At 43.0% G+C, this 144,179-nt stretch overlaps 1 protein-coding gene across 1 annotated transcript; it reads right to left on the bottom strand.

Annotated features, from left to right (window-relative positions):
* Positions 1-30,064: 30,064 nt before the first annotated feature.
* LOC115133563 (nuclear factor 1 B-type-like) lies at positions 30,065-135,731 on the bottom strand. Its single transcript, XM_029666945.2, is given in 13 exon segments — positions 30,065-36,771; positions 43,776-43,864; positions 50,225-50,307; positions 60,443-60,584; positions 62,791-62,911; positions 62,913-62,973; positions 63,592-63,723; positions 71,339-71,457; positions 71,828-71,948; positions 74,138-74,206; positions 81,438-81,491; positions 129,006-129,537; positions 135,373-135,731. Coding segments are annotated over 13 exon segments (1,677 nt in total). The 5' UTR covers positions 135,391-135,731; the 3' UTR covers positions 30,065-36,635.
* Positions 135,732-144,179: the final 8,448 nt, after the last annotated feature.

Raw genomic sequence — 144,179 nt, 5'->3', positions numbered from 1 at the left:
TTGTACTTATGTCGTTAGCTGGATGGCTAGCAAGAGAAGTTAATCTCGATCTAATTCGCTAGTCTTAGATATGCCACTTAACTACTTCCAGTCTTTGCCTGCCCTTGAACGGTCTGATATTTAAAAAGTTGATTCTTGTTGGCTTGCCTATATGTCCTTTCAACTTGGCAGGTACCAGCTGTGCAGACAGTCCTACCAAATGGCCCAGGTTTATGCAGGCAATACACATAGCTAGTTACAGTAGATACAAACAAGTGTTAGCTAGCGACTTACTGTGAATGAATTGCTTCGAACACACAAATGTCCATCTTCATCGCGGCGTATAGCCTGAAACCATGAGGTTTATCTGACCTGGTCCTTGGGCAGTTGATAAAACTTTATTTGGTGGTCTTTACTCCTACCATTGTTCAAACAAAACAGTACGCAATAGCTTTTCGAAATCTTACCTATAAAAGCAGGGTAAGTTAGCTAACGTTAGCTAGCTGAAGAAAGTCCATTGGAATCAGCTCTTTGTCTGATACTGGTGATGTAGTATCCATGCGACAGTCTATCTGTTCATGCTAACATTTTTACATTTGTTGATTAAGACGACATGGAAGTATGTTAAAAACGACCAGCCAAGCATAACCAAAATGTTTATAGAATTATTTTTTTTAAATACAGCAATTGTCGGGTTATGAGTAAAGTAGGCAATTTAACATGGAAGTAAATGGAGTACCCTATGTCTGTACACTACTCAGGGGTGTGGTCACGTGAAGCCACACCTCGCCGTGTGTATCAGTGCTCAGACAGAAATACCAGCTTCTAAACCCAGAGGTGCAACATCGCAAGATCACCGGGAACACTTGTGAAACAAACCAGGCAGGGGTTTGAGAAGGCAATGAGAAAAGTGAAACATTGTTCCTTAGTTGTTCATTTTCTCTGAATCTAAAGGCACAACCTAGATTCCAGACAATGTCTTTAAGTAGTTGAACATGGTATTACTTCAACTTCGTTTTAGCCTATCTTCATACTATACTGTTTTTTGAAATACTCTTAATTTATTAAACTAGTATTTCTGGATAAGAAAGGAACAGGCTAAGCTCTTTGTTATGCTGGCTAGGACAGATGGTTAGCAAGGAGTGACACACGGAGACAGATCAGGCATGGTGCTTGTGGCAAGCTACAAGCAATATGATGGCTAGTATATGTAGTTATCTAGGTTAGATACGTTAGCTAGCTAGTTGGCTATGGTGAAAGGCAAGTCAACATATTTTAAGAGATTAGTAGATGGACATAACCTACTAAAATCATTCTGGTCTAACAAATAAAATATATACAGTACCAGTCAAAAGTGTGGACACCTACTCATTCAAGGGTTTTTCTTTATTTTACTATTTTCAACATTGTAGTATAATAGAGAAGACATCAAAACTATGAAATAACACATATAGAATCAAAAAAGTGTAAAACAAATCTAAATATATTTTATATTTGAGATTCTTCAAAGTAGCCACCCTTTGCCTTGATGACAGCTTTGCACACTCTTGGCATTCTCTCAACCAGCTTCATGAGCTAGTCACCTGGAATGCATTTCAATTAACAGGTGTGCATTGTTAAAAGTACATTTGTTACATTTCTATCCTACTTAATGTGCTTGAGCCAATCAGTTGTGTTGTGACAAGGTAGGGTTGGTATGCAGAAGATAGCCCTATTTGGTAAAATACCATGTCCAAATTATGGCAAGAACAGCTCAAATAAGACATAAGACATGAAGGTCAGTCAATCTAGAACATTTCAAGAACTTTGACATTTTCTTCAAGTGCAGTTGCAAAAACCACAAAGCGCTATGATGAAACTAGCTCTCATGAGGACCGCCACAGGAAAGGAAGACCCAGAGTTAGCTCTGCTGCAGAGGATAAGTTCATTTAACTTACCAGCCTCAGAAATCGGCAATTAACTGCACCTCAGATTGCAGCCCAAATACATTCTTCACGGATTTCAAGTAACAGTAACACATCTCAACAACTGTTCAGAGGAGACTGTGTGAATCAGGCCTTCATGGTTGAATTGCTGCAAAGAAACCACTACTAAAGGACACCAATAATAAGAAGAGACTTGCTTGGGCCAAGAAACATGAGTAGTGGACATTTGACCGGTGGAAATCTGTCCTTTGGTCCAACCGCTGTGTTTTTGTGAGGCACAGAGTAGGTGAATGGATGATCTCTGCAAATATGGTTTCCACCGTGAAGCATGGAGGAGGAGGTGTGATGGTGTGGGGTTGCTTTGTTGGTGACACTGTCATTGATTTATTTAGAATTCAAGGCACACTTAACCAGCATGGCTACCACAGCGTTCTTCAGCGATACGCCATCTGGTTTGCGCTTAGTGGGACTACTATTTGTTTTTCAACAGAACAATGACACAGGGGCATTTGAGGGCATTTTCTGTTAAACCTTACTAATGCTTGTGTACTAAAATATCATTCTTTAAGCCTAGGCATTGGGCTTGAGATTGTTAAAGAAACTAACTCACATAAGATAGAAAAGTGTGTGTGCATTAATAAGAGGCCTGTTCTAACTGTTGTGTGTGTAGAATGTCTCCATAATATCTGGGCGCTCAGCCAAGAGCTTACAGAAACTAACTGGTTCCTCTTAGCTTAACTGGAGATAGAGCAAAGTGTTATATTCTGCACACTAGTGATAGAGTTGTTGGGCAAAATATTCATGTTTTGTGTGTGTGGGGGTTAGGACATACATCATTTGGGCCAACAGTCAAAGGCGCTTGCTTGCCCAACTTGGGAAAACTGTTGAGCTACTGTTAGAGGAAGTACACGACCGTTCAAAAGTTTGGGGTCACTTAGAAATGTCCTTGTTTTTTTAAAGAAAAGCACATTTTTAGTCTGCATAAAATTGATCAGAAATACAGTGTAGACATTGTTAATGTTGTAAATGACTACTATAGCTGTAAACAGCAGATTTTTAATGAAATATCTACATAGGGGTACAGGGGCCCATTATCAGCAATCATCACTCCTGTGTTCCAATGGCACGTTGTGTTAGCTAATCAAAGTTGATCATTTTAAAAGGCTAATTGATCATTAGAAAACCCTTTGGCAATTATGTTAGCACAGCTGACAACTGTTGTCCTAATTAAAGAAGCAATAAAACTGGCCTTCTTTAGACTAGTTGATTATCTGGAGCATCAGCTTTTGTGGGTTCGATTAGAGGCTCAAAATGGACATTAACAAAGGTCTTTCTTCTGAAACTCGTCAGTCTATTCATGTTCTGACCAATGAAGGCTATTCCATGCGAGAAATTGCCAAGAAACTGAAGATCTCATACAACTCTGTGTACTACTGCCTTCACAGAACAGCGCCAACTGGCTCTAACCAGAATAGAAAGAGGAGTGGGACGCCCCGGTACACAACTGAGCTAGAGGACAAGTACATTCGAATGTTTAGTTTGAGAAACAGACGCCACACAAGTCCTCAACTGGCAGCTTCGTTACTGGCAGCTTCATTAAATAGTACCCACAAAACAGCAGTTTCAACGTCAACAGTGAAGAGGCGACTCCAGGATGCTGGCCTTCTAGGCAGAGTTCCTCTGTCCAGTGTCTGTGTTCTTTTGCCCATCTTAATCTTTTCTTTTTATTGGCCAGTCTGAGATATGGCTTTTTCTTTGCAACTCTGCCTAGAAGGCCAGCATCCTGGAGTCGCCTCTTCACTGTTGAAGTTGAGACTGGTGTTTTGCTGGCTCGATCCTAGGCCCCACGCTCTTCTCAATTTACATCAACAACATATCTCAGGCAGTAGGAAGCTCTCTCATCCATTTAAACTCAGCAAAAAAGGACCCTGTCTTTCAAAGATAATTCGTAAAAATACAAATAACTTCACAGATCTTCATTGTAAAGTGTTTAAAAACTGTTTCCCATGCTTTCCCATGCTGTTCAATGACGCATAAACAATTAATGAACATGCACCTGTGGAATGGTCATTAAGACACTAACAGCTTACAGACGGTAGGCAATTAAGGTCACAGTTATGAAAACTTAGGACACTAAAGAGGCCTTTCTACTACTGACTCTGAAAAACACCAAAAGAAAGATGCCCAGGGTCACTGCTCATCTGCGTGAACATGCCTTACGCATGCTGCAAGGAGGCATGAGGACTGCAAATGTGGCCATGGCAATAAATTGCAATGTCCATACTGTGAGAAGCCTAAGACAGCGCTACAGGGAGACAGGATGGACAGCTGATCGTCCTCACAGTGGCAGACCACGTGTACCACCTGCACAGGATTGGTACATCCGAACATCACACCTGCGGGACATGTACAGGATGGCAACAACAACTGCCCGAGTTACACCAGGAACACACAATCCCTCTATCAGTGCTCAGACTGTCTGCAAAAGGCTGAGAGAGGCTGGACTGATGGCTTGTAGGCCTGTTGTAAGGCAGGTCCTCACAGACATCACCGGCAACAATGTTGACTTTGGGCACAAACCCACGATCGCTTGACCAGACAGGACTGGCAAAAAGTGCTCTTCACTGACGAGTCGCGGTTTTGTCTCACCAGGAGTGATGGTTGGATTTGCATTTATCGTCAAAGGAATGAGCGTTACACCGTGGCCTGTACTCTGGAGTGGGATCGATTTGGAGGTGGAGGGTCGGTCATGGTCTGGGGCGGCGTGTCACAGCATCATCGGACTGAGCTTGTTGTCATTGCAGGCAATCTCAATGCTGTGCGTTACAGGGTAGACATCCTGCTCCCTCATGTGGTACCCTTCCTGCAGGCTCATCCTGACATGACCCTACAGCATGACAATGCCACCAGCCATACTGCTCGTTCTGTGAATATCAGTGTTCTGCCATTGCCAGCGAAGAGCCCGGATCTCAATCCCATTGAGGATGTCTGGGACCTGTTGGATCGGAGGGTGAGGGCTAGTGCCAGTACCCCCAGTAATGTCCGGGAACTTGCAGGTGCCTTGGTGGGAGAGTGGGGTAACATCTCACAACAAGAACTGGCAAATCTGGTGCATTCCATGAGGAAGAGATGCACTGCAGTACTTAATGCAGCTGGAGGCCACACCAGATACTGACTGTTGCTTTTGATTTTGACCCCCCCCCTTTTTTTCAGGGACACGTTATTCCATTTCTGTTAGTCACATGTCTGTGGAACTTGTTCAGTTTATGTCTGTTGTTGAATCTTGTTATGTTCATACAAATATTTACACGTTAAATTTGCTGAAAATATATGCAGACAGTGAGAGGATGTTTCTTTTTTTTCCGAGTTTATATGCAAATGATACAGTCTTATACTCAGCTGGCCCTTCCCCGGATTTTGTGTTAAATACTCCACAACAAAGCTTTCTTAGTGTCCAACAAGCTTTCTCTACACTTAACCGTATTACTACCTCTGAGGGTTTAGAACTTGAGGTAGTCACTTCATAAAAGTACTTGGGAGTATGGCTAGACGGTGCACTGTCTATCTCTCAGAACATATCAAAGCTGCAGGCGAAAGTTAAATCTAGACTTTGTTTATTTTATGGTAATCACTCCTCTTTCACCCCAGCTGCCAAACTAACCCTGATTCAGATGACCACCCTACCCATGCTAGATTATGGAGACATAACTTATTGATCGGCAGGTAAGGGTGCTCTCGAGCGGCTAGATGTTCTTATAGGACATATGCTTCTTATGCTTCTTATAGGACACATCACTGCACTCTATACTCCTCTGTAAACTGGTCATCTCTGTATACCCGTCGCAAGACCCACTGGTTGATGCTTATTTATAAAACCCTCTTAGGCTTCACTCCCCCCTATCTGAGATATCTACTGCAGCCCTCATCCTCCACTTACAACACCCGTTCTGCCAGTCACATTCTGTTAACGGTCGCCAAAGCACACACAGCCCTGGGTCGTTGCCTTTTCAGTTCGCTACAGCTAACGACTGGAACGAGCTGCAACAAACACTCAAACTGGACAGTTTTATCTCAATCTCTTCAGTCAAAGACTCAATCATGGACACTCTTACTGACAGTTGTTACTGCTTTGTGTGATGTATTGTTGTCTCTATCTTCTTGCCCTTTGTGCTGTTGTCTGTGCCCAATAATGTTTGTACCATGTTGTGTGCTGCTACCATGTTGTGTTTTTACCATGTTATGTTGTGATGCTACCATGCTGTGTTGTCGTGTGTTGCTGCCTTGCTATGTTGTTGTCTTAGGTGTCTTTATGTAGTGTTGTGTTGGCCCTCCTGTTTTGACGTGTACTTTGTCCTATATTTATATTGTGTTTATTTTACATTTTTTAATCCCAGGCCCCTGTCCCAGCAGGAGGCCTTTTGCCTTAAGTTAGGCCGTCATTGTAAATACGATCTTATTCTTAACTGACTTGCCTAGTTAAATAAACGTTAAATAAAAAATGAATACCTAAACATGTGAAACAACAACATAACGATGTAGCACTCTGGTGCACTGCAAACCTATTCTGTGTCTTACACACTGTCAAATGTAATGGTGTGTGTTGATTGGTTGTTGTTCATACAAGGACTTGTACATAGCTAGACATGACCGCCTCAATGACCAGATAGCCATTGAGGTGAGACAGGTAGCCTCACCAACAGCAAACAGATGAGAGAGGCCTGTAATTTTCATCATAGGTACACTAGGTACTTATTTTCCACCATCATTTGCAAATAAATTCATTAAAAATCCTACCATGTGATTTTCTGGCATTTCTTTTCTCATTTTGTCTGTTATAGTTGAAGTGTACCTATGATGAAAATTACACGCCTCTCACATCTTTTTAAGTGGGAGAACTTGCACAATTGGTGGCTGACTAAATACCTTTTTGCCCCACTGTAAGTGCAATTTGATGGCACTGATATTTTGCCGTCTCGGCCACGTACATAGGCTTACGGTATGTGGCCTTCAGATTGCAGGCCTGTCTAAGAGCAGAGCAACTGGTGAAGTACTGCTCTGTTACAACTGTTATGGGCAGCCTACAGTAGCTGTATGGAGAAAGATGATTTTTGTATCCTTGTGTCCTTTTAACGTTTTATCCAAGACCTTTGAAATGTTTTAATCATTGTTAATGTAATTCAATTTGTGGATTCAAATAAAGTACTGGTATTTAATGTAATCTTAAATAAAATGTTTGCATGCGTGTGTGGTTTAATAACCTCTTGAAACTAGGGGGCACTATTTTTATTTTTGGAAAAATAACGTTCCCAAAGTATTTCTCAGGACCAGATGCAAGAATATGCATATAATTGACAGCTTAGGATAGAAAACACTCTAACATTTCCAAACTGGTCAAAATATTGTCTGTGAGTATAACAGAACTGATATTGCAGGCGAAAGCCTAAGAAAAATCCAATCAGGAAGGGACTCATGTTTTGAAACCGTTGTCTTCCTATGCACCCCTATTGGCCACTGAAAGGGATATCAACCAGATTCCTTTTTCTACGTATTCCTTAAGGTGTCTACAGCATTGTGACATAGTTTTACGCCTTTATGTTGAAGAATGAGCGTAAACGACTACATTGCGTAAGTGGCCAGCTGAGGGCTCTCAGAGTGATTCTTGCGTAAAAGACAGAGGTAGTCATTTTTCCGCTCGCTCCTACTGAAAAGCCAATTGTCCCGGTTGATATATTATTGAATAGATATTTGATAAACACCTTGAGGATTGATTATAAAAAACGTTTGCCATGTTTCTGTCGATATTATGGATATAATTCTTTCTTTTTTTGCCGTTGTCGTGACCGCTACTTCCGGTGGATTTCTCAATACAACGTGACAAACAAATGGAGGAATTTTGGGTATAAAAATAATCTTTATGGAACAAAAGGAACATTTGCTGTCTAGCTGGGAGTCTCGTCAGAGAATACATCCGAAGATCATCAGGGGTAAAAGGTTAATTTGATTGCTTTTCTGATTTTCGTGACCAAGCTTCCTGCTGCTAGCTGGACATAATGCTATGCTAGGCTATCGATAAACTTACACAAACGCTTGTCTTGCTTTGGCTGTAAAGCATAATTTCAAAATCTGAGATGACAGGGTGATTAACAAAAGGCTAAGCTGTGTTTCACTATATTTCACTTGTGATTTCATGAATATTAATATTTTCTAGTAATATTTTTTGACCGTTGCACTATGCTAATTAGTGTAGTTGATGACAATTCTCCCGGATCCGGGATGGGTAGTTCTAAGAGTTAAGTGAGGGATCAACAGTGTGGCCACTTTTGTTGAGTTGTAATTCCAGAAATCTCACAATAAAATAAGTGTGTGTGTGTGTGTGTGTTCTGTCCGACACATAATGTTAGAGGTACGCAACCCTGGTCCTGGGGTTCTGCAGGCACTTCATGTTTTTGATTTAACCTACCTGGAAGAACAGGTGTGTTGAATTAAGGAAATTAATTCATTATTAATTAGCTATGTAGCTCAGGGTTTGGGGTTGAAAAATGGGGATAGGGGAAAGAGAACCAAGGGGATATTTTGTGAACTGTAGGACGTAGATAGGGAGAGTTTGTATGAATGTACAGCAATGGTCACCTATCATTTGGCACACTCTTATGCAAACATTCTGTCCCTGTATGTACTTAGCCCCTGGCTACAAATACATTTTGCACAATGAATCATTCTATCTAACCCATAACACATTAGTCACTACTGCTAGTCCACTTATATAGTTATAAACATATTAAACGTCCTCAAGTCAATTGTACTATATCATCCAGAAAGTCATATGTATTGATATGCTTTAACATTAGAGTTCTGAAAACATGTTAAAGCAAAACCCCTACTATCAATGACAGTTTTCAATGCTCCTCGTTGAGTCTATCACTCAATTTCAAGAACTTCAACTTAGCACACACCAATACAGTTAGAATGTACATTTACAAAGAGGGGACCGTATACAGACAGTTTGTTCTTCTTATTACCAGTAATAACCTTTCTCATTACAGCCACCCTTTATCCCTGTCTTAAACTGTTGTGTGTGGCATGTTAATGTCAGATCGGTATCTCTATGCAGTCTTAGTCTGAATTACTATACATTTCGATGTATGCATACCTCCACAATCAACATACCCAAAATAAACAATTACGGGCACGGTTGACCCCCCCCCCCCCACCCCCCGTCCCGGGGTTCCTCCTTCTGTCGTGTCTTCATGTTTTTCTTCAGATGGTGTTTCCTTCCAAATGGTCCATGTTCAAAGTGGATGGCCCTTGACAATACCTCTTACCTGAGCTCCCATTGTCCTTTGCAGTCCATTATGTCTTGTCCAATTTCCCACCAGTACACCAGCAACATGAGAGAAGTTTGGATGGAATCTCTCTCCATGCTCACTCCACGTGGACTCAGGCTTGTTTTCGAGTTGCTGTGCGTTTTGTTGCCAACCTATTTTGCTACCTGACAACTTTACGGTTTTCACTTTTTAATATATTTATTTATTTTTTTCCTCAACTTTTTCACTCCGGACACTTTATCTGGACACGATTCGTCAGGACCTCCAACAGCCGAAGCTAAGTAGTAACATTAACATGATGCCTTCTAATTGCAGTCGCTGTACTCGACTTACGGCGAGGATAGCTGTGCTACAAGCCCAGCTTCAGACGCAATCGTTAGGCAAGGGTAATTTCAGTGTAGGAAAGGATGAAACAGTGTCTGTGCCACCAGTAAGTACAGATAGTAGTATAAATCCCCTGGCACAGTCCCCGCAGCCGGACAACTTTCTCACGGTTTCTGGAAGGAAACTTTCAACCGGTTTTCCCCATTAAGCAGCGGGTCGGTGTCAGAGGCCGAGTCTTCTCTGGTCTCTACTCCTCCCGTTACGGGGCCTGAGACGCCTAAGCTTCCCACCATTAGCTCTGAGAAATTGAAAACTCTAGTCATTGGCGACTCCATTACCCGCAGTATTAGACTTAAAACGAATCATCCAGCGATCATACACTGTTTACCAGGGGGCAGGGCTACCGACGTTAAGGCTAATCTGAAGATGGTGCTGGCTAAAGCTAAAACTGGCGAGTGTAGAGAGTATAGAGATATTGTTATCCACGTCGGCACCAACGATGTTAGGATGAAACAGTCAGAGATTACCAAGCGCAACATAGCTTCTGCGTGCATATCAGCTAGAAAGATGTGTCGGCATCGAGTAATTGTCTCTGGCCCCCTCCCAGTTAGGGGGAGTGATGAGCTCTACAGCAGAGTCTCACAACTCAATCGCTGGTTGAAAACTGTTTTCTGCCCCTCCCAATAGATAGAATTTGTAGATAATTGGCCCTCTTTCTGGGACTCACCCACAAACAGGACCAAGCCTGACCTGCTGAGGAGTGACGGACTCCATCCTAGCTGGAGGGGTGCTCTCATCTTATCTACCAACATAGACAGGGCTCTAACTCCTCTAGCTCCACAATGAAATAGGGTGCAGGCCAGGCAGCAGGCTGTTAGCCAGCCTGCCAGCATAGTGGAGTCTGCCACTAGCACAGTCAGTGTAGTCAGCTCAGCTATCACCATTGAGACCGTGTCTGTGCCTCGACCTAGGTTGGGCAAAACTAAACATGGCGGTGTTCGCCTTAGCAATCTCACTAGGATAAAGACCACCTCCATTCCTGTCATTACTGAAAGAGATCATGATACCTCACATCTCAAAATAGGGCTACTTAATGTTAGATCCCTTACTTCCAAGGCAGTTATAGTCAATGAACTAATCACTGATCATAATCTTGATGTGATTGGCCTGACTGAAACATGGCTTAAGCCTGATGAATTTACTGTTTTAAATGAGGCCTCACCTCCTGGCTACACTAGTGACCATATCCTCCGTGCATCCCGCAAAGGCGGAGGTGTTGCTAACATTTACGATAGCAAATTTCAATTTACAAAAAAAAAAAGACGTTTTCGTCTTTTGAGCTTCTAGTCATGAAATCTATGCAGCCTACTCAATCACTTTTTATAGCTACTGTTTACAGGCCTCCTGGGCCATATACAGCGTTTCTCACTGAGTTCCCTGAATTCCTATCGGACCTTGTAGTCAAAGCAGATAATATTCTAATCTTTGGTGACTTTAATATTCACATGGAAAAGTCCCCAGACCCACTCCAAAAGGCTTTCGGAGCCATCATCGACTCAGTGGGTTTTGTCCAACATGTCTCTGGACCCACTCACTGTCACAGTCATACGCTGGACCTAGTTTTGTCTCATGGAATAAATGTTGTGGATCTTAATGTTTTTCCTCATAATCCTGGACTATCGGACCACCATTTTATTACGTTTGCAATTGCAACAAATAATCTGCTCAGACCCCAACCAAGGAACATCAAAAGTCGTGCTATAAATTCACAGACAACACAAAGATTCCTTGATGTCCTTCCAGATTCCCTCTGTCTACCCAAGGACGCCATAGGACAAAAATCAGTTAACCACCTAACTGAGGATCTCAATTTAACCTTGCGCAATACCCTAGATGCAGTTGCACCCCTAAAAACTCAAAACATTTCTCATAAGAAACTAGCTCCCTGGTACACAGAAAATAAATACCCGAGCTCTGAAGCAAGCTTCCAGAAAATTTGAACGGAAATGGCGCCACACCAAACTGGAAGTATTCCGACTAGCTTGGAAAGACGGTACCGTACAGTACCGAAGAGCCCTTACTGCTGCTCGATCATCCTATTTTTCTAACTTAATTGAGGAAAATAAGAACAATCCGAAATTCCTTTTTGATACTGTCGCAAAGCTAACTAAAAAGCAGCATTCCCCAAGAGAGGATGACTTTCACTTTAGCAGTGATAAATTCATGAACTTCTTTGAGGAAAAGATTATGATCATTAGAAAGCAAATTACGGACTCCACTTTAAACCTGCGTATTCCTCCAAACCTCAGTTGTCCTGAGTCTGCACAACTCTAACAGGACCTAGGATCAAGAGAGACACTCAAGTGTTTTAGTACTATATCTCTTGACACAATGATGAAAATAATCATGGCCTCTAAACCTTCAAGCTGCATACTGGACCCTATTCCAACTAAACTACTGAAAGAGCTGCTTCCTGTGCTTGGCCCTCCTATGTTGAACATAATAAACGGTTCTCTATCCAAACTCACTAAAAGTGGCAGTAATAAAGCCTCTCTTGAAAAAGCCAAACCTTGACCCAGAAAATATAAAAACTATCGGCATATATCGAATCTTCCATTCCTTTCAAAGATTTTAGAGAAGGCTGTTGCGCAGCAACTCACTGCCTTCCTGAAGACAAACAATGTATACGAAATGCTTCAGTCTGGTTTTAGACCCCATCATAGCACTGAGACGGCACTTGTGAAGGTGGTAAATGACATTTTAATGGCATTGGACCGAGGCTCTGCATCTGTCCTCGTGCTCCTAGACCTTAGTGCTGCTTTTGATACCATCGATCACCACATTCTTTTGGAGAGATTGGAAACCCAAATTGGTCTACACGGACATGTTCTGGCCTGGTTTAGATCTTATCTGTCGGAAAGATATCAGTTTGTCTCTGTGGATGGTTTGTCCTCTGACAAATCAACTGTAAATTTCGGTGTTCCTCAAGGTTCCGTTTTAGGACCACTGTTGTTTTCACTATATATTTTACCTCTTGGGGATGTTATTCGAAAACATAATGTTAACTTTCACTGCTATGCGGATGACACACAGCTGTACATTTCAATGAAACATGGTGAAGCCCCAAAATTGCCCTCGCTAGAAGCATGTGTTTCAGACATAAGGAAGTGGATGGCTGCAAACTTTCTACTATTAAACTCGGACAAAACAGAGATGCTTGTTCTAGGTCCCAAGAAACAAAGAGATCTTCTGTTGAATCTGACAATTAATCTTAATGGTTGTACAGTCGTCTCAAATAAAACTGTGAAGGACCTCGGCGTTACTCTGGACCCTGATCTCTCTTTTGAAGAACATATCAAGACCATTTCAAGGACAGCTTTTTTCCATCTACGTAACATTGCAAAAATCAGAAACTTTCTGTCCAAAAATTATGCAGAAAAATTAATCCATGCTTTTGTCACTTCTAGGTTAGACTACTGCAACGCTCTATTTTCCGGCTACCCGGATAAAGCACTAAATAAACTTCAGTTAGTGCTAAATACGGCTGCTAGAATCCTGACTAGAACCAAAAAAAATTGATCATATTACTCCAGTGCTAGCCTCTCTACACTGGCTTCCTGTCAAAGCAAGGGTTGATTTCAAGGTTTTACTGCTAACCTACAAAGCATTACATGGGCTTGCTCCTACCTATCTCTCTGATTTGGTCCTGCCGTACATACCTACACGTACGCTACGGTCACAAGACGCAGGCCTCCTAATTGTCCCTAGAATTTCTAAGCAAACAGCTGGAGGCAGGGCTTTCTCCTATAGAGCTCCATTTTTATGGAACGGTCTGCCTACCCATGTCAGAGACGCAAACTCGGTCTCAACCTTTAAGTCTTTACTGAAGACTCATCTCTTCAGTGGGTCATATGATTGAGTGTAGTCTGGCCCAGGAGTGGGAAGGTGAACGGAAAGGCTCTGGAGCAACGAACCGCCCTTGCTGTCTCTGCCTGGCCGGTTCCCCTCTTTCCACTGGGATTCTCTGCCTCTAACCCTATTACAGGGGCTGAGTCACTGGCTTACTGGGGCTCCTCGGATGGGGCCACAGTGTCTCCTGACCCCTCCTGTCTCAGCCTCCAGTATTTATGCTGCAGTAGTGTATGTGTCGGGGGGCTAGGGTCAGTTTGTTATATCTGGAGTACCTCTCCTGTCCTATTCGGTGTCCTGTGTGAATCTAAGTGTGCGTTCTCTAATTCTCTCCTTCTCTCTTTTTTTCTCTCTCTCGGAGGACCTGAGCCCTAGGACCATGCCCCAGGACTACCTGACATGATGACTCCTTGCTGTCCCCAGTCCACCTGACTGTGCTGCTGCTCCAGTTTCAACTGTTCTGCCTTACTATTATTCGACCATGCTGGTCATTTATGAACATTTGAACATCTTGGCCATGTTCTGTTATAATCTCCACCCGGCACAGCCAGAAGAGGACTGGCCACCCCACATATGCTCTCTCTAATTCTCTCTTTCTTTCTCTCTCGGAGGACCTGAGCCCTAGGACCGTGCCCCAGGACTACCTGACATGATGACTCCTTGCTGTCCCCAGTCCACCTGACTGTGCTGCTGCTCCAGTTTCAACTGTTCTGCCTTATTATTATTCGACCATGCTGGTCTTTTATGAACATTTGAACATCTTGGCCATGTTCTGTTATAATCTCTACCCGGCACAGCCAGAAGAGGACTGGCCACCCCACATAGCCTGGTTCCTCTCTAGGTTTCTTCCTAGGTTTTGGCCTTTCTAGGGAGTTTTTCCTAGTCACCGTGCTTTTACACCTGCATTGCTTGCTGTTTGGGGTTTTAGGCTGGGTTTCTGTACAGCACTTTGATATATCAGCTGATGTACGAAGGGCTATATAAATACATTTGATTTAATTTGACTTGATTTGATGTCACACTCCTGAGAGAAAAAGGCATGAGAGAAAAGGCAGTTGATAGCTTCAACTGGATGCTGTGAACAACATTGTTGCCATTGCTTCAGCCAATTAGATGGGATTCACGCCCACACTGTTCATGGTCAAATTATCCCTTCCATGCATCTAGACATCATCTGTGGTCATCTTTCGCAATAACCCCGAGAGGACAGACCAGAACAACAGTGTAGTTTAGGGCATTTTTCTGATTCAGGAAATCCAGACAAATGATTTACTGTATGACAAATTATTACTACTACCAATATTGTCAACGAGAATAAGAATACACAGTTAAAAATGTTTTCTTCCCAAATTGGCTTATACTCTTATACCCTATCATCTTGGCGATCTCACTGCAAATTTACAGAGTCAGGGAGTTAGAGGGCCAATCCTTGGGGAATAATAAATACATTTGCATATTTACCAAAGGGCCCCAGGGGACCGTTAATCAAAAATAAACTAATTAGAATAACAAATCAAATTAGAATTACAACTCTTGATAACTCCATAAGAAAATAAGTATATCGCATAAGTTAATGGTAAAATAGACTAGAGACAGGTGTCCCTCATTCTCTCTCTCCTTCTCATGATCCAAATCACAAATAGGACTATTGCTAAATTATAAACTTCTTCCTAATTATTAGTGTTTACATAGCCCATTTGAATGTCACCCAATGCCTCCAGTCTTTCTAATGAGGGTTATCAGGCCTCACCAGGAAGTCAGAACAAATATCATTCAATCCTATGAAGTGTTTTTTTCCCCGTACCTCAGAAAACATTTAAAAACATTTCCATCATTCTGGATACCCAGTTTACAACCAAATTAAAATATACCCCACGCAATAAATCATACATGGTATTATCACCACTTAAAAAATATTCAGAACAGGTGATTTGTGTGTGCGTGTGCGTGTTGGTGTGTGTGGTAAAATGTAGGGCAAAAACAAAGAAACCAACGGCCAGGCCTTACTTATTTGGGAGCTCCCTCTATGGCCGGATCTGATACCTTTATACTTTTATAAAACTGCAGAATTTAACTAACTGCTCTCCCAAGGCAACAGCTTCTGGAAACATTTCAAAGGGAGAGAAAATAAACATTTCGTTAGTTTTCACTAATCTTATTCAGTCCAAACAATTCATTTGAAATTCTTACTTTCCATGTAACTTCCTGTTTAAAACATCCTAAAGATTGAATCACAACTTCATTTGTCATGTTTGTACAGACTGTAATATAACTTTTTTAACTTTTCGTCCGTACTTTCCGCTGGACTTGCCAGCACGTCGTGAGTTTGGAAAGTGTACTGAACACTAGAACAACAAGGAGGAATTTGGACATAAATTATGGACGTTATTGAACAAAACAAACATTTATTGTGGAACTGGGATTCCTGGGAGTGCATTCTGATGAAGATCATCAAAGATAAGTGAATGTTTATAATGTTATTTCTGACTTCTGTTGACTGCACAATATGGCAGATATATTTTTCTTGATAGGCCTCTGAGCGCCGACCTCAGATTATTGCATGGTTTGCATTTTCTGTAAAGCTTGTTTGAAATTTGACACAGTGATTGCATTAAGGAGAAGTGCATTTAAAATTCCATGCATAACAGTTGTATCTTTTAGCAATGTTTATTATAAGTATTTCTGTAAATTGATGTGGCTCTCTGCAAAATCACCGGATGTTTTGGAACTTCTGAAAGTAACGCGCCAATGTAAACTCAGATTTTTTGATCTAAATATTAACTTTACAGAACAAAACATACATGTATTGTGTAACATGAAGTCCTATGAGTGTCATCTGATGAAGATCATCAAAGGTTAGTGATTAATGTTATCTATATTTCTGCATTTTGTGAATCCTCTCTTTGGCTGGCAAAATGGCTGGGTTATTCTGTGAATAGGCACTCACCTAACATAATCGTTTGGTTTGCTTTCGTTGTAAAGCCTTTCTGAAATCAAACACTGTGTCTGGATTTACAACAAGTGTATCTTTAAAATGGTGTAAAATATTTGTATGTTTGAGGAATTTGAATTATGGGATTTCTGTTGTTTTGAATTTGGCGCCCTGCAGTTTCACTGACTGTTGAAAAGGTGGGACGCTACTGTCCCACGTACGCTAGAGAGGTTAACAGGTGAACAAAACAAGTTAACCTTTTTGGGATAGGGGGCAGCATTTTCACTTTTGGATGAATAGCGTGCCCAGAGTGATCTGCCTCTTACTCTGTCCCAGATGCTAATATATGCATATTATTATTAGCATTGGATAGAAAACACTCTGAAGTTTCTAAAACTGTTTGAATGATGTCTGTGAGTATAACAGAACTCATAGTCAAGTTGCACTTCCTACGGCTTCCACTAGATGTCAACCGTCTTTAGAAACTTGTTTGAGGATTCTACTATAAAGGAGGGGCTCATGAGACCTGTTTGAGTCAGTGGTCTGAGAGTTAGCTCTCGTTCCAGTGCTTTTCTTCAGACATGAGAATTCTCCGGTTGGAACCTTATTGATGATTTATGTTAAAAGCATCCTAAAGATTGATTCCATACATCGTTTGACTTGTTTCTACGACCTGTAATGGAACTTTTCGAGTTTTTGTCTGGACGAAGTGCTCGCGCCTCATGAAGATGGATTACTGGGCTGAACACGCTAACAACAAGTGGCTATTTGGACATAAATTATGGACTTTATGGAACTTTATGGAACAAATCAGTCATTTATTGTCGAACTGGGATTCCTGGGAGTGCCTTCTGATGAAGATCATCAAAGGTAAGTGAATATTTATAGTGTTATTTCTAACTTCTGTTGACTCCAACATGGCGGGTATTTCTTTGGCTGGATTGGGCTCTGAGCACCGTTCTCAGATTATGCTTTTTCCGTAAAGTTTTTTTGAAATCTGACACAGCGGTTGCATTAAAACCTCTCTGGGATAGGCGGGACGCAAATGTCCCACCTGGCCAATTACCAGGGAAAATGCAGAGCACCAAATTCAAATAGAATACTATAAAATTCAAACTTTCATTAAATCACACATGTAAGATACCAAATTAAAGCTACATTTGTTGTGAATCCAGCCAACATGTCAGATTTCAAAAAGGCTTTTCATTAAAAATCCTACAATGTGATTTTCTGTTTTTTTTCTCATTTTGTCTGTCATAGTTTAAGTATACCTATGATGAAAATTATAGGCCTCTCTCATCTTTTTAAGTGGGAGAACTTGCACTATTGGTGGCTGACTAAATACTTTTTTGACCCACAGTATTTGGGTTATGTGAGAAATCCTGTAAGAGCTTTCGGGCCAAAACCCCTTGCAGTGTGATAAATGTAAACTATTTGGACATGTGTTAAGTCTATGTAGACAGCAGGAGTATTGTATGCCAGTTGAGACAAAATGCTGTAATTGTGGTGGTGAGCATGCACCAGAAGGTGCCCTCTTAGGGTGAAAGAGACCGAGGTGACAAGAATAAGGGCTGTTCAGCATCTCCTATCCGGAGGGGGTGAGAAGAGTGGAACAAGGGAGTAAAGTTGAAGAAACCATGGTAGCTAGATTAGAGACATCAGTAAATGTTACTCGCCAATAGGACCCTGGCACGTTGCATGTTAAAAAGGTGGACTTAGTATCGTTTATTGCATTGGTTATAAACTGCACAGTGCAAATAAAGAACAAATCTGAAAAGATCATTGTGATTGCAGCTGAACGTTTTTGGGGACTCGGGATGAGCCTGTGAAGGGATGTGATTTGGATTATCACTGAAGGAGTGGGGTGGGGATTTGGGGGATTTCTTTTTGTATTGTATATGATGTTGGTATTCCACCCCACCTCCTGGATATTTGTATTTTATTTGATTTATCGTTCACTACCCGTACAGTAGGTGGCGGCAATACACCAATAGCTGTAGTGTGCCATAAAATGATGAAGAAGAAGTAGTTATGAAGCAAGTTTAGTAGTCAACAATGCTTGTTTCCTATGGACGTTTCCCAGTTGCTTTGAATGTTCAAAATCATTGTGTAAGAACACTTTTAAAGCGTCAAAGGATAACTTTTATTTTGTCTAGCCACAGTAGTCAACTAGCTAGCTATATAGCTGTCTAGCTTTCTAGCACATTTACTAATTTGTTTGTAAACGATTAACAAACCAGTTAGCTACCACATGTTCTTGTCAAACTGCCAGAATAGCTAGCAAGCAACAAGATATGCCTGAGTCTAAAAACCACTTTGCATGGCCAGGAATCAGATTTGTATCTGACTTCAAACCACCTACGAAGGTGGTTTAAAATGTGGCTTGAAATATCTGATTCCATGTGCCTTTTGGCTGTTCAATCTGCAGGAAAAAGAACAGATTCAAATCGTATATGCAAAAAAAACATGTTGAGTCTGTCACGGATCCCTCCATTACCGTTGCTCATTCCATGCACCAGTTTCGGAGGTCTACGTCACCGGCCTCTAGGAACTGAACTGTGTCATTACTGATTATAATTGTATAAATGTGCCCTTTGGTTCACAAATGGTGTCACGCCTTGACCGTAGAGAGCTTTATATGTCTCTATTTTGGTTTGGTCAGGGTGTGATTTGGGTGGGCATTCTATGTCCCTTTTTCTATGATTTGTATTTCTGTGTATTTGGCCAGGTGTGGTTCTCAATCAGAGGCAGCTGTCTATCGTTGTCTCTGATTGAGAACCCTACTTAGGTAGCCTTTGATGTTTGATGTTTTGTTGGCGAGGTCTTATAATAAAGAAGTATGTACGCTCACAAAGCTGCGCTTTGGTCCGCTGTTTCCACCTTAGACGATCGTGACAGAACTACCCACCACCAAAGGACCAAGCAGCAAGAAAGAGAGGACTGGACATGGGAGGACATCCTGGATGGCAAGGGATCCTACACATGGGAGAAGATCCTGGCTGGAAGGGATCGCCTCCCATGGGAACAGGTGGAGGCAGTCAGGTGTGAGGAAGCAGCAGGAAAAGGGAACCAGCGTTATGAGGGAACACGGCTGGCAAGGAAGCCTGAGAGGCAGCCCCCCCAAGTATTTTTCACGGGAAGTGTGGCGGAGTCAGGTTGGAGACCTGAGCCCACTTCCCGTGCTTACCGTGGCGAGCAAGTGACTGGTCAGGCCCCGGGCTATGGGGTGATGCGCACTGTGTCTCGGCCAAGCATTCACAGGCCGGTGTGCTTGGGGCCAGCGTCCTGCATTTGCCGGGTGGAAGTGGGCATCCAGCCAGAACGGGTGGTGCCAGCTCTGCGCTCGAGTGCGCCTCCACGGCCCAGTGTATCCGGTGCCTCGGCCAAGGAAGAGGCCTCCTGTATGTCTCCCCAGCGTGGTGAGTCCTGTGCCTGCTCCTAGAGCCAGGTCTCCTGTGTGTCTCCCCAGCCTGGTCTCCTGTGTGTCTCCCCAGCCTGGTGAGTCCTGTGCCTGCGCTCAGTCCGGAGCGTCCAGAGGCGCCCTCCAGTCCGGAGACTCCCACGTCGCCCTCCAGTCAGGAGCTTCCAGCGACGCCCTCCGGTCCGGAGCCTCCAGTGTCGCCCTTCGGTCCGGAGCTTCCAGAGGCGCCCTTCGGTCCGGAGCTTCCAGAGGCGCCCTTCGGTCCGGAGCTTCCAGAGGCGCCCTTCGGTCCGGAGCTTCCAGAGGCGCCCTTCGGTCCGGAGCTTCCAGAGGCGCCCTTCGGTCCGGAGCTTCCAGAGGCGCCCTTCGGTCCGGAGCGTCCAGAGGCGCCCTTCGGTCCGGAGCGTCCAGAGGCGCCCTTCGGTCCGGAGCGTCCAGAGGCGCCCTTCGGTCCGGAACTTCCAGAGGCGCCCTTCGGTCCGGAACTTCCAGAGGCGCCCTTCGGTCCGGAGCTTCCAGAGGCGCCCTTCGGTCCGGAGCTTCCAGCGGCGCCCTCCTGTCCGGGGCCCGCTACGAGGGTCCCCAGTCCGGGGTCGGCGGCGAGGGTCCCCGCTCTAGAGGCGCCACCTAAGTGGGCCAGGCCTGACCGTAGAGAGCTTTATATGTCTCTATTTTGGTCTGGTCCGGGTGTGATTTGGGTGGGCATTCTATGTCCCTTTTTCTATGATTTGTATTTCTGTGTGTTTGGCCGGGTGTGGTTCTCAATCAGAGGCAGCTGTCTATCGTTGTCTCTGATTGAGAACCATACTTAGGTAGCCTTTTTTCCACCTGTTTTTGTGGGTAGTTGTCCATGTTTAGTCGCCTGTGAGCACTACGTTGGCTTCACGGTTTCAGTTTGATGTTTATTGTTTTGTTGGTGACATCTTATAATAAAGAAGTATGTACGCTAACAACGCTGCGCTTTGGTCCGCTATTTCCACCTTAGACGATCGTGTCAATTGGGCTACCGATTATTGTTTTAATGTCCATTGGTCGTGTGAGTACCTGTGCTGTGTTTTGGCTTTCGTGCCGCTTGTATTGCGCAGGTGATTACGGGGCTCATCCGGTGTGGTATCATTGTGTGTGTGTATGTTACGGGTCTCGTCTCGGTGTATTTGTTCGAGGAACTTTTGTTTGGGTTTCAACCCTGTGTTTTGGATATGTGTTTGTTTGGTCTTCGTCCCCGTGCCTCTACATGGCACGCTGTAATTTGGATGAAATAAAAACCCTGTTAAGCATTCCAGCGCCTGTCTCCCGATCATTCACACAAGGTGACAGAGTCACTTCAAACTGCCAACCAACCCATCTAATAAGAATTCACAACTGCAATCTACCCAAAATACTGACAATCTCCAATTCATAGGAGACAAACACATACATAAAAAATTTATAAATACATGTGAACAAGGCTTTTAGTCCATGCTGCAGCAGATCAGACAGAAGCATCAGACGGGACATGCCACCCTCAAGCCAACTCTACAACCGCTGCTGTTGACTAACGCTGCTGCTACCCCTGGGTGGGGAGAGAGGAGCTGCTACTAGGAGAGATTGTGTACCCTGCTAGAGAAGAACCAATCAAACTCTGCTCTGGGAGAGCTGAACGAACGTCAACCACCATTCTGTGTATTTGAAGTACTGCTACGTTGTTATTTTATTTTATTTATTTTACCTTTATTTAACCAGGCAAGTCAGTTAAGAACAAATTCTTATTTTCAATGACGGCCTGGGAACAGTGGGTTAACTGCCTGTTCAGAGGCAGAACGACAGATTTGTACCTTGTCAGCTCGGGGGTTTGAACTCGCAACCTTCCGGTTACTAGTCCAACGCTCTAACCACTAGGCTACCCTGCCGCCCCAAATGACTGTAACTGATCCATATTCTCCTCTCTCTCCAGTGGAACTTAACTGGTGCGCTATGGACGAGACCACAAAGTCCCTGCTCCTGAAAAACATCCCCACAGCATGATGCTGCCACCACCATGCTTCACCGTAGGGATGGTGCCTGGTTTACTCCAGACATGACGCTTGGCATTCAGACCAAAGAGTTCAATCTTGGTTTCATCAAACCAGAGAATCTTGTTTCTCAGTGTCTGAAAGTCCTTTAAGTGCCTTCTGGCAAACTCCAAGCGGGCTGTCATGTGCCTTTTACTGAGGAGTGGCTTCTAGCTGGCCACTCTACCATAAAGGCCTGATTGGTAGAGTGCTGCAAAGATGGTTGTCCTTCTGGAAGGTTATCCCATCTCCACAGAGGAACTCTAGAGCTCTGTCAGAGTGACCATTGAGTTCTTGGTCACTTCCCTGACCAAGAGCACAATGGCTTTCTCCCCCAATGACTCAGTTTGGCAAGGCGGCCAGCTCTAGCAAGAGTCTTGGTGGTTCCAAACTTCTTCCATTTAAGAATGATGGAGGCCACTGTGTTCTTGGGGACCTTCAATGCTGCAGAAATGTTTTGTTATTCTTCCCCAGATCTGTGCCTCGACACAGTCATGTATCCTTTGACCTCATGGCTTGGTTGTTGGTCTGACATGCACTGTCAACTGTGGGACCTTATATAGACAGATGTGTGCCTTTTCAAATCATATCCAATCAATTGATTTTACCACAGGTGGACTCAATTCAAATTGTAGAAAGATCTCAAGGATGATCAATGGAAAAATGATGCACCTGAGCTCATTTTCGAGTCTCACAGCTTAGGGTCTGGATACTTTTTAAACATTTTATACAGTACCAGTCAGTTTGGCAAGATATATATTGCCACATGACTTACTCAAAACCTTTTGTTGTGGCATTTCTCCGGCCGGTGAACAGGGGTTATTCGCCACTGAATTAAATGCCTAGTATTGTCATCAGACCCTGAAACAGTTTGAACACAAGCCCTGGTATTTACAACAAGTAGCTAGCTAGCTAACTAGTTACCCTGTAGCTAACGTCACTGTTCAAACAGTCAGTAACTTCTAATCCTCCTATAGACAACTAAACTCAACTCCATGATTTACGATAGCGTGACTAGTCGGCGGACTGGAGCGTCGACATCACATAAAACACTGTTGTGTGTAATTGCGGCCTAATCTTTGGGTCCTGAAATCAGTAGCTCCAGTCTGTGGACAGTAGTCGGTGCTCAATTCCATCGTAAATCGTGGAGTTGAATTTAATCGGCTAGTCAAATCTGTTTTCAAAGATGTACGATGAAATAGTCAAATCAAATATTTATTGCTCGCTTACGTAGTTCAGCAGATGTTATAGCGGGTGTAGCGAAATGCTTATGTTTGTAGCAATGCAGTAAAATGTCAAACATGTACAGAAATAACGTTTACATATAGATTTTTTTAAATCAACGAAGTCGAAACTAATCCAATCAACAACCCAAATAGCACTGTAACAGCAATCAAAATGAAATCTATAAGTAGTCAAGATAATTTTAATGAGAACAAAAATGACTTACGTTTGAACACCACCGCAGATGCTTCGCTATTTGCCATCTTCCAAGTTGTTTTGTTGTTTATTTGAAGAGAACTATCAAAAATCACAGCCCACCTCTTCCAATGCATTGCGGCTGTGAAATTCCTGAAAATGTGACTGAGGTAAAGTTAGCTTTATATTAAAGATTTTCAACGGAATGTGCCAGGATGATAGAAATTACATTCTGAATCAGCTGATGATAGCGAACAAGTTACAACCTTTGTTTCTGCAATTCGGGGTCGTGTTTTCTTTTTGGAGGTGAAATGTAGCTAAAAGGTTGCTCTCCTCCGATCAAAGGGTTAATGAACGACTCCCCCTAAAAACGAAACAATCTTTGTGAAAACGGCCTGTGGAATCGATATGAGTCAGAAACATTTATTCTAGAGTCTAGAGTCTACAAAGTGTAAATAGGATAATTTTGGTCAGATATCCAGTCTCGTCTAAAACTGAGTTTGGATCCTGAGTGCAGCACAATGAGTAAATGAAGAATGGGATTCTCCAACAGGTCAATCAAGAATTTCCACTGTAGAACAGGAATTACATTGAAATAGGGACGGCATTGCCCTCTGGTGGGGGCCTTTAAATTAAAAATACTTCCTTTAACAAGTATCTTGTTTAGAAGGCCAACATCACATTACATCTTCTCACAAATAGTTTCATATTTACTCATTCATTTTATCCAACATCTAGATATAGACCTGACAGCTGGGAAATGTACACTTTAAGAGATACAGTTGTGTGTTTCCTGTCCTTCATGAGATCACCAAATGAAACCCACTCGACACGGCTGTCGCTTAAGTGTCCACGGACCATTACCACATTCTCAAAAATATAAATATTGTTTAATTATTCAAACTTTTGATGTCCAATGGTCTCTCTGTGTTCCACAGTTTACATTCCATTCTTGAACTACAGAGCGTAGAGACGGTGCATTTTATGATAAAACAGCAGACTTCCCGCACTCCCCCTCTAGAGAGAGCATGCTGTAGAGCGGACCCACAGTAACCTGATCCTTCAGATCGTCACAGGAGAGTTATGGCAAATAAGGACCCCTTATTCACGTCCTCATTACATATAGTGCAACAAGAGCACTCATGGCCTGTAAAGTTCTCTACTTTTGATAGGAATCACCATGGTCATGACCATAAACTGTCAACTTCATCTGTTTGTTACATTTAATTCGGTTTTAGAGTCATAAAGCAACTGAGGAAAAATACAATTGCTACTGCATTTACCACTTGAATGAATAAGAAAAATTCACATTTTGTAACTCTGTAAAACATCAACTCTGCCAGATTTTTGTCTAACATCAACTCAGCCAGTGCTGAAAGATCTGATAGAATAGTTATGTTTCTATTGGGAATTTTAAATGTAATAATTTTCCATATTTTACAAAAGTTTGTATTGAACTTTTATATGTCTGTTTTGAGTATCTGTTCGTCAGTGGTTCGTCAACTCTGTCACTGATGGAAGTCAATATGTTTTGGTCAATATTCTGAAACAATACCGTAATCACTGTTCTGCAACACACTACGCTTAAAAGATTGACGTTTTTGCTATGCAAGATGTTCGCTTGATAAATGTTGTTTTATGTTCTAAATCTAGAAAAACATGGCAAAATGCTAATGAAATTTGCCCTAGAGCATTATATAGTGCTATAAAACAAAACAAAAACAAGTTTGGAGATTTGTTTTACATATTAAACAATCAAGGCCTTTAAACACTTGCAGGCCAGGTAGCAGACAGTTAGCCAGCCTGCTACCTTAGTGTAGTCTGCCACAAGCACAGTCAGTGTAGTCAGCTCAGCTATCCCCATTGAGACCGTGTCTGTGTTCGCTTTAGCAATCTAACTGGAATAAAGACCTCCTCCATTACTCTAATTATTGAAAGAGATTGTGATATGTCACATCTCAAAATAGGGCTACTTAATGTTAGATCCCTCACTTCCAAGGCAGTCATAGTCAATGAACTAATCACTGATCATAATCCTGATATGATTGGCCTGACTGAAACATGGCTCAAGCCTGATTAATTTACTTTATTAGATGAGGCCTCTCCTCCTGGTTACACTAGTGGCCATAAATTCTCACACAACCCAAAGATTCCTAGATACCCTTCCAGACTCCCTCCACCTACCAAAGGACATCGGAGTACAAAAATCGGTTAACCACCTAACTGATGATCTATATTTAACCTTGCATATTACCCTAGATGCAGTTGCACCCCTAAAAACAAAAAACATTTGTCACAAGAAATTTGCTACATGGTATACAGAAAATACTTGAGCCCTGAAGCAAGCTTCCAGAAAATTAGAATGGAAATGGCACTCTACCAAATGGGTAGTCTTCTGACCAGCTTGGAAAGACAGTACCATGCAATATCGAGCCCTCACTGCTGCTCAATCACCATATTTTTCCAACCTAACTGAGAAGAATAAGAACAATCCAAAATGTGTTTTTGATACTGTCGCAAAGCTAACTAAAAAGCAGCATTCTCCAAGAGAGGTTGGCTTTCACTTCAGCAGTGATTAATTCATGAACTTCTTCGATGAAAAGATAATGATCATTAGAAAGCAAATTATGGACTCCTCTCTGAACCTGCGTATTTCTCCCAAACTCCGTTGTCCTGAGTCTGCACAGAACTGCCAGGACCTAGGATCAAAGGAAACACTCACATATTTTTATCCTGTATCTCTTGACACATTCATGGAAATAGTCATGGCCTCTAAACCTTCAAGCTGCATACTGGACCCTATTTCAACTAAACTACTGAAAGAGCTACTTCCTGTGCTTGGCCCTCCGATGTTGAACATAATAAACTCACTAAAAGTGGCAGTAATAAAGCCTCTCTTGAAAAAGCCAAACCTTGACCCGGAAAATGTTTGGCCTATATCGAATCTCCCATTCCTCTCAAACATTTTTGAAAAAGCTGTTGCACAGACACTCACTGCCTTCCCGAAGACAAATAATGTATACGAAAAGCTTCAGTCTGGTTTTAGACCCCATCATAGCACTGAGGCTGCACTCATGAAGGTGGTAAATTACCTTTAATTGGTATCAGACCAAGGCTCTGCATCTGTCCTCGTGCTCCTAGACCTTATCGCTGCTTTTGACACCATCGATCACCACATTATTTTAGAGAGATTGGAAACCCTAATTGGTCTACACAGACAAGTTCTTGCCTGGTTTAGATCTTATCCGTCGGATAGACATCAGTTCATCTCTGTGGATGGTTTGTCCTCTGACAAATCAATCAAAAACGTTTGTCCTCTGACAAATCAATCAAAAACATATGTCCTCTGACAAATCAATCAAAAACGTTTGTCCTCTGACAAATCAAAATGGTTTTGTCCAAAAATTATTCAGAAAGCTAATGCATGCTTTTGTCACTTCTAGATTAGACTACTGCAGTGCTCTACTCTTTGGCTACCTGGATCAAGCACTAAATACATTTAAATTAGTGCTAAATATGGCTGCTAGAATCTTGATTAGAACCCAAAAATGTGATCATATTACTCCAGTGCTAACCTCTGGCTTCCTGTTAAGGCTAGGGCTGATTTCAAGTTTTTACTGCTAACCTACAAAACATTACATGGGCTTGCTCCTACCTATCTCTCCGATTTGGTCCTTCCGTGCATATCTACACATACGCTACGGTCACAATACTCAGGCCTCCTTATTGTCCCTAGTTTTAAACAGCTGGAGGCAGGGCTTTCTCCTATAGAAAAATGTGAGCTTTTCATTCAAGACAGGATATATATATATATATTGTTTCAGGTGATAATAAAACATGTTTTGTTTAGTTACTTTTTCCTCAACTTGTTTTTCTAACTTTATGGCAAGTCAAGCTAGCGTGCACTGCAGAGCAGTTAGCTAGCTAAAAGATACCATTGTAGCTAGCAGCCTCCACCTAATAATTATTATCAAAAACAAATGTCATTACCATCACAATAAACTTAAATGGGAAGCAACAGCCAATGTCTATTATTTAACATTACCATTAAAATAGGACTTTTTTAGGAATGGGTAATTGGTTACAAGTTGCTAGCTATCCAATAAAGCCATCACTGAAAACCACATATATCCATCTTCTTCTGTGGTTTAGTAACTTCCTGCAGACAAGTTTTGCCTGCCTCACTAACGACGCCTTTTGCCTGTACTTTACCTTCTGTACTGTACCTTCTGCCTGTACTTTAGCCTATTGGATTTCCTGTTATCTACCTGTTGCCTAATCTCCCGGACTACGTTACTAGCCTTTTCCCTGCCTGTACTGTTGCCCTTTTGGACCCCTGTGTATGACCCCCCTGTGTACGCCCGCCCCTGGACCAAGCTACCTGCCTCCTCCTGTGGTCCTTTGCAATAAACACCTGCTGCACCCTGCGCTTGAAACCAGCTCTCTGTCTCCCCTTGTGTTCATTACAGCTCTGTATTTTCTGCTGGCCAGCCCCACCACCACCACCACAGAAACCAGTATTAATGTCAAAATAACAAGCAAAACAGGCCCCAAAAAATATATATTTTTGTACCTAAGTGTGGCTTTGCCCCACCTGCCCTGAATGACGAGTCGCCACTGCCCATACCTAATGATCAGCTGTTGTCAAACATGAGTCTGGAAAGACAATTCTCTTCCTCAAAAGTGTGTAGTGAATGCTACTAGATGAAAAGCCGAAGTGAGTATAACATCCTGGCATTTAAAGCATACTTGATTTTTTAAATTTCACATACTATAAAACATTCTATTTTTGCAAACCTAAAATGCTTACTATTTAGAACGGAAATATGGATATTCAGACACGGCCAGTATCTTCTGTCATCTCCTGACTTGAAGCGCCCCCTGTTGTCTGAATGCAGCGTGTGAGAGAGACTGGGTGTATGTGTGTTCAGGACGGTCCTGTAGAGAGGAGGGAGTTCATGAATAAGCCAGCCAGTGCTCTGTGCCAGGTTTGTTTGTCACATCTCCCTTGTCTGCGCCTTATGCAAATGGTGGTGGGGGGCTGCGCGAGAGGGTCCATGGGAAACTGGGGGAGCTAATCCACCATGTTGAACAGAGGAGGAGATGAGGACTTTTCAATTCAACCCCCATTAACACCCACACATGCACAGCTGAACACCTGTTTATTTTCCACACATCGATGTGTGTAAATCCCACGGTCTGAAGAACACCCAAACCTATATGTCCCATATTAATTGGCCTCAGTGTGTTGATTGTGGATGTCATCTTGCAAGAAAAAACATTTGAAATGGAAGACAAATTATATGGGAATTGGCAGTGCTGAGTATCCTTTCTTATCCCCAAAAATATATATATTTTATTTCAAATAGTAATTCAAATATGATTGCTTTATTGTTTTTAGAAAGTGTTTTACTTTTCTGTTTAGATATTGAAATAGAATCTCTTGATATATAGCACCTCATTTTCAAGAAAGACAGAGGTTTGAGTGGCAGGTCTCTCGATAAGAGAGATGGGACAGAATCCAAGGCTTTAGTTCCTATAGGTACTAACAGGTTTGTTTTAGAAAGCTGCCTGTTTCTGTCATGCTGAAGTAACTCCATCTCCCCTCCCTCCCTCTCTCTCTTTACCCTGCAGGAGGTTACTGAGGGAACTCAGAGAAGAGCTTTTTGTTTCACGAGCCTCCATAAGGTCCACCCTGGCAGGAAAAGTCAGAGAGAAAAGGCCAAAAACAAAGGCAATCACTAAAAAAAAAACTTTGCTTGAGCACTGCAAAGCCTAATAGGAGCGAATCGCCATCTATTTAGCTTCTACAAATCACTAACAGCAGGCCTTGATAAAAAATTATGGAAAATATGTAGGATATGAGAACCGCCAAAACACTAGACTGTAGCCCCGCTATTGAAGCCAGATGTTGAATTTAACTGGCCAATTTTGATAAATAGCATAATGATTACCATTAAACATCAGGGTAATTTTATATCAGTCCGGCACAATGTTGTTCTTCTTTTATAGACCAAATGAACTCAGCTCGGTGCCCAAGGCCAGGTGCTAGTTTCACCTTGATCAGAACCATGGCATGTGTGTCTCCACAGCATCCTGTCCCAGAATACATGCGGCGGCAGCCATTTTTGTTTTTGAAGTGGCTTATCTCGTGGGCACAGCAATGGGGGTTTTGGTGACGGCTAATATTGTGGACACAGTGATAGGCGTTTTGGTAACAGCTAATAATGTGGGCACAGTGATGGGTGTTTTGATGGCAGCTGATCTTGTGGGACATAGCAATGGGGTTTCAGTGGCTTTAATTGGAGTTCATTGGAGTATTAGCCTGCTTTGTGCCTTATGCAATGTCCAAAATTCCAATATATCTGTGTAAAGGGCTTAGGACTTCAATGTTTCATAGTCGTGACTTAGTGACCCACACTGGGATTTACCTCACTTGCTCCTCTGTCTCCAGTCAGCTCCCAACTCAACACATATCAGAATATACCAAGTTCAAGGCCCATGTGTAGACACCTACAAAGCTCACCAATTCGCTTGAAATATAACCCTATAATAGAACATCCCCATACCCACCTTCCCCTTCACTTCCTCCCAACCTGTTTAATAAAAGGATCATGCCTACAACCATAGTTGATGCTCTAGGCATGTTATCTCATTAATTGGGATAAATGTCTCAACGACATAACAGTTATTACACGTTGAGCTTTAGTATTTATTGACTTAGACCAAAGTAACTTTCAAAAGAAAATGGACAGTTGCCTAAGAATTTTAACAGACACAAAGAAGATGTAATACAACAGTCATTTTTGTAGCATAGCTCATTTTATTGTTTAAACAGTTTTGCATAGGAAATATATCCACGTCCAGTAATTGACTGCAGTAAAAACATCTGCTAGCAGTATAGGTTGGATATAACAGTAACAATCCCCGAAAATGTTGAGCCTTATTTACACTGATTTTAATCTTGTGGCAATTTTAGCCCCTGCACCAAATGTAACCATCTCAAAGGCATTGCCTACTGCTTTAATGTTCTAAAATCAAAAAAGAAAACAAAAAGAAGGGATATCAAGGCCTTCGCTATACAGTTCAAGACGCATACCTGTGGTTCCTAAACTGTCAAATAAAAAGATATCAACAAAAAGGTTTCAAAAGTCCTCTAAAACCTACATTCAATACATACGTAGACTTTTGCACACACCTGCTGTGTAACTACAAGTTACTACTGGAGACTGTTACGTATGGTTTAGTTGGTGGTGGTGTTGTAGTAGTTGTGTTTTTTAATTCACCTTGAAGTGATTCGCCATAGTAATAATGTGTGTGCAGAGGGAGTAAAAGTGCCACAAGACCCATAAGAAGTCAACCATTCTGAGAAGTTGGCAAGCATTTTCAAATGTCATTAGTTAACATGATGTAGCAATTGACAATCCAAAGAAACACACTGTCCAAACGACGTGTACACATAGCTTTTTCCCCTCAAAGAGCAAGCATGAGATGGGCGTACCCAGCTGACCTTCAAGTGAATGAAGCACAAAAAAAACTCTTGCAAAGACACATCTCAAACCAAAAACAAAACAACAAACAAAACTAAAAATTCAAAAAGATTTGAGAGAACACGCCAAGGCGCCCCACACATATCGCTTCGCTTGAAGTTGTTTCACTTTTTTGTTGTTGTCATATCACATTTATTGACAATGGACACTCCACTGAGACGATGAGCTTGAACAGGCACTGAATTATTCATATATTTAGTTAAGTGATTAGTAATACAGAAAATGCTGGTTTTTATGTTTCCTGCTTACAACAACAACCTGATGTTAATAATCAATACATGGAACACATCTATTGCTCACGTAAAAACACACCTCCTGAAAGCACTTTTGTCCATCCATCTGTCCTCTTAATCCCTAGAACACTGAACATTAAGTAAGTAGAACTACACAGATATTGCATGATTGCCACTGGTCTTTCTTGCATAAGGTACTGATTGAACGGTTGACCATGGATAGCCTACAACAATCATTACTGAATATTGAATAATACCCATCTCTGTCATGCCTTTCTCATCTGTGGGCCTACATGTCATTCTGTGAAAACGGTTTAACCCTTGTACATGATGTCCATAGATGATCAAATCAAATTAGCCCTTTGAAAATAAACATTATGCAATGTATGCAACACAAAACCTGCCTATATCTGTCTACTTATTAAATATCTACCATGAGTGGGACACTGATATAAAAGGTATTTTCATCCATGTCGGGTGAACGGTTCAGAACTTACAGGACTTTTTGTACATAGTTAGGAGACCAAAAGTACTGGGACAAATTCACTTATGTGTATTAAAGTAGTACAAACTTAAGTATTTAGTCCCATATTCATTGTAAATAATGTATTGCGTAATTTTGTTGTCACTTTTATTGTAAATAATAATAGAATATGTCCCTAAACACTTTACAGCATCCTGAATGAGTTGTGAATAATGATGAGTGAGAAAGTTAGACGCACAAATATCATACCCCCCCCAAAAATGTTAACCTCCCCTGTTATTGTAATGGTGAGAGGTTAGCATTTCTTGGGGGTATGATATTTGTGCGTCTGTAACTTTCTCACTCATCATTATTCACGATTCATTCAGGATTATCGTAATCATGGTAGCATCCACATTAATGTAGTCTTTAGAAATATATTCTATTCTTATTTACAATAAAATTGACAACAATACATTATTTATCATTCATTTCAATTGGGCACAAAATAATCTGAAACACAAACAAAACAAACAGAAAATGAATCCAACAAGTTCGTAGAGTCACAAACTTGATTGCATGTTATGAACATGGAACCAAACACTTAACTCTTTACTACGCTAATACACATAAGTGAATTTCTCCCAATACTTTTGTTCCCCTAAAATTGGGGGACTATGTACAAAAAGTGGTGTAATTTCTAAACGGTTCACCCAATATGAATGAAAATACCCTCAAATTAAAGCTGACAGTCTGTACTTAAACTTCATAGTCATTGTACCATTTCAAAGTCTTGGAGTACAGAGCCAAAAGAACAAAAATGTGTCACTGTCCTAATACTTTTGGAGCTCACTGTAGATGAAATTATGAAAAGTGCAAAAATCTGTGATGCCTAGGGGCCACAAAGGACTTACTTCACCCAATCCTTACAGCGGAACTACTTGCTTGATGTTGCATACACATGCCTGTTCCAAATCCAAACCCATAATGGACACTTCAAAACTTTGTCAAATGCTAGGTGCCAAATTTCTCGTGGATTGTTGCATCATCCTGTAATTAAGATTTTTCTAAAGGAGGACTTTCGTGGGATCGACATAACACACTTGATATTAACACAGTAGAACAATCTATGATGACACTTCGAATGTTACCCTGGTATTTCACTGGTGGTGGGCTCAAACCAGGTGCCTTTATTGTGAACTTACATGGATAGATCTCCCCTACGGTAGAACCCAATCAGCCCCCCCCCCCCCCCCCCCCTCTCTCTGACATGGATTCACAACCACATAATCACATCACACATTCTACTATGGCCACACTAACAAAAACAAGAATTTCAAATATTACTGAAATGTTTCCAAAATGGAAAGTTTATTTTTATTTTATGGTTCTGTATAGGATACTTTACCTTAATACAGGAATATTAAAAAGTTATAAAATCCTTTAATTTTGGATTATTTGGGGAGAGCTGGAGAGTAAATCAAGCCCAGCCTTGTTTTTTCCCCCTCCTAAAATGGAATTGACTTATATAATACCCAAGATGTTTGAAAACAATCACAAACAAGGGTGTCAAATAAAAAGCGTGAAAAAGATTACAGTGTACAAACTCCTGTCTATAAGGCAGGTATCTCTATAGAAAGACCCTCATCTTCGCTCGATGTGTCGTGTCACCCTCTCTATCCCTCATGCATTCTCTCTTACAAGCACACACACACACACACACACACACGCACACACACACACACACACACACACACACATACTCATAAACACACATTACTCGCAAGCTGCCAAAAGCAGATTTTAACCCCAAAGAACTACTGCTATCGACGCCACCACGGCATTCACCTTTAAATACACCCAATCTTCTACCCAAAATATCAACATCAAGTCTGACACGTTTCTATCACACGTGACTAAGGGAAAATGCCCTTCAGTGGGGTCTCCAATGGCCAGAGGCTGCAAAGCACTTGTGGGGGGGTTTTTCACACAAAAAAAGCAGAACAGTGCACATAGAATGGGGTGGTTTTTGTTTTGTTTTTTTCATTCCCAAATTCAGAATAAGTTTCTTGGTGAAGGAGGAGAGAATAAGCTTGACTTGAGTTTAGGAGGTTTTATACACTTTCTGGCCCCTCAAAGAGTGTTGCGTATACAGCACAGTACCTTTCTTCGAATTAAGCCGGTAAGAATGTTCACAATTGCTGGGATAGAGTGCAACAGGTAACATCGTTGTGGATAGTGTCTATTTGAGATATAAAAGTCATTTTTTGTATCACAAGGTGGGAGAGTTGTGATTGGAATTTGTAATGCCCTGTAACGCCTGAGATTTTGTTTTTGTTCACATATGTAATATATTTTTTTGTTTGTTATAGATTTGACGTAACACACTTGGGGAAGACGATAACCTATGTGCTACTGTATGCAAGTTCTCTATTGTTGTTCTTCTCCGGGCACTACACAGTACAATGAAAATAGCAGAGGTCCTTCCTCTGTAGTCCATAGCTTATTACATGATAAAATCAAGGCTCCCTATAGCGATAACGGGTAGAGATATCCCCGGGGTGTATACAGATATAGTGCATATATGTTGATTAATACTTTCTTTAGACTGATTTGACTGGTTTCACATGGATTTGTCAGTGTGTTGATTGTACCGCATGTGTAACAGGTCACTTTATATATACTGTATTTTTAAGGCATCTACTTGGGAATTGCATATAGTGACTGATAATAGAATGACACCATGTTATGTTTAAGGGTTAATGCTTATATAGCTTCCTGCTATTTTTTTTTTTTTTTTTACAATTGCAGTATGATTTCAGTTTGCAATTGTGGGTCTGATTAAGGTTAGCGTGTTCCTCTCCTGATTTTTTTTTTTTTTTTTTGTGATGGTCCCACAAGTCAAGCCGTCTCTCCTGTGAAAATGAGCTTAGTCAATGTCACATGCTAGCACCCCAGGTGGGAAGTTGAATGCAAAGAGTCAAGTTTGTCACAGTAGACAGATCAGTGACTTTGCAGCTATACGAGACCAACGGGTGCATTCTTTACAGGCGAACAGTAAGCTTAGAAAAATGGCCCCCTCCCTCCCCCAAGAAATAAAAACAAATTGATACATGTCTCTCCATCTGTCAATACACGACAATAAGACCTTGTCATTCACTGCATAGAAAGCAGTCCCTACTTTGGTCAATTAAAAAAGGAAAACAACAACAACGATATCAACAAAATAAATGCATTACAATATTGTCTATCTCCAAACTAGCCTCTAATAATTGGCGTATCTATAAGCACTACCTACATAGGCAAAACTTGGTATTGCATAATTTTCATAAATCTGAATTCTTCTCTCCTCAATAGTAACTGGAAGATGGAAAAACAATAAAACAAAAATGAAAGGTTATTCGAAAACCACCGAAAACACTGAAAAATAATGCTGGTGATTATAGACTTTAGAACGGCAACTATACTTGATATGCACCGTAACTGTGAGAGAAAGTAGTAAATGAAAGTAAAAAATCAACAATGTCACAATTTTCATTCAGAGTACAAAAAAAAAAGTATTATCATAAATTGTTTAGTTTCTTTTCTATAATGGTAATAAATGCCGCAAAAAAACAAGTGTAGTGATATCTTTATATTCAAAGGCAAGGCACGTAATGTGGACTATATGTCATCGTGCAAATGAAGAGTATTGGAGAGATTTGTCATATCTGGACTTGGAGAGAGGTCAAGTCAATAAACCTACCTTGCACAATTCTAGATTTCAGGGAATGCCACCATTGTATCTGGGATTTTTAGTGTTCAAGTGGCAAAAGGTGCAACCCACTGCAACCTTGCAGGTTCGAGGTTGCACAAAAAGTGTAGATTTTGAGACGTACACATACATTTTAGTGAATGACTTTAACAGCCTGCATTCATTTTATTTTTCGTCAAGTCATACTGTAAACACAAGCTTCATAAGCTAATGGCCAAATGAAAATGTTATTGATTTCGAATGGCATTTTATACACTATGTGTGTTTCATTTTTTTTAACTTTCTGTTTGTTATTTTTTCCACAATAAATAAAAAGCTCCCCATGAGACTGAGTAGGGCTCAATAGAAGTGCTGGCTTGTTCATATTCAGTACTGCATAGATATCTTAATGCGCACCTTCAAACACATCTCTGCATGTCAGGTTTAGTATTTTTTTCTTTCCATTTTGAGACACAAAGAAATGCAACTGAAATCAACTCAAATGTTTTTTGAAACATTTCACGTTTACGTATTTAAACCAAAAAACGTATATTTATCCCCTTTCCTTTAGAGTCTTAGGGCTGACAGACTGATAGCTTCCCTTCAAAAATTCAATTGCACTTGCCTCTTTCGAGTTTTCAAGATTTTTTTTTTTTTTAAATCTTTAAAAAAAAAACTTTTTCTAGAGGAGATACGAATTCTTTCAAAAAAGGGGTCAAATCTCTAACCTAAAAATAGTGTTTAGTCTTCTTTTTTTTACCATAGTAAGAGTTAGGAGTACTCTTAAGAGTATAACTAACTTTTAAGTAAATAGTAGTACAGAATCAACAGGATAATGAGTCAAAAAAAAAAATATCACAGTAAACTGAAATCTAAGGGAAAAAACACTCTGAATTCACAATTTGTTCCTATGGTTACACAGTGAATAGTTTGATATAGAAGGGGTAAAGGTCAAAGTTGAATAACTTACAGTCGGGTACGTCTACTACCAGCCAGTCTTTGTGTGTTTCAGACCACCACTTCCCCTGTTCGTAACCAAGGTTAGAAACTCCCAACATCAAAATGAAGAAGAACACCACTATTAGACTAAGAGTTGTCATGCAAAACATTAAGGCATCTTAAGTTTTTTTGTACAGGATACATCACAGTATTTTGAATAGAAAGGCTCTTTTCACACAATGACTGACTGGCATGGCGAAGGGTTAGCTAGACTGGACCGGATCAGTTTTGCTCCAAACCTACTCGAGTCTTCTTGGCCAATGTCCCGAAGGAGGAGGGGTCTGTGGGAGGGGGGAAGGGGGGGAGGGAGAGAGGGGGTAAGCACCATTGTTTTAAGTGCTGCTTGCTGGTTAGTTCCCCCGTAGCCGACACTTCTTGCCCCTTGAGCGGTCTTCAGTTCTCTGCCTCTGTGTGGAGGAGGGGGGGTTCACCAATGATGTTTATGCTGTAGTTCTGGTGGACATTTGTCGGCAGAATCGGAGTCCCGTTCGTGACTTGGAATGGAACTAAGCTCGCCCAGGTACCAGGACTGTTTAAACACAACAGAGAGAGAAGGAGAGAACGGAAGAGGGTTTTGAGTCACCTACATTGAGCAATGGAAGCGTTTGGACACTTTGGAAAGCAATCGTGAAATACTCTGCAGCATTACATTACACTGTAACACGACATCACTATAACATGAACAGTTAACACAAATCTACAGTAAATTAACCAATTATTTTGTTAGGCAGAAAACACAATTCTGTGTATATAGCATGTATGTCTTGTTAGGATGTGTCATTATTATGCAGCGTCAATCAAAATGTCTACGAATCCATCAATCAAATTCTATGGCAGTGTTTTTATGAACAATTGTTTTTTTTTAAACGGCACCCACAATAGTTTCATCCCTCTCATCCAATCATGTTGCTTTATTCAGGGAGAGTTTGATGTAAAGGTCTTATGTCTAGTCTAATCAGTCTATGGCTCGAAGGGGGACACAGTCAGACAAAGCGCTTCCAGTGTATTCCGCCGATTCCTCTGAGGAGGATGTCAAGCGAGGATCACACCTAATCCCATATTGACAGACCCTCTCCATGTTGATCAATGGTGCTACGGAAGGGGGTCGGGGTCTTTACAAATCCTCCTCATCCCCATTCAACGCACGCTAATGCAACACAACACAGCGATTGTTCACCGGAGGCGCAAACCGAAAGTGCAGCCTGCTTTCGAAACACAAACAATGTGTTGTTGTTCTCAAGGGGCTCAATGATACGTACATGTCGAATAATGAATTAATTATCCCCCCCCCCCACACACACATAGCTGCTACGTCTGAAATACCTGTCTTGTCTTGCACAATTGCTGCATTATAGGCCAACACTATATACAGGGCCTGATATGTAGACACTACATAGAATCTTTTTTTCCCGGGGGGTATGTTTGAAGGTTATTTAGGTTAACCAAGTCCCGCCACTGCCCCATGCAGGTGTAAGGCTTCCTCAATAAATATGGAGAAGAGAGTAGATTCCTGTTGTCAGTGGGATAGGAAGACTACCTAACGAGGGAAAAGGAGAGGAGTGGGAACCGGATATGGTGGAACACAGACTTCATTTTCCCTGAGGCTGTCCCATCTGACAGGACTGGGTCTGTGTCCATGAATGGTGTCCAATGATCTGGTCTGCATTTTATACAAAACCCTGGGAAACCCTCAGCTAAAAACAATGGGAACCACATATTCAATAAGTTGCTAAGAGGATCATAGAAAATAAAACAAGAGAGAGAGAAAGGTAGAGATAAAGAAATAACATTTGACAACTAAATTTGATAAAGAGGAAAACATTGGAATCTTGTACAGTCAGTTCCAGTCCTATAAAGGGTTAAAACACCAGAGATGGCTTTTCTCTCCTCCTCCATCCTCCTTTCTCCTTGACTCCACCTCCCTTCATCATTCTTGCTCCTCCTACCAGCCCCCTTACCCTCTCTCTCTCCCTCTCTTTTTTCTCCCTCCCTGTATTTGCCTAACTCTCTCTGTCTCCCTCTCTCGCAGGCATGCCAAAAATCATCTGACAGGAAATGAGAGATTACGTTTTTCCTACCTTGCTGAACAAAGAGAGCTCAGAGCAGGCTAGTTCCCTGCAGCATTCTGTCCTTCCCTCGTCTCTTTAATGCACACACACACACACACACACACACACACACACACACACACACACACACACACACACACACACACACACACACACACACACACACACACACACACACACACACACACACACACACACACACACACACACACACACACACACACACACACACACACACACACACACACACACACACACACACACACCCCCTCTCTCTCCCACTCTGTGTCCTACTCTAAAGGCCTTCTCAGGTGAGGACAGCATAGACACAGTAAAGGTAAACAGTGTTCACTATGCAGTCCATCACACTGTCAATCTCATATTACCACATATAGAATTTCACCAAATTATTAATTGTTTACAAAAAAAGATGATGTCTTTGCTTGAGTTAGGGATTTCATTCACTGAAGTGCAAGGCTGTATCTCAAATGGTACCGTATTCCCTATTTGTTTGACTACTTTGGACAAAGGCCTAAAGTGCACTATATATGGACGCAGCCCAAGTTCACTTCCCCTACACAGGCCTGCAGGTGGCTTCAGATGAGGGCACTCACTAACACTAATGAGAGAAACAACTTTCCTCATGGATTCCTGCTGCGTAATCTATCCCCATGGCCTCCTCTAGCCCCATCTTCGAGCTCCACGAACCCAAATCACACTAATTCTCCTTCTCACAAGCGGAGCTCCAGCGTCCAGCGGGCATCTTTCAAGGATTAAGCCAACCAAATTAGATTATCTAATGGCATCTTAATGGATTGCTGACCCATTTCCTGCCGAATGGCAGTTTGAATGTTTGAATTTATTTTTTATTTGTATTTTTTTTTACCCCCTTTTCTCCCCAATTTCGTGGTATCCAATTGTTAGTAGTTACTATCTTGTCTCATCGCTACAACTCCCGTACGGGTTCGGGAGAGATGAAGGTCGAAAGCCATGCGTCCTCCGAAACACAACCCAACCAAGCCACACTTGGTTAACACAGCGCGCATCCAACCCGGAAGCCAGACGCACCAATGTGTCGGAGGAAACATACATACAAAACACACATCATCTTAATTAAATATCATAGCAACCTTGTCAGTGTGCACTACGCACGGCCCGCCACAGGAGTCACTAGTGCGCGATGAGACATGGATGTCCCTACCGGCCAAACCCTCCCTAACCCGGATGACGCTAGAACAATTGTGCGTCGGTCGCCCCACGGATCTCCCAGGCGCGGCCGGCTGCGACAGAACCTGGGCGCGAACCCAGAGTCTGTGGTGGCACAGCTAGCACTGCGATGCAGTGCCCTAGACCACTGCGCCACCCGGGAGGCCCCGGAGTGTTTGAATTTGGGTCCTAGTGTATAGTGGTTCAACAGACAAAGGATAACACAAACACACATCATCTTTAAATATCATTTAAACAGCGCATTCAACTTCTCAATCCTATGAACAAACCTTTGCTAGTGCAATTATGGAATGCTTAATGTATCTCTGAGATTCAGATTACTCAACATGTGCAAAGAAAGACAAGTGTAAGCAAGAGAAAATCAACCAGCACAATCTCAATACACAATGTCTCAGTACAGTCCATGAGCGATGCACCAGGTTATTCAGATTGTCAATACTTTGCTGATAAGAATACGGAATTCCTCACCTACCCCCGAGATTCAGATTACCAAGACATCACTCAGTCTGAGGAGTAAGCAATGTGTGGTTAGTTAGAAAGTTAAAATAAAATGCAGATTACATGAAAGATGGCATCAACTATCATTTCAGGGTCAGGGACAATATAATGCCAAGGTTCCTACTATCAACTCAAGTGTTCTACAGTTGCAGTTAGCAATCTACACTGGCACTCTTCAGCAACGTTTGAATTCGGTTCCTATCGTACAGACACTCAAGCTCACCCAGCTAGTTATGCTTTTGTTTCTGGAAAATCTACAGAGGACAATAAACTTGTCTGAGCTGTCCTCTCTTGCAGTCTTTATCTTTCAAGAGGCAGCACTGATGATTTCATGAACTATCTTACTGAAAATATGCAAACCATCCAAAAAACACACTTCAATTGCACTCAGAAACCCGGTTATAGGAGACTCATGAGTTTGGAATTCCATGACAGAAGACATTGATTTAAATACCTGCTTAACTTTGAGTTGTATTAAAAGTTTGAAAGACAAATAGTAATGTTCCAAATGCAACATGTAAAAAACGTATACTGTAAGGAATCTGAATTGCGGTATCCTGATGTGCTCGTAAATCAATTAAGCAAGTCTGACTAGAAACGGGTTATTCTTTCACTGCACCTCTCATCACTCCTAGAGGCTTGGACTGTACGATCAGGGAGGACCAGAAGTCGAGTGTCTGTTAGTCATGTCTAAGCAGAGAGAGAGAAAGAGATAGAGGGCAAAGAGAGAGAGAGAAGTGAGAGAGAAGAGAGAGAAGCGAGAGAGTGGGCAAAGATAGCGAAGTGGGAGAGAAGAGAGACAGAGGGCAAAGAGAGAGAGAGAGAGAGAGAGAGAGAGAGAGAGAGAGATAGAGGGAGAGAGAGAGAGGCCTCCTTGTAGCTCAGGCATATATTTCCTCTTACCTCCACTGATCTATCAGGAGGCCTAGAGAAGGGGCTCTCAGGAAACCCTTTAACCTCAGAGAGGGCAGAGTAGGCCGGTGGAGGTTTGAAGAGAACAGCACATATACATGCACCCCATCTCTCCCTCTATCCTATTAGGTATACAGCTGTGTTCTACCATTTCAGAACAAGGAGAAACAAGGAGAAACCCTTCAGGAAAGGCTTCTACACCTGCATTGCTTGCTGTTCGGGGTTATAAGCTGGGTTTATGTTCAGCTGATGTAAGAATGGCTTTATAAATACAGTTGATTGATTGATTTATTGATTGACTGAGCTAGTTTCTCTGACAGACAAGGCCCTGTTGAAATAGAAGTTAACATTTTCTCCAAGCGAGGGAGACAGAAAGAGAGAGTGAGAAAGCGAGAGAACGAGAGAGAGCATTGACGTGTCTCTTTAAGTAGGCGGAGTGGGGATCAAGGACAAAGCCGGAGAGGCAGAAATGTTCATATACTGTAGCTAAAACGTTGACCTGTATTGACATGTCTATGCATTGGCATTGTTAAGTCGTTCCATAGATTGGTTTTACAGTATCTGCCACAATTACATCCAAGTGATGAAAGCAAAAAATATCCTTCTTCTGACTGCGCTGCAGCAGTACAAAACATTATGAACATCTGGTCTTTCCATGACACAGACTGACCAGGTGAATCCAGGTGAAATCGATGATCCCTTATTGATGTCACCTGTTAAATCCACTTCCATCACTGTAGATGAAGGAGAGGAGACAGGTTAAAGAAGGATATTTAAGCCTTGAGACAAGTGAGACACGGATTGTGTATATGTGACATTCAGAGGGTAAGACATAATATTTATTTTCTTTGAACAGGGTGTGGAAGTAGGAGCCAGGCGCACCAATTTGAGTGTCTCAAGACTCTGGGTATTTCACGCTCAACCGTTTCCTGTGTGTATCAACAATGGTCCACCACCCAAAGGACATCCAGCCAACTTGACACAACTGTGGGAAGCATTGGAGTCATCCCTGTGGAACGAACACTTTCGACACCTCGTAGAGTCCACGCCCTAACGAATTGAGGCTGTTCTGAGGGCAAGAGGGGGTGCAACTCAATATTAGGAAGGTGTTCCTAATGTTTTGTACACTCAGGGTATATAAATATGACCGTAATGTACTGGCACCTCAGAACACCCATACAAAGGGCTTTCTGTCTCCTCCACGCAGTTTGAGACTCAACTCAAACAGAAGAAAAGCATAGAACAGTCATAGAGTAAAAGAAACGGCTTGTAACGGAGCTAGCCTGTGTCCCAGATGGCACCCTATTCCCTATATAGTTCACTACATAGGAAATAGGGCGCCATGTGGGACACATACATACTATTTGTGTGAGCTGTCACACTGCCGAGGCCTCCAACAGATGTTTTATGTGTGTTTTACTTTCCCTGACACAAATCCAATCCAAGGCCTTCCTAAGGCTCAACAGAAATGAAAGATAAATATGTGTTGCACTGGGAAAGGAGAGAGAGAGAGAGAGAGAGAGAGAGAGAGAGAGAGAGAGAGAGAGAGAGAGAGAAAGAGGGGGGCTGAGAGAGAGAGAGAGAGGGCTGAGAGAGAGAGAGAGAGAGGGCTGGAGAGAGAGAGAGAAAGAGAGAGAAAAAGAGAGAGAGAGAGAGAGAGAGAGAGAGGGCTGGAGAGTGAGAGGGCTGAGAGAGAGAGAGAGAGAGAGAGAGATAGAGAGAGAGAGAGAGAGAGAGAGAGAGAAAGAGGGCTAGAGGGAGAGAGAGAAAGAGGGCTGGAGAGAGAGGGAAGGAGAGGGAAAAAATAGAGCAAGAAAGAGAGAGAGAGAGGCTGTGAAAATGTGGTGTTTGTTAACGATGCTATGCTTCCCTATAGCGGGGAGGACTCTTTTGGGCAATGTGTGAGAGCGTGAGCTAGAGAGAGAGAGAGAGAGAGAGAGACATCGTTTCCCCTAAATCTTTTTGTTTCTTAGGAACTGCCATGGCCCCATTCCAAAGAGCCAATCAGCCGATGAAGTCTGCAGCATCCTGTCACACAGTGCAGTACACACAGGCATGCTAGACGATAGCAGTGTCCCTTGATTAGGTCCAGTAACACAGTTAACCAGTAACGTTAATCCTCCTGTGTCTATGACCTAACACACTTCTCCAAATGTATTTATTTTTTCTAAAAAGTGAAATACATTAATAGAAAAAGATGAAATGTTTTTTAATTTAAAGGTGCTTACCTAAAATGTCAAATTAAGCAAAAAAAAATGTAGGTAATTATATGTAATTAATATATATATATATATTATAAAGCACAACTCACATATATTCCCAGGAACAACAGCTAAAGGTGGAGGTATGTAAAACTTTATGAAAAGCACTCTTTGATGTCACACACATCTCATTATGACACCTTGAATATCTGATTTGGCACTGTTATTGCTTGGTTGACATTCACTCTGGCAGTCTATGGATGATTATAATGACTAGTTACACAGTACAAATGCCTCGAGGGTTAGAGCTCACTGGAATAGTGAGCAACGTTCAACAGATTGTTCACATTCTTTATGGGTATTCCAGATTCCCATTGTGGTGGTAGCAATGGAAGGGTAACTGAGGTAATGAATGCAGAGAGATGAGGGGTGAACTTTGTATGTTTATCACTTCAGGGTCAATAAAATCTCAATCTGTAGACTCTATTGAAAGTATGAATATATTGTATGTGTGTCTACGTGTGTGTGTGTGTGTGTGTGCGAAAGTGTGTGTGATAGGTGTGTGTTTCATCAGATAGTTTGTAGACAAGTGATAGAGAGAATGTTTGAAATAATGGAAACGTTACCTTTGCCAAGCAATCCCCAAAGTATCCTCAGTGCCACTGGGGCCATAATGCCTGCCGTTTTGATTCATGGTCCAGTCACATATCCTCAGCTGTCAATTAAAACCTAGCAGTCAGACACGGAGCCAACAGCACAACTCACAGCTCACGTTGATATCACCACACACAGTTACTATACAAGGTCACTACAAAACAAAATCATGCATGCAAGAAAATCCTAAAGCAGAGAGCCTGGAACAAACCAAAAAATAGGCCAAACTACTATCCTACAGCTGTTTTTATCTAAACATAAAGAAATACGACACGTCGGTCATGATTAGTGATATTAGATCCTTCTACAGTTTAAAATCTATGGAAAGCAGATGAAATTAAAGAACAGTAAGCATGCCATCACACGTAATACTAGGTTTCTAATCTGACCTGGAAGCAGAGAAGAGGTTAGTTTACACATTGTGAGTCATGTCAATGGCAGTCGTTCAGCTACTGTATAGGGGAGTAGTTTCCTATGATTAGCCTGTGGGGCCAGGCGTTCCACAGGTTACATACATACATGTTGTTAGATAATATGTAGTGTTCATTCTTATTCTGCATGCAGGCTCGTTGAGGCATTGCTGTATTTTATAGCAGTCCTACTCAGGTCCAAGTATCCCCATATGGACGTGGTAGCTTTAGTGTAGCTAGATGAGATTGTGGCAGGGTTGCTAAACAAGGACTGCTGTCTTGTCTCTAACGTCTTACAACAATGACACACACACACAACACCCCTGAAAGACACACACACATTAACTCAAAACCACCACACACTCTCGTCCAGGCAATATACACACACACGTCCACAGTCCAGAAGAGGCATCTCAGCCAATACCCAGCTAAACTTGCACCTTTAGTCGACGCATCCATTTGGTAGTGCATCTTGAAAAAGTGCCTCGTGAGCAATCCTCCCACCGCTGTGGCAGACTGAAGAGCTCTTACGGGGGTTTAATCATATATACGCACCACACTGAATATTCAAAACCCACTTAGGATGATCGATAACATTAGCCTTCTCTCTGAGAGCACCTGTACACAAAGCCACACAGTGGTTTTCCACAGTACATCTTGAGGTGAATGACTGATTTCCTCTAGTTGTTCTGTGTATCGTAAATGTGAAGGTGTCTGCCGAATTACCTAACCAACGATAAAGACAATATTTTCCTAAATCAAATAGAAACTAAAAAAACATACGCACTTGTGTGCACACACACACACACACACACACACACACACACACACACACACACACACATGCTAGTCTATAAAGGAGGATATAAACAGAGGCCACCACTCCATTTTTCTAAATCATATTCATTTGTTCTCCCAACACCAAGCCTCTACTCTAAGCAGACTGCATGGTTAAGTCTCTACCTTACTCTTCTACTAACATCAGAGACTCGGGTGCTGCATACCACCCAGCACACCAAAACCCTACACTGCCTTTCCATCATCCAGCCCAGCCTGTTGCTCTGCTTTGACAAAGCTTCGAGCAGAGAGAACATTCTGGCTGTGCCAGACGCTCTCCTACCACCAACAACACCACCCTCACCCCCCTCCCCACGCTCTGTGCCAGGCCTGCCAGCACTCCTCTAGGGGGGCTCGCCATCTGTCTCCCGGCACTGCCAAATCACAGTGGCAAGGGTAGAAGGGACGGGAAGACGTCGCCGGGGAACATTAGCGAAACAGATGCAGGCAGAATGGGGATTAGCAGGCTTCCTTAGATAATATCAAATGACATCTGATCACTGAACGTTCCCACAGGAATGCATAGCGGAGGAACGGTCCCTCGAGGGGTTAACCAAGGAGAAGACATGAATGGGAGTTATTTTTTTCTTCACAGATTTTTTTGCATAGGAATTGTTTGGAAGGGGGAGGGGTGCGGGCAGGTGGGTGTTTTGGGGGTTGGTGGGGTTGTGTGTAGAGTGCACACTGGGGACGTTGGGCGGCTGACAACACTTGGATTTCTACAGCTGCATCATGAAATATAACCGGTGACTGCATCTCTACAGCTACATACTGAAATATCACCGGTGACTGCATCTCTACAGCTACATACTGAAATATCACCGGTGACTGCATCTCTACAGCTACATACTGAAATATCACCGGTGACTGCATCTCTACAGCTACATACTGAAATATCACCGGTGACTGCATCTCTACAGCTACATACTGAAATATCACCGGTGACTGCATCTCTACAGCTACATACTGAAATATCACCGGTGACTGCATCTCTACAGCTACATACTGAAATATAACCGGTGACTGCATCTCTACAGCTACATACTGAAATATCACCAGTGACTGCATCTCTACAGCTACATACTGAAATATCACCAGTGACTGCATCTCTACAGCTACATACTGAAATATCACCGGTGACTGCATCTCTACAGCTACATACTGAAATATAACCGGTGACTGCATCTCTACAGCTACATACTGAAATATCACCGGTGACTGCATCTCTACAGCTACATACTGAAATATCACCGGTGACTGCATCTCTACAGCTACATACTGAAATATCACCGGTGACTGCATCTCTACAGCTACATACTGAAATATCACCGGTGACTGCATCTCTACAGCTACATACTGAAATATAACCGGTGACTGCATCTCTACAGCTACATACTGAAATATCACCGGTGACTGCATCTCTACAGCTACATACTGAAATATCACCGGTGACTGCATCTCTACAGCTACATACTGAAATATCACCGGTGACTGCATCTCTACAGCTACATACTGAAATATCATCGGTGACTGCATCTCTACAGCTACATACTGAAATATAACCGGTGACTGCATCTCTACAGCTACATACTGAAATATCACCGGTGACTGCATCTCTACAGCTACATACTGAAATATAACCGTGACTGCATCTCTACAGCTACATACTGAAATATCACCGGTGACTGCATCTCTACAGCTACATACTGAAATATCACCGGTGACTGCATCTCTACAGCTACATACTGAAATATCACCGGTGACTGCATCTCTACAGCTACATACTGAAATATCATCGGTGACTGCATCTCTACAGCTACATACTGAAATATAACCGGTGACTGCATCATTACAGCTACATACTGAAATATAACCGGTGACTGCATCTCTACAGCTACATACTGAAATATCACCGGTGACTGCATCTCTACAGCTACATACTGAAATATCACCGGTGACTGCATCTCTACAGCTACATACTGAAATATCACCAGTGACTGCATCTGAAAGATGACACCCCAAGTCGGTGAAACTCCTCCACCTTGTGTGTCTGGTCTCTCCACCCAACCCGCCTCAGAACAACAGTCTCAAACACACAGGAGAAGTGTCAATACATCTCATAACTCTACCTAATAAATATCCAGAGCCGGGGTGAGATGGCAAAAACAACAAAGGGAGTATACCAATGACATTGTTTACTCCACAATGTATAATATTGGCCTAGTGCCAGTAACCACAGGACGAAAGAGCCAGCTTCTTAGGTTTAAATCATCCTGAACCACAAACCACACAGACAAAGCCTGACTAATAAAATATAAGCATGATGAATGGCTATTGTATTTCCTTCAAGTCTTTTCTATTCATTTAGTATTCAGCTCGCAGTGTTAGTTTAATTTAATTGAATATAATATAAATTGATATTTTACACTATCGGCCAGTGAGACAACATTGAGTACAGCTGTTTAGTGACTTATCTGAGAGAAGTAGCAGGGCAACGAAAAATTGCATATTAACTCTACACACACACACACACACTGCCCAAAATAGTCCACCCTGCTATAGAGAATCATAGCATCATTAACAAACAGCCCATTTTCTGCCTGCTGTACCTTTGCCAAGCTTCAGAAAAATACAGGCCAGGCTTTGTCATTACGTTCGACAGGAACGGTAGAGAAGAGAAACCACTGATTACTATGTAGCCGCGTGCAGATGCATTCAATTAAGCGTGGTTGGAAAACCTTGGCTTCGGACCAGCGTGTGAGTGTGTGCTTCATGAGGAGGGGCTGGTGCTCCAAGCCTGCTTTTCCACCCTCGCTGACCACGATGATCCTAACCTCACACACACTTCAGCCACCACGTGGTCACATGTGCCCAGGCGCCGGGACAACCGCTCAACGCCAACAGCACCAAACAGTCTGGCTCCGGTCTGTATCATACACTGTCTGTCTGAATATTCTGACATACAGAATAGTATGGGAAGACAAGAAACCCACCCACTGTCTAATGAATACTGAACCACAACAGACAAGTCATTGAAATGTGTATTTTTGTGCACTTTCTCCCTTCTGTACTATTGATGATATACATACATTGGCAAGAAAACGTATGTGAACCCTTTGAAATTACCTGGATTTCTGCATAAATTGGTCATAAAATTTGATCACAAAAACAGACAAACACAGTCTGCTTAAACTAATAACACACACAATGACACATTTTCATGTCTTTATTGAACACACCATGTAAACATTCATAGCGCAGGGTGAAAAAAGTGTGTGAACCCTTGGATTTAATAACTGGTTGACCCTCCTTTGGCAGCAATAACCTCAACCAAATGTTTTCTGTCGTTGAGGATCAGACCTGCACAACGGTCAGGAGGAATTTTATAAAACTGCTTCAGTTCGGCAATATTCTTGGGATGTCTGGTGTGAACCGCTCTCTTGAGGTCATGCCACAGCATTTCAATCGGGTTGAGGTCAGGACTGATTGGGCCACTCCAGAAGGCGTATTTTCTTCTGTTGAAGCCATTCTGTTGTTGATTTACTTCTGTGTTTTGGGTCCTTGTGCTGTTACATCACTCAACTTCTTTTGAGCTTCAAGTGGCGGACAGATAGCCTAACGTTCCCCTGCAAAATGTCTTGATAAACTTGGGAATTAATTTTTCTGTCAATGATTGCAAGCTGTCCAGGCCCTGAGACAGCAAAGCAGCCCCAAACCATGATGCTCCCTCCACCATACTTTACAGTTGGGATGAGGTTTTGATGTTGGCGTGCTGTGCCATTTTTTCTCCACACATAGTGTTGTTTTCCTTCCAAACAACTCAACTTTAGTTTCATCTGTCCACAGAATATTTTGCCAGTAGCGCTGTGGAACAACAAGGTGCTCTTTTGCGAACTTCAGACATGCAGCAATGTTTTTTTTGGACAGCAGTGGCTTCTTCTGTGGTGTCCTCCCATGAACACCATTATTGTTCAGTGTTTTATGTATCGTAGACTCATCAACAGAGATGATAGCATGTTCCAGAGATGTTTGTAAGTCTTTAGCTGACACTCTAAGATTCTTCTTAACCTCATTGAGCATTATGAGCTGTGCTCTTGCAGTCATCTTTGCAGGATGGCCACTCCTAGGGAGAGTAGCAACAGTGCTGAACTTTCTCTATTTATAGACAATTTGTCTTACCGTGGACTGATGAACATCATGGCTTTTAGAGATACTTTTGTAACACTTTCCAGCTTTATGCAAGTCATCAATTCTTAATCTTAGGTTTTCTGAGATCTCTTTTGTTCGAGGCATGGTTCACATCAGGCAATGCTTTTTGTGAATAGCAAACTCAAATTTTGTGAATGTTTATTATAGGGCAGGGCAGCTCTAACCAACATCTCCAATCTCGTCTCATTGATTGAACTCCAGGTTAGCTGACTACTGTCTCCAATTAGCTTTTGGAGAATTCATTAGCCCAGGGGTTCACATACTTTTTCCAACCTACACTGTGAATGTTTATAATGTGTATCCAATATAGAGAAAAATACAATAATTAGTGTGTTATTAGTTTAAGCACACTGTGTTTGTCTATTGTTGTAACTTAGATGAAGATCAGATCACATTTTATGACCAATTTATGCAGAAATCCAGGCAATTCCAAAGGGTTCACATACTTTGTCTTGCCACTGTATACATGATATTCCTCTGTGGACTGCCGTACAAAATGTGAATCAAAGCTAGACAACTGTATCACGGGAGTGCTGGTCTGTTTATATGTCTGTGATGGCTGACTGACATATATAGTAGCTACATTTGAGACACTATTTGAAGTAAACAGGACCTTACACCCTCATCTATTATGCTACATCTAATGACTTTCTGCCCCATACCGGAAATAATTAGGTAAAAGCTATTCCACAATATTACCTACATACAGTATATGGAATGGTACAAAAGGTACCCATATATCTCCCATGAGTCCCCACTAGACTATACAGGAGCGAGCACTGTCAGGAAAAGTTGATGTCTGTGATAGTTTTATTTTATTTCTCAGACTCCCCCTGAGCCAGAACATATGACACAATGTGGTTTAACTCCCAGACACAGAATGTAATATCTCCATGGACTCAGACCCCTTTTGAAGGGAGTTGGAGAGGGAGGAAGGAAAGAAAGGTAGTTGTACTGTGTCTCACCTGTTGTTGGTGAAGGAAGGCTGGATCTCTAGAGCTCAGTCCTACAAAACGATTGGCTGTGGGGGTGCCCGGGGCTGAGTAGCCTGGAAGAACACACACACGGACAGATATTACATATTATTTATCTGTATAGAACATGTAAAGTGGTACAGTAGTGGTATAGTAGAAGTGCTAGAGTAATGGTGGACAGTAATGGTGGAACAGAGTGGTATAGTAGTAGTGGTGGACAGAAGTGGTGGTACAGTAGTGGTATAGTAGTAGTGGTGGACAGAAGTGGTGGTACAGTAGTGGTATAGTAGTAGTGGTGCAGTAATGGTGGACAGTAGAAGTGGTACAGTAATGGTGGACAGTAGTAGTGGTACAATAGTAGTGGTACAGCAGTGGTATAGTAGTAGTAGAACAGTAATGGTGGACAGTAGTGGTGGTATAGTAGTAGTAGTAGTACATTAATGGTGGTCAGTAGTAATGGTATAGCAGTAGTGGTACAGTAGTAGTGGTACAGTAATGGTGAACAGTAGTAGTGGTACAGTAGTAGTGGTAGAGTAGTAGTGGTACAGTAATGGTGAACAGTAGTAGTGCTACAGTAGTAGTGGTACAGTATTGGTGGGCAGTAGTAGTGGTACAGTAGTAGTGGTACAGTAGTAGTGGTACAGTAATGGTGAACAGTAGTAGTGGTACAGTAGTAGTGGTACAGTAATGGCGGGCAGTAGTAATGGTACAGTAGTAGTGGTACAGTAATGGTGAACAGTAGTAATGGTGAACAGTAGTAGTGGTATAGTAGTAGTGGTACAGTAATGGTGAACAGTAGTAGTGGTATAGTAGTAGTGGTACAGTAATGGTGGGCAGTAGTAGTGGAACAGTAGTAGTGGTACAGTAGTAGTGGTACAGTGATGGTGAACAGTAGTAGTGGTACAGTAGTAGTGGTACAGTAATGGTGAACAGTAGTAGTGGTACAGTAGTAGTGGTATAGTAATGGTGAACAGTAGTAGTGGTATAGTAGTAGTGGTATAGTAATGGTGAACAGTAGTAGTGGTACAGTAATGGTGAACAGTAGTAGTGGTACAGTAATAGTGGTACAGTAATGGTGAACAGTAGTAGTGGTATAGTAGAAGTGGTATAGTAATGGTGAACAGTAGTAGTGGTACAGTAATGGTGAACAGTAGTAGTGGTACAGTAATAGTGGTACAGTAATGGTGAACAGTAGTAGTGGTACAGTAGTAGTGGTATAGTAATGGTGAACAGTAGTAGTGGTATAGTAATGGTGAACAGTAGTAGTGGTACAGTAATGGTGAACAGTAGTAGTGGTACAGTAATAGTGGTACAGTAATGGTGAACAGTAGTAGTGGTATAGTAGAAGTGGTACAGTAGTAGTGGTACAGTAATGGTGGGCAGTAGTAGTGGAACAATAGTAGTGGTACGGTGGTAGTGGTACAGTAATGGTGGGCAGAAGTAGTGGTACAGTAGTAGTGGTACAGTAGTAGTGGTACAGTAATGGTGGTACAGTAATGGTGAACAGTAGTAGTGGTATAGTAGAAGTGGTACAGTAGTAGTGGTACAGTAATGGTGGGCAGTAGAAGTGGTACAGTAGTAGTGGTAAATAAGTGGTATAGTAGTAGTGGTACAGTAATGGTGAACAGTAGTAGTGGTACATTAGTAGTGGTAAAGAAGTGGTATAGTAGTAGTGGCACAGTAATGGTGAACAGTAGTAGTGGTACAGTAATAGTGGTACAGTAATGGTGAACAGTAGTAGTGGTACAGCAGTAGTGGTACAGTAATGGTATAGTAGTAGTGGTACAGTAATGGTGGACAGTAGTAGTGATGTAGTAATGGCACAGGAGTAATGGTACAGTAGTAGTGGTACAGAAGTGGTATTGTAGTAAAGGTACAGTAGTAGTGGTACAGTAGTAGTGGTACAGTAGCAGTGGTACAGTAGTAGTGGTGAGGTGGTACAGTAGTGGTATAGTAGCAATGGTACAGTAGCGGTACAGTATAGTAGTAGTGGTATGGTAGTAGTGGTATAGTATTAGTGGTACAATAGAGGTGGTAGAGTAGTGGTATAGTAGTCGTGGTATAGTAGTAGTGGTATAGTAGTAGTGGTACATTAGTGGTGGTAGAGTAGTAGTGATACAGCAGTTGTGGTATAGTAGTAGTGGTACAGTTGTGGTATAGTAGTAGTGGTACAGTAGAGGTGGTAGAGTAGTGGTGATACAGCAGTAGTGGTATAGTAGTAGTGGTACAGTTGTGGTATAGTAGTAGTGGTACAGTTGTGGTATAGTAGTAGTGGTACAGTAGAGGTGGTAGAATAGTGGTGATACAGCAGTAGTGGTATAGTACTAGTGGTACAGTTGTGGTATAGTAGTAGTGGTACAGTAGAGGTGGTACAGTAGTAGTGGTACAGTAGGGAGACAGTAGTAGTGGTGGTAAAGTAGTGGTACAGTAGTAGTGGTAAAGTAATAGTATAGTAGTAGTGGTACAGTAGTGGTATAGTAGTAGTGGTATAGTAGTAGTGGTACAGTTGTGGTGGTAGAGTAGTAGTGGTATAGTCATAGTGGTACAGTAGTGGTGGTAGAGTAGTAGTGATACAGCAGTAGTGGTATAGTAGTAGTGGTACAGTAGTAGTGGTATAGTAGTAGTGGTATAGTAGTAGTGGTACAGTAGAGGTATAGTAGTAGTGATACAGCAGTAGTGGTATAGTAGTAGTGGTACAGTTGTGGTATAGTAGTAGTGGTACAGTAGAGGTGGTACAGTAGTAGTGGTACAGTATTAGTGGAATAGTAGTAGTGGTACAGTAGTAGTGGTATAGTAGTAGTGGTATAGTAGTAGTGGTACAGTAGAGGTATAGTAGTAGTGATACAGCAGTAGTGGTATAGTAGTAGTGGTACAGTTGTGGTATAGTCGTAGTGGTACAGTTGTGGTATAGTTGTAGTGGTACAGTAGTAGTGGTACAGTAGTAGTGGTACAGTAGTAGTGGTATAGTAGTGGTGCTACAGTAGAGGTGGTAGAGTAGTGGTGATACAGCAGTAGTTGTATAGTAGTAGTGGTACAGTAGAGGTGGTAGAGTAGTGGTGATACAGCAGTAGTTGTATAGTAGTAGTGGTACAGTTGTGGTATAGTCATAGTGGTACAGTAGAGGTGGTACAGTCGTAGTGGTACAGTAGTAGTGGTACAGTAGTAGTGATACAGCAGTAGTGGTACAGTAGTAGTGGTACAGTAGAGGTGGTACAGTAGTAGTGGTACAGTAGGGGGACAGTAGTAGTGGTACAGTAGTAGTGATACAGTAGTAGTGGTATTGTAGTAGTGGTACAGCAGTAGCGGTATAGTAGTAGTGGTACAGTAGAGGTGGTAGAGTAGTGGTGATACAGCAGTAGTTGTATAGTAGTAGTGGTACAGTAGAGGTGGTAGAGTAGTGGTGATACAGCAGTAGTTGTATAGTAGTAGTGGTACAGTTGTGGTATAGTCATAGTGGTACAGTAGAGGTGGTACAGTCGTAGTGGTACAGTAGTAGTGGTACAGTAGTATTGATACAGCAGTAGTGGTACAGTAGTAGTGGTACAGTAGAGGTGGTAGAGTAGTGGTGATACAGCAGTAGTGGTATAGTAGTAGTGGTACAGTAGTAGTGATACAGTAGTAGTGGTATTGTAGTAGTGGTACAGCAGTAGCGGTACAGCAGTAGCGGTATAGTAGTAGTGGTACAGTAGTAGTGATACGGTAGTAGTGGTATTGTAGTAGTGGTACAGCAGTAGCGGTATAGTAGTAGTGGTACAGTAGTAGTGGTACAGTAGAGGTGGTAGAGTAGTGGTGATACAGCAGTAGTGGTATAGTAGTAGTGGTACAGTAGTAGTGATACAGTAGTAGTGGTATAGTAGTAGTGGTACAGTAAAGGTGGTAGAGTAGTGGTGATACAGCAGTAGTGGTACAGCAGTAGTGGTACAGTAGTAGTGGTATAGTAGTAGTGGTACAGTAGTAGTGGTACAGTTGTGGTGGTAGAGTAGTAGTGATACAGCAGTAGTGGTATAGAGGTAGTGGTATTGTAGTAGTGGTACAGCAGTAGTGGTATAGTAGTAGTGGTATAGTCGTAGTGGTACAGCAGTGGTGGTAGAGTAGTAGTGATACAGCAGTAGTGGTATAGTAGTAATGGTACAGTAGAGGTGGTACAGTAGTAGTGGTATAGTAGTAGTGGTATAGTAGTATTGGTACAGTAGTGGTATAGTAGTAGTGATACAGCAGTAGTGGTATAGTAGTAGTGGTACAGTTGTGGTATAGTCGTAGTGGTACAGTAGAGGTAGTACAGTAGTAGTGGTACAGTAGTAGTGGTATAGTAGTAGTGGTACAGTAGTGGTATAGTAGTAGTGGTATAGTAGTAATGGTACAGTAGTAGTGGTACAGTAGTGGTACAGTAGTAGTGGGACAGTAGAAGTGATACAGCAGTAGTGGTATAGTAGTAGTGCTACAGTAGAGGTGGTACAGTAGTGGTATTGTAGCAGTGGTATAGTAGTAGTGGTACAGTTGTGGTATAGTAGTAGTGGTACAGTTGTGGTATAGTAGTAGTGGTAGAGTAGTGGTGATACAGCAGTAGTGGTACAGTAGAGGTGGTACAGTAGGGAGACAGTAGTAGTGATACAGCAGTAGTGGTATAGTAGTAGTGGTACAGTTGTGGTATAGTCATAGTGGTACAGTAGAGGTGGTACAGTCGTAGTGGTACAGTAGTAGTGGTACAGTAGTAGTGATACAGCAGTAGTGGTACAGTAGTAGTGGTACAGTAGAGGTGGTAGAGTAGTGGTGATACAGCAGTAGTGGTATAGTAGTATTGGTACAGTAGTAGTGATACAGTAGTAGTGGTATTGTAGTAGTGGTACAGCAGTAGCGGTATAGTAGTAGTGGTACAGTAGTAGTGATACAGTAGTAGTGGTATTGTAGTAGTGGTACAGCAGTAGCGGTATAGTAGTAGTGGTACAGTAGTAGTGGTACAGTAGAGGTGGTAGAGTAGTGGTGATACAGCAGTAGTGGTATAGTAGTAGTGGTACAGTAGTAGTGATACAGTAGTAGTGGTATAGTAGTAGTGGTACAGTAAAGGTGGTAGAGTAGTGGTGATACAGCAGTAGTGGTACAGCAGTAGTGGTACAGTAGTAGTGGTATAGTAGTAGTGGTACAGTAGTAGTGGTACAGTTGTGGTGGTAGAGTAGTAGTGATACAGCAGTAGTGGTATAGAGGTAGTGGTATTGTAGTAGTGGTACAGCAGTAGTGGTATAGTAGTAGTGGTATTTTAGTAGTGGTACAGCAGTAGTGGTACAGTAGTAGTGGTACAGTAGAGGTGGTAGAGTAGTGGTGATACAGCAGTAGTGGTATAGTAGTAGTGGTACAGTAGTAGTGATACAGTAGTAGTGGTATTGTAGTAGTGGTACAGCAGTAGCGGTATAGTAGTAGAGGTACAGTAGTAGTGATACAGTAGTAGTGGTACAGTAGTAGTGGTATAGTAGTGGTGCTACAGTAGAGGTGGTAGAGTAGTGGTGATACAGCAGTAGTTGTATAGTAGTAGTGGTACAGTAGAGGTGGTAGAGTAGTGGTGATACAGCAGTAGTTGTATAGTAGTAGTGGTACAGTTGTGGTATAGTCATAGTGGTACAGTAGAGGTGGTACAGTCGTAGTGGTACAGTAGTAGTGGTACAGTAGTAGTGATACAGCAGTAGTGGTACAGTAGTAGTGGTACAGTAGAGGTGGTACAGTAGTAGTGGTACAGTAGGGGGACAGTAGTAGTGGTACAGTAGTAGTGATACAGTAGTAGTGGTATTGTAGTAGTGGTACAGCAGTAGCGGTATAGTAGTAGTGGTACAGTAGAGGTGGTAGAGTAGTGGTGATACAGCAGTAGTTGTATAGTAGTAGTGGTACAGTAGAGGTGGTAGAGTAGTGGTGATACAGCAGTAGTTGTATAGTAGTAGTGGTACAGTTGTGGTATAGTCATAGTGGTACAGTAGTAGTGGTACAGTAGTATTGATACAGCAGTAGTGGTACAGTAGTAGTGGTACAGTAGAGGTGGTAGAGTAGTGGTGATACAGCAGTAGTGGTATAGTAGTAGTGGTACAGTAGTAGTGATACAGTAGTAGTGGTATTGTAGTAGTGGTACAGCAGTAGCGGTACAGCAGTAGCGGTATAGTAGTAGTGGTACAGTAGTAGTGATACGGTAGTAGTGGTATTGTAGTAGTGGTACAGCAGTAGCGGTATAGTAGTAGTGGTACAGTAGTAGTGGTACAGTAGAGGTGGTAGAGTAGTGGTGATACAGCAGTAGTGGTATAGTAGTAGTGGTACAGTAGTAGTGATACAGTAGTAGTGGTATAGTAGTAGTGGTACAGTAAAGGTGGTAGAGTAGTGGTGATACAGCAGTAGTGGTACAGCAGTAGTGGTACAGTAGTAGTGGTATAGTAGTAGTGGTACAGTAGTAGTGGTACAGTTGTGGTGGTAGAGTAGTAGTGATACAGCAGTAGTGGTATAGAGGTAGTGGTATTGTAGTAGTGGTACAGCAGTAGTGGTATAGTAGTAGTGGTATAGTCGTGAGTGGTACAGCAGTGGTGGTAGAGTAGTAGTGATACAGCAGTAGTGGTATAGTAGTAATGGTACAGTAGAGGTGGTACAGTAGTAGTGGTATAGTAGTAGTGGTATAGTAGTATTGGTACAGTAGTGGTATAGTAGTAGTGATACAGCAGTAGTGGTATAGTAGTAGTGGTACAGTTGTGGTATAGTCGTAGTGGTACAGTAGAGGTAGTACAGTAGTAGTGGTACAGTAGTAGTGGTATAGTAGTAGTGGTACAGTAGTGGTATAGTAGTAGTGGTATAGTAGTAATGGTACAGTAGTAGTGGTACAGTAGTGGTACAGTAGTAGTGGGACAGTAGAAGTGATACAGCAGTAGTGGTATAGTAGTAGTGCTACAGTAGAGGTGGTACAGTAGTGGTATTGTAGCAGTGGTATAGTAGTAGTGGTACAGTTGTGGTATAGTAGTAGTGGTACAGTTGTGGTATAGTAGTAGTGGTAGAGTAGTGGTGATACAGCAGTAGTGGTACAGTAGAGGTGGTACAGTAGGGAGACAGTAGTAGTGATACAGCAGTAGTGGTATAGTAGTAGTGGTACAGTTGTGGTATAGTCATAGTGGTACAGTAGAGGTGGTACAGTCGTAGTGGTACAGTAGTAGTGGTACAGTAGTAGTGATACAGCAGTAGTGGTACAGTAGTAGTGGTACAGTAGAGGTGGTAGAGTAGTGGTGATACAGCAGTAGTGGTATAGTAGTAGTGGTACAGTAGTAGTGATACAGTAGTAGTGGTATTGTAGTAGTGGTACAGCAGTAGCGGTATAGTAGTAGTGGTACAGTAGTAGTGATACAGTAGTAGTGGTATTGTAGTAGTGGTACAGCAGTAGCGGTATAGTAGTAGTGGTACAGTAGTAGTGGTACAGTAGAGGTGGTAGAGTAGTGGTGATACAGCAGTAGTGGTATAGTAGTAGTGGTACAGTAGTAGTGATACAGTAGTAGTGGTATAGTAGTAGTGGTACAGTAAAGGTGGTAGAGTAGTGGTGATACAGCAGTAGTGGTACAGCAGTAGTGGTACAGTAGTAGTGGTATAGTAGTAGTGGTACAGTAGTAGTGGTACAGTTGTGGTGGTAGAGTAGTAGTGATACAGCAGTAGTGGTATAGAGGTAGTGGTATTGTAGTAGTGGTACAGCAGTAGTGGTATAGTAGTAGTGGTATTTTAGTAGTGGTACAGCAGTAGTGGTACAGTAGTAGTGGTACAGTAGAGGTGGTAGAGTAGTGGTGATACAGCAGTAGTGGTATAGTAGTAGTGGTACAGTAGTAGTGATACAGTAGTAGTGGTATTGTAGTAGTGGTACAGCAGTAGCGGTATAGTAGTAGAGGTACAGTAGTAGTGATACAGTAGTAGTGGTATTGTAGTAGTGGTACAGCAGTAGCGGTATAGTAGTAGTGGTACAGTAGTAGTGGTACAGTAGAGGTGGTAGAGTAGTGGTGATACAGCAGTAGTGGTATAGTAGTAGTGGTACAGTAGTAGTGATACAGTAGTAGTGGTATAGTAGTAGTGGTACAGTAAAGGTGGTAGAGTAGTGGTGATACAGCAGTAGTGGTACAGCAGTAGTGGTACAGTAGTAGTGGTATAGTGGTAGTGGTACAGTAGTAGTGGTACAGTTGTGGTGGTAGAGTAGTAGTGATACAGCAGTAGTGGTATAGAGGTAGTGGTATTGTAGTAGTGGTACAGCAGTAGTGGTATAGTAGTAGTGGTATTTTAGTAGTGGTACAGCAGTAGTGGTATAGTCGTAGTGGTACAGTAGTGGTGGTAGAGTAGTAGTGATACAGCAGTAGTGGTATAGTAGTAGTGGTACAGTAGAGGTGGTACAGTAGTAGTGGTATAGTAGTAGTGGTATAGTAGTAGTGGTACAGTAGAGGTATAGTAGTAGTGATACAGCAGTAGTGGTATAGTAGAAGTGGTACAGTTGTGGTATAGTAGTAGTGGTACAGTAGAGGTGGTACAGTAGTAGTGGTACAGTAGTAGTGGTATAGTAGTAGTGGTACAGTAGTAGTGGTATAGTAGTATTGGTACAGTAGTGGTATAGTAGTAGTGATACAGCAGTAGTGGTATAGTAGTAGTGGTACATTTGTGGTATAGTCGTAGTGGTACAGTAGAGGTAGTACAGTAGTAGTGGTACAGTAGTAGTGGTATAGTAGTAGTGGTACAGTAGTGGTATAGTAGTAGTGGTATAGTAGTAATGGTACAGTAGTAGTGGTACAGTAGTGGTACAGTAGTAGTGGGACAGTAGAAGTGATACAGCAGTAGTGGTATAGTAGTAGTGGTACAGTAGAGGTGGTACAGTAGTGGTATTATAGCAGTGGTACAGTAGTGGTATAGTAGTAGTGGTACAGTTGTGGTATAGTAGTAGTGGTACAGTTGTGGTATAGTAGTAGTGGTAGAGTAGTGGTGATACAGCAGTAGTGGTACAGTAGAGGTGGTACAGTAGGGAGACAGTAGTAGTGATACAGCAGTAGTGGTATAGTAGTAGTGGTACAGTTGTGGTATAGTCGTAGTGGTACAGTAGAGGTAGTACATTAGTAGTGGTATAGTAGTAGTGGTACAGTAGTAGTGATACAGCAGTAGTGGTATAGTAGTAGTGGTACAGTAGCGGTGGTAGAGTAGTGGTGATACAGCAGTAGTGGTATAGTAGTAGTGGTACAGTAGTAGTGATACAGTAGTAGTGGTATTGTAGTAGTGGTACAGTAGTAGTGGTATAGTAGTAGTGGTACAGTAGAGGTGGTAGAGTAGTGGTGATACAGCAGTAGTGGTATAGTAGTAGTGGTACAGTAGTAGTGATACAGTAGTAGTGGTATAGTAGTAGTGGTACAGTAGAGGTGGTAGAGTAGTGGTGATACAGCAGTAGTGGTATAGTAGTAGTGGTACAGTAGTAGTGATACAGTAGTAGTGGTATTGTAGTAGTGGTACAGTAGTGGTATAACAGTAGTGGTATAGTAGTAGTGGTACAGTAGAGGTGGTACAGTAGTAGTGGTACAGTAGGGGGACAGTAGTAGTGGTGGTAAAGTAGTGGTACAGTAGTGGTACAGTAGTAGTGGTAAAGTAATAGTATAGTAGTAGTGGTACAGTAGTGGTATAGTAGTAGTGGTATAGTAGTAGTGGTACAGTAGAGGTGGTAGAGTAGTAGTGATACAGCAGTAGTGGTATAGTAGTAGTGGTACAGTAGTAGTGATATTGTAGTAGTGGTACAGTAGTGGTATAACAGTAGTGGTATAGTAGTAGTGGTACAGTAGTAGTGGTACAGTAGTGGGACAGTAATAGTGGTACAGCAGTAGTGGGACAGTAGAAGTGGTACAGTAGTAGTGGTACAGTAGTGGTACAGTATAAGTGGTATTGTAGCAGTGGTACAGTAGTGGTATAGTAGTAGTGGTACAGTTGTGGTATAGTAGTAGTGGTACAGTTGTGGTATAGTAGCAGTGGTACAGTAGTAGTGGTATAGTAGTAGTGGTACAGTTGTGGTATAGTAGTAGTGGTACAGTTGTGGTATAGTAGCAGTGGTACAGTAGTAGTGGTATAGTAGTAGTGGTACAGTTGTGGTATAGTAGTAGTGGTACAGTAGCAGTGGTATAGTAGTAGTGGTACAGTAGTGATGGACAGAGGGATTTTGCAGTGCCAGAGAGAGAAGGAAAGGAAGCTCACCGTTGTACTCACCTTCTGATGTGATGGGCTTGGTGTCGGGCATGGAGAGGGAGACAGGTCGCACTGTGCCGTGGTGCGGAGAGGGGGCCAGGACCGGGGTGAAGTGGCCCTGAACCTTCCCCACCTGGCTACTGCTGTTCGGCTGTGTGTGTGGGGGGGGGGGGAGGCAGTTAGTGACACAACTCCTGTACTACTTTTATTATTATTATTATTTTATTTTATTTAACTAGGCAAGTCAGTTAAGAACAAACACTTATTTACAATGACGGCCTAGGAACAGTGGGCAGAACAACAGAGTTTTACCTAGTCAGTTCTGGGATTCGATCTAGCAACCTTTCCTTACTGGCCCAACGCTCTAACCACTAGGCTACCTGCGGTCACTTGACAAATGTTTTTCAACATTACAATATCCAAGGTGAGTTTTAAATACTACAACACATTTTTACTCTGTTTACTTCAGTAAATAATTGCCTCCTCAAAGACATTGTTAAAGAAAAGTTACCAAATAAAATGTGTTTTATGGTATTGTTTGCACAGTTCTGTAGTGTGAGGAAAATGTTGCCCTCACTTGAAAGAGAGAGGGAGAGACAGAGAGAAAGTGCGCGCGGGAGAGAGAGAGAGAGAGAGAGAGAGAGAGAGAGAGAGAGAGAGAGAGAAGATTCTCTTTCAGACTGCAGGAGACGGTGTGTGGTGTACTGGGCACTGTGGCGCCCCAAGTTCAAACCTCAAATAGGTCTTTATGTAAAAGACTTGTGTCCACAGGGTTCCTTAAACATATGAATAGAATGCTTAATTAGAGTGTATTATAATCTGCATTACAGCATAAAAACATTCTGGCTGCCGTCCATGGGATTATAAGCGCTGTGTTGTTTGCCGAGACCCCCTCCTCGGAAAACACACACTCCTTCCAGCACCATGACGGAGAGGGGCCAGTAATTCCGCCAAAAGAGAGCCGAGGCCCTGGCAACGGCAAATATTTACGACCTTATATATTCCCTGTGGTTTTGTCTGGGGTCACAACAGTATCTCACGGCTCTCTCATCACTTTCTGCCTCGGTCACTCTCTCTCTGCACAGTGACACAAGGGTTAAGTGTGTACCCAATGTATAAAGTATTCTGACCGGTTTATCAGACGTTTCTGATACATACTGTGTTATGAGCCTCTGGAATCATATTAGTTTGAATAAAAAAGGCGCAATTTTCTTTGGAATATTGAGTTGGTGATTTTTACGGTGTATATTTCACATTTGGGTTGTTCTCATTTATCAAGAAGCTCTTATCCATAGATATTTATAAAATGGACTTATTTCAGAGTTCGGTCTGGATTCAGTCATTGCAGAAAGGGATTTTTTTTTTTTATTCCAGAAAGGTGCTTTAGATTTGAACCGCAGCATATTTTGAATGGAGGGAGTTGGAACTTGACACTTGATTAAGAACCTGGCTAAGGAGTCACCCAGTGCATCTTACATCCTGCGTCAACTCCTTCCATCCAATTCTGTGCAAATCAAATGCACCACAGGAAGAGTGGTGCAGTGAAGCCACCATGTGCAATGATTGAGCTAGTCTGATTATGATTATAAAGAATAGTGAATTGAAGGCTAACTGACAAAAAATGTATTAAGGACTCTCTAAAGTTCATTCTGCACTTGCCACAAAATTCTATATTTGCCACAACCATTCATTTCAACCTACTTGAAATGCTGTGGGGAAACGAGGAGCTTTATGTTGACCCTTCCAGATGGATGTTCATAACAGCTTTACAGTTCCCTATCAATCAACACCGAAATTGTCCAGACGTTCTCAAGTGGCAAATGTTATACAGCACCAAATGAATTATTTATTTTTCTCAAGGTGAAGGACAAATATTACAATTGCCACAAAATTGGAATGAGTGAAAATATTTAAGGATCAACATTTGATTGTTGTAAAAATGTCAAGGGCACAAATTGTTGTTGGGGCAGGTATTATTTTGGGCATACACAGGGACCTTTAGAAATAACTTTTTCAATTTGTCAGTGGGTTTTTCAGAGGAAATTGAACACTAAATTGATTATGACATTTTAAAAAATGTAAAAAATTGGTACTTGATTCAATCGTCACGTTGAAAAGGGTTCTACTGCAGAGCCAAGGTTGTCCTTCCAGTAGTTAACAAATTGTTTTTCGTAAAAAGTTTGCCAGAAATACTCCCAAACTTCACATTCAATAATTTCACTGTTCACAAACACTGTCAGAGAATTAGGCCTATTGTGGAGAGAGAGATTGTGTACAGTCAATTCCTCTGGTAAATAGAAGAAGTGAAACAGGAACTGAGCCCAACCCTCCTCCTCTCCGGGGTACCACACACTCACCTGGCTGGTCTGTGGGCTGGACGGGTCGTAGCTGGACACGTAGCTCTTCAGGGAGTCAGGGGGGTTGAGATGGGGCGGGTAGCGGATGGTGGGGTGGGAGAAGTAGGGTGACGGGGCGGGGGAGGATGGCAGAGGCAGAGAACTGCAGGGGGAATGGGGGGGGAGGGCTCCTCGTTGATATAACTAAGGAGAAAAAGAGAGAGGGAGAAAACAGAAAAAGGGAAACAGAGAGAGAGAGAAACAGAGAAAGAGAGAGAGAGAGAGAGAGAGAGAGAGAGAGAGAGAGAGAAACAGAGAAAGAGAGAGAGAGAGAGAGAGAGAGAGAGAGAGAGAGAGAGAGAAACAGAGAAACAGAGAGAGAGAGAAACAGAGAGAGGGAGAAAACAGAAAAAGGGAAACAGAGAGAGAGAGAAACAGAGAAAGAGAGAGAGAGAGAGAGAGAGAGAGAGAGAAACAGAGAAAGAGAGATAGAGAGAGAGAGAGAGAGAGAGAGAGAAACAGAGAAACAGAGAGAGAGAGAAACAGAGAGAGGGAGAAACAGAAAAAGAGAAACGAGGGGATAGACAGAGACACATTCAGAGAGGGAGAGAAGGAGAGAGAAACAAACTATAAAACAATACACTCATGGAAAACCAAAACTTTACACATTACAATCCCAACTAATTCAAATGAGTTTTGGGGGCAGGGTGAGGTGGATGCATCACAAAAAAACAAATTCAGTACAATCACTTTCTTGTAGAGGTCACTGTAGGTCACTGAGTGAGCATGTCTAGACTTAGTACAGGTCCTTAGCCTACTCACCACTGTGTCCAATGCCTGTGAGTCCGGGGTGGTGGTGCTGGGGGAAAGTGCTCAGTCTGGGTGAGGAATCCTGCGGGGAGGTGGGGCTGAAGAGAGGCTTCTCGGGCTTCTTCATGGTGGGAGACGACAGGTCTGAAGGAGAAGACACATGCACATGTGGTCAGGGGGTTACCTCCTGTGACGTCTTTCAAACATACTCTGATTTTGTGCATGTGATGGCATCGACTGTATATGCTTGCCATCACTGTAATTCTACTCTTTTGACATGTTTCCCAATGTCCTTATGCAAGGTATGACAACAGAACTGAACATGGAACAGAGTGGACTCTAAGACCTAATGTTCTGTGACAGTAGCGGTTTTCCCAGCAGGGCTTATTGTCCCTCCCAGGGCCTGTCACAAGACCTTTATATTCCCACGTCTCAGACCTCAGACCATGTGTCTCCTACTCTCTAATTACCTGCATAGATTCTCTCCCTCCCTCCCTCCCTGCCTCCCTCCCTCCCTCCCTCCCTCCCTCCCTCCCTCCCTCCCCACATGGGCTCTAGTCCCTCTCTGTTCCCACAATAGGGATGAATCCACCTGAGGAGGGGAAGGTGACTCATCCCAAACCAGGAGAGGGACAAAGGCCTCAGAAATCCAGGGAATTTCCCCACTCTGAAATGTGTAAAGGAAGCAGCTTAAGTCCTTATAGCTTTTTTTTAATCAACATGAGCTATACCTCAGACAAGATGGATGCATTTGTCTTTTTCTTTTCTTTAACAAGTCAAAATCCTTTTAGGCTATTTTACTATGGTTTTGACTTGTTCTTATGTGGTGTAACGTTCTCAAAAATATCTTCTTGACCTTTCCTAAATTGACATAATTACACGATGGACATTTATGGAGAAAGTCCTATGATTCAGAACAACATCAACAGAATTGTGTGTAGTAAACAGTTACTGTGTTGCAACTACTCAAAATGAGCAAGAGAGGAATAAAAAATAAAAAAATCACTCTGGTCTGGGAACTGACCATTATAAAATCATAGAATCCACCTAGAACAACACATTTTTACATGTCAAAATGATTTCAATCTGTTAGTGTTATCTCGTGTTCCACTCCTAAAAAATTAGAGAGTAAGCTAGGGCGTGCTCATGCCAGGGTGTCCCAGACCGACAAAAGGGCTATGAATCTATGTGTATCTAGCTGTTAAATACACCACCGGGTTAGTATGAGGAGACAGAATTAACTAAAGACTGCAGATTTCGTCGGAGCATTCGATATGAAGAACTGATATCTTCTTCAGTGCTAACAGCTGTTTGTCATCAAAATGTAAGGGGAACGGCTAGGCGTACATAATTCCACAACTGTACAGTAAAAGCCATTTCAGAGAGTTTTACTTTAGAGGACAAAAAGCATGACGGAATTACACCTATTCCTTGCAGTGTAAAAGGGTTTCGTCGGGCTAGCCATGGAAAATAAATGACTAATTGGCACTTTGGACGGCCTCATATGGGTTTAATATCAATCCACTTCTTTTTTGATTCCCTCTTTACAGAGTAATCGTTCTCTCGTGAATTTTCTGCCCTCTCCTCTTCTCCCTAGCCGTAACATATCAGCATGCGTTAACCCGATACTGTAAGGTATAAACAAAAACCAGCTAGCACATTTGGTTTCTTGGAAGTTGCGAGAACGTACGTTTTTGGTTTCCCATTGGTTCTGCCATACGTTTTCAGACCGGTAAAACTGAAACGTAGCCTGTTCTGGGAATACACATGTTTAGGTTGCAGGGAGGTTCTGAGAACGTTTTACTATGGTTCCCTAAAGTTTTCCTAGGAGATTTTACTAATGTTCTGAGAATGGAAGTTATAGGTTATTAACTATTATTATTATAAATGATTAAATAATGTCCTGAGAACATGTTTCAGTAAGACTTTTAATCACACTGCTAGCTTAGTTTAGGTTAACTGTTTTGAACTCCAAGCACAGATAGGACACTTGGAAATTAATTTGCTTAGGCATGAATCATGATTCGAACCTATGATCTTCTGTTCTCTATCAATGGAATTAGTCCACTGCACCACCAGAATGGAGGCCGCATGCCATGTTTTATTAACTCATACAAAGCTGCTAATTTTAGTCTATTCAAACAAGCACTCACTAAGATCTAGTGTGGCCAATTAGTGGGGGTGGCCAAAACAACCGAACACACTTAACAAGCTAGAGGATAGAGAGAGTTTTGTTTACGCTGAGAACAGAATGTGTATGTTTTTAAATAATATTCTTCGAACGTGGACATTTTCTGAACATTCTGAGAACATTAATTTAAATAGAACCATCAGGAAACCTGCAGAAAACGTTATACTGAAGTACCGAAATTCCCATCAGAGATACATACAGTGTGTGTACAAAACATTAGGAACACCAGCTCTTTCCATGACATACAGTAGATTGATTTTTATTTTATTTTAATTTTACCTTTATTTAACTACAAATTCTTACTTTCAATGACGGCCTAAGAACAGTGGGTTAACTGCTTGTTCAGGGGCAGAACGACAGATTTGTCAGCTCTGGGAATTGAACTTGCAACCTTCCGGTTACTAGTCCAACGCTCTAACCACTAGGCTACCCTGCCGCCCCAGAAAGCTAGAATCCCTTATTGATTTAACCTGTTAAATCCACCATCAGTGTAGATAAAGGGGATGAGACGGGTTAACTCTTTTGGGATCGGGGGCAGCATTTTCACTTTTGGATGAATAGTGTGCCCAGAGTGAACTGCCTCCTACTCTGTCCCAGATGCATATTATTATTAGTATTGAAAACACTCTGAAGTTTCTAAAACTGTTTGAATGATGTCTGTGAGTATAACAGAACTCAGGCGAAAACCTGAGAAAAATCCAACCAGGAAGTGGGACATCTGAGGTTTGTAGTTTTTCAAAGCTTGGCCTACCGAATACAGAGTGGGACATGTGTGGGATAAAGTTGCACTTCCGACGGCTTCCACTAGATGTCAACCGTCTTTAGAAACTTGAATGAGGATTCTACTATAAAGGAGGGGCTCATGAGATCTATTTGAGTCAGTGGTCTGACAGAGTGTCTCAGGCTCGTGATGCGCGCTCCCGACAGAGTTACCTCTCGTTCTAGTGCTTTTCTTCAGACATAGGAATTCTCCGGTTGGAACATTATTGATGTTTTCTGCAACCTCTTGGGGTTAGGGGGCAGTATTTTCATTTTTGGAAAAAAAAACGTTCCCGTTTTAAACGGGATATTTTGTCAGGAAAAGATGCTAGAATATGCATATAATTGACAGCTTTGGATAGAAAACACTCTAACGTTTCCAAAACTGTAAAGATATTGTCTGTGAGTATAACAGAACTGATGTTGCAGGCGAAAGCCTGAGACAAATCCAATCCGGAAGTGCCCCAGGTTTTGAAAGAGCTGCGTTCCAATGACTCCCTATTCAGCTCTGAATGTACCATCAACGAGCTTACGCTTTCTACGTATTCCCCAAGGTGTCTACAGCATTGTGACGTAGTTTTACGCATTTCTGTTGAAGAATAGCCGTAGGCGGCCACATTGCATAAGTGGTCACATGGTGGCTCCGAGAGAGATTCTCGCGTAAAATACAGAGGTAGCCATTACTCCAATCGGTCCTAGTGAAAAACGAATTGTCCCAACGGATATATTATCGAATAGATATTAGAAAAACACCTTGAGGATGGATTCTAAACAACGTTTGCCATGTTTCTGTCGATATTATGGAGCTAATTTGGAATATTTTTCGGCATTGTGGTGACCGCAATTTCCGGGCGATTTCTCAGCCAAATGTGAAGAACAAATGGAGCTATTTCGCCTACCAAAATAATATTTTGAGAAAAAATATACTTTGGCTGTCTACCTGGGAGTCTCGTGAGTGAAAACATCCGAAGTTTATCAAAGGTTAACGATTTCATTTGATTGCTTTTCTGATTTCCGTGACAAGATTGCCTGCTGCTAGCAAGGCATAATGCTATGCTAGGCTATGATAAACTTACACAAATGCTTGTCTAGCGTTGGCTGTAAAGCATATTTTGAAAATCTGAGATGACAGGGTGATTAACAAAAGGCTAAGCTGTGTTCCAATATATATCACTTGTGATTTTCATGAATATGAAGATTTTCTAGGAAGATTTATGTCCGTTGCGTTATGCTAATTAGTGTCAGATGATGACAACGGTCCCGTTCACGGGATGGGGTGTCACTACAGGTTAAAAACAGCCTAAAGATAGATTCCATACATCGTTTGACATGTTTCTAAAGGGCTGTAACTGAACTTTTTGAGTTTTTGTCTGGACGAAGTGCCTGCGCCTCATGAAGATGGATTACTGGGCTGAACACGCTAACAACAAGTGGCTATTTGGACATAAATTATAGACTTTATGGAACTTTATGGAACAAATCAGTAATTTATTGTCGAACTGGGATTCCTGGGAGTGCCTTCTGATGAAGATCATCAAAGGTAAGTGAATATTTATGGTGTTATTTCTAACTTCTGTTGACTCCAAAATGGCAGATATTTCTTTGGCTGGATTGGGCTCTGAGCGCTGTTCTCAGATTATGCTTTTTACGTAAAGTTTTTTTGAAATCTGATACAGCAATTGCATTAAATAAGGATTTTTAAGCCTTTAGACAATTGAGACATGGATTGTATATGTGTGTCATACAGAGGATGCAAGACAAAATATTTATGTGCCTTTGAACGGGGTATGGTAGTAGGTGCCAGGCACACTAGTTTGTTTCAAGAATGCAACGATGCTGGGGTTTTCCACACTCAACAGTTTCCTGTGTGTACCAAGAATGGTCCACCACCCAAAGGACATCCAGCCAACTTGACACAACTGTGGGAAGCCCTGGGCCAGCATCCCTGTGAAACGTATGGTTCTCAGAACGTTATGTGCTAGCTGGGTATCCTGCACTGTTCCCAGAAAGTTGCGGGAAAGTTGTATGCAAAATAACCATAGGACAACCACGCTCTCACCAAGATCTAAGAAACATATGTTTCTCAGAACGTTATGTGTTAGCTGGGAAAACAGCATGAGAAGGAAGGGAAAGAACTAGATCAAATCCCATAGAAAGATCGTTTAAAGAAGCGAGGGAGGAAAAAACAACTCCGTTGGATGTTGGAACCTTCTGTACTCTATGCGTTTATCTGTCGTAGTGTAGTGAGACGAGAGGCGTCCCTCTCCCTTCCAACCCTAGGGCTTAAGGGTAGTGTGTCTGTGTGTGTGTTGGGGGAGAACAATCCGGAAATACAGGACAGTGAGGGCTTAATTAAAAACGCTATGGGCTCTGCCCTGCACCACGAGACCAGGTAATGAGACATACTGTACACCCCTCCCTGGAGGATCACACACACACCTTTTCTCTCTCTCTCTCTCTCTCTCTCTCTCTCTCTCTCTCTCTTTCTCCCTCCCTCTCTCTCCTGCTTGCTGCCTGTCACTATAGTGGCGTTATCAAGGCTAGGCGTGGGACGGCCCGCCAACTGGGCTTGCCACCTGTTGAGTCAGACAGCTCCTCTGAGACCTAGCTTCTTATCCGAGTCGGTTTCAAACGGGAGACCGCCGCACCTGCCTGCCCATCGTTCTCTCTCTCTCTCTCTCTCTCTCTCTTTCTCCCTCTGACACACAAACATGTTCCTGGATATGCACACACACACCTGTTCACCCTAGCATAACCCCTTCACTCTCGCAGCCTAACAACACAACAAGTTTATAAATAAAGTCTGCTCACGGCCACAATTGCTACAACTCCCACTAGCATTTTCTCATTCTCACTTTTTTTCCCGGCACCTGGTATTCCCAGGCGGGCTCCCATCCCAGTACTAACCAGGCCAAACCCTGAACAGGTGTGTTCAGGGTAGTCTGGCCACAAGCATATTTTTTAATCCCATTTTCTCCCTGAATTAGGTCTCTTGGCTCATCTTGCAACTCCTCAATGGACTCAGGAGAGGCGAAGTTCGAGTCATGCGTCCTCTGAAACACACTTCTCGCTTAACCCGGATGTCAGCCACACCAATGTGTCGGAGGAAACACTGTTCGACTGACGACCGGAATCAGCTTGCAGGCGCCCGGCCATGTCACAAGGAGTCGCTAGAGCACGATGAGTCCACCGGCCAAACCCTCCCCTACCCCGGATGGTGCAGGGCCAATTGTGCAACGTCCTATGGGCTCCCGGCCACGGCCGGTTGTGACACAGCCTGGGATCGAACCTCAAGCTGTAGTGGCTCCTCAGCGCTGCGGTGTAATGCTTTTGACCGCTGCGCCATCCAGGACTATAATGCTCACTTTCATTGGTGCAACAACTTCATTCCACAATAGAATCGCTACCACACCGAAAATCCCACTCGTTTCGCTTCAACACTGCAACTCTTTGTGAGAAAACAGGAAGCAATAAGGAAGCGACCAAATGATCAGAGAACTCAACAACCTTCCAAACCAGTTTACAGTATCAACAGGGGGGTGTTCTTATGAGTTCACTCATTAAATAGAGCTTGATTTCCTGTCAAGGATACCATTACTCACAAGCATGTTTTTTCAAAGCATTCGGAAAAGAACTACACTGCCAAAATATAAACGCAACATGGAATGTGTTGGTCCCATGTTTCATGAGCTGAAATAAAAGAACCCAGAAATGTTCCATTGAACAAACAGCTTATTTCTCTCAAATGATCTGCCCAAATTTGTTTACATCCCTGTTAGTGAGCATTTCTCCTTTGCCAAGATAATCCATCCACCTGCAGGTTTGGTATATCAAGAAGCTGATTAAACAGAATAATCATTACAGAGATGCACGTTGTGCTGGGGACAATAATACGCCAATCTAAAATGTGCAGTTAAAATGAGTAAAACAAGTTTATATTTTGGGTTCTGAAGGGGTACGACAGTTGAATTAAGCTAAGGAGGTACCTACTGTATAAGTTATATCCTTTGAGAATTAATGGGTATACATCATGAATGTAAACATAAAAATGGATGTAGCAACTGCTGATTGCCCCTTTAAGCTTAGCTCATTGAATGTTTTACTGTAAATCACAGCGGGGGGAAAAACAATCCATCCCTATTGATCTTGGTTTATGACAGAGTATTTGCATATATTTAGCATGTAGCCTTTTATGACAATGTAATCATAAGGTTTGGTGTTTGCGGTCTGACCTGAGGCTAGCATGTTATCACGTGTCATTACATCAACAGCCAAGATGACACATCGAGGGAACAAGGTATATATATATATATATATATATATATATAACTTTATCCACATACTGTAAGCGCTCGCTGTGGAGTCGAGGGGCAATGATAACATTGGGAACATCTTGACAGTCGGAGAGTGACACTGAGACTGTGTTGTGTGTAGCCTACATGACCCACCACAGATTATGGTGGGGCTGCTTCTGCTCCACAAAGAGTCAGGACAGATATTGAATAATGTGTCATCTGTATTGAATTGAATTGTATTGTATTTCATTGTATTGTATTTCTGAGGGAATGATATTTGCTTAGCTGCAGTAATAATGTCTGATTATTAATTCCTACAATGCAGAAATTTTGGTAGATTAGGGATTATGTTCCCCCAACCTAGAATAGTCAATTATCTTGAAGTGTTCTGTTTTGAGAACATTCCGTTTTTCCGATTTAGGAATCTAGAACCTTGCTATTGAAAACATTCCCCGTGCAGCTTCTGTAAACCTCCTACAGTGTCACACACACATACACACACCTCCCCTCTCACCTTCTCTCTCGTGCCAGGTCCTGCTGCCACTAGCTGGGGAGCTAGGTGAGGAATAGAAGTCAGGGCCAGTGGGACTGGTCTCCATACTCTCCTCTATGTTGAGGGTCTTGGGCCGTTTACTGAAGGAGGAGGCGAAATTATGAGTCACAACATATGTATATTTGCTTTGATCCATTATCACAGCCAGTGATGTTGTAAAACAAAAGTACCTGTATCGTATGTTGACTGATGATGTATTATCCAGATGCGTGAGTGTAAACAGAATTGAACTAGAACAAACAGCCAAATATGGACGCAAAGCTATAATATAAATGACAGAGTAAGACTATACATTTATCCCCCGAGGCACTAAACTGAAATCAGTTTTACATTCCCCCCAATCCCCCCTGCATCTCGTTCAAAGTTCAGCGGTCAATGTGTGACAAAAGGTTCCCATGTGATGCATGAGAAAGAGAGAGGGTGTAGGGTAGAGTCCTGCAGTAGACTGACCTGCCAGGCGGGGAGGAGAGGGAGCGATGGAGGCCCACACTGGAGTTCAGGTCATGGTAGTACGGCTGACTAGGCATGTCGGCCATGGAGAAGTTCACCCCTGCCCCCTGGGTGATGGGCGCTAGAGAGGAAGGAGAGGAACAGAGAGGTACAGGTTGGACACTTCCTGGTCACTAGCATGCTGATTGGTTGGCTGCTGAAGCTTTGATAGGCTTCTGATGTGATGTGACCTTGAACTTGGTCAACAACTTCATGAAAAGGATCTCAGTGTACATGATCCCCACTCACATGTTAAATAAAGGTTCAATACTTCTTCTTTTTTTAAATAGAATGATTGAACATCATTTTGCATTCCACCAGCACACTGCAAACTCGTGAACTAAGCCACACCCACCAGGCATCTGATTAGTTCCTACGTATTGTAATTGGTCAAGCACATATCAATAAGTGCACTGAAGTTCACTTTCATGGTGGTTGTATGTGTGATATGCTTTGAGTACCACAGCCCACCATCACTGTGTGAAATTAGACTTTTTTTTCTCCCTGTGGTTGATGGCCGTGGGGGAGGGATATTGTTTCTGGGAGGACAGCTGATTGTTTACCAGGGCACTCTGTAAACACTCCTTCCTCTCTTGAAACTGACACTTGCGAAGGGAGCCCTGTGAGTGTGTGGGTTGCTAGGATGGTCTGGACTCGACGGGAGTCTGGAGTGTGTGGTGGCCTCTGTTGTGGTCTGAGGTTCACCACAGCCTCAGAACTGGCAACCCCAGCATTGCAGCCTCAGAACTGGCAACCCCAGCATTGCAGCCTCAGAACTGGCAAACCCAGCATTGCAGCCTCAGAACTGGCAACCCCAGCATTGCAGCCTCAGAACTGGCAACCCCAGCATTGCAGTCTTGGAACTGGCAACCCCAGCATTGCAGCCTCAGAACTGGCAACCCCAGCATTGCAGCCTCAGAACTGGCAACCCCAGCATTGCAGTCTTGGAACTGGCAACCTGCAGCAGCCCTGGCATTGACTACCCCTAACCAAGCTGTGGCGCGTTCCTCTCTCCCATGGGCATTTGTGTTTTAATTCCCTACCAACGAGACTCTCTCTCTCTCTCTTCTCTCTCTCTCAACGTACTGTGTATCATGCCACTCACTCTGACATCAAGTAATTTAACTATGTTGAAGCAAATATGACCCCTGACTTCTGAATCTTAACAATGCCCAGCACGAAATAACAATGATGCTAGAACACCTGTTACTGTTTTTTTCTTTCATTCATTTGAATTTGCATTTAAGAACTGCAGAACCGCAGCACTCACTGATTTTTAATTGGTTTAAAGGCCTGCTCCGTAATCCGAAAAACAACAGATAAAATATGTTAGAATACAGGACACAACATCCGTATGTTGTAGGACCAGTGGTGTAAAGTACTTAAATAAAAATATTTTAAAGTACTACTTAAGTAGTTTTGGGGGGTATCTACTGTACACTTTACTTGACTATTTATATGTTTGATTACTTTTACTTTTTCTTCACTATATTCCTTAAGAAAATATTGTACTTAGTACTCCATACATTTTCCTTGACACCGAAAAGTACTCATTACTTGCTTAGCAGGACAGGAAAATGCTCCAAATCAGGCACTTATCAAGATAACATCCCTGGTCATCCCTACTGCCTCTGATCTGGCGGACTCACTAAACACACATGCTTCATTTGCAAATTATGTCTGAATATTGGAGTGAGCCCCTGGTTATCCATACATTTTCAAAACAAGAAAATCTGGTTTGCTTAATATAAAGAATTTGAAATGATTAATACATGTACTTTTACTTTTGAAACTTAAGTATAATGTAGTAATTACATTTACTTTTGATACTTTAAGTATATTTTCAACCAAATATTTTTTTACTTTTACTCAAGTAGAATTTTACTGGGTGACTTTTACTTTTACTTGAATCCTTTTCTATTAAGGTATCTTTCATTTTTCTCAAGTATGACTAATTGGCTACTTTTTCCACCACTGTGTAGGACACAACAGCACTTGAGCAGTACAGGTAAATCCTGCCTGAGGGAACCATTGTCCTCAGCTAACTGTGGAGAGAGATATCTGAAAGAACATCTGTCATCATCTTTGAGAAGGGCAGTCTATACAAACACACACTCCCGTGCACACACACACACACACACCTGTCTACTGTAGACACACACATACTGTGTTCTAATGCTTGCTCGACTGTTTTTCCCGCGTTTGTACCGTAAAGATCACTCTTTTTGAATCGACAATGAGTAAAATGATATATGAATGTACTGTACTTACTTCTGGACACCCGCACCAGCTCCGAAACACTGAAGACTCCTGATTTGATGAAGCTGTCTTCCAAGTAAACTGCAGAAACAAAAACAAAGATAGACAATATATCAATACAATATATCAATCAAAACATTAAACCATATGCTTTGTGTTCTAGGAAGTTACATTCATAAGGATTTAAGCTGGTGATAAAGTAAGAAATCATTACTTGATTCCCTGCTTACTGCACACGGGACGAGCAAAAATTCTCGACCAAAATATCTCTGTAATAAAACTGAGCATCCTTCATCGACCCACCACCTGGTGGTTCTCTGTAGCTCAGTTGGTAGAGCATGGCGTTTGCATCACCAGGATTGTAGGTTTGATTCCCAGGGGCCACCCATACGTAAAATGTACGCACAGATAAAAAGCTAAATGCTGTATATAATATTTATTATATTAACACAGCTCCAGACTGAATACTGTCAATACTGAAAATACTGAAACATGGAGGCTTTGGAGTGCAATATGTATGGGGGCCAGAATGTAAGAAAAAAATCCCAGAGCCAATCGGTCAAGCCTGGTCCCAGATCAGTTTGTGCTGTTTATATACAGTTGAAGTTTACATACACTTAAGTTGGAGTCATTAAAACTCATTTTTCATCCACTCCACAAATGTCTTGTTAACAAACTATAGTTTTGGCAAGTCGGTTAGGACATCTACTTTGTGCATGACACAAGTCATTTTTCCAACAATTGTTTGCAGACAGATTATTTAACTTATTATTCATTGTGTCAAAAGTTTACACACACTAAGTTGACTGTGCCTTTAAACAGCTAGGACAATTCCAGAAAATGATGTCATGGCTTTAGAAGATTCTGATAGGCTAATTGACATCATTCGAGTCAATTGGAGGTGTACCTGTGGATGTATTTCAAAGCCTACCATCAAACTCAGTGCCTCTTTGCTTGACATCACGGGGGGAAAAAATGGTAGACCTCCACAAGTCTGGTTCATCCTTGGGAGCAATTTACAAATGACTGAAGGTACCATGTTCATCTGTACAAACAATGGTATGCAAGTATAAACAACTTGGGATCACGCAGCCGTCATACCGCTCAGGAAGGAGATGCGTTCTGTCCTAAAATACTTTGGTGCGAAAAGTGCAAATCAATCCCAGAACAACCTTGTGAAGATCTGGAGGAAACAGGTACAAAAGTATCTATATCCACAGTAAAACAAGTCCTATATCGACATAACCTGAAAGGCCGCTCAGCAAGGAAGAAACCACTGCTCCAAAACCACCATAAAAAAGCCAGACTACAGTTTGCAATTGCACATGGGGACAAAGATCGTACTTTTTGGAGAAATGTTCTCTGGTCTGATGAAACAAAAATAGAACTGTTTGGCCATAGTGACCATCCCAACCGTGAGGCACAGGGGTGGCAGCATCATATTGTGGGGGTGCTTTGCTGCAGGAGGAGCTGATGCACTTCACAAAATAGAGGGCATCATGAGGATGGAAAATTATGTGGATATATTGAAGCAACACCTCAAGACATCAGTCAGGAAGTTAAATGGGTCTTCCAAATGGGTCTTCCAAATCGACAATGACCCCAAGCATACTTCCAAAGTTGTGGCAAAATGGCTGAAGGACAACAAAGTTAAGGTATTGGAGTGGCCATCACAAAGCCCTGACCTCAATCCTATAGAACATTTGTGGGCAGAACTGAAAAAACGTGTGCGAGCAAGGAGGCCTACCAACCTGACTCAGTTACACCAGCTCTGTCAGGAGAAATGGGCCAAGCTTCTGAACTCTGTCTGCTGAGAGACCGCTTCGGTCTCCTTCGGTCTGCAGGTTGTATAACTTTTTCATTACATTTCATTACATTTCATTATAGTACAACGGTCTGATTTGTCTAATCTTAGCAATTTCTTCTTAGCTAGCTACATAGCCGTCGTTGTATCAAAGATAATTGCGTAATTATCGTATTTCGTCGTCCTCCTATCTGCCCAACACGTTCACCGTCTACCGTAGCACTGTAGTAACTATCACACTCAACTGAACGACTTGATTAGTGTAGTGTTAGCTAGCTACATAGTTGTCTTTGCTGTCTTCGTATCCAAGATAATTGTGTAGTTTAGAGCGTGGAGTCTTAGAGTGATAATTGCGTTATTAGTATTTTTCGTGCTCCTCCTACCGTAGCACTGTAGTAACTATCACTCAACTATCTGCCTAGCAGCTAGCCAGCTAGCATACGTTCACCTGCTACCGTAGCACTGTAGTAACTATCACACTCAACTGAACGACTTGATTAGTGTAGTATTAGCTAGCTACATAGTTGTCTTTGCTGTCTTCGTATCCAAGATAATTGTGTAGTTTAGAGTGTGTAGTCTTAGAGTGATTATCTTAATTTACCGAGGTTAGCTAGCCAGCTATTTTGTCGTCCTTAACGTAGGAGACACTCCTAGCTAGCCAACAGCCAGCCAACGTCTACTGAATAGAACTTTCGCATTCCGGTCGCATTCCGCTTCGCTCCACAGGTAGTATCACATTTTCATTTCATTTCATTACAGTCCCAACGGTGTGATTTGTTTGATCGTAGCTAGCTACATAGCTAGCTACATAGCCGTCTTTGTTTCAAAGATAATTGTGTAGTCTAGAGCGATTTTCTAGGTTAGCTAGCCAGCTATTGTCGTTCTCCTAACGCAACGTAACGTAACCAACACTGCTAGCTAGCCAGCTAGCCCCGAATAGCAGCATTGTAGAAACTTCACACTCAACGGAACGACTTGATTAGGGTAGTGTCAACAACGCAGCTAGCCTACCTCAGCAGTACTGTATCATTTTAATCATTTTAGTCAATTAGATTCTTGCTACGTAAGCTTAACTTTCTGAACATTCGAGACGTGTAGTCCACTTGTCATTCCAATCTCCTCTGCATTAGCGTAGCCTCTTCTCTAGCCTGTCAACTATGTGTCTGTCTATCCCTGTTCTCTCCTCTCTGCACAGACCATACAAACGCTCCACACCGCATGGCCGCGGCCACCCTAATCTGGTGGTCCCAGCGCGCACGACCCACGTGGAGTTCCAGGTCTCCGGTAGCCTCTGGAACTGCCGATCTGCGGCCAACAAGGCAGAGTTCATCTCAGCCTATGCCTCCCTCCAGTCCCTCGACTTCTTGGCACTGACGGAAACATGGATCACCACAGACAACACCGCTACTCCTACTGCTCTCTCTTCGTCCGCCCACGTGCTCTCGCACACCCCGAGAGCTTCTGGTCAGCGGGGTGGTGGCACCGGGATCCTCATCTCTCCCAAGTGGTCATTCTCTCTTTCTCCCCTTACCCATCTGTCTATCGCCTCCTTTGAATTCCATGCTGTCACAGTTACCAGCCCTTTCAAGCTTAACATCCTTATCATTTATCGCCCTCCAGGTTCCCTCGGAGAGTTCATCAATGAGCTTGATGCCTTGATAAGCTCCTTTCCTGAGGACGGCTCACCTCTCACAGTTCTGGGCGACTTTAACCTCCCCACGTCTACCTTTGACTCATTCCTCTCTGCCTCCTTCTTTCCACTCCTCTCCTCTTTTGACCTCACCCTCTCACCTTCCCCCTACTCACAAGGCAGGCAATACGCTCGACCTCATCTTTACTAGATGCTGTTCTTCCACTAACCTCATTGCAACTCCCTCCAAGTCTCCGACCACTACCTTGTATCCTTTTCCCTCTCGCTCTCATCCAACACTTCCCACACTGCCCCTACTCGGATGGTATCGCGCCGTCCCAACCTTCTTCTCTCTCTCCCCGCTACTCTCTCCTCTTCCATCCTATCATCTCTTCCCTCTGCTCAAACCTTCTCCAACCTATCTCCTGATTCTGCCTCCTCAACCCTCCTCTCCTCCCTTTCTGCATCCTTTGACTCTCTATGTCCCCTATCCTCCAGGCCGGCTCGGTCCTCCCTCCCGCTCCGTGGCTCGACGACTCATTGCGAGCTCACAGAACAGGGCTCCGGGCAGCCGAGCGGAAATGGAGGAAAACTCGCCTCCCTGCGGACCTGGCATCCTTTCACTCCCTCTCTACATTTTCCTCCTCTGTCTCTGCTGCTAAAGCCACTTTCTACCACTCTAAATTCCAAGCATCTGCCTCTAACCCTAGGAAGCTCTTTGCCACCTTCTCCTCCCTCTTGAATCATCCTCCCCCCCTCCTCCTCTCTGCAGATGACGTCAACCATTTTGAAAAGAAGGTCGACGACATCCGATCCTCGTTTGCTAAGTCAAACGACACCGCTGGTTCTGCTCACACTGCCCTACCCTGTGCTCTGACCTCTTTCTCCCTCTCTCTCCAGATGACATCTCGCGTCTTGTGACGGCCGGCCGCCCAACAACCTGCCCGCTTGACCCTATCCCCTCCTCTCTTCTCCAGACCATCTCCGGTGACCTTCTCCCTTACCTCACCTCGCTCATCAACTCATCCCTGACCGCTGGCTACGTCCCTCCCGTCTTCAAGAGAGCGAGAGTTGCACCCCTTCTGAAAAAACCTACACTCGATCCCTCCGATGTCAACAACTACAGACCAGTATCCCTTCTTTCTTTTCTCTCCAAAACTCTTGAACGTGCCGTCCTTGGCCAGCTCTCCCGCTATCTCTCTCAGAATGACCTTCTTGATCCAAATCAGTCAGGTTTCAAGACTAGTCATTCAACTGAGACTGCTCTTCTCTGTATCACGGAGGCGCTCCGCACTGCTAAAGCTAACTCTCTCTCCTCTGCTCTCATCCTTCTAGACCTATCGGCTGCCTTCGATACTGTGAACCATCAGATCCTCCTCTCCACCCTCTCCGAGTTGGGCATCTCCGGCGCGGCCCATGCTTGGATTGCGTCCTACCTGACAGGTCGCTCCTACCAGGTGGCGTGGCGAGAATCTGTCTCCTCACCACGCGCTCTCACCACTGGTGTCCCCCAGGGCTCTGTTCTAGGCCCTCTCCTATTCTCGCTATACACCAAGTCACTTGGCTCTGTCATAACCTCACATGGTCTCTCCTATCATTGCTATGCAGACGACACACAATTAATCTTCTCCTTTCCCCCTCTGATGACCAGGTGGCGAATCGCATCTCTGCATGTCTGGCAGACATATCAGTGTGGATGACGGATCACCACCTCAAGCTGAACCTCGGCAAGACGGAGCTGCTCTTCCTCCCGGGAAGGACTGCCCGTTCCATGATCTCGCCATCACGGTTGACAACTCCATCGTGTCCTCCTCCCAGAGCGCTAAGAACCTTGGCGTGATCCTGGACAACACCCTGTCGTTCTCAACTAACATCAAGGCGGTGGCCCGTTCCTGTAGGTTCATGCTCTACAACATCCGCAGACTACGACCCTGCCTCACACAGGAAGCGGCGCAGGTCCTAATCCAGGCACTTGTCATCTCCCGTCTGGATTACTGCAACTCGCTGTTGGCTGGGCTCCCTGCCTGTGCCATTAAACCCCTACAACTCATCCAGAACGCCGCAGCCCGTCTGGTGTTCAACCTTCCCAAGTTCTCTCACGTCACCCCGCTCCTCCGCTCTCTCCACTGGCTTCCAGTTGAAGCTCGCATCCGCTACAAGACCATGGTGCTTGCCTACGGAGCTGTGAGGGGAACGGCACCTCAGTACCTCCAGGCTCTGATCAGGCCCTACACCCAAACAAGGGCACTGCGTTCATCCACCTCTGGCCTGCTCGCCTCCCTACCACTGAGGAAGTACAGTTCCCGCTCAGCCCAGTCAAAACTGTTCGCTGCTCTGGCCCCCCAATGGTGGAACAAACTCCCTCACGACGCCAGGACAGCGGAGTCAATCACCACCTTCCGGAGACACCTGAAACCCCACCTCTTTAAGGAATACCTAGGATAGGATAAAGTAATCCTTCTCACCCCCCCTTAAAAGACCTAGATGCACTATTGTAAAGTGGCTGTTCCACTGGATGTCATAAGGTGAAAGCACCAATTTGTAAGTCGCTCTGGATAAGAGCGTCTGCTAAATGACTTAAATGTAAATGTAAAAGCTTGTGGAAAGCTACCTGAAACGTTTGACCCAAATTAAACAATTTGAAGACAATGCTACCAAATTCTAATTGAGTGTGTGTGTAAACTTCTGACCCACTGGGAATGTGAAGAAAGAAATAAAAGCTGAAATAAATCATTCTCTCTACTATTATTCTGACATTTCACATTCTTAAAATAAAGTGGTGATCCTAACTGTCCTAAGACAGGGAATTTTTACTAGGATTAAATGTCAGGAATTGTGAAACTGAGTTTAAATGTATTTGGCTAAGGTGTATGTAAACTTCCGACTTCAACTGCATTTGTCACGCCAATGACCATAGTGAGTCGGCACTACAGCACAAAGTAGATCTGGGACCAGGCTATCCAGACAGACATGTCACTGACTCCCAGAATTACTTTGACATTTCATCCTTTGATGTTCTGAGGAGGACCATTGGGTGTGCCAACTACAAAGGGGGAAGGCGTGAGTCTAGATTTCGATTGGCAGCTACATGCACTTTCTTCCTCCTAATGTCTCAACACAAGCCAGCGGGCGTCCCAGAGAAGGGAAGGGAACTGTGCCACTGTAGAGGAAGCATCTAGGGAGGCCCTCCCAGGGTCTGAGTCATTGGCTCAACGTTTGCTCAACGTTGTTTGACTTGGCAGCGAAACGCACACCCAGGGCAGGCAAAACCTGCTCTTTAGGAATGGACCTAATTACGTTCTCTCTCTATTTTCATTCCTGGCCCGTGATGACATAGTCCAGGTCAGTCCAGGAGAGCAGCAACAGGCTGCCGGAGATTATTTGGAGCGGCAGCCATTTTGTTTGGCTAGCTAGCAGACTGGCTAGCCAATTTAGCTCAGCTATCCAACCCTTCTTGGCAAGGAAGACAACTATGGCCTCAGACTTCCATTAGTGTACTACAGAGGAGCACATAAAGTGGTCTAGCCTCCATGTTTCACAATCTTTTTTTGTCTCTTACATGCAGGAAGTATTGTAAGTAGCTGACAGCACCATCATTATGAGATACCATACGTACATTCAGATGGGTGTAATCTGCATATCTGCCAAACTATTTTACAACAAAATGTTCCAGGTGAGAGCATAGATTATATACAAAGATACATATTTCTGCTATGGACCTGACACAAAAAGAGCACTGCTATAAACAGATACCACAGTAATCATTCTACCAGGTGAGGATATACTATATACAGTACAGAGAGGGGACTGGGAACTATAGTGCTATGATTGACAGCACAGAGGTTGGAGGACAGTGACAGTCAATTTCAGGTACATACCTGGAGGGTTGTTGCCTGGCTCATTGTTACTGGGACTTCCTGACTGCTGTGCGTCTGTAACACAGATATAAAACCATACTTCAATTGTGAACCTGAGATCATGAAATACCAGAAAAGGTCATTAAAGTTCAGCACTCTTCTATCAATTGAAGTAATTCAAATGAGCTTGATTGGAATTCATGTAAACCACCCAGTGTTGCCAAAGCAATAGGAGGACATGTCCAAAGTACCCTGAATGTCACAGGTGGCCAAAAACAAACAAGCAAGGTGCTGTTAAAGATCTGATTTCATCTCAAACTAGACACAATATCAACTGGAGTCTACACAGAGTATGGTGATTATATAACGAATGCTCTGCAGCTTCCTTAGTTTGTGTCTGAGATTTTTATTTTCATATTTCTGCGGACGTGTCAGTCCTGACAGACCAAGCCAGATGTGCGCTGATATACAGTACCAGTCAAAAGTTTGGACACCTACTCATTCAAGGGTTTTTGATAGTCCCACTAAGAGCAAACCAGATGGCATGGCGTATCGCTGCAGACATGCTGGTTAAGTGTGCCTAGAATTCTAAATAAATCACAGACAGTGTCACAAGCAAAGCACCCCCACACCATCACACCTCCTCCTCCATACTTCACGGTAGGAACCACACATGCGGAGATCATCCGTTCACCTAATCTGCGTCTCACAAAGACACGGCAGTTGGAACCAGAAATCTAACATTTGGACTCATTAGAACAGAGGACAGATTTCCACCGGTCTAATGTCCATTGCTCGTGTTTCTTTGCCCAAGCAAATCTCTTATTATTATTGGTGTCCTTTAGTAGTAGTTTCTTTGCAGCAATTCGACCATGAAGGCCTGATTCACGCAGTCTCCTCTGAACAGTTGATGTTGAGATGTGTATGTTACTTGAATTATGTGAAGCATTTATTTGGGCTGCAATTTCTGAGGCAGGTAACTCTAATGAATTTATCCTCTGCAGCAGAGGTAACTCTGGTTATTTCTTTCCTGTGGCGGTCTTCATGAGAGCCAGTTTCATCATAGCGCTTGATGGTTTTTGCGACTGCACTTGAAGAAACTTTCAAAGTTCTTGAAATGTTCCTCATTGACTGACCTTCATGTCTTAAAGTAATGATGGACTGTCATTTCTCTTTGCTTATTTGAGCTGTTCTTGCCATAATATGGACTTCGTTTTTTACCAAATAGGGCTATCTTCTGCCCTACCTTGCCCTACCTTGTCACAACACAACTGATTGGCTCAAACGTTTTAAGAAGGAAATAAATTCCACAAATTAACTTTTAACAAGGCACACCTGTTATTTGAAATGCATTCCAGGTGACTACCTCATGAAGTTGGTTGAGAGAATGCCAAGAGTGTGCAAAGCTGTTATCAAGGCAAAGGGTGACTACTTGGAAGAATCTAAAATCTTAAATATATTTTGGTTACTACATGATTCCATGTGTTATATCATAGTTTTGATGTCTTCACTATTATTCTACAACGTATAAAATAGTAAAAATAAAGATAAACCTTTGAGTGAGTAGGAGTGTTTAAACTTTTAACTGGTATTATATATAATAGAGTAAAAAGCCTTCAGCTGGGGTGGAAAGAGGCAATAAGACAAGGTAAAAAATACGAGGTAAAGTGTTATCCTGACCTGCACACAAAGACTGGTTGATTCTGGCTGTCTTTTTACAGGGCTTGGGTTAGGGAGAACATGGCGTGTCTCTGCCTCGTGCTGCCCTGCCTGGCCCTGGGAGAAGCATGCATATAGCACACGCAACGGGTGGGGGATAAGCTCTGAAACATGTCAGGAATTCTCCCCATAAGGTAGCGCCTACCCTAGCCTAACCACGTGGTTCCTCTGATTGATGTTGTTACCTTACAGCACCTTTGGGAGGAGGATAAGCTGGCGTTCCTCAGCCGTTGCCGTGCTCGTTAGTCACCGCCAACCACCAGAGGCCATTTGAGTATCGTCTCCCAACCGTCACGCAACACGAACAGATATTCAAACGATGCTCACAAGCACCTGGCTTTTAACATAAACACGAGTCCAGGGGTACTCGAGTACTATTTGAGAAGGTCCGGTAACTCAAATTTCCTAGGTGGCAAAGGTCCGGATGGATATTGTCATTTATTGGTGCAGTAACAAACCTCCACCTCGCAACCCATGGGACCCCAAACTGTTCACACCCCTCTTGTTGGCAGAGAGAAAATGTTGCAGTTTTAAAGCTAATTTCTGGTAATTCTACACACTGAGCATGGGGAACAGATTTTTGTTGTTATTGCCATTTTAAAGATAATTTCCTACTATTCTACACATTTTTCCATGTCTTATGTGTTTATATGATACCAGGATTGCAGTCAGGCCAAGTGTTTTTTCTTGGGGGGGGGGGGGGGGGCGCAGTCCATATTGACCCCGTTCTGGGTCCGGATCCAGACTGCGGGCCTCCAGTTGAGTATGGAAGCACTACACCATATCATATACAATAAACAATAGGTCCACAGATGAAAAGTAGCTCCAAAGAGCTTACTTAAATTTCCCCAAAACAGCAGTACCTCTCCACACTACACACCACTATTCCCTATAAAACCCACATGTAGCATCGGCCTATCAGAGTCGGGCAATATCAGCGTCACTGACACCCAAAGAACATATGGAAGAGAAGGAGAGGAGGACCCCCCCTTCCCCCTTTCCTTCCTTCCCTCCCTCTACCAACCCCCACTTCAACCAACCATACAGGGAAACAAAACAAATCAAATAAAATGTTATTGGTCGCCTACACATATTTAGCAGATGTTAGTGCGGGTGTAGCGAAATACTTGTGTTCCTAGCTCCTACAGCGCAGTAAACAGTACAACATTGAATGGCTGGGCTGTGTTTGACTTGAGTTCCATAAGGTTTTACTGTACCACAGCCACCCCCACGTGTTCCTCCTGTGCTTGATGTATGAGCTATGCACAATGAGAACCACAGGGTTGTGATATGATCTACGCCTTAAATGCAGAGTGAGGAACAGAGGCGGGAGACGGCTGAACTCAGATAGCCTCGCCTTGCAACAACACTCCTTTTCCTGCTGCTGAGACTTCCCTCTCTCATAAGCTCCATTTCAGAGGTTCAAAAAAAGGAGAGAGAGAGAGATAGAGAGAGAAAGAGGAATAGAGAGAGAGAAGAAAAATTTGAAGAAAAAACGTTGAGAGATTTATTCGCTCCCCACCCCCTCTAAATTTGACCATTAAACAGCACTGCAAAAACGGAATGTTCTTGGCCGCGGCTCAACAATGACAAAGTAGGGCGGGAACAACACCACCATACGTTAAGTAAAAAAATCCACCCTTATGTTTAACCGTGAATAGTCACAACTTTGAGCTCTCTTTACAGGATACAGAGGACACAAGGGAAGTCTGTTGTTGATAGCTTGCTCTCTTTTCGATGCCTAAGTTGGCTACTTTGTTAGCGTGTCTGGTTTGTTGGCTTGTAAGACACAATTTTTCGGGAAAATAAATTACTCTCTGGATGGAAATTCACATGATTTCAGTAAAAACTGTATGGTGCTATTGACTTCACAGGCACATCACGTGTGCACATTTGTCATTTGTCATATTTTCTAATGAGATACAATTATATTTCTATACATATGAACAAAAATATATACGCAACATGTAAAGTGTTGTTTAGATGTTTTGTGAGCTGAAAGAAAATCTCCCAGAAACGTTCCATACGCAAAAAAATATTATTTCTCTCAGATTTGGTGCACAAATTTGTTTACATCCCTGTTAGTGAGCATTTGCCAAGCTAACCCATCCACCTGACAGGTGCGGCATATCAAGAAGCTGATTAAACAGCATGGTCATTACACAGGTGCACCTTGTGCTGGGGACAATAAAAGGCGACTCTAAAATGTGCAGTTTTGTCACACAACACAATGCCACAGATGTTTGGAGGGAGCATGCAATTGGCACGCTGACTGCAGGAACGTCCACCAGAGCTTTTGCCAGAGAATTGAATGTTCATTTCTCAACCATAAGTCACCTCCAATGTTGTTTTAGAGAATTTGGCAATACGTCCAACCGGCCTCACAACCACAGACCGTGTTACCAAGCCAGCTCAGGACCTCCACATTTGGCTTCTTTACCTGCAGGATCGTCTGAGGGGGGAAGGGGTGCTAAGGAGTATTTCCGTATTTAATAAAGCCCTTTTGTGGGGAAAAACATATTTTGATTGGCTGGGCCCTGGCTCCCCAATAGGTGGACCTGGCTCCCCAATAGGTGGACCTGGCTCCCAAGTGGGTAGGCCTATGCCCTCCCAGGCCAACCCATGGCAGCACCCCTGACCAGTCATGTGAAATCCATAGATTAGGACCTAATGAATGTATTTCTAGTGACTGATTTCCATATATGAACTGTAACTCAGTGAAATCTTTGAAATTGTTGCATGTTGAGTTTATATTTTTGTTCAGTGTATGTTACATGCCACATTCAAGGGCTTTTGTGCCAATGGTTTGTGTGGAACAACGTCCCTACAGTAATGTGATGGCAAGTGGAACCTCCCACTTTCTTCCTCCCTGCCACCCTGGCACTTCCCACCCTCATGCCACTTTCAGACCCATCCATCAGTCTAGTTACAACTGCCAACTATTGCCCTCTCCCAGGAGAGAGAGAAAGAGAGAGACAGGCGAGGAGGGAGACAGATAGATGAGAGAAAGAGGGAGGGTGAGAAAGAGTTGAAGATGAGAGAGGGAGACAGATAGATGAGAGAAAGAGGGAGGGTGAGAGAGAGAGAGAGAGAGAGAGAGAGAGAGAGAGAGAGAGAGAGAGAAAACACAATTAGACCCAACCAAATCATGAGAAAACAAAAAGATAATTACTTGACACATTGGGAAGAATTAACAAAAAACAGAGCAAACTAGAATGCTATTTGGCCCTAAACAGAGAGTACACAGTGACAGAATACCTGACCACTGTGACTGAGCCAAACTTAAGGAAAGCTTTGACTATGTACAGATTCAGTGATCATAGCCCTGCTATTGAGAAAAGTCGCCGTAGGCAGACCTGGCTCTCAGGAGAAGACTCCACACTGCCCACAAAATGCCCACAAAATGAGGTGGAAACTGAGCTGCACTTCCTATCCTCCTGCCAAATGTATGACCATATTAGAGACACATATTTCTCGCAGATTACACAGACCTTTGTGAGAGAGAGAAGGTGGGAAGCTGGTTTGTCTAACCTGGAACAGACCATTGTGAGAGAACAGGCAAAAGACCAGATGGTCATGGTAATTAAAGAAGCCAGCCAGCTGAAGTAGAAGCAGCATCTTCTCTCTGCTTCCCTACAGTCCAACTGGAGCCACCTGGAAGAGTTGAGAGGGAATCCAGGCATATGGCATCTTCTGTCTGTCAACCCCTCTCAGAGGCATGAGGGAGCCCTATAATCTGAGAGCTGGAAAACCCCTGGCATCGCATACATCACAAGAACCCAGTTATTCTTGCGTGTGTTGTACAATTGTATGCTGTGTAAATTTAAGTCTGCATGCAAGAAATAAACTGTCTGAGACAGAAATGAGAAGAGGGGTGAAGACTTCCCGTCACAGAAAACACCTCCTATCTGCATCCAAAGGTGCATCAAACCTTCCAAATGGAGACCAATCCAAGACCAATCCATTCGTCTTAAAATAAACTTCAGTAACCCGTGAATAAACAGTGTGGTCTCGGTCTGTGAGGTAGGTCTCTGGCTCTGACTCTGCCCTGAGAGTTTGGCAAGGCCCTGATCACAACACAACATACCAGGGACACACAGCCTCGCTCCAAAAACAACATTTCTTGGCACCTCTCCGTCCCTGTCACTTGTTTAAACAAACAAACAAACTGGGCCCTCGAAGGAGGAGAAAGGAAAGCTAAACATAGGTTTTTAGGATCTTGGCTGTGACTTGACTGAGGAGGACAGAGGAATGACAGGTTGGGATTGTTGGGTATGGGATTGTTGGGACATGTACTGACTTTGTTTCATACCTTCCGTTTTGACACAACAATGATCATAACACTTATTTCATATTTTGAATGCTTCTTTTACTTTCTCTCTCTCTCTCTCTCTCTCTCTCTCTCTCTCTCTCTCTCACTCACTCACTCACTCACTCACTCACTCTCTCTCTCTCACTCACTCACTCACTCACTCACTCACTCACTCACCACTCACCACTCACCACTCACTCACTCACTCACTCACTCACTCACTCACTCACTCACTCACTCACTCACTCACTCTCTCACACTTTCGCTCTCTCATAATGCGTCACCTGCCTGGATATTATAAACACTCTGACAATCTTTTGCACCCACCTTCTTCTAGTTTGGCATGATACCCTAAAACCTAAGTCCAGGCCCTACCCTCACCCCCCTTAACCACACGGTGCATATTAAACCAGTCACATACTTTTACAAACTTTCTTTCTCACTCGCTGCGGTGCATCCATTTGATCCCACAAACACGCACACTCTCTCACACACACACACACACACACACACACGCACGCACGCACACACACACACACACACACACACACACACACATCCCACAGCACACACACACTCTCACACACACACACACACACATCCCACAGCACACACACACTCTCACATACACACACATGCCACAGCACACACACACTCTCACATACACACACATCCCACAGCACACGCACACTCTCACATACACATACACACACATCCCACAGCCCACACACACACTCTCACATACACACACATCCCACATACCACGCACACTCTTACATACACACACATCCCACAGCACACACACATCCCTGAGCACACACACACTTTTACATACACACATGCTCGCTGCAGATGCATACCACCGTCGACATTTCAGAGGGAAGAGAGAAGCCGTCTGGCAGCCATTTTAGAGTGGTGCAGCTGGGGTCTGTGCACATGTAAAGCTGTGGCTGCCAGAGGCATGGGTCCCGAGCCAAGATGCATCTCTGCGGCTGAGGGAGAGAGGGCGGGAGAAGAGAGGGGAGAGAAAGGCGTAGAAATATATCCTAATTACAGCACCGCTCAGGCCGTAATGTTTCAACAATACAGCTGTGTGCAGTGTAAATATTTAACATGGCCACACTTTCCATCCCTGTTCTGCATTACTTTGGCTGAGGAGCAAGCCGTTAGGGGGGTAGGCAAACTGTCAATCTGCCTGTCTATCTGTATGTCTATCTGTCTGTCCTGGTGTACATAGCCGTAGTGTCTGTGTATATGTGTGTGTGTGTGGTAGGGGGGGGGGGGTGTGTGTTGTTAACAGGCTTTTTCCCGTGTCTTCCTCTGCTCCTGGTTTCTATCATTCACAGCTTAGCCATGATGACCTCATCATTGTGGGCCCGGTTCCAACACCGGCAGATCCTAGTTCTCTCTCAAATGTTGCTCTACCACTGCATTTATCTCTGTCTCTGGGTCTGTAAGAGTATCTCTTATCTTTTGTCTCTTCTCTTGTCTGCCTACATGTATCTCTCTCTCTGTATCGGGATCTGTATCAATTCTTATCTAGACAGTATTGTATTGAATAGTATACATTTTCCTTTCCACTTCTAAATCTTTGTCTACATCTAACCTGGTATCTTTCAATCCTCCACTCTTTTCCTGTCACTTTTTCTCTCATCTTAGTGGCCCCCTCTCTCTCAATCTCTCTGTCACTCCCACTCCCTTTCTTTCTCGCCCCTTCTCTCTCTCTCACCCCTTCTCTCTCTCCATCTCCTTCTCTTTCTCGCCCCTTCTCTCTCTCCCTCTCCTTCTCTTTCTCACCCCTTCTCTCTCTCCCTCTCCCTCTCTTTCTCGCCCCTTCTCTCTCTCCCTGTCTTTCGTGCCCCTCCTCTCTCTCTCCCTCTCTTTCTCGCCCATTCTCTCCCTCTCCCTGCCTCATTTTGTTGACTAAACAAATTGGCCTTTATCGGAGACAGCCGCAACCCAAACATGCCAAACAAAAGATAGGGCAAGGAAATCTGCCCAGAAAAGTAATAGCAGTTGGCAGTATTAATGGTATTATAAGCAATTTAAATTACTTCACAATGCACATTGTTTACAATAATAATAATAATATGCCTTTAATTTGTTACATTCACTGCTAAAATTGACTAAATTTGACCGCCAAGATATTTTATGTAAAAAATGCGACTGGTGGTCCTCAAGAGCTTTTGACTCCGGAACGGAAAATGTTGGGAACCGCTGACCTAGACAGCATGGGTGATGAAACAAGCCCACACAAACGCAACTACATTTTCTTTATATCGACTGCAGACATGGTACAAAAAAATCCTGTCTAGGAACACATTTTAGGGTTGTGGGACAACGAGGGTAAAGTTGAAAAGACTGAAGGAACAATGACATTTAGCCTTTTTTATTCCACTGAGAGACACCACAGACTTGTTTAATTGGATAAGAGTGGCACACACACACACACACACACGCACGCACACACACACAAACACACACGCACAGTGAGACAGTGGGACTGTCATGTTTTGAGACGTAGGAATCAAGTGTCAGACAGACAGGGTCAGATCAGAACAATCAGTAGAGGAGGAGGAGGAGGGGGGGTGAGGAGGAGGAGGAGGAGGGGGAGATGGAGGAGGAAGAGGGGGGTCCATACAACTTTCAGCCTGTAACACAGAACGAAAGCATTCACAGATAGCTATGGTCTGTGTGTGTGTGTGTGTGTGTGTGTGTGTGTGTGTGTGTGTGTGTGTGTGTGTGTGTGTGTGTGTGTGTGTGTGTGTGTGTGTGTGTGTGTGTATGTGTGTGTGTGTGCGCCCTCTGGGGAAGAAGAGGCATGCATGCTAATGACACTGGAGAGCAGGTCTCCTTTCTCTTTCACTTTTTTTGGGACTCAATGCTGTCTGGTCCATGAACTCTCACGGGGGTGAAAAGAGGAGCGCTTTTACAGCGTCCGAGAAAACAGACTTCTCATTCAGGTCAACAAACAGTGTGGCATCGCCCACATTAATTCCAGAGAGGTACGGGAAGAATGGCTGAATCGACTGACACATCATTAGTGAGGATAGGCTAGGCCAGGGGAAAAAGAGAGCGAGAGACAGAGGAGAGAGAGAGAGAGAGAGAGAGAGAGAGAGAGGGACTTTGGAATAAAAAGAGATGAGAGATAGAGAGGAGAGACAGGGTACAGAGAGGAGAGACATGGTACAGAGAGGAGAGACAGGGTACAGAGAGGAGAGACAGGGTACAAGAGGAGAGACAGGGTACAGAGAGGAGAGACAGGGTACAGAGAGGAGAGACAGGGTACAGAGAGGAGAGACAGGGTACAGAGAGGAGAGACAGGGTACAAGAAGAGAGACAGGGTACAGAGAGGAGAGACAGGGTACAGAGAGGAGAGACAGGGTACAAGAAGAGAGACAGGGTACAGAGAGGAGAGACAGGGTACAGAGAGGAGAGACAGGGTACAGAGAGGAGAGACAGGGTACAGAGAGGAGAGACAGGGTACAGAGAGGAGAGACAGGGTACAAGAAGAGAGACAGGGTACAGAGAGGAGAGACAGGGTACAGAGAGGAGAGACAGGGTACAGAGAGGAGAGCGTGGGCATATACATGTATGTGCGTGCATGCCCACATATACTCATTCACGTATGCACATACACATGCATGTGGACTGCTGACATATGCACGAATACACACATGCATACACACACAAACACTATGAAATTACACACAGATAAACACACTACAAACTTACAATAAACACAGAAAGCCTGTTAAGTGTTAGACATGTGCACGTACATAGACAAACACACACACACACAAAAACAAACACACACACATGCATACACACGTTGTGCCCTGTTCCATGGCAACGCCTCCAGCCATGCAAGACATAACCTGACAATGACATGGCTACAGTAACATGACTTCACGTCCCAATCCTACTACTAAGGTTCTGTCATAGACATTCTACAACTAGATCAGGCATTCACTTACGCTAGTACTTTTCTATATAGATATTCTACAACTAGATCAGTCATTCACTTACACTAATACTTTTCTATATAGATATTCTACAACTAGATCGGGCATTCACTTACAACTTACATAATGGAGCTTAAAATGATAATGATTAACAGAACATTTACCACCTTGACTTAGTGTAAAGCCAGCATAAAGGCCCTAACCTTAACCTCTCTCTCAAACAATACTGCACTGAAGAGCACAAACACATATCACAATATGTTGGTTCTAGGCTGTTCGTAAAAACAAACGTAAACCTATGATGTCCCAACAATGTACCCATCAGCACGAGCGTTAAAACAACAGATTGATTTTGGTATGCATCGGACACACAATTTGCTCTGTTGTCACTTCATTTATGTCTGAGGTGGCATTTGCCCGCTGCCCAAGCTGCCTGTCCTGGAGTGGAATAATGGGTTGAGTGGTGAGGAGGTTGATGTCACTTTCTACAAAACCAGGAGGAGCCATCTTTGGCTGGTCCACGGGTCCACTTTTATATGTGGCGGAGGGAGGGAAGGGTGAGACTATAGTTTAATTATGCATGCGTGTTTTTAATTCATGGTGGTGGTGGTGGTGGGAGAGGGGTTTTGTGGGCGAGGACCAATGACATTCCACCGTAGCCCCTCTCCTCATTCTACCTCTCTCTGTCTCGTCCTCTCACCAGTCCCGGGGCTGCGTGGGCTAATGAGGTGACACTCACCGTCTGGAGGCTAGCCAAAACAGTCCATTAACTCCTAACAAATAGTGAAGAGGATGATGAAGTAAGGGGGGTAGAGGTGAAACGGGAGGAAGAGGAGGAATGAGGAGGGAGAGACAGAGACAGAGAGACAGAGACAGAGAGAAAGACAGACAGACAGACAGACAGACAGACAGACAGACAGACAGACAGACAGACAGACAGACAGACAGACAGACAGACAGACAGACAGACAGACAGACAGAGAGGAAGAGAAGCTGAAGTCTGCTACTGGGGTGGTGTTTTGTAGTTGTGAATGAAGCCGCGGGGGTTTGGGGTGTGTGTGCGTGCGTGTGTGCAGGATGGTGGTGGTGCGTGGTAATGCGTGGCGGGATTGGTTCAATAGAGGCGGCGTTCCAGTGTTGGACTGCATGGGCCAGGGGGGTTGGGGGTTTTGGAAAGGGGCTGCTGCACAACACCACGGCAAAGAAAACCCACCCAGACAAACAGAACTTTGACAGAGTGGCTGTGTGATTCTGCTCTTTCATCCTTTCATCCCCCATCCATTCAACACCCCCCACACCCCTGTCTGATAATTATGAGACAAATGCACAGGTCCCCTGCTGATGAGTGGAATGGGAGCCCCACAGTGGAGGGTTCAAACCTGCTGCATGTTGTCTGGACTGGGAAAAGGAGAGAGGGAGAAAGAGAGAGAGAGCGAGAGAGAGAGAGCGAGAGAGAGAGAGAGAGAGAGAGAGAGGGGGGAGAGAGAGAGAGAGAGAGAGAGAGAGAGAGAGAGAGAGAGAGAGGGAGAAAGAGAGAGAGAGAGAGAGCGAGAGAGAGAGAGAGAGAGAGAGAGAGAGAGAGAGAGAGAGAGGGAGAAAGAGAGCGAGAGAGAGAGAGAGAGAGAGAGAGAGAGAGAGAGAGAGAGAGAGAGAGAGAGAGAGAGAGAGAGAGAGAGAGAGAGAGAGAGAGAGAGAGAGAGAGAGAGAGAGAGAGAGAGAGAGAGAGAGAGAGAGAGAGAGAGAGAGAGAGAGAGCGGGTGTAAAGTGATTTCTAGGGAAATTCCCCACTCTCCCAGGAAAATGACGGGTGGTAGTCGGGTAGATCTTCAGCTTTGACACACTAGACGGCAAAAAAGTTTTTGTTCCACAATGTATCTGGTTGGTTAGCCAGCTAATTTTCTCTAATCTCTCTTTCGTAACAGTATTATGTGAACATTCCTTCTAACAACATTCCAGGAAATCTATGTTTTAGGAAAACTCCAGGGGGATTGTTCAATCATGTTATCTCATCATAACCAAATGAGTACCAGACCAATTTTGTTTTTAAATGTATGTTGTGAGAACTGCAGTCAATTTAGTATTAATACCCACAAAACACCAGTCTCAACGTCAACAGTGAAGAGCCGACTCCAGGATGCTGGCTTTCTAGGCAGAGTTCCTCTGTCCAGTGTCTGTGTTCTTTTGCCCATCTTAATCTTTTATTTTTATTGGTCAGTCTGAGAGATGGATTTTTCTTTGCAACTATGCCTAGAAGGCCAGCATCCCGGAGTCGCCTCTTCACTGTTAACGTTGAGACTGGTGTTTTGAGGGTACTATTTAATGAAGCTGCCAGTTGAGGACGTGTGAGGCGTCTGTTTCTCAAACTAGACACTCTAATGTACTTGTCCTCTTGCTCAGTTGTGCATTGGGCCTCCCACTCCTCTTTCTATTCTGGATAGAGACAGTTTGCGCTGTTCTGTGAAGGGAGTAGTACACAGCGTTTAATGAGATCTTCAAAATATATTTGTCGCATGCGCCGAATTCAACAAGTGAAATGCTTACTTACAAGCCCTTAACCAACAATGCAGTTCAAGAAAGAGTTAGGGGTAAAGTGACTATGCATAGATGATAAACAGCGAGAAGCAGCAGTGTAAAAACAAATGGGGGACGGGGGCCGTACCACTGTTGTGTCGTCAGCAAACTTAATGATGGTGTTTGGCCACGCAGTCGTAGGTGAACAGGGAGTACAGGAGGGGACTAAGCACACACTCCTGAGGGGCCCCAGTGTTGGGTATGAGCGTGGCAGATGTATTGTTGGCTACCCTTACCACCTGAGGGCGACCCGTCAGGAAGACCAGGATCCAGTTGCAGAGGGAGGTGTTTAGTCCCACGGTCCTTAGCTTAGTAATGATCTTTGTGGGCACTATGGTGTTGAACGCTGAGCTGTAGTCCATTAACCGCATTCTCACATAGGTGTTCCTTTTGTCCAGGTCGGAAAGAGCAGTGTGGAGTGTGATTGAGATAGCATCATCTGTGGACCTGTTGGGGCGGTATGCGAATTGGAGTAGGTCTAGGGTATCCATGATGATGCTGTTGATGTGTGCCATGACCAGCCTTTCAAAGCACTTCATGGCTACCGAGTTCTAGAAGTTTTGGCAAATTTATTGAAATTCAAATACATAAATATCTAATTTACATAAGTATTCACACCCCTTAGTCAATACTTTGTAGAAGCATCTTTGGCAGCGATTACAGCTGTGAGTCTTTCTGGGTAAGTCTCTAAGAGCATTCCACACCAGACAACCATTTTCAGGTCTTGCCATATATTTTCAAGTAGATTTAAGTCAAAACTGTAACTCGGCCACTCAGGAACATTCACTGTCTTCTTGGTAAGCAACACCAGTGTAGATTTGGCCCTTTTTAGGTTATTGTCCTGCTGAAAGGTGAATTCATGTATAGTCGACCAATGTATGTTCAAAAGCACACTGAACCAGGCTTTCCTCTGTGCTTAGCTCAACTCTGTTTCTTTTTTATCCTGAAAAACTCCCCAGTCCTCAACGAAACAAAGAATACCCATAACATGATGCAGCCACCCCTATGCTTGAAAATATGAAGAGTGGTACTCAGTAATATGTTGTATTGGATTTGCATCAAACATAACACTTTTTATTTAGAACAAAATGTGAATTGCTTTTCCACATTTGTTGCAGTATTACTTTAGTGCCTTGTTGCAAACAGGATGCATGTTTTAGAATATTTGTATTCTGTAGAGGCTTCCCTATTTTCACTCTGTCAATTAGGTTATTATTGTGGAGTAATTACAATGTTGTTGATCCATCCTCAGTTTTCTCTTATCACAGCCAATGGCCTCATGGTGAAATCCCTGAGCTGTTTCCTCCCTCTTCGGCAACTGAGTTAGGAGGACACCTGTATCTTTGTAGTGACTGGCTTTATTGATACACCATCCAAAGTGTAATTAATAACATTTTAAAAAGAAAATACACATCTACCAATAGGTGCCCTTCTTTGCGAGGCATTAGAACATCTTCCTGGACTTGGTGGTTGAATCTGTGTTTGAAATTCTCTGCTCGACTCTGGGACCTTATTATTGCGCACAGAGTGAGCCCATGCAACATATTATGTGATGTGTTAAGCACATTTTTACACCTGAATTTATTTAGGCTTTGCCAAAACAGAGGAGTTGAATACCCAAATGACTCTTCAGATTAAAATGTTAAAATCATGCGGAAACATCTTTGAAAAACATAATTCCACTTTGATATTCAAATCAAATCAAACTTTATTTGTCACATGCGCCGAATACAACAAGTGTAGACCTTACCGTGAAATGCTTACTTACAAGCCCTTAACCAACAGTGCAGTTCAAGAAGAGTTATTATGGGGTAGTGTGTGTAGGCCAGTGACAAAAAAATCTCAATTGAATCCATTTGAAATTCCAGCTGTAACACAACATTTTGGGGGAAAAGTCAAAGGGTCTGAATACTTTCTGAAGGCACTGTGTTAGCGTTGATTTATTGGCATAATTTTGGAGCATAGTTAACTACTGTAAATGAAAGTTAGCTACTGTAAACTAAAGTTAACTACTGTAAATTAATGTTAGCTACTGTAAATGTTCCTCTCGGATGAAAATATAACCAAACACAATTCAGATCTCAGACACTTGGCCTGCGAATGGCTACTAACAGTACAGTGTCAAAAAATACTTGCAGACTTCATTTTGAATGGAGGATTCCATATCTTTATAACTCTGAACTCCAGCCAGCGACGAATGCCTGTGACTCCCACTAGCCAATGCTTACTACCGCGAGTCTTTGGCTGATGACTTGGAGAACGGAATCCCCACTTGCAGGAGAGGTGGGCAGTGCCAGTGGGAAGTGCCAGGGCAAGAGGGTGCCTCTCAGAGGGCAAGCATGGCCTCTCTCCAGCTGGGCGAGAGGCTACGAAGGAATTCTGCCCTCTGCCACCCTCACCCTGTGCCAATGACACAGATGTAAACACATATCCATACACACAACGCCAACGACCTCACACACCTTAATTACGATGTTGGATGAATTATTGGCTCATATAATTCCACATCTAAGGCAAGCCGGAGTGGCCTTGGTCCAAGACAGACAATGGAACAAAGCTGTGCACTCATTCAGACAGCTTTGCTGGCAGTGGTAACCATGTTTGGAACGAAGTGGTGTTTAATGTGTCATTACAAACATAAAAACAGACTACCAGCACTGCCAACAGATGTCGGCAAGGCAATTCTTTACTGCCATGACAAAACTTCAATACGGGAACAATGCCAGCAGGTGCAAATGAATACTTATTCATGTTTTTCTTCACACAACTGTGCTTCAGTGTTCCATCTTCAGTGTTCCATCTTCAGTGATCCATCTTCAGTGTTCCATCTTCAGTGTTCCATCTTCAGTGTTCCATCTTCAGTGATCCATCTTCAGTGTTCCATCTTCAGTGTTCCATCTTCAGTGATCCATCTTCAGTGATCCATCTTCAGTGTTCCATCTTCAGTGTTCCCAGCATGTGATTGAGATATGGATAAGTATTGTACTGGCTGAAAGCTAACAGGACATTTTGACGACGGCACATTACCTCGGAGATGGGCATCCCATGGAGATGGATCAACTAAATGCAGTGCTGTGGTGCTGGAACATCACAAATGTAAACGGTCCAGAGCTGTGTCTTGTGGTATACCATACTACCACCAAATGTCAACAGAGGGCTGGAGTCTGGTTTCCAATGTTTCCACCCCCTACCCAAACCATACGCCCAGTAATGTCCTCAGGTAAAGACTGTTAAAACCGCTCAACGATCCTAGTACCCTGCTCGGCTATAAGAGGACGACAGGCTGTGGAGTAGGTGTCATAAAAACGTCTGCATGCCGCATGGCCAGTAAAACCCTTCCTTTCCTGCTAATGAGCCCAAACATCGGAGCTAGCAAGACGTTGTTATGAACCCCATGCCAGGGCCGGGTTAAACCAATGCCAGCCACGATGATATAGGGAGAGGGGCTGTAAGGGAGGGGGGTTGGGTGGTTCCCAAGTAACGGTAACACACCTGGAACAAGGTTTTAGCAGGGGGTTAGGGCTGGGGGGAACTTGTGTTGCAACATATAAACACGTGTTGGTCAGAGGTGTTCAGCGCCATTTCTGAGTAACAGAAGCAAGCTGCAGTCCTGATACTGCAGGACTTTGAGATGGGCTCATTCGTTTTCACTGTAGGGTCATGCGGACTCGGAGCAGTCTGTCTTAGCAGACCAGAGCTGAGTGGTTGGAACAGTACACACCCTCACATATCTCAGGAGGAGCAACGATGGTGTTGCCCACCACAAGGTCAGAGTGATCTGGCAGGGTTCCAGAGGCAGCATAAAACCCCTCCTCCACACCTCATGGAGCTATCGCCTTGGGGAGCTCCCAAATGCACCGACAATCAATAATCAAACACACCAAACAACTTGAAGATATGGGTAACGGTACCCCACCTCCATCCTTAGAAAAATGCATGCACGCGCACGCACGCACACACACACACACAAACACACACACACACGCACTCGCACACACACGCACACACACACACACACACACACACACACACACACACACACACACACACACACACACACACACACACACACACACACACACACACACACACGTGAAGTGTTTGTATGAAGATTCCTGGCAACAACTAAAGGAAGCAAATCGTCCCAGTGCTCCCGAGGTCTCCTGGGGCAGCTTACATGGGCAACCGTTTGGGAGAAGGGAACCAACCGCTAAATTTATTCTGCCTGTATGAAAAGCCATAAACAATGGTATTTAAGAATTGGGGTTGCATGAATGCTACAGGGATATGGCTGTGTTGCGATTGTAAATGATGTACTGTATCTATAGGAAAATAATATAAGGATATACCTGTTAGACCTAACCCAGGGTAGGCATCATCACAGCCTGGCATAGCAAGTCCAGTCCTCCTCCTTCATGAGTCAAAATGACAAATATGTGAAAGTGTTTTGTTTCGCAGCACATCTTCTGGTGGACATTGTCAAAATACAGGGATGAAACCTAAAACAAAGATACCTGTCATGTGACCTAATTTGCCAGCGCCTTGAGAGGTGTTCATTATTAAGATTGTATAGTGGTGCCTTGAGAGGTGTTCATTATTAAGATTGTATAGTGGTGCCTTGAGAGGTGTTCATTATTAAGATTGTATAGTGGTGCCTTGAGAGGTGTTCATTATTAAGATTGTATAGTGGTGCCTTGAGAGGTGTTCATTATTAAGATTGTATAGTGGTGCCTTGAGAGGTGTTCTTTATTAAGATTGTATAGTGGTGCCTTGAAAGGTGTTCGTTATTAAGATTGTATAGTGGTGCCTTGAGAGGTCAACTGTTTGGTTTGGATGTGTCCTCATAATGCTGTTTCACTCTTTCCCACGAGGCTCCCAATTTTGTAGTCTCTCAAAAATATTCACACGGATGACAGCAAAAGCAGGCCGCCATTTTACAGTAACATGAAACGGTAGAACTTGGCCTAAATATCTATTTTACAGTAACATGGAACTGCAGAACTGAGCCTAAATATCACACTCATTTTTTCCATCATTTGAAAAATCTGGAATTTCCCTCTTTCGCCACTTCCCCCCTTTCCTCCACCTTTCCCTCCCCTCCTTCCCCGGTGCTCTTTCCTACACTTCCTCCAGTTTGCTAGGATAGTCCACCCAGCCTGATGATGGGGGTCTTTACACCCAGCTGTGTATGCATGTGCGTTTGTGTGTAAGGGGGGGGTGTATGTGTGTGTGTATGTGTATGTATGTGTGTATGCGTGGTGTTTGTGTGTGTGTGTACATATATGTGTGTGCTTGGTGTTTGTGGGGGTTTGTGTGTGTATATGTGTGTGCGCGTGGGGGAGAGGAGGGGTTGTGTGTGTATGTGTATTTGTGTGTGTGTGGGGGGGAGGGGTTGTGTGTGTGTGTGTGTGTGTGGGGGGTTGTGTGTATGTGTGTGTGTGTGTGTGTGTGTGTGTGTGTGTGTGTGTGTGTGTGTGTGTGTGTACATTGTTAGACATGACCACCTTGTTGACCTGATGGCTAGCGAGGTCAGACAAGTGGTCTCACAAACAGCACACATGCATAAACATTATTGTGTAAGGTGAGGCTGGTTTGATGTTGATGATTATGTGTTTTCCTGTGGGCTAAATACAACAGATATTGTTGTTTTTGGGGGAGGCCATGGGGAGGTGTTAATTTTGGAAGTGGGCTGCTCATTGGACGGCTACATGGATTGGGTGGATGTACTAGCTGGTGGCTCTGATATTTGTCAGTCTCGGCCATTCACACAGGCAGTGTGTGGCCTCCAGTGTGTGGCCTTGCAGTGCGTGGCCTCCAGATTTCGGACCTGACAAAAACTAGCAATTGGCTAGCAATTGGCTAAGTACTGCTCTGTTTCAGTTGGCGTGGGCAGCCAGGCTGTTTGGAGATGGAGGTGCTTTCTGTACCCTTGAGTGCCATGTAGACAGGGACCTGAGCAACCAGGCCGAGAGGGGCAAGACAGGGGAAAGTAGCCCTGGGTGTCACTGTTTGAGTAGATCTGTGTTCTCCTGGGTCTGATTCCCTCATCACCCCTCCCCGTCGCAATCTAGCGAGCCCCTCAGAAGACAATTTATTTTTTTATTTTTTTTATTTCACCTTTATTTAACCAGGTAGGCTAGTTGAGAACAGGTTCTCATTTGCAACTGCGACCTGGCCAAGATAAAGCAGAGCAGAGTGAACAGACAACACAGAGTTACACATGGAGTAAACAATTAACAAGTCAATAACACAGTAGAGAAAAAAAAAGGGGAGTCTATATACAATGTGTGCAAAAGGCATGAGGAGGTAGGCGAATAATTACAATATTGCAGATTAAGACTGGAGTGATAAATGATCAGATGATCATGTACAGGTAGAGATATTTGTGTGCAAAAGAGCACAAAGGTAAATAAATAAAAACTGTGGGGATGAGGTAGGTGAGAATGGGTGGGCTATTTACCAATAGATTATGTACAGCTGCAGCGATCGGTTAGCTGCTCAGATAGCTGATGTTTGAAGTTGGTGAGGGAGATAAAAGTCTCCAACTTCAGCGATTTTTGCAAATCGTTCCAGTCACAGGCAGCAGAGTACTGGAACGAAAGGCGGCCGAATGAGGTGTTGGCTTTGGGGATGCTCAATGAGATACACCTGCTGGAGCGCGTGCTACGGATGGGTGTTGCCATCGTGACCAGTGAGCTGAGATAAGGCGGAGCTTTGCCTAGCATGGCCTTGTAGATGACCTGGAGCCAGTGGGTCTGGCGACGAATATGTAGCGAGGGCCAGCCGACTAGAGCATACAAGTCGCAGTGGTGGGTAGTATAAGGTGCTTTAGTGACAAAACGGATGGCACTGTGATAAACTGCATCCAGTTTGCTGAGAAGAGTGTTGGAAGCCATTTTGTAGATGACATCGCCGTAGTCGAGGATCGGTAGGATAGTCAGTTTTACTAGGGTAAGCTTGGCAGCGTGAGTGAAGGAGGCTTTGTTGCGGAATAGAAAGCCGACTCTTGATTTGATTTTCGATTGGAGATGTTTGATATGGGTCTGGAAGGAGAGTTTGCAGTCTAGCCAGACACCTAGGTACTTATAGGTGTCCACATATTCAAGGTCGGAACCATCCAGTGTGGTGATGCTAGTCGGGCAAGCGGGTGCAGGCAGCGATCGGTTGAAAAGCAAATATTGTTCCCATTGTAGTTTTTGTTGTGCTCTGTAGTGTAATCAGAACACCTTGTCTCCTCACCCTAACAACATTGCAAAGGGCGAGAGCCATCAAATCCTTTTTTTTACAACCTAGCATCTAATTCATTCATTATTTCAGCCTCGGGCAATTTTCCATCGTCTGGGGTAATCCCCCCCCACTCTGTCACAACCAGACGCCTAGCAAGCACGACCGTTTAACCACAGTGTCCTCATGTTATTCTATCAACAGACGAGCAGATACTGTAGGCTCTCTCGTATCGAGGTCCTTTTCTGCTAGGGTAGTTCCTTTATTTCTTTTATTTAGAGTTCTAATGATGTCCTCTGTCACACCTGCTACATCTGCACTGTATTAAAGTAACTGGAGTGACAATTATCAAATGGAGTGACAATTATCAAATGAATAATGAAAAGGAGTCAAATACTTCACAATGTTTTTGCACAAAAACATCCATACAGATGGGAGAAGTGGTGGTCACATAACTCAATTTGTTCCGCAAGAGATTGTAAATAATTCACCATGACAACTAAACAATCAAGCTATTGTATGTAGGAAAATACTGTACGCTGATAAGCTCATTACATTCAGTTTGAATGAAATATGTAGGCTATGCATTGAATGTACTTTTCAATTAAGATAGCTTCCGCAAGTATGTACAATGTTAACACGGACCAAATGAATGGGGTTCTCCCACCATAAATCTATTGAGCTTAAAACATGTCAAGACCAAGGGGGCAAAGGGATCTTCCTTTCGGAGAGAGTTTGGAGAGGCTTCGTTCCAGGTGGCTGTAAAACGTTATCTACACTTTAGTAGAGCTGGATAGCCCATTGCATTGCATCATGGGAACTGGGAAGAAAATCAAATAGCTACCATTGGCTCATCAGATGCTGTAATCCCGTTCTTGGCAATAGCTCATCTACTGTAGTGTACAACTACCCCCACCCCTCCCCCCCTCCCCCACCACACACACAAAAATGACCGCCCTTGGAAAGTAGTGAGGACAAGTTTTTTTTCTGAGAGAAAGTCAAGTGAAAACACTATCTTTCTTCTGACAGCAAGCATGCACAGTAGTCCTAGTCCCCACCCTGGCTGGTTGGCAGCCCTGCCGAAACACTTCCCATTTGCAGTGCAGTGCTGGGGCCGGATCCAAGCCACTTGAGCTTTGGCATGGCTCACCTGGAACACCCCAGGACTCCTGCAAACACACGCCAGCAACGGGCCAATCCACTCCGGGCGGCCATACTGTAACAGCAAACACAGTAAGCAATGCCGAGTAGAAAGGACAGTGTTAAGACAAAAATGGTTATGTAAAAAGGTTATGTAAGCTACTATATACGGGAGTGGTACCTTACATGCAAAGAACAGAACCGTTATCAGAATTATACAGATCGTATGTCACCATATGGAATTCTTTTAACACATAATGTATTTCCTGTCTACTGGGAGTTCTCTTTAGGAGGAGGGGAAACAAAGTATGTATGGAAGGAGGGGGCGGGGGGGGGCTTGGAGGGGGGCGGCCCAGGCACGCTCAGTGAAAATATGCCTCATGCACTCGTTGAACTTGGGGCCTTCGCAGGCTTCTCTCCTCTCAAGGTTACAGGAGGAGGGCCTGTTGTGCGGCGAAGAAGCAGTATGAAGAGGAGTCGAGCGATTAGGGCCTGACGATTCGACACAAAGAAACAGTTCAAATTGAAACTTTCATTTTCTAAGTCTTACCGAGATGTAGACATTAAGATTTAAAAAGTATAAACTTTTCAACTTAAATTAGTCTCGTCTTCAACCATGCAAAGGAAAGCCCTAGTGTTGTTGGACTATGGAGGAACGAGTGTCTCTGGCCCAGATAATAGAGGGGAGCGACCGCTGAGCGCCTTTGACATCGAGCTTCCTTCCCCTCCTCAGAGCCCGGGAGCCGGGCCATGTATCCTCTAGCCGCACCCCTGGGCTTCGTCCACACAAAGGTAGGAAGCTGGCCGCCAGAGCAGCACCACCACACTGCATTGTGATGCGGCCACTAAATCACGTCTTGTTTCATCCACGATGCTCTTTATGCACGTTTTCAACAGGGGAAACCATAAACACAACAACTGCCAGTAAATGCCTCTGTCTGGAGAGAAGAGAAAAGATGACAGGGATATTAGCTAATTGAAGTCGATATGGTTCGTGGTGACGTTTGAACTTCACCTCTCGATACTTAAACAAGAAAACCTGTGTGTCCACGAAGGAAGGAAGAGGCAACAGATCCTAACAGAGATAGTATATGAAGGTCAGAGATCTGGAAAGCTTTTCAGGAACAGGCAACAGATCCTAACAGAGATAGTATATGAAGGCCAGAGATCTGGAAAGCTTTTCAGGAACAGGCAACAGATCCTAACAGAGATAGTATATGAAGGCCAGAGCCTCTGGAAAGCTTTTCAGGAAGAGGCAACAGATCCTAACAGAGATAGTATATGAAGGCCAGAGCCTCTGGAAAGCTTTTCAGGAAGAGGCAACAGATCCTAACAGAGATAGTATATGAAGGCCAGAGCCTCTGGAAAGATTTTCAAGAACAGGCAACATATTCTAACAGAGATAGTATATGAAGGCCAGAGCCTCTGGAAAGATTTTCAGGATAAGGGAGTGTCACCAAAGCCAAAGGCCCACCAATTTATAATGTTTTGCTCCTAAATGGTACACTGGTTTTGAACATATCAACAATTCATAATTGTATTATCACAGATTATATAAAACACAGGGAAAACTGAATTTTAACTGCACTGGGCCTTTAAAAGGAGCACTTTTCGTGCTTTACTATACGTCTGGTCCTCAAAACATCAGACAAGTCAAAGCCGCCGTTTGGCATTATAGTTCTACTGATATACGCCATCTCAATCGCACTCCACACTGCCGTACCTATGTTCATTGACTACAGCTCAGCGTTCAACACCATAGTGCCCACAAAGCTCATCAAGGTAAGGATAAGGACCCTGGGACTAAACACCTCCCTCTGCAACTGGATCCTGGACTTCCTGACGGGCCTCCCCCAGGTGGTAAGGGTAGGCAACAACACATCTGCACATCTACACTGATCGTCAACACTGGGGCCCCTCAGGGGTGGGTGCTTAGTCCCCTCCTGTACTCTCTGTGTACCCACGACTGCGTGGCCAAACACCACTCCAACACCATCATTAAGTTTGGTGACGGCACAACAGTAGGCCTGATCACCGACAACAATTTAATTTTACCTTTATTTAACTAGGCAAGTCAGTTAAGAACAAATTCTTATTTTCAATGACGGCCTAGGAACAGTGGGTTAACTGCCTGTTCAGGGGCAGAGCGACTGATTTGTACCTTGTCAGCTCGAGGGTTTGAACTTGCAACCTTGCGGTTACTAGTCCAACGCTCTAACCACTAGGCTACCCTGCCGCCCCAATGAGATAGCCTATAGGGAGGAGGTCACAGACCTGGCAGTGTGGTGCCAGGACAACAACCTCTCCATCAATGTGAGCAAGACAAAGGAGATGATCGTGGACTACAGGAAAAAGCAGGCCAAACAGGTCCCCATTGTGTCCCCAGATCCTCAAAAAGTTATACAGCTGCACCATCGAGTGCATCCTGACCAGTTGCATCACCACCTGGTATCTGGAGTACTTCTCCTGTCCTATTCGGTGTCCTGTGTGAATCTAAGTGTGCGTTCTCTAATTCTCTCCTTCTCTCTTTCTTTCTCTCTCTCGGAGGACCTGAGCCCTAGGACCATGCCCCAGGACTACCTGACATGATGACTCCTTGCTGTCCCCAGTCCACGCTGCTGTTCCAGTTTCAACTGACCTGAGCCCTAGGACCATGCCCCAGGACTACCTGACATGATGACTCCTTGCTGTCCCCAGTCCACCTGGCCATGCTGCTGCTCCAGTTTCAACTGTTCTGCCTTATTATTATTCGACCATGCTGGTCATTTATGAACATTTGAACATCTTGGCCATGTTCTGTTATAATCTCCACCCGGCACAGCCAGAAGAGGACTGGCCACCCCACATAGCCTGGTTCCTCTCTAGGTTTCTTCCTAGGTTTTGGCCTTTCTAGGGAGTTTTTCCTAGCCACTGTGCTTCTACACCTGCATTGCTTGCTGTTTGGGGTTTTAGGCTGGGTTTCTGTACAGCACTTTGAGATATCAGCTGATGTACGAAGGGCTATATAAATAAATTTGATTTGATTTGATTTGGTATGGAAACTGCTTGGCATTTGACAGTAAGGCTCTACAGAGGGTAGTGCATACGGATCAGTACCTCACTGGGGCCAAGCTTCCTGCCATCCTGGACCTATATACTAGGCGGCGTCAGAGGAAGGCCCAAAAAATTGTCAAAGACTCGAGTCACCCGAGTCATAGACCAAAAGGCTCCTTGACAGCTTCTACCCCGAAGCCATAAGTCTGCTGAACAATTAATCAAATGGCCACCTGGACTATTTACATTTTTACACTGCTGCTACTCGCTGTTTATTATCGATGCATAGTCACTTTACCCCTACCTATATGCACGAATTACCTCGACTAACCTGTACCCCTGTACATTGACTCAGTTCCTGTATATAGCCTCGCTATTTTTTACTTTTTACTCTTGTTTATTTATTCAGTATTTCCTTAACTCTATTTCTTTAACTGCATTGTTGGTTAAGGACTTGTAAGAAAGTATTGCACGGTAAGGTTTGTGGAGGAAGCACCTGTTGTATTCGGCGCATGTGACTAATACAATTTGATTTGATATAGATATAGATACGGATACCTTAAACACCCAATACTCTGGGTCTCACTGCTAAACACTCAGTAGCCACAAACTAGCATGAAATGCTAAGGAGCATTACAGGACAACTGTCGTCATTTCTAGGCAGTACATCATTTGAGTGTTGAAAAAACAAATGAACATACTGTATAAAGAAGTGGGTCACTCATAATGAAAGTTGGGCTCAGCTTTGCCCATGTGGCTAAATAAATAGTCAACTAAACCCGAGTCAGACAGCTAATGTTGCTGCACACTTAAAATGGCCGCCATATCTGGAGTCTTTGGAGAACGATTTGAGAAAATATAGCCCATCAAACCCAAAGAAAGGCTACAGAGAGAATCATCAAGAGGTCGGTTGGGAATCTGACAGAGTATTAGACAGTCAGTTGGGGTTGTTGACGCCATGGTTTAGAGCGTCACTTGAGGATCTCTTCGTTTGTGGAGGAAGCAGCAAACAAATTAAGAGGCATGAGCTCACAGACTTAGTCGATTAGAATGTTATTTATTAGGCTAACTCGTCGCTGGTGTGGGGAGAGATGGTAAACAAGTTTGTTTCTTATATCATCAAGATGTCTTATGCTATTGGGAAGGTATAAGATGAGAGCTGAGGCAAGAAAATTACATTTCAATAGCAAACCAAAAATGTGTCCATTTGAGATAATGCCTACTAATAAAGCACTGATGGAATACCGATTTAGCACACATAGTTAAATTTGCTGGTAAATGTTGAAGCGATAAACAATGTTGCCTAATTGACCTGATTTGACCTCGTCAGCTGCAGCAATAATCTGGTTGACTTTTATGGGGTTGTACAGCCACACAGTTTACCCTTATTCTCATCTGCACTTCATTAAAACAGGGGAGTGTTGGTGTGCTGCGCAAGTTTTGTGGGGAATTAAACCTGCCATAGCTATAGACCGTAGGCCTATGTAAGGGAATGTATTGCATAGCCTTGGAAAAGTTGAAAACATTCAGCAATTAAAAATTAAAAATAACAAAGGCCAAAAAAACATTTGATCCCGCGTCCAAAACAGTGGGTTTTCCTGGGGGATGATGTTTCCTGACCAGAAAATGTTTTCGACATTTGATGTCTTGATGGTTTTAGCAGTCGAATCTCATCCACAGCTGTGCAGAACTGGTCTGGAGTGGCCTAAGAAGAAACTATGTGATCTAAACGGGAGGCTATGAGAATGAGAAATGCACGTGTGAGAGGTGTATTTTTAGGACCGGCGGGTGATATTTCCCCATGACACATTGACTGCTAAGGGCCTGCAGAGTGACAACATGCACAAACCCCAACGCCGCTATGGAAACTAACAACTTGACTGTAGGAGCAACCCTAGTAAAGAAATACCTCCCCTTAAGTAGGCCTCTGGATATTCCCAGCACACACTGAATGAGGGACCTTCTTTATATTTACAATGTGTGTGAATCATGAATCAACTTTCCTATCAAAACCTCTGCACTTTCGTGTATGTTCCTCCCGAAACACCGACCATGTCTAAGTTACAGTATATCTATAAATCTTTCAAGCAGTTCTACCAAGGAGACAACCCTTCTATTTACAATCAAAAGCGTTCTTAATTGACTTACCTGTATAAATAAAGGTGAAATAAAACAGGGGGGAAAACTGTATTGTCCACCCGGGCACCCCTTTTCTGCTAAAAGCAACCTGTTCTTAACAAGGTTAGCCTACATATACGGACGGGCAACTCCAGTCCTTGGGGGCCTGATTGGTGCTATACTTTTACCCCAGCCCCAGCTAAGACACATGACTCAAATAATCATGATCTTCAGTTTAGAATGCAATTTGTTTAATCAACTGTGTTTGCTAGGGATGGGGGAAAGGTGTGACACCAATCCGGCCTCCGAGGACTGGAGTTGCACATCCCTAGCACTACAATATCAAACCATGCCAAGCCACCCCATCCATAAGCCTGTCTATCAAGGTACCAGCCAAACACAAACCACGGGCACTTCAGACATAAAAGGACTGCTGCAACGCTTGGTTTATGTTTTATCTGGGGTTTCCACATTGTGGCTGGGGGATAAGCATCAGAAGTGGTTTATCTCTTCTCTCAGTGCTCTATGGAATATGTAAACACATGTCATCAGTGCTTGATGGAGGGAGAGGTTGTGTGGGAAGGAAGGAAAGTGGTGGGGGAAAGACTCTGTCAAAGCCCTGGCTCGTGGGAAAGGACAAGACTTTTCGGACAGAAATGCAAGACTTTTCTCTCACTAATAAACCATGAATATCAAGAATATGCAGTGAAATATTCTACAGTAGGTAGATCCACCAAAGCCAATGGGCAAAAAAAGTACTTCAGAAAGCTTTCCCTTAAACACTATTTAATTTTGAGTGGAGCCCATGAACTCTGTACCAGAAGCCTTTGCTGTTCATCTGTAGTTTTTCTCCAAGCCTGCACAAAGCCTGTGGGAGCAGGAGGCACATGTAACCGTTTTCACTCTTGAGTCTACCGTAAGCTGCGTTATACTCCCTCACACCATAACCAAACTACACTCCTACTGTGTGTGCGTGCATGTGCATTTGTGTGTGTGAGCATGCATACACGCCTTCGATCTCTAGTCACTAAGTCCTCCCTACCGGGGCCAGTTTTAATATGGTGTCCAGTCAAAACTGATTAAGCATCATGCTGCCCTTAAATCCCCCCCCTCTCTCTCTCTCTGAGCTCTCTCGCTGTCTCTCTGAGCACTCAAGGTAGTGAATGAAGAGCACTCAGTCTGTAGACAGGAGCTGGAGAAATAAGTCTGACGGCCGTGCTTTCCCCTCTGACAGAGTTATGTCTGTACAGGATCTCTATCTGGCTTTGGCGGGTGTGTGATTTACTAAGACATCGACGAGGAAGTTAACCGAATATGTTGTAGGGGACAATGTCCCTTCAAAGTAGAACACCAGGCAGACATAGATGAGGAAGCAGCAAGCTACCTGGATGGATTCAATGGAAAAGGAATTAGCAAAGAATACAGAGACAAACACACTCTAAGACAAAGACGCACGTGCACACACACACACACACACTCACACTCACACTCACACACACACACACACACACACACACACACACACACACACACACACACAATGCATCCCCTCCTGCCACGGATAGTATGACATGCAAACAATTCCTAGAACAACTTCTTCAAGAGCAAAATGTCCAGGAGTTTGGAGAGCAACTGAATGGTATATTTTTGGGTGTTATATCAAGTCATCGGAGCGCTTCATGCAAACGGTCAACAATGCGTGAAGTGTGCTGTACGTAGCACAATGCCCTGAACTATTACAATCGATGTAGCAGGGTTCTCCCCTGGTTATAACCTAGGAAGGCTTTGAGGAAAAGTTGAACGAGGGAGTCAAGAAGAGCTAACATGGCTAATGTAAGATAGTGTACAGTGTATACCTTCTGCCTCTCTCTTCAACAAACTCAAAGGACAACAAGAGAACTGCTGCTGTAACCATGCCATCAAAATGATTGACAGAATACGGCCATTTTGTTTTTCCCGTCAGTGTTTATAGGCTACGTTGTGTTTTCCACTGAGCGAACTGCACTAAAGATGATCATGGTATTGATCAAATGTGATCTTGCTCTCGAACACACAGAGTTTGAGGACTGGAAGAAAACAGGAAGTAGTGGCAGAGCTTGATACTACACGTATGTATAGTGTACAGTGAGAGAAGAGGGGAAGCTAAACTAACAGAAGGTGACTTTCAGCCTGGTATGCTGGCTCATTTCCTGATTACGTGTACATGCAAGTCAAATGTTGTCTGGAAAAAGACGAGGCTGAACTGGTAAAAGATGACCTATTACAAGGAAGTATTGAAGTATACATTGTTTGGGAGTATAGACAACTGTGGCAATTGGCAACTAACCTACAGGATAAAGTACAAGTCACAGTAACTGCATTCAGAACTCCATCCAATTGAAAGTATTTATTCCCACGATATGTATGTGTTACTTTGTGTGTACCTGAAACAACATCCTCCCTTAACACAAACAAGAGCTGTAAACAAGAACGCAAACAAGAACTGATGCTGTCAGTACCTCGCATATCTAAAACACACACACACTAAAAACAGAGCAGCAGACAAGAGTCGCATGCACCCTGCTGAGAGAGAGAGAGAGGTCAAAGGGAGGAGCCGATCAATGACAAGCTGCTGACATCATCCCCTACCATTCACTCCACTCCCGTCAGCAGCCTAGTAACACAGTCACTGACTGAGCAGTACCATCTGAATGGGTTTCCTCAGTCCACACACACACACACACACACATAAACAAACACACACACAGCCCAAACAGCTACCACCACCACCGCTACTTCTGCTTTCAATTTCACCACCGTGGCCTTGGTTAATGGCTTCAGCGTTTTGCGGTCTGCCAACACATATGGTCTGTGTAGTCATAGTGTCCCCATCCATCCAGTGAGGGGAGCACGGGGGACACAGACAGCCTCCAGCCGGCAGGCCTCCACAATAGTGGCACAGTAACATGGATGGGGGTATGGCTTTCATTATAGACCCCGTGAGAAATGGATCCCCCAGCCAGGACCAGGCCCATTGCCACCGCAGAGTGTGGAACAAGTACACAGTGACCACATTGACTGGGTTTAAAAAGACACAAATGCTTTGTTTTATTTCACTTTTACTACCGTTCCTACTTAAGATCTAACTTATTAGTGAAACATTGATAAATACAAACACCAATGCTCATTGAATCATTTTGAGTATGCTAATTTAATACTAGCTCCTTGCTGTCCCCAGTCCACCTGGCCGTGCTGCTGCTCCAGTTTAAACTGTTCTGCCTGCGGCTATGGAATCCTGACCTGTTCACGTGATACCTGTCCCAGACCTATTATATGACCATGCTGGTCATTTATGAACATTTGAACATCTTGGCCATGTTCTGTTATAATCTCCACCCAGCACAGCCAGAAGAGGACTCATAACCCCTCATAGCCTGGTTCCTCTCTAGGTTTCTTCCTAGGTTTTGGCCTTTCTAGGGAGTTTTTCCTAGCCACTGTGCTTCTACACCTGCATTGCTTGCTGTTTGGGGTTTTAGGCTGGGTTTCTGTACAGCACTTTGAGATATCAGCTGATGTACGAAGGGCTATATAAATATATTTGATTTGATTTTGATTTGATTCACAGTATTAGTATCCTCATTTAACACTAGTTTCTTCAACTGAGTATAAGTATCTTCATATAATACTAGCTTCTTCAACTGAGTATAAGTACAGTACAGCTCGTGGTTACATAGGAAATCCAACAAGGACGAGCCTATCAGGCTTTGTCTGGACACACATCTCGGGACACAAAGCGGCCATTTTGTGCCTCCTCTCTGGAGATGGTGTTAAAGAGTTTCAGACACGACCCAGGCAACAGTGCCTCTGGGAGAGAGAGTGGAGCTGCGGAGCGCGGCTGCCACAGCGCGACAACTTAGCCGCTTCCTCGACATCCACCATACGAGACGTGCGCTCTCCTTACTTCTCTGAGCACGCTTTGTGCCTGGGCCGGGGTAAAACGATCGGCGAGGGCAGATGATGTCATGACAGGAGAATTCAGATATATCAAGGCCGATGGTGTAGAACCCGGTGTGAGGCAGGCCAGCCAGCAGGTTGAACAGTTCCCTACAAACCACGTGTGAACTATACAGCACGAATACTGAGGTATATTCTGTCCTTTTACTAGACAGGTAAATACATGAAAGAGTGACATTTCACACTCTGACAGTCAAGGAAACCACCCCTCCCAACGTGCACAGTATACACACTACAGTCGTACACTCCAACTACAGAGAAGGTTCAGGTAACTAACTACTGACCTTGGTCTACTACCTCCTATAGGGGCCTATCACTTCATCAAGTGGCCACATTGTTCTACTCTGGAAGGAGAGAAAAAAATGAGGGAGAGAGAAAGAGAGAGAGAGCCAGAGAGAGAGAAGAGAGAGAAAGTGAGACATTTACTGATCGCATAATGACAACAGGCCCGGGAAGGGAAGAGTCTTTCCCTGGAACTGTTGGTTTCGCAATACCACCCATGTTTACACAGGTGGTTAATGAGCGGAGCGCAGGAGATAGAGTCCACATTAGGCAACACCTCATTATGAATACTAAACCAAAGGGACATACACACACACACACACGCCAACACACGCCTGCCCTAGTTGTTACAGATGCAGACTGTATTTGTCGTGAATGTTTCTGGGAATGTATTCTGAATCCTGGAACCTGTGTGTGTGCGTGTGTGTGTGTGTGTGTGTGTGTGTGTGTGTGTGTGTGTGTGTGTGTGTGTGTGTGTGTGTGTGTGTGTACGTGTGTACGTGTGTGCATGCATAAATATATTTTTGGAGTTCCCATATACGGTACAAAATAGCATTCAAAAAGTACTCTCCTCCAATGAGTGTTCTCCTCCTTATGCCGAAGTCACTGATTGGTCCCTATGTTTGGCTCCGGGGCCAGTTCCAACAACATCTGCTTGGCGCAGGTTCAAACCCACGGACAGCTCTGCTAGCCCAAAGGTGGCTATGCGCAGACCATTGTTTATGCAATAGCACACCGCTGGCGGTGCATTATACACGGTTAGGCTACAACCAAGCCAGCAACTTTGAAATGTGTGCTCAAGAGAAGATCTCTAGTGGTGAGAAGTGTTTCCATTTCATTTTTATATAGCCTATACTCCTTTGAAAACTGGTTCAAACTGGTTGAAAAGGACATGAGAAATACTATCACTAAAAGAGGTCATCCTGACGTGTTATCTAAAGGAAAGTGAACAGTTTTGGGTTTCCATAAAGCTTTAGTTCATTTTCACTCACCTAGAGAAGCCAACCCTTAAAGGACAAGTGTTCTTTATTTTGGGTACTTGTTAAGAAAACACAGAACAGCTGTTGGTAAACCCACATGAGGTAATTGTTCCAAATGCCTCGATTTAACACAGATTAAACTCAATTAAAGAACTGTTTATCTAGCCACAACAAGTCGTCCTGCCTAAGGCATAAAAAAAGACCTCTGTCATTGTTTGTGCAACTAGCTCTGTTGGAGGGGGTGGGGGGTTAACATGGTTTCCTTATGTACAGAAAGGAACTTTTACACACAAACAAACCATACATTAGCTCCAAGCCAAACTCACATAGGAAGAGGGGAAAAACGTGTGGGTGGCTGCTGAGGCAGGGGTCTTCTGAGGTGAATACGAAGGAATTTAGGTCACTTCAGCAGGGAGACGTTTTAACCAGCTCAAGCCATCGCTCAGTGGAAATAGCGAGGGGAGGCCCAGAAAAGGGGAGCGGGGAAGCGAGGGGAACGAGTATGTCAAGGGTGGCTAGGCTTGATTCTGCTTCTTGCCCAGACGCAAACAGAGAGACATAACTTCCCATAATGTTACCAGTTAACATACTGTAAGTTCCTATCTGACTTTTGACATTCAAATAGACATGTATGTTTTATAACAAACATTAAATCCCAGTAAGATTATATATTTTTTTATTGAATATTAAAACACAATCTACCTGCATTACATTACAATCAGTCATCTAGCAGACTCCATCCAGAGCAACCAACAGGAGCAACAGGATCTCCCACCAAGTCAAATCAGGGACCCGAACCAGCGACCTATGGCCACAGCTCAAGCTCCTAACCGCCAGGCCACCAACCCTCCAAGATCCCTCTCCCCCACAGTTCCCCGAAAGCTGCCCCTCAACCATCTGAGACCCCCCACCTCTCCCTCCATTCCCCACCCCCAAACTCCCCCACCAAGCCAAGTCTCCCAGCGCACCAACAACCAACAGAGCAACAGAAAAGAACAATGCAAAAACAAAAGACGTCAAGGACTAACAGCAATCATAACAGCAAGGGCAACTGGGTAAGTTTCAGTGCGTGTGTGGCACTATTTACATGTGTGTATGTGTGTGCACATGTGTGCGTTTGAATGCGAGTGGGTGTGTATGCATGTGTACACGCACCTGCGTGGCATCAGCCTCAGGCAAACCGGCATTAGATGTAACAGCTCTGCCTCTCAGTGTCATTCAAACATACTTTAAAAAAAATACATATTTTTAACTTCTTAACTTTTATCTTTGACGTCATTCTATCCCCTGTCCAGCAACTCCACTCCCACTTGTCTCCAGTTCCACATCCCAACCCTCAGTCCATCCCACCTATCTCTGCTGGCCACCCTCTCCAGATTTCTACACGCCACATATCTTTCAACTATGCTGTGATGTTTAACGTACAATTTTAATCTGTCTAATCAAATAGAATCCACAGATTCCCAGTTGAAAATATATATTTTTACTAAGAGCATTAGTTCATGAGTAATTGACTGACCAGAAACTGTTTCTTTACAGAAACATATTCTGACAAAGTTTTCAAAGTGTTGAGTATAAATGATAGATCACCCAAATGACTAATTCACTGTATCTTTCTGGATACCTAGACAGTTGTCTTTGGGCTACCAGGGTCAGCTAATCACAATTGAAATGTATTTTAAGTGCTTAGCATAATTAAGTGGTGTAGGACTTCTTACATGTTCAAGGAATATGACACACCCAAATACAAAGTAACCTCTCTCTCTCTCTCTCTCTCTCTCTCTCTCTCTCTCTCTTTCTCTCTCTCTCTCTCTCTCTCTCTCTTGCTCTCTCTCTCTCTCTCTCTCTCTCTCTCTCTCTCGCTCTCTCTCTCTCGCATTGTAAACAGTCTTTATTAAGACGTGAGTGGTTGTATAAACACAGACAAGTCTTCTATTGAGGGGTCCCAGCCTTCTATTGAGGGGTCCCAGTCTGGGGTGGGGAACAATAAGAGGGAGAGATCCTGATCGCCTCCTCACAGAAGGTGTGCACTAAATCCCATTACCATTACCAGGGCTCCGGCATTAACATTCCCCTAGTCTGGCAGGTGATGGCTTCCTCTTTTCAGCCCCGCGCAGGCCACGACGACTGCCTGAGAGCATGGGACAGAGACACCCCCGCTGCACAACGACCATACACACACACACACACACACACACACACCGGAGACACACACTGTCACACCCCAACAATACACACACCCAGAAACACACACACTGTCACACCCCAACCATAGAGGAGAGGGGGTGGAGGAGGAGAGGGGTGGGGGTGTCTGGGTTTCTGCCGCCCAACCATAGCAGCCACAACAAGACTGAGATCTCTTTCATCTCGTCTCTTAAAGGGGGTGATCTATATATGACTATCTTTAAATGGGGCCAGCATTGTTTCCCAGGTATTATCCCCTGGTGTAAATCCTGGCCGTTCTGACACTGAAAGGAAGATGAGATGACCTGCTTTTTCGATTGAGAAGAAATAAATTCACCACAACAAATACGTTTAACGAGTTCCCCACTCGACTAGTAAAGCAGATACAGCTAGTATGTCAACTTGTTTCACGTTCCATGGACATTACAACAGCTTTCAAGCCCACTTAGCGCAGGATTGTTCAGCGCAGTAGGTCTACATGCCATGTTTCTCTTCAGACCGTTCACCCTATCTCTATAACAAGGTGACATGGGCGTATGTGACAGGGCGCATGTGATATGAAACTGTCCTGCTCTGAACTCTCCCCCCAGCTAACTCGAAGCTCTCTTATGATACTCAATCACATACACATACGGTACATTCTCCTGGAAAACGGTTCCTCTAGCTACCTCTTTCCCTACACCCCCCCCCCCCTCCCCGTCATCATTTATTAAATCAAACCGGCAGACAATCTTACATTGCCTGACATATTAGCACTCAGCACACAATATGAGCTTTTTTTCAACTTCAACAAGGTCTTAAGGACACAAATTTGAATGAACGTGCTTACAGTCAAATACTGCTCAGTCCCCCGCCCCGTACATCCTTCATAAAGTAGCGAGCTGAAACTGCCGTGTAACCACCCCTCCCTCTCCTTCTCTGTCTCCACGGGCTACGTGCCACGGCCAGAAGAGCTGCATGGACGCGGTTGATTATTCTTGGAGTGAAAAAAGTCTAAACTATAATTTTTTCTCTTTAGTGGTTTCCCCCATTCATAGTAGTTGGCACTGGCCTTTAAGCCCTCTGCCACTGCCTGTCCTCACACCCCAAACTCCTTCTCATTTCTTCTTTATCCAGCTCTCTCCATTTCGTTCCCCTAACATTCCACTAGTTACTCTGTGTCGTTTGGAAGGGCGGAGAGCGATGTCTGCACTTGCCCAGGCCCTCACACGGTGCCAAGTTGTGAAAGCTTCTGCTTGTTGGCTTTCTCTTCGAATGACTACTAAGAGATCACAAACTTGGACAACGCTGTCGTGCGTAACTGTGTATAATAAAATCAGTTTTTCTGTATTTCTATGGTATGATGACTAAGAAGAAATAAGAGTGAAGTGATGTGTAATCGTAGATGGACGACGAGGTGCAGCTGGAGTTGAGTTGGGAAAGGACCTGTTGCAATGGTATGCCTAGTAACAAGGACTGATCAACACCAATGCAGGGCCAAGGCATCTCATGTCAGTAGCCATTACTGAAAGTTAACAGTAGATCCAACGGTTCCCATTCAAACTAGATATTTCCCCATAACAGTGCCCCAAACATAACGTTTGTAAACACTCAGTGGTGTCTAGGGACATTCTGATGGGGTAATAGTTTCAGAAGTAGGGGGTTGGAGGTTGGATATTTTACACAAAAAGTATTCAACTGTCTGAAGCCTGGAGAAAGCTGCAGTTTATCATTGTAGAACTACTGGAAATGTAGCCCTGACAGGAAACTTTTATCACCCCGCCCCCTAACTGCCCTCCCACTCTGCCGCCAAAGATCAGTTTGTCACATCTATCAACTGCAGCTGTGTGTGTGATTTCATGCTTTCACATGTACCTACACTTCCATGTGTTTGTGTAGAGCACGACTGAGAGCAAAGCTTAGAACACCTAAAAACATATTTTTTTTAAGTCACAAGAACAAAAAAAACACTTAAAGAACATAGAGTACACATTAACATTCCCATCCACAAGAAACACCACACAGTCAACTTGTGTTAGCTTCCTGTGTTAATGCCTAGGCTTAAACTCAGCGGGCTAAAGTCCCCCAACTCTGCAGCCAGAGGTGGCGTCTACATCATCCAGTCCATGGTACTCAGCAGGCTGAGCATGGAGGCTCCCGGGCCAGGGGGTGGCTGCAGACTGCATTGTGGATTGGCTGCAGCGCAGAGTGGCTGCAGCGTGGATTAGGGCCCGACTGTGGACCATTGTTAATTGGGCGCCATATGTGAACGCTACAGAGAGATTAGTTTGTACAGCTGCTGCCATTTGTCATAACTGCCCTTAACAAGATACACATGGCAGGCCTAAGGTTTGAACCAGAGACAGAGCTATGAGAAAAAAAAGACTGGAGGACTACTAGTTTAAGAAACAGACTTCGGGAATAAGCAGATAAAGATCTGTTAAAAAAAATGTAGGGCTGGTTCGCCGGGAATGGTGATTTTGCTTCCTTCCTTGTTCGTGGTTTATCAACGTTGTTCTATCATATCATCGCGTGATGAGTAACTGAATACCTGTGTTAGCTCCCTCAGCTGATGCTTAGGCTTTAGCTCAGAGGGCTATACCACATGTATAGTCTCTGGGAGAAATGGCGGGGAATTGCCACGACTAACTCTCCTCTCCTGTGATTCTGAGGCGCACCGTGGTCATCAACACAAACCATGCAAAACCATTTCATTTCATGACATCGTAAAATGAATTCTCTCTACTCTGACCGGTTGAGATATAGATAGATCAACTTGGACATCAGACTGGGCAAAATCCACTTGAATGGAGCTCAATGTTTCTTCTCCATCCTGGTTAGCTCAGGCTGTTACTGTAGCATTTGCCAGCCATTGAAGGGTTACTGAATGCCATTGGACTAGCCAAGTGGGCACCTTGAGTTAGCCTGCTGTTAAGAACCAGTTTGACCTCCATCAGTGTTTCCAACCAGCATCCCCTTCAACTGAAGCTGAGTGTATTAACGTGCACCAGCACTTAAAGCGCGCATTAAAGCTATTCTTGGGGACATTCATGTCTGATTCAACCTAGAGGAATGGCTTCTCCTACTGGACAGGACGATGCAAAAAAAAAGAAAAAGATGGCAGACTTTGACAAAAACACTCGATTGGTTAAATAGACTCCTTCAAACACACACAAGTGCGTGCATGCATGATGCGTACACGTGGATGTCCATGTGTGTGGTTAAAGGTATTCTCGAGATCAGCACAGTCTTCACCCAAAAAAACAGCTGGAGTTCCATGCCAGGGGAAAAGACAAGGCAGGGAAGAGGGAAGCCAATTTGAGAAGAATTCCAGTTATCCAGTGCCAGGGCGTATAGCCTTTCAGACCGAATCTGAGCAGCCTATCGTAACGAGGCCTCATTCCTCCTCATAAAATCACAGCTTTCATAAGAGAACTCTGTTAGCATAGCGACGGCTGCTTTATTCACCTCGCTCTGACGCCATTCCACTTGGCTTGTCAAAACACAGAGAGCGGTGGAACCGCGTTTCATCACCTCTCAGTGACCTATCAGGACCTATCAGTGCTGATAATGAGGCTTTGTTTGGGTCTATTAAATATTTATCATATATATATACACAATCACTCATGTTGTGGAGGAGGCAAAAGTGGATGTTTGGACTGAACTTAGATCTGATGATGATTTTTCTTGTGTTTATTTGACTAATCATGTATAGCATGCCTGACCTCAGGTATCTGTTCTTGGTTTGGTATTCTTCGTTGCACTTGAAAGAGTCGTTTTCATCAAATAAACCATTGGAATACTTGGTCAAATGTTATCTTTCTGACTTTCTGAATTTCTCCCTCCTCTGCTCCGATCTCTCTCTTCCTGTAGGCTTAACTACCAACTGGAAAATCCCTCTCTCGTGTGTGTGTGTGTGTGTCTCGCTGTGTGAAAACAGGATATGATTATCACAGGGGGAAAGTAGCTGTCCAGACATACTCTGACACCTGTCGTTAGACTGATTGATTTTCTCCTCGTTCCACCCCACAGGAAGTCCCCATGCCGCTAGAACACGACAACTTTCATGGAAATCTGCAGCCCAATCATAAATGATCTGATATCTTCCCAATATATTAATCGTTTCAATCGTGTAGAACAGATTTGTTGAATATCATGAAAATTCGAGTCTTTTTGATGAATTTACATTGTTATGAAAAATCTTGTGTCAGAAAATAACAAGTGGATATATACGTAATGGTTGCGTTTTACACATGACAAGATTTGTTAAAGTTTATATCTCTTCCTACTGCTTTGGATTAGGCTTCTGAAGGCATCAATGTCGATGGGATGTTGGATAATCACACACCGGTCAAAATACACAGCTACACCTGTCTGCTGAGTTTGTTCTTAAATCTTAATGTCAGGAGAGTGGTTTTAGTTCAGTCTTAATGTCAAGAGAGTGGTTTTAGTTCAATCATAATGTCAGGAGAGTGGTTTTAGTTCAGTCTTAATGTTAATAGAGTGGTTTTAGTTCAGTCTTAATGTTAATAGAGTGGTTTTAGTTCAGTCTTAATGTCAGGAAGGTGGTTTTAGTTCAGTCTTAATGTCAGGAAGGTGGTTTTAGTTCAATCATAATGTCAGGAAGGTGGTTTTAGTTCAATCATAATGTCAGGAAGGTGGTTTTAGTTCAATCATAATGTCAGGAAGGTGGTTTTAGTTCAATCATAATGTCAGGAGAGTGGTTTTAGTTCAATCATAATGTCAGGAGAGTGGTTTTAGTTCAATCATAATGTCAAGAGAGTGGTTTTAGTTCAATCTTAATGTCAAGAGAGTGGTTTTAGTTTCATCTTAATGTCAAGAGAGTGGTTTTAGTTCAATCTTAATGTCAGGAGAGTGGTTTTAGTTCAATCTTAATGTCAAGAGAGTGGTTTTAGTTCAATCTTAATGTCAGGAGAGTGGTTTTAGTTCAATCTTAATTTCAGGAGAGTGGTTTTAGTTTAATCCTAATGTCAGGAGAGTGGTTTTAGTTCAATCATAATGTCAGGAAGGTGGTTTTAGTTCAATCATAATGTCAGGAGAGTGGTTTTAGTTCAATCATAATGTCAGGAGAGTGGTTTTAGTTCAATCTTAATTTCAGGAGAGTGGTTTTAGTTTAATCCTAATGTCAGGAGAGTGGTTTTAGTTCAATCTTAATGTCAGGAAGGTGGTTTTAGTTCAGTCTTAATGTCAGGAAGGTGGTTTTAGTTCAATCATAATGTCAGGAAGGTGGTTTTAGTTCAATCATAATGTCAGGAAGGTGGTTTTAGTTCAATCATAATGTCAGGAGAGTGGTTTTAGTTCAATCATAATGTCAGGAAGAGTGGTTTTAGTTCAATCATAATGTCAGGAGAGTGGTTTTAGTTCAATCTTAATGTAAGTGGTTTTAGTTTCATCTTAATGTCAGGAAGGTGGTTTTAGTTCAATCATAATGTCAGGAGAGTGGTTTTAGTTCAATCTTAATGTCAAGAGAGTGGTTTTAGTTCAATCTTAATGTCAAGAGAGTGGTTTTAGTTCAATCTTAATTTCAGGAGAGTGGTTTTAGTTCAATCTTAATGTCAGGAAGGTTGTTTTAGTTCAATCTTAATTTCAGGAGAGTGGTTTTAGTTTAATCCTAATGTCAGGAGAGTGGTTTTAGTTCAATCTTAATTTCAGGAGAGTGGTTTTAGTTTAATCCTAATGTCAGGAGAGTGGTTTTAGTTCAATCTTAATGTCAGGAAAGTGGTTTTAGTTCAATCATAATGTCAGGAAGGTGGTTTTAGTTCAATCCTAATGTCAGGAGAGTGGTTTTAGTTCAATCTTAATGTCAGGAAGGTTGTTTTAGTTCAATCTTAATTTCAGGAGAGTGGTTTTAGTTTAATCCTAATGTCAGGAGAGTGGTTTTAGTTCAATCTTAATTTCAGGAGAGTGGTTTTAGTTTAATCCTAATGTCAGGAGAGTGGTTTTAGTTCAATCTTAATGTCAGGAAAGTGGTTTTAGTTCAATCTTAATGTCAGGAGAGTGGTTTTAGTTCAATCTTAATGTCAGGAAGGTTGTTTTAGTTCAATCTTAATTTCAGGAGAGTGGTTTTAGTTTAATCCTAATGTCAGGAGAGTGGTTTTAGTTCAATCTTAATGTCAGGAAGGTTGTTTTAGTTCAATCTTAATTTCAGGAGAGTGGTTTTAGTTTAATCCTAATGTCAGGAGAGTGGTTTTAGTTCAATCTTAATGTCAGGAAAGTGGTTTTAGTTCAATCTTAATGTCAGGAGAGTGGTTTTAGTTCAATCTTAATTTCAGGAGAGTGGTTTTAGTTCAAGCTTAATGTCAGGAAAGTGGTTTTAGTTCAATCTTAATTTCAGGAGAGTGGTTTTAGTTTCATCTTAATTTCAGGAGAGTGGTTTTAGTTCAATCCTAATGTCAGGAGAGTGGTTTTAGTGCCACAGACATATGTGAGGAATGAAAAGTGGGCCTCTACAGGCTTTGACAACTCAATGGGGCACTAACTCATACCAAACACCCATTCCCAAGCCCCAGCCGCCTCTTTGACCCACAGGATGACATTATCCAGTGTTCCACCGGGGATTCATCCTGCAAACAACATGCAGTAAACACGCCTACTCCAACACACACACATGTGCAAACACGCGTGTAGGCACACACAGGCATGCACAAGCATGCACGCATACACAATCATGCACAAACGCATACACACGCCCACACACACACTCGCGCACTCACACAAACATTGTAATGGGTTGCCTTTTCTTTATCTGTCTCAAACCTGGCAACTCATTATAGAATGACAGGGAGTACTGTACTTGCAGACAAAAGAAGAGACTACCATCACTCTAGACCTCTGATCGGGCTTGTCCCAAATGAAAAGAGTCTAATGGTGAGCGCGGGAGGGGGTACAGAGAAGTTACCATCTCCCTGGCAACCTCCCCCGATTGTCTGTCTGTCCCTCACTCCCTGCCCCCCTCCCCCACCTCCACCCCTTTCTTATTTTTCCTTGGCGGTCATTCATGTGCTTTAGCTTGATGAAGGATGCACATTGATTTTGCACTCTCTGGATCTGAAAGACACAGATGACATTAAAGGAATGCTTCTTCCATGCTTCTATTGTCCTCTGTATGTGAATCAATGTCTTATCTGGCCAGTATTCAATGATGTACAGTTCTTCATCTTGCCGCTTCTCAATGTTCGTCTACATATCTCCTTCTCTCTTTCCATCTTCCTCTGTATTTCCCTCCTGATCTTTTGCAATCCCTGCTGTCATATAGGGCCTGGCAGGCAGACTGGCTGGTTGAAGAGAGGAGGAAAGAGGAGAGCACAGAAGAGATGAGAGGAGCGGAGTAGAGTAGAACAGAGTAGAGTAGAACAGAAGTAGAGTAGAGTAGAGCAGAATAGAGTAGAACAGAGGCGAGTAGATCAGAGTAGTACAAAGTAGAACAGAGTAGAGTAGAGGAGCACAGAGTACAACAGAGTAGAGTAGAGCAGAGTAGATTAGAGTAGAGTAGAGCAGAGCAGAGTAGAGTATAGCAGAACCGAGTGGAGCAGAGTAGAGCAGAGTATAGCAGAACAGAGTGGAGCAGAGAAGAGCAGAACAGAGTAGAGTAGAGCAGAACAGAGTAGAATATAACAGAGCAGAGCAGAGCAGAGTAGCACTGAGGAGATCAGAGCAGAACTGAGTAGATCAGAGCAGAATAGAGTAGAATAGAACAGAGTAGAGCAGAGCAGAGCAGAACTGAGTAGATCAGAGCAGTGTTGAGTAGAGCTGAGTAGAGCGGAGCAGATTAAAGAAGAGTAGAGCAGAGTAGAACAGAGTAGAATAAAACAGAGTAGAGTAGAGCAGTGTAGAGCAGAACAGAGCAGAGTAGAACAGAGTAGAGTAGAGCAGAGCAGTGTAGAGCAGAGTAGAACATAGCAGGTCAAACAGAGTATAGTAGAGCAGAGCAGTGTAGAGCAGAGTAGAACAGAGCAGAGTAGAACAGAGTAAAGTAGAGTAGACAGCAGTTTGTTGGATGGTAGTAGTGGAGGCTGCAGCAGGGTCTTTGTAAGCCAGGACAGTAAGGTAGTGTACAGTGTGTGGTTTGGGACAGGGGGTGAATGTACCCATTTGTCTACATTTAGAAGGGCTGGTGGACAGGACGGGACTAGCTGGGAGGAGGGGGCGACACCAGCACTCCTGTCAAGTGGTCTCATGGGGGTTGAAATGTATTAGGCTATTCTCACAAAGCCTGGGAAAGTCTGATGGCGCTGAAACATAAGGATACTGTAAAATAAATATATATATATACATCTATATATAAATATATAGATATAAATATATAATCATGTTCTAATTCTATTTATATGAGCTGAACCCACAGAAAAATGGATCTGTAGCCTACAAAACTGTGGAAACTTCTATAAAAAATATCTGAACTCCTTTCTCAAAAAGACAAAAGGCCTAAAGAGGCACTAAAGGAGTTACAGACCAAATGTGTTTTAAAGTGAAAAGAAGTGATAACGTTGGCTGAGAAGCAGGCATCCACATAGGGCTGTGACCTCTACACAGAGTAGTCTAGTTTCCATGGAGATTTATGTACACAGTGCACACAAAAGAGGGCTAAGGAGGTAACATGGGCTGTTTAAGCCTTGAGGAGGGCTAAGGAGGTAACATGGGCTGTTTAAGCCTGGAGGTATTTGCCAGAGCAAAACCCTTCTACTAATGACATGCGGCTCATACTGAGTTGTAGAAGCCTTGTTTCAGAGCACCGGGGTTAGCATCGGAGAGAGAGCTGGAGGGAAGAAATGATTGTAGGAGAAAGCAAAGGCAGATCAGGAAAAGATCCTAAACATGGGAGAAAGGAATGAGGGTCGGCAGGTAGCCTAGCAGTTAATTAATAAATAAAATAATGAAATAAATAATGAAATCAATCAAGAAAGAAAGAAATCAAAGAGAGAGCTTTACCCGAATAGCCTAGAGTAACACCACATCATTTACACAGCAACAGGGTAGAAGAGATATGGGGGAGGGACATTTAGCAGGAAGAGCAAATCAATAAAGTGGGCAGCAGAGCTGGGAGGGACTTGTTCTAAGTGGATTAGATGTAATGTGATCGATAGGTTATGGCTCCGAGTGAGGTATTCACTGCAGGCCCAACAGCATGCTACTGAGCAGCGCAGGGTTGTGGTTCACAATGAACAAAGCCTTCGCAGAATTCCTTGGCTAAATTCAGAACGAAGTTTCCTCTGTTACATTGGAACTACGAATAATTGTATTGTTGTTTAAAAAATAAATGTGAACCAACCATCTCTCTTTTGCGTTGAACATCGTGATACTGCACATAAAAACACACTTCATCCAAAGGACAACCATTCTTATATTGACTCCACCGACGGAGACTACTGGAATAAGCAGACTACTGGACTGCACTAACAAAATAGCTCTTTGTCAACCTAACCACAACAAAAGACATGGAAAGGTGGTGTCCTTAACACTGTGGGTCTGCAACGATTTAGTTTCCCGCTACTGGCATCCTCCCAGCCATCCTTTTCTGGCTATGAGCCCTGGGCCTGAAGCAGCTGTCACAGGAGTCTGGGGGTGACTTGACGGAGAGTCAGAGAGGGGTGGGCGGTGTGCCAACCCACAGGGGCAACTCCTGGCAGAGGAGAAGAAAGAATGGAGGGAGGAGGAGTAGAAGAGGGAGGAGAGGAAGGAGGGAGAAAAGGAGGAAAAGGGAGAAGGTGGAAGGAAAAGAGGGAGGGAGGGAGGTCCTGAGGTCAAACTGTGACCCGGAGGTCCTGAGGTCAAACTGTGACCCGGAGGTCCTGAGATCAAACTCACTGCCCTTGACCATGCCTCAAATGCAGCCAGCTGGAAACCCAGAGGCACACAGCTCCGACCGCTACCCCACACAGTGCAGCGTGACCAGCCGGCCAATGACCAGAGAAGACAACCGACCAACATTGACACCACGCCAACCTGGGAGGGAACACCTGTTTTTTGTTGACTCTCCCACTAACTGAGTCAAAATCTGACAGACGGACGGGAGGACGAGCGCAGACTGAGAAATGGTGGTCAGGGGACCACTGGTGGTCTGTGAAGCACGACGGCTGACCCCAATTATCGGGGTCAAAGAGCAGAGGGCCTTACAGGTAGTCCCCCGCCACCCCCTTAGGCCAAAAGCCCCCCCAGTCCACCCACACGCTTTGGGGCCAAACGTGTATTTTCACAGATCTTTTTTGCTCAATTAAACTTCAGAGGACAGCCTGCCACATCTCTTAGCTGAGGTCAAGACACCAGGACTATAAGCGATGTCTGGTTCTCGTAAAACAGAGCCGTCGTTTTAACATGGCAGAATGTATTAGATCCAGCACCTATCAAGATTGTAAAAAAAATGTTGAAGGAATAAATGGGGGAAGATTTAGAAAATGAAAACATAATGTTTTTACGGCCGCGTTAACTTTCAGCACCAGGATAACAGGGAAGAGAATTGAACCTTGGATCAACCAAGCCTGTTATTTTACTGGCTATGAGTTCAACTGTTTTTATCTTCAACATGGACTCGCAAATCACTGATTTTCTTTAAAGTAAAAAATAATCATATTGTGGGAAGATTTTCAACAAGAAAAATAATTATTGTTGAAAGGATCTACATCCAAAGCTAAAAGAGACAAGTCACCAGTTCCACAGACATCAGTACTCATTCGTAGGTAAAAACGTTGGAAGGACCTCAGCCAGTTATCTAAAAGAGAAGCACTCAGACAGCCCCTTCATGTATGAGACACTTCAATCATATTAAATAACTGGTCTTTTGAGGCTCTGAGTATATTTCATCAATAATGTTCCTCCGAGTCTAGAACAGAGCTAAACACAGAGTAGAAAAGGGTATTCCAGGCCGGATAAGAGATAAATACTACATAAATCATGCAGAATCTACTGAATCCTCTTACAAATCTGGCATTCAGAGCACAATTTTTTAGAAATGTTCCATTAGTCATCCCAATCACTGTTTATCTGCTAAAGGGACCCAGAGATTTATAAGAAATCTCTTGGAAATCACGAGCTTTGGGTTGAATAAATGAAATGCTCTCTTATTCTGAATATTTGAAGAAGTAAGTCTACAATTTATCCTCGACAGTTCATATATGGCAAGCAAAATGTTTGCGTGTGAAACAGTGATGACAAGTGAAATGAAACTGAGTGAACAGAGGCCCTATCTCCAAACATGTCCTGACAAATCAGACTGGTTATTATCCAAAATATTTTCTCTAGCCATGGAACTTGATATGCAGAATATGATACCAAAAATATTTGAAATTACAATATGAAACAGAAATGTCTGATGAACACAAGGTGGTTACTAGCAGCAGCGCATGGCGAAGGGTATTATGCCCATGCCAGTGAGTTTCCATTGAGAAAGACTGGCAGGTTGGCACAATGGCTTGCCCACTCCCTGCCCCCAACCCCCTCCCGCTGGCATTCATCTGGGCATGCACACGGGTGCTGCTAGGGCAGATTTTGCCCAGCTAAGCGCGTCTATGCACGACAACAACGGGTTGAGAAGCCTCTCTAGATTCACCCAACTCACTGAGCCAGGGACCTTTCTTTGGGCATTAGCCCGCAATGTTCATTATAGCACCAACTCATGTTTTTATATACAAAGTAGCATTTCATTTACATTACATAAGAAGCCATTAAGAAGCAGCTGGCACCACAACATTTCAGAGGGTTGCTGTTTAAACCGATTTGAATGCAGATACATATTCAAGAATATGGAATTGCATAATTCACCTAGGAGAACACTAAAGTCTGAATGGCATACAATCTAAATCAAATAAACCATGGAGCATATGACATCATTTTTCCTAACGACTAACGGAAACGGCATATTCTGTTGAAGTGGGGCAGCAGTTTGTTACTTTTTCTTTGTGTTTTGTTTGTTTGTTTGTTGCAGAAGAACAAAAGCATGGCGGTCCACATTCTGCCACTGTCAGAAACTTTCCAGCGTGCCCACTGCATTGCGGAGGCCAACCAACGAATCAAAGGCACGCTGGAGCAGACAAAGAGGGTTTGATGCCAACCTCGGAAACTCTAACAACCCTTACTGGCGTTTTCCCTGCCTGCCTGGCAGAGCGCAAACAAAATGGCACCCGCCTTGCACGCTACCACAATGTGGCGAGATTGTCTTGAAAGCTGGGCACTGGTAACGGTATGCCAAAGACCGCCCTTACGCTGTACTCGAAAATGTGTCCTACTTTTCTGGGCTATTAACAAACTGTTGGAAAATCTTTGAAAGTCTTGTTCAAATGAAACAGCTAACAAAATGTCTGTCCTTTTGCAAATGAAGATTCGATATGTGGTATCTAAGCTACTCAAAAAATTTATATGGTAAGCTGCCGATACAGGAAAAGCTGATTACCCTTCATCACTATTATTCACTTGGGAAAGATATTAATAACGGAAAAACATATTTTCAAATATTAGGATTCCCCAACTTGGCAACCATATGTATACACATCGCAAGTGGCAAATGCAACATACAGACTTAAAAAAATATATATATAAACCATTCAATTAAATTACCACAACCTGTGGTGTGCAGTATGCTTTGTAAATGATTATTCCTTACATATCAGCGGACCACATTTGAGACATTTTGAGGTGTGCTCTCTGATACTATTCAACTGTGGCAGATGCAAACTAGACATGAGAATCAGCAGCGCCCCACAAAAGACACAAAAGAGGGTCTGATGCCAACCATGGTGCCAGTGGCAACCATTATTGTCTCTCTGCTGAGCCTTCTGCTTCCCCTGGTACTTATCAAACACAAAATGGAGGCTCTGCCTTTCATGACAATGAGCTAGCTAAACTGTCTGCGTTTCTTCTCCAACAGTATTATGGTGGGTATCTTTCTGAATGTGTTGGCGTTATCGTAAGAGGATTTATTGTGGCCCAAGGTTGGACAGGGAGTTTTAAATAACTTTAAATGCAATCTAACAAAAGGTTAAGGAAATAGTTGTTAATGGCACAGAAAAGTTACAAGTGGCAAATACCTAAGAGAATGAATAACAAAACAACCAGAATTTGCCAGAATATATATAGCAACGTCTTGTAAAATGATATATATTTGGTCTGAGAAAATGACTGTTCTTGCTAGTTTCATCTTCTTAGAACTATATAAAGATCACTCTCTAGCATAACATCAAGAAATACTATGACTATGTTTGAGTTTATAGGCATTAAGTTAATTTCTGTAATAGTTTTCATTCTATTTTAAAAATCCAATACATTTACATTTTCTTACCCAACAAATCATGTAATGTATATTTTGCCAATGTATCTACTGTATTTATGCACTATTTGTGAAATTATGTCAATTTGATTACTTGACTATATGCTGAGATTGAAGTAACACATTTGTTCATTTTACATTTGTCTCCAAACCACATTTTTCAGTAAAAATCTAATGTAGGAACTCCTTGTTACAAAAACTAGATTAAATATCTAATCAAAAAATCAAAACTGATATCAACATTTGTCAGGAAAAAATAAATACTGTACATCCATTAAAAAAAACGTACATTTCTCTCTTTCCCTAAATCCCCTTTTTAAAACCATAAAGTCTCATCCGTCACATCAAATTATGTTCTAATTTCTATTATGTTCAATCATCCAAAAGTGTACAATACATTTTGTGAACACATAAGTTGTCGGCACTTTAATGTAGTAAGTCTTTGTAAAGAGACCTTGTGTGTGCCTAAAAAACACAGCATTCACAACTGCACCGGTATCAAACCAATCAGAAGAGAAAAGCAACGCAACACACACTATCTTGTCTTCTATCGTCTGTGTGCGCAAATTATGTGTGAATGTTATATTATGGTTTTTATACTGGTTATATTGTATTGTATAAAAAAATGAAAAGCCTGATTGCACATGTGGCCTTTTTTTTCTTTCACGAAAGACCTTCTGAAGCCACCATAGCTGAGAGACTCCAACCACCCTCCAATGAGGCGGCCAAGATGGCAGCAGATATGACCCATGACCTTGGCCAACCCCTAACTCCACCCACCCAACCAGTGATTCACACAGTAATTCAACCTACCTTGGTCCTGGACATAGTATGCTAGAAACAAGTCGAGCTCCTTGACCGACACTGTAATGTGATGCGGCTGGACGCAAAGTGCTGGGTTGGTGCAATGCGGCGACTTGACGAGGCGCTCTCCGTCTGTACTTTCCAACGGGATGCCTTTGAACAGGATGACCATGACCAGGTCTAGGCGCCACACCTTGTCGGCCTGCCGCAAACAGTCGATCCGGCGGATCTTGCCCTTCTGGTCGGGGTTGGAGAGGACGCAGCACGGGTGTTTCTTGCCTGTCACGCTGAGCACAAAGTCCTCGCGGTACTCCTGGCGGATGTCCTTGCGGAGCTTGGCGAGGAGCCTGGAGGCCCACTTCTGCTTGATCTCGGGCTTCTCGCTGAGCAGTTCGTCCTTGACCGCACGCTCCTCATCCTTGGACATCCGCTTCTCATGCTTCTTGAAGTACTTGCGTTTCCTCGCCTGGAGGTTGAACCACGTGTAGGCGATGGCACGGACGTGAGGGAGAAGTGCCTCGATGAAGGGATGAAATTCATCCTGAAAGGCAGGGGGGAAGGGAAGACAGAGGAAAAGAAACAGAGAAGTCATGTCAAGTGGCTTTTTCCCCAAAACGTTCCCATTCGATAAGCCAGAAGTCACCCTGAACAAAAAATAAATAGACAATACACACATCCACCTTGTTACAGAATACCTTATATACAAAAGTTGACATTAGGCATTTTGTGGTTAAAATACAGTAAAATTATAACAACTAAATTAAAACAATTCTGTACTGGAGACAAACCACAATGTCATGACTGTCACATATTGACTCCTATAAGACAGTCAAGTCTATCTGGTCTGAGAGTTTACAGCACAAATCTGTTCAGAAAAAAAGAAGAAACACCATCATTAACACCAGTTTTACCATCTTAAATACGGCTGGGGTTACATCTGAGAAATAACAATCTAGGTTGCTGAAGACATGAGGATGCCACGGTGTTTATTACAACGCAAACACCACAATAGAGCAAAGCCCACATTAGAATGTAGTCTGGTGCTGTTCCCGTTTCCCTTTCAACATGCACTGACTAAGATTTCTGGGAAGCCCACATTAGAATGTAGTCTGGTGCTGTTCCCATCTCCCCCAAACAAGCTCTGATTAAGACTGCTGGGAAGCTCACATTAGAATGTAGTCTGGTGCTGTTTCCGTCTCCCCCAAACAAGCTCTGACTAAGACTTCTGGAAAGCCCACATTAGAATGTAGTCTGGTGCTGTTCCCATCTCCCCCAAACAAGCTCTGACTAAGACTGCTGGGAAGCTCACATTAGAATGTAGTCTGATGCTGTTTCCGTCTCCCCCAAACAAGCTCTGACTAAGACTTCTGGAAAGCCCACATTAGAATGTAGTCTGGTGCTGTTTCCGTCTCCCCCAAACAAGCTCTGACTAAGACTTCTGGAAAGCCCACATTAGAATGTAGTCTGGTGCTGTTCCCGTTTCCCCCGCACATGCTCTAAGACTGCTGGAAAGCCCAGTTAGAATGTAGTCTGATGCTGTTCCCGTTTCCCCCGAACATGCTCTCACTAACACTGCTGGGAAGCCCAGATTAGAATGTAGTCTGGTGCTGTTCCCGTTTCCCCCGAACATGCTCTCACTAACACTGCTGGGAAGCCCAGATTAGAATGTAGTCTGGTGCTGTTCCCGTTTCCCCCGAACATGCTCTCACTAACACTGCTGGGAAGCCCAGATTAGAATGTAGTCTGGTGCTGTTCCCATTTCCCCCGAACATGCTCTGACTAAGACTGCTGGGTAGTTGGCACGAGGATCATGCCCCCTCACACTTGCATTTCTCTTATCAAACCGTCCACATTCCAACATGTATTTGCCCTTCGCTGGAAGTGGAGAAACGATAGTCTAGAAGGGGGGACTGGAGTGTAGTCAAAAATGCTGATAGCCGTTATGAACATTGGTTTGGGACTAGGTTTGCAGTCCTGCGCCATGTCCCTTAATGTGTTTTCATAGATGCATGGCACTTACTCCGAGTCATTCCTAAATCTAACCAAGGTTGACAATGAAAATGGCATCTTGGCACAACCTGCACATTCTTTCTAGTTCCTCTGCTCCTTTAATAAGGGGGGGATTGAAATGCCTTGTGCTAAGCAGAAATGAAATCCTTTCTAAATCCACTTTAGGTGGGTAGGTTAGATTTGTTTTTCCTCACAAACGTAGGCCTGTCTATAGGTAGCTTGTTTGACTGCAAAGTGCAATGCCAAGGAGCATGTAATTTTGACTAAGACAAATTATTCTGAAAAGTATTAGGTGTTAATAATTCAAAGGAACTTGTTTTTTACTATTTATAAAACCAACTTTATTGCAAATACTTTTAAGTTGAGACAAATCTATGGGCAGCCTAAAGTGTTTTAATACACTTTTAACATAAACAATAAATAACAAAGCAATCTCATATTATACCTGTTTGGACTTCAGAATGTTTAAGTCATTAACATATCAAACTCAAAAATTGTGAGATGGCTCTTTTGAAAAAGGCTTTGGAGCACTTAAACCACATATTGTTCTTTGTGTAGGCAGGCAGACTCGCTCTGGGAAAACCACAGAGATCCACTCCCTCCTGTATCTATGCTCTCATGCTACCCGCATGGTGTTGCTCAGAGGAAGCCACATCGTTGATCTGCACTGTCATGTGCCAATAAAACGTGACTTTGGGCGCTGAACTAAAACACTGAAGCAAAATCGATCATTAATAACAACTCATTACATTTTTAACAAAGTATGAACTGATGTTGTTATAGCCCTTTTGCTTCAGAAGGTGAGTTTCTGAAAGATAAAAAGCAACGTTTTTTGAGTATGTAGAAGGAAAAAGTGTAATATAGTCAATATTGCTGTGAAGTGATAGTACATTTTAAGCAAGACATTAGTTATTATAAAAGTAACGTTAGTTTTTAATAATATTGCCAATAACTGTTTATACAGTAACAGTAAGATATATATATATATATATATATATATTGTATTTACACAGCAACCAATTAAAACTCAGAAACGTCTTCCCTTCATATAAGAAAGTAAGCCTAGTTTGCACTAGAATTAAGGTTTCGCTATGCAACATTACTAAGGTAAGCCTTGGAATTGCATGTGATGCTGTGTAAGACAAATGAGTTGGCAAGGGCCTTGTGCAGTGAACTTCAGTTGAGGCCATAAAAGCCCAATCCTCTTAAGCACAAACTAAACCACATCTCAGTCAATCACTTACTTATGCCAAGTAAAATATAAACAGTCAAACTGAGTCAGCCAAAAGCCATGCTACTCTGTCTAACCACTGAATCAACCATTATCATTGTTTTCATCTTCATTCACTGCAAGTGGCTCCCATGCAGCTCAACTGAGTGAAACGCTCTCCTGACACGCACTATGATTATTTTAATTTTATAATATTACCAGGCCATAACCAAATTGTGGTAATCTAAATATAAATAATAATAATATAATTTGGTTAAAGGGTAATCTGTTGATTTGTTTCAGTTTACACATGAGACACGGGACAAAGGAATGTCGTTTTGCATCATTTAATCTGATAGCATGATTATGATCACGGCATTTTGGAAGATGACTTTTACTGTAGTTTATGTCGAATACACACGGTGGTACTATACATACTCTTTTGGGGGGGGTTCTCTCTCACTGGTAACACACATGTTCTTTCTAACTCAAAATTAACTTGTCATCCTATAATACAACCTATTTCGTGCACTTTTAATCAACACACGTAAGGCCAGGTGAAAACCATTTCCATACCAAAAGTTACATAAAACCAATGGCTGCTACAAAATATAAGCAGTATATGAACTATAGTTTTATACAAAACACGACCATTTTCAAAGCATTGTTTTGTCGATAGTCGCCTGGTAGTGCAAGTGACTATCATATAACTAAGATAGACCGACTCAATAAATTGCGCGGCACTTGCGTATATAATAGAGGCACATAATCGATAATAAGAAATCAAAACTTAAAATCATTCCATATACCTGAGTAAGACAAATCGGAGAGTACATCATGAGCCAGCAGTGTACACAAAATAGGTACTTCGATTGATTCTTCTGAATGCCAGGTATAGGCTACCACTTTATCGCGCCATTCCTCCTTGCCCGTAAAGCACCATGCAAGATTGTGGAGAAGTTATCCGCGCAAAGGTGTTATACAAGAACATCAGTTAGATTGTGGAGGTCCAAACAGTCCTCTGTTCTCAGTTTAAATGGAGACGATATGGCAGACAGGCTATTATTTTCCAAAGCAGCACATTGAATCCCTATATGGTTATCTCAATCCGAGCCGGTGAATGAAGTTAAAAAGAAAACCCGATTTTCTGGAACAGTGCGCTTTATAATGTGAGAAGTTAATTCATGAAAGTATTGTGAAAATTATAGAAAGCGCTGAATTTCAGATTCCACACTCTTCTTGCTCAAACTTGATAGCCTATAATATCGACCTGTACACCCTCAGTCTGCACGATACTAACAAATCCGTCCCCAATATGTTTTCTCTCACTTAATTACACAGTCATAGTCTATACTCCTCCTCCTCCAACAAACGCATTCCATTTCCACTAGCCCACCTTTTCGTCTCCCTCAGAAAACACAGCATAAAACGACCCCCCCCCCCCCTCCCTCTCTCTCTCTTGCTGTATGAGTTATGATTTTATGAGCGGAAGACTTTGGACCAGCGCCCCGTTCAAAAAGAATCGCAATGGAAAATTCCCCTCACAAATACAGTAAGGACTCGAGACATTATTCGAACTCTTGTTTTACATGCAGCTTTAACCGGTCGATCATTTTCCTTTACAGTATACGGGCATATGTAACAGAAAATCCAATAGAAATGTCCAATATAGCGTGTAATAAACTTCTAAAATGCATTTCTCACTCAATCCACAATATATACAATGGCCCCCTCTACTTACAATACATGTTGAAATTGCAACAAAAGTAGCTTGATTTGCCTTGATGGCACACCTTTAATAAAACTGAAAATAGTTCAGAATTTCAAGTAACCTAATTCTTATTGCCTGATACCTCTGGCTCCCCACCCGTTTCTACAAAAAGCTCATTGAAAGACCTGAAGAAATGTAACCACTCTCAAATTCATAGACTGAGCTATGGATACAAGGACTGGCCATCCATGATATCAACATGATAGTTTAAACCATGTTTTGAGGTTATATAATGCTTGTTTACATGGACATTATTTACAAACATTGGAGTAAAAACATCTTTAGGGTTCTGGGTTTTGATGAGGCACGACAGTTGAACTAAGCTCGTGAGGCATTTATAAAGTATATTCTTCAGGGAATCAATGGGTACATATCATTAATTTATATGTCCAAAAAAATGGATGTAGCAACTGTATATTGCCACTTTAAATGTCGGCAAATATATAGCATTTGGCCTTTCTAAACTATGCCAGTTACAGGAAACTGTTCATACATACCGTGGTATGTCACGGTGGCGCATGGTTCTGATGTAATTTGGATAAACAGTGGAGTGGTTCCAAAACTCTGACACACCTGAGGTCATTACAATTTCCGCATGACCCACCACATAAACGAGACAACAAAATTTTCCAACACCACAACAACATTTTCCAACACCACAACTCATAGCTACGACCTATGAGGTTCGGACAGATCCACCATTTAGGAACTACTGGAACAGCGCAGAGGACAGGAGCAGCCTGTCAACGACTCTTCGCTTCAACTCCACAGTAATATACATGTACTGGCCTAAAATACAATTTGGTGGTCAAACAAATAGTAAATAATGTTTCATTTTTAATCCTGAGAGAGAAAAATGCGATTATGTGTAAAACTATTCTCGACTACTTCGCCAATGGCCCGTAACCTGTTTTTCATTGCACGCCGGAGGAACATCGTGTTGTTAACCTTTTCCTTTTCACGGAAGTTACGGCTCATTATTGGACTATATAGCAATTATATAAATATGGTGTAAATTAGAACAATTATCCCTACAAATGTGCACTTTTTCGTTCGCAGAAAACCAGACATTGTTGTTAACGCCTTGCCTCTGTAATCTCCTATAGAATTGCTCCATACATTACGAATCAAGTTCATTGCCAACAAAGGGGGCAGGGGAGGTTAACGCAGTATGTGTGCCAATACATTTTCTTTGGGCGCTCCTCCGACCAATGAAAAGCATTTGCATATCTGTTAACGGGACTTGTCCAGTTGTCATTGACATAATTCTATTCCTGCTCAACCAGACCGGGTTGCAGTGAAGAGCAAGTCAACAGTAGGAAAAGGCGATGTTGTAACAGTTGTAAAATTACACGTGATTGCAATAATAATCTACGTTCACGTACCATTGCACTGTATTGCATGGATTTAAAGGGGGATCCTGGAACCTGGGTGAAACACAAGCCGGTGCCTTCACATTTCTCACGTTCAACTTTGTGCTTTTCAGGCTTTTTTTTCTTGATAGTGCTTGCAACAAAAAAACAACGGAAGAGAATTCTTGGCAGAAATGCGCGTAAAATCAAGTCGCCCCCCCAAAAAAATCGTCCTTCCTCTTCACGTCTTACTTTTGGATAGCTTTTGGGTTGTTCGGTTGTTGTTGAATGCGATCCAGAAGAGGCTGAGTTTTCGGAACTGGGCAGGTCTACGCCTCACTTTCCCCTATCTGACTGCCTTCTCTGTGCCGCTCTGCGCAGCCAAAGAGAGCTCCGCACTAGAACTTGGATTCTCGCCTCTCATTGGCCAGTGCCGCGGCGGCCTCTCGACTCCGCTTGTAGACCCCTCACTTCCGCTCGCTACTCAGTGTTTGTGGCAATACATCACAGGCTGCAAACTGCTAGACTGGCAGAAGTTGTGGTTATTCAGTGGTTATAGATTTGAGTTAATTTATGTTATCTGTGGTTACAAGGAAACCTAATATATATTTGTAGTTATTATGTCAATTAGACATATAATCATAACACAATGTTATTATATTATAGGCTATAGCCTACTGGTCACTAATAATAAACTCTTTATGAAATTGATTTTAATAGGAGTACTATTATTAGCATATTACCATGATTATTATACCAGGTACTTTTTTGTTTTTACAGCCCATCATTTATAATAGTTATCAAATTGTACCAAAGGCTACCAACAGTGTGGCTACTGTCGTTAATTGATTTGAACTAGGCTTAAAGAACGACTCTTGGTGAAGTATTTCCTTAATACGCAAATCCTTCATATTCTATATGAGGCAATTGCATCAATTCTCTGGACCAACACAGTAGAGAAGGTCAGGCTTGGGTGAATCCAAATGATAATGGATAATGGACTGTGACAGGATTTATACAGTCCACAGACTCTGCATTTTGTTTTATACATTGCCATTGTAGTTCAATATTTTATCATTAAAAATGCTTAATGAATGATTGGCTAAGTGAATATAGCCCCAGAGGACGCGACATAAATACAAATGCCCAACAGAACGTGGATATGGCCTAGAGAGGTCACTGAATCTAACCGTCTAATATACTAAAGCTGATTAGAAAGTTATTTATTTGTTCTATATAACTTGTATATCTCCGAAATGAAAACAAATATGTATATGCTATATAATTTAAGTGTTTTGCACAGACAATCAATGCAATAATATTCAATTTTCCAATTAACATTGATTGTTCAGAAATACCGTTATAAGAGCAAATTAGGCTGCTTTATTCAAGTCATTGTCCTTGATATAGTCCCTGACATGCATGCAGGGGAAGAATGCACTCTGCAAAAACTCAGAGGCAAATTAACTAAACTAGCGCTATATGTTATAACATGTGCTCCCAAAATGTATGCCTATCTGTCAAACACATGTTTTACGATAAATAGGTTATCGGTAATTAAGAACTTTTACCATTGTCCTCATCTGATTTCAACGCCTAAGCTTCTATTTTTAAAGCAGTCCTTCCCTTCTTACGAAGAGGGAACTGGTGTATAATTCGACACCAAGCACGAAGAAAGGTTGTCAACCGAAACGTCGAAGACTGCATGATCCCTTTGGTGGTGCACTGAGTCCTCTGAGAGTGAACTTGAGAACATAGGTTATTTCATGAGAGAAAATGTGAGTTTTCATACGGCCTCTTCCACAGTAGGCTCCTCTATTAGAAATGCTGTGTGTTTTGACACTCTCTAGATAACTTTTGATTTGGAGTATTTTTGGCACGCAATTATTTCTCGAGAAATGCATGAATAAGGTGCGACAAAATCTTAAGACGTGGCCGAAATAACATTTTCAGAACTTTTGTTTTTTTTACCCATTTTACGCACGCATTAGGCACAACGTGCCCTACATGTATTTTTTTGCATTAAATGCGTTGTATATGGTCTTCTTTGCTGTAGCTTACTGAAGGCAAATGGGAAAAAAATAGTTTTCAATGATAATATACAGTGTGCTTAGGTCGACCCATATGTATTTGGTCACTCCTTACAAAACGCTCACGTGGACGGCGAGAAGAAGATATCAGTGCGCTCAAAGTCACTGAACCTTGTTCTATTGGCCGTTGGACATATGTTGGCAATATGGATGTGATTAATATGTTGCCTTTTGATCAAAGTGCATGCTGAGTCTAACCAGGTAATGTCATTGCATCATATTTTGACAAGGATTATTCACTAAGATTTCATAAAATAATCATAAATTCGAATGTCCATTGTTCATTTGAAACCATGAACTCCAAGTCGCATTCGACAGCTACTATCAGGGCCTTTGTATTGTACATTTTCTGCAAATTATATTGTTTTCAAACACTGTACACTCACTGTACTCTAACAACACTCATACTTAACGTGGCACTCATTTGCCAGTACAAAGCAAGATAAAGGTCCACGCAAAAAGACAACACTTCACAAAGTGTTATTTTCTCCGAACATGTTGCTTGTAATTCTCCCGTGTTATATTTTGCGCCGTCAATGTTACAATAGATACATCTACGCATTGGTGTCCATCTTTAGACCTTTCTTCTCTGTGTGTGTGTGTGTGCGTGTGTGCGTGCGTGTGTGAATTTGAATGCATGAAAGACAGGAAAAGGGTCCCTTTCCCTTAAAGTTACCAGAAGGACTGGTGTATATTGATATAATGCTAAAAAGAGAGGTGGAGTAATATTGATAAATACATTGATGAATCAACAGACGTGTATAGCAAGTAGGCCTAGCACAGAGATAGAAACCATGTAAATGAGATCATCAGTTGCAGTTGCTGGGGAGATTTGGACCAGATTCATGGTTGGAGGAGAGAAAGGAGAGGGGAAAGAGAACCCTGCTGATGTCAAACTTGGCCTGTAGACTATACAAGGAGCCAAATAGTGGGCCAGACAACAACATTGACTTGGAGAACAGACAAGGAAGATTGCGAAAGAGTCACAAGTGTATCAGACAAGATTATTAATAATGTTACCCCTGTTTTTTATAGTTATGTGAAAATTAAATTCATAATTCAATTGATTAATTGACCACCATTTTCAGCAGAGATTTTTCTGATCATTGACTGACGATAGCTAAAAGCTATAGACTGTAAACTCTCCTTTCAGACTCATCTCCAGTCCAAAATTAAATCTACAATCGGCTTCCTATATCGCAACAAAGCATCCTTCACTCATGCTGTCAAACATACCCTCGTAAAACTGACCATCCTACCGATCCTCAACTTCGGTGATGTCATCTATAAAATAGCCTCCAACACTCTACTCAACAAACTGGATGCAGTCTATCACAGTGCCATCCGTTTTGTCACCAAAGCCCCATACACTACCCACCATTGCGACCTGCACGCTCTCATTGGTTGGCCCTCGCTTCATATTCGTCGCCAAATCCACTGGCTACAGGTTATCTACTAGTCTCTGCTAGGTAAAGATCCGCATTATCTCAGCTCACTGGTCACCATAGCAGCACCCACTCGTAGCACGCGCTCCAGCAGGTATATCTCACTGGTCACCCCCAAAGCCAATTCCTCCTTTGGTCGTCTTTCCTTCCAGTTCTCTGCTGCCCATGACTGGAACGAATTGCAAAAATCTCTGAAGCTGGAGACTCACATCTCCCTCACTAGCTTTAAGCACCAGCTGTCAGATCAGCTTACAGATCACTGCACATGTACATAGCCCATCTGTAAACAGCCCATCTATCTACCTACCTCATCCCCATACTGGTATTTATTTATTTATTTTGCTCCTTTGCACCCCAGTATCTCTACCTGCACATTCATCTTCTGCCGGTCTACCATTCCAGTGTTTAATTGCTATATTGTAATCACTTCGCCACCATGGCCTATTTATTTCCTTAACTTACATCATTTGCACTCACTGTATATAGACTTTTTGTTTTCTTTTGTTGTACTGTATTATTGTATTGACTGTGTTTTGTTTATTCCATGTGTAACTCTGTGTTGTTGTATGTGTCGAATTGCTACGCTTTATCTTGGCCAGGTCACAGTTGCAAATGAGAAATTGTTCTCAACTAGCCTACCTGGTTAAATAAAGGTGAAAAAACAAACAACAACAAAAAACACTATTGACAGCAACCCTATCCGATTTTAAATCTGTCTTATCTTTGTGACTATCGCCCCCCAGTGGTGTTCTGTGGGATTACATCGCACATACTTTCTGAAATAGAAACAGTGGCGAAGAAAAATGTAAGAAAAGGTCTCTCTCATAGTTTCTCATTTTAACTTTATATTGATGTGGATATTACATCAACAAAAGCCTTCCCTAACCCTAGCAAGACATTACTAAACTGACAAAAAAAACATGTATTATTGGTATATGGATAAGTTCTCACTTTTACAATGCATAAACTTTATACCATAGTAATAACATGCTACTGCCTATGTAAGTACAGTGTAATGACAGTGGATATACATGCATTGTAGAGTGAGGGGGGTTCATAGAATTGAGATTGTATTTCATTTTCTATTCCAGTAGGAGGCACCAGTGTTCTTGATTGTGATAACTATACCGTGAGTTTGGCACAACAGTGGCTTGGGACTGACAAATCCTAATTCAAGTGTTAACATCAAACAGACATGAAAGCACAGTGCAGAAACCCACTATGTGCAATGACACAATTCAGGCTAAAGCAGGCTATGTTCTGTATCCCATTGTGAGGTTTGACACTGTTAGGAATAGATTTCTAAATAAACTGGACCTCAGAATGGATCTCCTATTGTCTTAGACCAAGACACAAAACAAGCTGGACGAATGAGCTTTAGTTGAATAAAAGTTTGTCAAACCACAGATGTAAATTCCTTTGCTCTGGAGAGAAGTTTCTCCTAGATATAGATCTAGGGTCAGCTTCCCCTCCCCTTAACCATGAGTGAGGTGAAATGCAAAACTGATCTAAGATCAGTGTCTAGGGGTAACTTCCCCCTACACGACTTCCTTCACCCTGGGAAATGCACGGGTACAACTGCCTTTTGTCTCAGATCGCTAAATGAACATAGTAGAGGTGAACTGGAGGAAAGCTCTCATGGCAGACACACAAACTCCTCGGTATCTCATCATAGCCATAGAAAATTGTCAAAAAAGGTCTCTCGTCCAACGTCTCCTAATTTATCTACACTGTCAATTCTTTCCACCCCTTCTTCAGGTAGGAAGAAAACCTTTCATTCATTTGGTATATTACATCCAGCACACTGATCAATTCCAATGATAATATCCATCTGGAGAAACACATGAATAGGAAAGCAAAGCTAGCCTGCGGATGTACAGTATCATAAATAGGGTTGACACCAAATCAGACGGGAATAAACAGAACATCTGGAATCCTGCCACCAGGATCTCTAGGAAACCGTAAACATGACATAAAAAGGATAACAATGAAAACCTGAGCAGTTGCTAAGCAAAGTTTAGGAGGAGCGATAGGACTTGGGACAGGGAGGTAGTGGTATTCTGTAGCCAACCCAGGGGTGCTAACTAGAAGACATTAAAGTGCTAGAGAGGGCTGTTTCACACTTACACAAAGACCGCCACCGTTGAGGACACCATGTTCTCATTATAGCAGCCACTCGGCATGTCAAGTTCTAGTAAGCTCATCAGTGATTGCTTGACTTAGTCATCCAATCAAGTACAGCGTTTGGAGAAGTGTGATCGCTGGGTGGTCAACAAGCTGATTACGAAGCACTGTAGCTGTAACCTTTCTGTTAGAGGAAAGAACCATTGCCAAAACCGTTTCAAACGTAGCCCTTCTAATAGCTACTCAGGCTTGACCTGTAGACACAGTGTCACAGCTCAAAAGAGAATGAGGTCTAACATATTGACAGGTATTGTAGCACAGAGTAATACAGCAGCGGAGCCAGCGGTCAGACATACTTCAAAATGTATTGCCTCTCAAAAAAAGCTATTTCGGCAACTTGGTCCAACGAATATCAATTTGGGCTAACTAATGCCTGACATAAATGCCCTTTAAATTTGATCATACTTGCAGCTGAAAAGAACAACTCACAGCAACGTTTAGCCTGGTCAAAACAGGATGTAAAAGAGAGGGAGTAACTGTAAGTTGCTAACCGCAGGTCGCTCTGGATAAGAGCGTCGGCTACATAACAAAAATGTAAAGGTAGAACGACAGCAACATACAGAGACAGTGAGAGAGAAAGAAACCAGAACTTACCATCCACCAAGTTCTGGCTGACATATCGTAACATAGCTGCCATTTGATGGCACTGTCTGAAGCTTTCTGTCCAGCCATGGTTGTGTTAGCTACCTTCATCGGACGCAGCTCAGTGGAGGATGAGACACCTCATCAAGGAGAGATCAGTCACAAGTGGCATGCTGTGCTACATGTAAGCCAATCCTACCTGACAGACTGCATTATGGGAAGGAGGCTACAACATGACCACTGACTGTGTCCAGACTCCCTCACATACCCAACCAGCTTTCTCTCAGTCTGTGTGTGTGCGTGTGTATGTCTGTCTATTTCTCTTTCTCACACATGCAACACAAACACACACACACACACCCCTTCAGCCTGGATTAATCTTGAGAACAGGACCATCATTCTTTTGTAACGTCTCAGAGTCAGCCAGTGGTTGTTAAGCTGCTTTGTTGTGACGCAGTGCTGGCTGAAGTTTACTTGTATTCTTGACTATTTCAACTTGTCTTACCTAAGTTCCATATACACATTTTAGAAAACAACAAAAGTCATATGGTCGACTTCTGCAGATTCATGTTACATACTATACATCCCCAAACAACCAAGAGAATACCTGCTTTGTTACTTGGTTAGGCCACACAAGAAAACAAGTGATTTTTCTTCTGAGAAACAAGTACCAACATATTATTTAAAAGGGCAGTAGAAAAGACCTTCTCTCTCCTGCCACATTCCAAGCCACCAACTGGTCACATTGTCCTCTTCCAGGCAGCTGGGTTACCCCACGTGAACCGTGGGTGGACTGAGCAGTAAAACATGAATGGCAGTGGTTCTGAACTGTTGGCATTCAGAGTCCATGGCATTTAGACAGAAGGCCATTGGAAATAATACCTTGAGTGTTGTGCAAATAACCTCTTGCATGCATTTGCCCCCATGCTCGTAGAAGGGGATTGTGAGATCTGAACTCTTCTTTTTGTGAAGCACTTACTGCATGCTGCTAAAGTTAGCTACCTGATTGGTTAAAACCAACACAATAAGTGCCTGTTTCCTGGACACAGATTAAGCTTAGTGCTAGATAAAAAGCGATTTCAACTGAGATTCTCCATTCACCGTGCTTTTTTAGTCTAACACTAGGCTAAATCCGTGTCCGGGAAATTTAGACACCAGCCAACAAATGGCATAATTTTATTACTGTTATTGTTCTAAATAGTACTGCAACATCGAATTAAAACATTGAAGGTTCTACGCCCATTTATACTTACTTGAACATCATTTACTTTACGATAATATACTTACTTTAAGGGTCTGATTCACTATACTGCTTGGACCCCGAAAGCCTTTCAAAACACATGGAATAATCTGCAACGAACTGAAAACAAAATACATTATTGCCTTGGCATAACTTACACAATACAATTCTGAATATTGTCAAGGATAAACAAACAAACACTGATAACCAAAGTCAACATGCACCTTCCAAGAAAAATCGAATCAAAGTTGATTGGTTGCGTATACAGATTTGCAGGTGTTATAGCAGGTGCAGCGAAATACCAACAGGGCAGTAGAATGTCTTATGTTACCAGCTCCAACAGGGCAGTAGAATGTCTTATGTTACCAGCTCCAACAGGGCAGTAGAATGTATTGTGTTACCAGCTCCAACAGGGCAGTAGAATGTCTTATGTTACCAGCTCCAACAGGGCAGTAGAATGTCTTATGTTACCAGCTCCAACAGGGCAGTAGAATGTCTTATGTTACTAGCTCCAACAGGGCAGTAGAATGTCTTATGTTACCAGCTCCAACAGGGCAGTAGAATATCTTATGTTACCAGCTCCAACAGGGCAGTAGAATGTCTTATGTTACCAGCTCCAACAGGGCAGTAGAATGTCTTATGTTATCAGCTCCAACAGGGCAGTAGAATGTCTTATGTTACCAGCTCCAACAGGGCAGTAGAATGTCTTATGTTACCAGCTCCAACAGGGCAGTAGAATGTCTTGTGTTACCAGCTCCAACAGGGCAGTAGAATGTCTTATGTTACCAGCTCCAACAGGGCAGTAGAATGTCTTATGTTACCAGCTCCAACAGGGCAGTAGAATGTCTTGTGTTACTAGATCCAACAGGGCAGTAGAATGTCTTATGTCATCAGCTCCAACAGGGCAGTAGAATGTCTTATGTTACCAGCTCCAACAGGGCAGTAGAATGTCTTATGTTATCAGCTCCAACAGGGCAGTAGAATGTCTTATGTCACCAGCTCCAACAGGGCAGTAGAATGTCTTATGTTATCAGCTCCAACAGGGCAGTAGAATGTCTTATGTTATCAGCTCCAACAGGGCAGTAGAATGTCTTATGTTACCAGCTCCAACAGGGCAGTAGAATGTCTTATGTTACCAGCTCCAACAGGGCAGTAGAATGTCTTATGTTACCAGCTCCAACAGGGCAGTAGAATGTCTTATGTTATCAGCTCCAACAGGGCAGTAGAATGTCTTATGTTACCAGCTCCAACAGGGCAGTAGAATGTCTTATGTCATCAGCTCCAACAGGGCAGTAGAAT

This window comes from Oncorhynchus nerka, linkage group LG8 (assembly GCF_034236695.1).
Source record: "Oncorhynchus nerka isolate Pitt River linkage group LG8, Oner_Uvic_2.0, whole genome shotgun sequence".
Taxonomy (NCBI): domain Eukaryota; kingdom Metazoa; phylum Chordata; class Actinopteri; order Salmoniformes; family Salmonidae; genus Oncorhynchus; species Oncorhynchus nerka.
Note: the sequence above shows the minus strand (reverse complement) of the source record. Positions and strands in the feature narration are given on the sequence as shown.